The 126281-nt window shown below is 40.8% G+C and overlaps 3 protein-coding genes across 8 annotated transcripts; all 3 read left to right on the top strand.

Annotated features, from left to right (window-relative positions):
- The first annotated feature begins 8917 nt into the window (after window positions 1-8917).
- On the top strand, window positions 8918-49362 carry LOC139592186 (transmembrane protease serine 11E-like). Its single transcript, XM_071431718.1, has 10 exons — window positions 8918-9081; window positions 17569-17690; window positions 18393-18511; window positions 30900-30967; window positions 34135-34298; window positions 42863-42901; window positions 44869-45064; window positions 45854-46113; window positions 46851-46993; window positions 48339-49362. Exons 1-10 carry the CDS (start codon window positions 8918-8920, stop codon window positions 48498-48500), a joined length of 1437 nt encoding a protein of 478 aa, XP_071287819.1. The 3' UTR covers window positions 48501-49362.
- Window positions 49363-54738: 5376 nt separating this feature from the next.
- Window positions 54739-84106, top strand: UBA6 (ubiquitin like modifier activating enzyme 6). Of its 6 annotated transcripts, none has more exons than XM_071431716.1 (34): window positions 54739-54873; window positions 55088-55171; window positions 57451-57513; window positions 58386-58480; window positions 59321-59349; window positions 60140-60234; window positions 60729-60840; window positions 61935-62015; window positions 62550-62672; window positions 64705-64828; window positions 66036-66139; window positions 66581-66643; window positions 67112-67188; window positions 67825-67891; window positions 68293-68436; window positions 69128-69195; window positions 69460-69538; window positions 69729-69809; window positions 70165-70242; window positions 71491-71672; window positions 72026-72131; window positions 72852-72941; window positions 73051-73131; window positions 73706-73834; window positions 74659-74710; window positions 74838-74901; window positions 75737-75806; window positions 76440-76511; window positions 77210-77327; window positions 78279-78472; window positions 79597-79724; window positions 80500-80587; window positions 80975-81069; window positions 82306-84106. In XM_071431716.1, exons 3-34 carry the CDS (start codon window positions 57473-57475, stop codon window positions 82439-82441), a joined length of 3066 nt encoding a protein of 1021 aa, XP_071287817.1. In that variant the 5' UTR covers window positions 54739-54873; window positions 55088-55171; window positions 57451-57472; the 3' UTR covers window positions 82442-84106. The 6 variants fall into 6 exon arrangements, with proteins under 6 accessions (XP_071287817.1, XP_071287816.1, XP_071287813.1 ...); XM_071431715.1 differs by having other exon boundaries at window positions 55088-55262; XM_071431714.1 differs by having other exon boundaries at window positions 54746-54873; window positions 55132-55262.
- A 2228-nt stretch (window positions 84107-86334) lies between these two features.
- CENPC (centromere protein C) lies at window positions 86335-114442 on the top strand. Its single transcript, XM_071431711.1, has 19 exons — window positions 86335-86531; window positions 87814-87860; window positions 88908-88969; window positions 89292-89380; window positions 90444-90534; window positions 90638-90857; window positions 91717-91920; window positions 92095-92477; window positions 93131-93968; window positions 94510-94548; window positions 95764-95831; window positions 96920-96988; window positions 98744-98848; window positions 99645-99743; window positions 102303-102410; window positions 102693-102847; window positions 103266-103356; window positions 104777-104846; window positions 114212-114442. The coding sequence occupies exons 1-19, from the start codon at window positions 86517-86519 to the stop codon at window positions 114252-114254; spliced, it is 2796 nt and encodes a 931-aa protein (XP_071287812.1). The 5' UTR covers window positions 86335-86516; the 3' UTR covers window positions 114255-114442.
- The last annotated feature ends 11839 nt before the right edge of the window (window positions 114443-126281 follow it).

The raw sequence follows: 126281 nt of genomic DNA, 5'->3' as shown, positions 1-126281 counted from the left end.
AGCTGACTCATTTGATCTCAGCCATGCAAACCTCATATTCTCTCTGGCTTCATGTTTTTAGGTGCCCACGTTTCTGTCAGCCTGGGCAGAAACATATCTACCTTCTGTCAGGTAGATATCCAATGCTTCCTACAACCCAGCAGCAGAACACACCTATTCTTGGTGGGGATGCTCTCCTTGGTGTGTCTGCAAGCTTTTCAACTTCATGTGGATCCTGATCTTAACAACAGCAAGTGCTGTGGACTTAATTGCTGGATAATGAGCCACTGAACTGCTCTTTTCTCCCTCTGTGGTCACAAGGGAAAGGACTCGGGAGAGGAGATACTGGCCACACTGCCAAGATTCAGAGCTGGTCCAGCATGCCAAGCAAGCAAGAACCTTCTGCCAGGCTAGAAAAGGCAAACAGCAGGCTTTCAGTATGCTCTTAGTTAGAAGGGCCAGGGAAAACAGGCCCTCAGTGGTTATAGTCTTGGGATCAGAGTGTCATTCAAGTTGAGCACAGTCAGCTGGTAAAGTCAATGGCAGCTCAGGGATCCCCTCTGGAGTGTGCAGCTTGCTGCCAGTGCTGCCCAAATAGACCAGTGATCCCTCCAGAGCAGTGATAACAGAAGTATTTTGATTACATGTCCTGTGATCTGTTTGTCAATCCAGAGAACAGTTTTTCTAGAGCCTCATTGGAGGTACTGGAATAGTTGGAAGCCCACAGAAGGTCTGCAGCTGTTGTGTGTTCTATGCTTCTGTATACCTGGCACTTGATTTTTTTTTTCCCTCCAGGAACTTTTCTTGTGGAATGTTGTGAGCTTTAGAAACAAACTTGATCGTTTAATTTCTGCACAGGGAATAAACACAGTCAGACTGGTTCCATAGGTCTGAGCCCAACAAATTTCATTTCAGCCTCTTCAGCTGAACTCATCTTTGACATATATTGCTTGTTAGAGGAAGCTTAAAACTGATACATGACAAATATAGATTAAGTTTTTTTCTTGGTTGTAGCACTTGTCTTGCCAGAATGGTGAATGAAATTTTATACTTGTCTTCATAAATATCATTACAAAATACTATGGATTTTCAGTTTTCAAATCACTTTAGGCTTGGGTTTTCAAAGGACATAATGGTTTCTCCATCTGCTGGATTTCATTGTAACTTGCACACTTCACATTTTTAGGATTGCAAATACCAACTTTCTCACTGATTCCCCAAAATAGATAAGTAGATGTCCAAAAAAATTCATTTTGCATCTGTGAACTTTCCAGTTTGCTTCTTTTGGGTACTAGATCAGAAAGCCTTAAGCATTTAGCTCAGTCTCAAAGTCTGGAGTAAATCTCATTCTCCAAAGTGGTGCAAATAAAACTTAAACACTCAACTTGTCATTTGCTTAAGGAACTGCCATTTTTGAAGGTCTATTTGTAGAGATACAGTACCAGTACCTAATCTCCCTTATTGCTGAGTGCCAGCACAGTGCAGCCAGGAGGAGTGGGGATGAAGAGAATCTGGCATCTATTGGTGTATGTTTTGGAAGCTCTTATTTTGGACTACCTTGTGGAGATTCTCCTCATAGCATCTGGAAACTTCGGTTCCAGTTTCTTCTGGAAGCGATGTAGTTCCCATTCTCTGAGGCCTCTTGGTGATGCAAAGCAGTACAAATGGTGACAATCAAGAAGAGCATTTGAAAGAACAGACTTCATCCAAGGGAATATTGATGTGGTTGGACATGATAGGCATGAATCCCTTACTTGTGGCAAAACTGCACTGATGTCAACCTTGCCTGGCTTTTCATGGGGGAAATTAAGGAAACTGAAGCCAAAACTTTTTATTTGGTTTAGATGGTTAGCAGACTTGCATTTCTTTGAAGCTGCATTTTCACCAATGTGTGAAGCTACAAGCTGCAGTTTCCCTCATCCATTTTTTTAGAGGAATTAACATCTTCACTTAAGGCAGAATGGGATATATCTAACTATACAATCATGCATGACACACAGGAATGTAATTTATATGTAAATTTAATAAAATCTGTTAAATTTGCCTTCTGTTTCATGTACTTACTAATTTCCTGCATCACAGCAACTGTAAGTTGGAGACTCCTCTGTTTCAGAATGCTACACTGATTCTATACCATGGATTTATGTGCTGGCTTTTGTCCCTCCAGGAACTTTTCTTGTGGAATGTTGTGGCTTTTATGTTCTCTTAATCATCTGGTTTTTTGCTTGTTAGAAGCTGTTAGATGAGCAAAATGTCATCCAGACTAGGACAGAACTTACCCACCTGGCCAGTGGTTACCCAAATTTATGTGCAGGTAAACAGGTCCTGTGTCATCCACTAGAGGGTGAATCGTATTGTACAAGAGCCTTATGACTGTGGCACCTGGTGGTGCTCTGCTTCAAGCCACTAGAGAGGAGCTGGAGGACAAGGCACTGTGTTCCTGCTGCCTTGAAGATGCAGAGATGCTACACAGTTTGTTTGCAAAATCTGGGGAGGCTGCAGCTGCTTGAAGCTGGAGGCTTTAAGCCCAGGTATCTGCAGCACCGTGTGAGTTTCAGGCTTCTTCCATCAGAAAGCTTGGTGTCCCTCTCTCCCCTCAAAGTGTGTTAAATACAGTAGGCTGTGGCTGTGAAAGCAAGGGCTGAGCAGGTTTTGTCTGCTTATCTGCAGCAACAAAGCCAGAGCTTTGTCCTGTGGAAGAGTAGGCTGGGAAGGCACATGGTCAGGTATTTTTGGCATTGTGGGTCAGTTTTCTGAGCTTGTCAGCCTTCTTGCAAACAAGATAGCAGAGCAGCAGTAATTTTGAGAGCTTGGTAGGATAAAGATAGCAAGGTTTGCAGTGGCATGCTTTGGTCTCCCATATTGACTTCTTGTAGATTGAAGACACTGATCAGATTTCTTCTTGTCCATTTCTTGTCATAATGGGAAACTTGGTACAAATTGTACTGTGTTCTGAGCTGGAAGGGAACTACATGCTGGAGTTCATCAATCCCAGTCTATAATACCTAACAGCCAGCCAGATGAACTTGGAATTTGAGGTTATTTAAGAGTATAAAAAGGAGTTTTAAAGCAACAGCTTTATTGCAGTATTATAGGACATGCCATGTTGGCTATAGATAGGAAGGTGGCCATTTGTTTGAAAGAAGAGTAGCCCTTTTGTTACATTTTACTGGGTCCAGTGCAAGAAAAGGAGTGTTAGAGCCAGACTTCTTAAAGGACATAATTTTAACAAACATTTTTTTATGGCTTAGAAAACAGCTCTGTGCTTATTTTCTGACAGAGCCTGTGTTGTGTACGTAACACACACAGCATTTATGAGCATTGAGTTATGTTGGCAACTGTGCCATGACCCAAAGATATGCTCAGCTGGTGTGGTTGTATTTGGCTATGTGGGTGGAGTTTCTGTCAAAGGGTTTGAAGTGAAGAACTGAAGAGAAGAGTAATTCTTATGATCTTTGTATGCATGGCTAAACAGCATCCTTCTATAAAACAAAGCTGTCAGTATTTCAGATTGCTGAATGTCTGATCTATTACTGCTGCAAAGAAAACTTTTCAAAACTCAAGTGGTTAGAAGACTTCAGAAACAAATAGAACAAATGGCAGTTAATCTGCTTTATCTTTATTTCTAATGGAACCCTTTCTTAAATCACACTTCCTTTGAAGAACATTTTGTTTGCCATTCATTGTTTGTGGCTTTTTCCCGGATGCAAAAATATTATTTCAATTAAGAAAGAGAAAAGGCTTTGAGGAACTTGTCACCCAAAAAATGCAACTCTTTCTTTTCTATAAGCATGCATAGGTCTGAGAAATACATGGCATATCTCCAATTCACTTGATTAGCTAATGAATTCCTTCCTCCCTGCAGTAAACCAGAGTTGTGCTTGCTATGTGATGTTTGTCCCTTCTGTGCCTGTGCTTTCCACCTTCCAGTTGTGCCACCTGGCTGTCCCTTACTTTAGGACATCAGCCTGGCATTCAGATCCTGTTTTAACCACAGATTGTTATTTGCAAATCAATACAAACAAGCAGCAATTGTCACACATCTCTGACCTTCACCAGGCTCTTGGGATCACCTGCAGCCTTTGGAGCTGTGACTCAGACAGTCTGGCACTGCTCTCCAGGCCAGCAGATGACCTGCATACCAAAGGGGGCTGCTGATAGCAACATTCCTTCTCTGGTGGACAGACCAGATGGAGGGACTGTGCTAGCAAGTGATGTCTCCTACACTAGAGCATGATGAAAATGCAAGAAAAAACTTGTTTACTGTGAGAGCACTTGAACTTTGAATCAGATTGTCAGGAGAAGTCATGGAGTCTCCATCCTTGGAGATGCTCAAAACAAAATTGGACAGGATCCTCAGCACCCTCATCCAGCTATGCTTGTTTTGAGTAGAGATTTTGGGCTAGATGATCTCCAGAGTTCCCTTTCTGCCTCAGCTCCTCTGTGATTCTGGTCTCTCCAAGTGCCTTAGCAGCTTCAGGGAAAGGCACATGGCCGTGGCTAAGGGGTGAACTGACTGTCCCCCTCAGCTGTGTCTGTGACAGCCAAGTGCTCTGGTAGCCAGCCTAGAGAAGCCTGACACCAGGTCCTTTTCATGCTTGACCATGCCATAACAGTGCTGTTGTCCCAAACTTGCCTGGCACTGTTGCCTTTGAATAATCAATGGAAACACCAGGGCATGGAAGGGAAAACAATCCATTCTGTGCCATCTAAGTAGGAAGCAAGTTACCTGAGAGAGAGCTCAGACAGAAGGTCTCACATGGAGGCAGCAAACCAAGTGGGACCTTCATTTGGTACTCTGCATGTTTCTATCAGAGGGACTGACCTCCTGAGCTGTGGCTGAAAGTACAGCTAGAGTCAAAACAGCTGCAGCATGGAGGTCTCAGACATTATTTTCATTATGTCAAATTTAGTCTATGAAGCCTTGAAGGCTAATGCAGTATATGATAAATCAGGTGCCCACTGACAAGAACACCATGTAGGGTCTTGTATGCTGCTGCAGAGTAAACTGGAACAGGTAATATCTGTGGCAGAAAGCATCTCAGACTCTGTTTGGCTTCTACCAGGTAACTTAGCTGCTAACAAATAGTGTGAGATCAAATTCAAGCTATGTATTTTCTGGGGATGTAGAGATGTAGGAAAAGCCTTGTTTTGTGTGTGCTGCCATCCGCAAAGCTCTGTCAAAGTGCTCCCAGTAAGTCCCTCTAGCACTTCAGATGTGTGAAACAATGCTGCTCTTCCTTTCTTCAATTGGAGCTGTGTCTATAAAAGATTTATTTGTACTTTAAAGTGCTCTGTTTCTTTATAGGCTTAGCAAGTCGTGTGAAGACCTCCTGTCTCCTTGGAGATGCTGTGTGCCTTAACAGGGAGAGAAGGATTCATGCCCTGGATGTAGAGAGAGGCTTGTTAGCCTGACAGAAGAAAATGCAGGCTGCCCTGTTTCACTGCAGCAAGCAACAGCTCTGTCTGAGCAGCTGCAGAGGGCAGGCACATGTGTGCCACCTTTTTGCCTCAAACAGGGTGATGGGCTTTGAATTTGTTTTTAATGACTCTGGCACTGGGGGACTTCTGTTGTTGAAGGGCGTTGCTGGTATTCTGGGCTGGCCTCCCTGGCTGCAACTCAGACGGGTGTAGCAGTTTCTGTTACCGGGGCCTGGAAAGAGGGACTGTTTGGAAAGCAGCCAGGGCAGGATCTAGCATACTTCAGAGCTGGAGGCCATTGCTGCAGCATCCCAGAGTCTCCCTGTGTTCAGTATCTCAAAGCCGCATGGACATGTAAAAAATCATGTCCCAAGTGACTTTTCAAGGCTCAAGATAAAGGCCCTGGCTTCTCTCTCAGCCCTCACATTGGCTCTGGAGAATAAGTCTATTTTTTAATGGATTTTCTGCTTTTGTTTTTCTTTTTCTCCTTATCAGTTATCAACTGCATCAGTTATTAAAAGCCATGGCTGCAATTTCATGTAGCATAGGAAAGCATAGGATAATAAACTGGTGACCTTTTTTGGTCAAAAGAGTAAAGTTGTGTAGCATGTCCACAGCTGAAATGAAACACAGATAATTTAGAGCTTCTGCTGATTTTTGTTGGCCAAATGCAAGATATTTTTGTGTTTTTCAGGAGGGGGAGGCCTGAAGCCATAACTGAGCTGTCCAGGTGTGCTGATGAAAAAAGGAGTGAGCTTGTCCAAGGGAAGGATTTCCTCGCAGTGTACCAGTTTGGTCTTGTCAGATGCTCACAGAGAATCACAGAGTAATTTAGACTAGGAGGGATGTACAGAGGTCATCTTGTCGAACCCCCTGCTCAGAGCAGCTCTAATTAATTCAGGTTGTTTAACAATCAGGCTGTTCAACAGAGTTTCTGTCAGTTCTGTTAAACATCACTGACAGTAGCACTCACTTCTCAGTTTAAAGGTAATGATTGATTGCTGTCTTTGGCCTGAAATTCATGGCCTGGCTTGAGGAACTGGTAGACAGTTATGCAAAGCATCTTTGCTTGTAAATTCCAGAGATGTAATTGCTGCAGGACTGGCCAGTGGTCTTCTCTAAAGGTGTTCTTTGTCTCTGGAGCCCGTGAGGCTGTGTGAGTGTGCAAACACAAACCCAGGTAGTCTGTCATTACCCTGCTTAGGCAAGCAGTCTGTCTGACCGGCTGGGCTGACTTTGCAGGGTTAAATGGAGAGAATGGTCATTACATCTTTTTACACTTTCATTCACAAAATCCTGTGCACCCACATTCTTGGATTTCCACCCCCCGCCTTGATAGCTAGTTTCCGTACTGCTTCCCTAGTATTAACCAAAAAAAGGTTACTAATTGCCTGGCTTACTGAATGACACCCTAATACCAAGCACTTTGCAACTTGATAATTTATTGTGAGGAAAATTATTTGTTAATTATTGTCTTTTCTTGGTCTGTCTGTACCATTGTTCCTGGGGCACAGGTATGTGTAAATTGATTTTGCATCATCTGAAAGAAGCAAGTATTTCCTTATTTCACACTGTTTTGCAGGACAGCTCATTTTAATGTGTAATTAATTTGCAAATAAAGGCAACCTACTTAAAGTTTTATTAGGCAGGTTGCAAAATATTCTTGATTGTAAGAAAATGAAATAATTTTTTAGGAATATCTTTGTTACTCATACTATAGAGTAACAATAGGATTAGTCTGTCCTAGTGTGATCTGAAAGCTACCAGAAGTTCATTCATCTGTTGTCCAATTCCTTTTCTCTGGCACTTCTTCCAGAGAACCTTTGCAATTCTAATGAATGTTTTTCATCCTTGTTTCAGGGCTCAAGATTTCAGGTAAATGATGTCTCAAAATTTAGCAGTTTGCTAAAACCTACTTCTCCTGTATACATTTTTTACCTGATCCAGGTGGTCAGAGTTTGCCACTGAACTTCTGCACTCATCAGGGAGAATTCTCTGCATCTCACAGGGTAAGCACTTCAAGGGCCACTTTTTCCCAGCATAAAAAAGAAAAAAGAAAAGACAAAAACAACAAACAAACAAATGGGAAAAAAAAAGTGGAAAAAGACCCCAACAAGGAATTCTAAGGTATTTTCTTGACTCATGTATTGAAGGAGGAATCAATCAATCTCCATCACTCCATCAAGTGCTTGAGTTCCTGTGGGGATGTGTGTGTTTCTGGGTGGAGCAGGGAATCCTTTGTGCACAATCTTTTTTGAGTTTTACTGATTTTGAAAAAGAAAATAACAGGTGGGTGGTGGGGAATGGAAGGTACAGCCCAGGGATAATAATAGCACTTGACAGGTACCTGTGTCCTCAGTCAGTAAAGCCTCAGGTAAGGCAGGCAACTGCGACAGGGAGCTCGGAGAAGCCAAAAAAACCAATTTATTTGATCAAAGCAAATGAAGAAATCAGTGTTGCAGAAACAGCAGATGTGTTCAGCTCTTCCCACTGTCCTCAAAAGGATCTGCCCAGATGCTCCTACAATTGCACTGAAATGCCTGTAAATGGATAACTCTGGGGAAAGATGGAAAACGATTTGGTATGTTTTGGTAAAATTTTCATCAAATTTTCCTCTTGTCTCTTTTCTTTCCTCCTCTCACTTTATGCTGAGGCTGTTTCTGGAACAGAGTGAATGTTCCAACAAAAATAACTGAAATCTTGAGACTTCATGGGAAAACAAATGCTTCACGCTTTTTGGCACAAATGCAAGTGCATCAAACAGCAGAAAACAGATTTGCTTTCTCGTAATTTTACTTTTTGGTTTGTGATTTTTGAGTTTCGATGTAAATGCACATTTTCTCACTAGTGAATCTCCATTTTTTTCCCTTTCCGGATGGCTCTGAAGAATCACGTTTGTGCTGGGAGAAGGGAATTCCAAGGAGATTGGTGGCCTTTTTCACAGAGTAAGCATTTTCCACAGGCGGGGTTATGCCAACCATTAAATGACTAACATGTAATTAGGAGGCTGGATACTTATAGTTGTCTTGTCCCTGATGCCAAGGGAGTCCAGGACAGCTGTGGATGAGTGAGCACAGAGGTAGATCAGGCTTGGCTGACCAAGCTATTTATGTCCATATTAGTTTTTGTGTGGCTCTCTCAGAAGACAAGTGACCTAGCATTGCGGACAGCGCGGTGCCTCTCCGCTGTGGGTTTTACAGTGAGCATGCGGTAGAAGGTGCAGCCACTCAGGGCAAGGCCTGCAGTAGGGATACAAGCTGGACAGAAAGGGAGTGCTGGAAAAGGGAAATCTCAGGCACTTCCTGTTTCGCTGTGGTGAAGAACAAGTCTTCTTGCTTGGGCCGGTTTATCTGCTCACTCCATCTCTGCCTGGGGAGCTCTTTGATGCGGAGCTGATCGGAAGGTTGCAGTCTCCTTATCAACTCCATGCTTACCTCTGTTTGTTTTTATTCTGAAGTTCGTTCCCTTATTTTGCAATAACCCACAGGGTGCTGGGTGTTGCGCCAACCGTGCCTCAATGAAGGATCTTCATTCAACAGCTTTCCCTTCCCATCACACCAGTCAATGCGACTCCTGCGTTTTCCAGCACCATTCTCTGCGCAGCCCAGACTTTAGCCAAGCCTTCATTGGAGGGCAGAAAGGCTACCAGGCCTACCGGGACCTACCATGGGATCTTCAGAAGTAGGTGGCATGCTTGAACCTGGCAAGTTTAATTTGGAGGTGTAATGGTGGTAAAGGGTACTGTCTATGGGAAAGCTTTAGGGCTTCAAGGACATAGATCCAGGGGAGAAATCTGCTTTTTCTGACCTTTTCTTCTCAATGCTCTATCTATGCCTCTTTCATCATTTTAGACCTGGGGTACATCCTGGATCTGTTTGAAATGTGCATTCTGAAAGGAGATGATAAACAGAGGGAAAGCTGAAGAGGAAATTGCAGGATGAAAGGGTGGTTTTGGAGGTTGTGGTCTGGATGAAAAGAGTAACGTGGCTGGAGTGAGAAATGCAGAAGGAAATCCTCTCATATGGTCAGGAGTACAATGATTTGCTGTCTGTTTAGAAAGATGATGTCAGGTTGACACTTATCTTTTCTTCCTTCTGATCATCTTAATCTGCCTACAGCAGAGTAGGGCAGAAACCAAGAAGCTCTTTTGTCAAAATCAAGTGCTAGTAACATGATTTTTGAAAAACATGGGGTTTGATCAGGCGTAGTTGCAATATTATTTCCCCCAAATCCTGCAAAAAATCCTGATTAAATAAGTGATGGCAGCACAACTACATAAGGGGAACACTATAGGTGTTCATCATTCTGGTTTTAACCCTTTTATTTTAATGAAGAAACCATGATTTTCAGGGAGGAATGATTAGGTGGTTTGCATCAGAAAGTATTTCAGGCAGTCAGAAATGCTGGATATCCTTAGTTTTGTTTTACCATAACAATACTTCAGACAGCACTGGAAAGTTCAGAGTATTTTTACAAAAAATAAGTTTTCCAGGTGCAACACTCTGCTATTGTCTCTTGGGTCAGAACAGAGACTGGGTTCCAGATGTACAGTAAATATCTTGGAATTTGTAATTTCTGTTTAACTCACTGGATTCTGTATTCCTATGTCAATAGGGGAATGCTCAGTCTCCCATGAGTGTGGTTTTTTTTGTTGTCCTAGCAGTTGATGAAGCTTAAAAGTATGACCTCATGGACAAAATTCAAAATAAATTGAATTAGTTTTTAGCATCCTAATGAACTGGCAGGATGGTTGAATTTTCACATGATTGTTAAAGACTACAATATTAATCTCTCTGTGTTGCTTTGGGCAAATGGCTGTGGATGATTGCAAGATACTACTTATTTTTTCCATCCTCGGTATTTTTAAAAGTTGGGTTTTTAAAATAATTTCAGGGCATGCTGAAATAGAAGCATTGTTTCTGGATGGACAAAACTTATTCTTTGTGCCCACTGAAGTGTTGTTCTCATTTTGTGGAAACAATATAATTTTAGTCAACAGTCCTGATTTGCCAGGAGAGGATGAAGTTCATCTTTGGGCTCTGTGCTGCTTAGTAGTGCCCTGCTCAATACCCAAAGATTTTCTGCCCTGTTTAATATTCATGACTTAAAGTATATGCTGTTCTATCTGTCAGGAAAAGAAGAAATCCCCATCAGTTGTGAATATCAGTTTGTGTTTGTTACATAAGCAGGGAAAACTAAAAGAGAGTTCTCTACCTAACAGAATTGAAAAGCCTTTTTTTTTCTAGTTAGATGTAATTCTCCTTGCCATGTCCTTGTGATATCAGCAATGGTGTAAATAATTTTAATGACAGTGTGCTAGAGGGTAGTTAAATAACCTCTGAGTACAGTTTGGTTGCTTCCTATTTAGGAAAGGATTTAATTGTTTCAATGGTTGTTTAAATTATTATAAAATCTAAAGTACATTGGGGGAAATCTGTGTTGGATATTTACATTTGGGAAAGGAGGGAAACTGCCTAGTCTTAATCAAAGCCCCTGTGTAACCAGAGTTCTTTGCTGGGCAGGGATGTGGCTCTGAGTGTGGAGCTGTAAGCTTTGCTGTTTGAGCTCATCCCCCTCTTCCTTAGTCCCTTGTAAGAGTGGGGTTTCACTATTAGCTTTATCCAGTTCCCAGATGCCTCTTTTCAAAGCATTTCAAGCTAAGTTGGAACGTGTGCTCTGTAAAATCCTTCAGGAAGCAAAGCTGCTGAGGAAACCTGTGTGGAGTAGACAGCCTTGCTGGTCTTGTCCTGCACTCTGGGAAGCAGGTGCAGTGTCCTCTCTGCAGCTTCCTTGTGAAGCTCTCGTGCCCTGGCAGGGTGAGGTGCAGACCTCACTGGTGCTGTATATGGCTGTCTAAAAGTGAATATGCAGGTGGAAATGCAGTGCCACTTGCACCAATTTGTCATGCAGTAGGTGGGCAAAATGAATGCAAATTACAGGCTGCTGAGGTGTAGCAGGAAATAGATGCCAGCCCTGGTGCAAGGACACTCATGTGCCACTGGCATTAGTGGGAGTTTACCTTGATTATTGCAGGAGGCAAATATGGTTCCTGCATGGTGCCAAAGAGAAACCCATCCTGCCCAGATTGTCCCAGAGCAGATCCTGAACTCAGGAAACCCTAGTGAAATACTTTTGCTTCTGGTACACACCACACCTGATTTGACTCATATGGAATTGGAACCATTGATGTTTCCTTGCTGATTTCCCTCAGTTTCTGGCATATTTAGACAGGAAAACTAGAATGAGACAAGACCTCCTCCTGAGCCTTAAAATCTTGTCAACTTTATTCCCTGAGCAAGCCCCAGGGTAATCCCAGCAGCTTCTCTGGTCTCTGCTGTTCTTTTTAGAGGGTGTTTCAGAAGTGTTTCCCTTTATTGTTTTTTTCCCATGCAGTTTTATGACTGGGCATTTTGGGTCAGCATAAGCTATGCAAATCAAGGCATTCTGCTTCTACCACATGCTCCTTCCATGTTTGTGTTTTTTTACTAAATGCAGATCCTCCTTTTTAATGAAGCCAAGCTAACACAAAGCTTGGGATGGCTTAATTTGACATGCTTCTGATACTAGACAATCTGAAAGCTTCATGTAGTCTGTGGACAGATTTGGTGATAACAGGGAGACAGATTTTATACAGAATTGAACACGGAAATTATCCAATTTCTCTGCCACTGGAGAGTTGCCTGGGGTTTCAATATCAGCTGAACCACATGTCTAGGGAGCTTTCTCTAATTTCAGCAGCATTTTTCCCATGAAGAAAGTTGTCCATCTCTGTTCAGTGAAAATACATTGCTAGATTACAGCATTTCGCTGTTTATCTACCCAGCCTAACAACTGTTTATTATATATTGTGGTTTAACCTCAAACAGCAGCTAAGTGCCACTCACACCCCATACACACCACCCCTCATCCCAGTGGGATGGGGAGGATATTTAGGGGAAAAAAGGTAAAAACCAACAGGTTGAGATAAGAGCAGTCTATTAATTGAAATTATTATTATTATTAATAATAGAGAGGGAACAAAAAAAAAATAAATCCCAGGAATGACAACTGATGTACAATGCATCTGCTCACCCACTGACCAATGCCCAGCCCATGCTACAGCAGGGAATGGCCCCTTCCAGCCAACCTTCCCCCCATTTATATACTGAGCATGATGCTCTGTGGTATGGAATATCCCAGTGGCCAGTTCAGGTCAGCTGTCCTGGACATGCTCCATCTCAGCTCCTTTCACATCTGCTCGCTGCCAGAGTGTGGGAAACAGAAAAGTCCTCGACTGACAGTGAGCACTACTGAGCCACAACCAAGTCATCACTGTGTTACCCACAGTATTCTCACACTAAGCCTAAAACATGGCTCTGTACCAGCTACTAAGAAGAAACTTAGCTGTATCCCAGTCAAAACCAGGACATAAGCTATAAAGCACAGAAATAGGTATTATTATCCAGAAATAAGAGCATTTAAACTGCAGAGGAAGGTGGAGGCTTTGGGCAGATTCTGAGTCCACGTAAGCTGTCACAGATGCACACCAGCAGAAGAGCTGTATCTGACTTGCAGAGCTCTTTGGGAGTGATGGTAAGTATGTACCAGTAAAGAGATTATTTCAGTAAACAAATTGAAGCACATCACTGTCCTACTATGTGTGTATTTGTTTTATTACATTGCATTGTAATGTAATATTACAACTACTGCTATAGTGATTTTTATCTTTTCTCAAAGCACCTTAAGAAATAGGTACTATATGTGTCCTAAAACAGTGGTGAAGTTTTGTCAATCTAAGCATGCCTCTCTTATAGGAAGGACTAAAAGCAGAGGACATGTAATAGCCCACAGGAGATCATCTCCAGGTGACTGTTTTGGGTTTGGCTTTTCATCAGCCTGTCCTGTCAGCACCTTTCCTGAGCAGCCACTGCCAGTGGGTGGGTGCCAAAGCTGAGCCTGTGCTCTCTTTCCTGGTGCATGCTGACTTAGCTGGACACTGCCTCTGGCACAAAGCTCACTGCAGGTAATGGAGAACCTCCACTGGTGTCCCAGAGTGCTTCCAGCCCTGGTGAGGAAAACCTTGGAGGCTTTTCCTCTGAAGCAGGCAGTTTGACTCCTAGATGGCAGTTTTAATTCTGCTTCTTTGCAAGAAGTGAAGCTGAATTTCAGTAGGTAAAAGATACTAATTTCTTCTATAAACTAAGAGTTTCAGGCTGCAGTGAGACAAGTGCATTTATGATTTATTTAATGCAATGTTTATCATTTGTTAACTAAACATCCTTAAAAACCCAAGTTATTAGTTTTTAGGCAGGATATCAGGCAATATTTTATATTTTCCTTTGAGACTGACATTTTTCTTTTGATACTCTTCTGTTACTAAAAGTCAGACATAATTAACTGTGTCTTTCTTATGCCTTCTACAATGCAAACAGGAGGGATCCCCCTGGCTCTGCATTCATTGGTGTGATCTCCTTGCTGAGGAAAAGGTTCCTGAAAGGCTTCTTTGTGTATGATGTGAAGGAACCCAAGTATGGAATGCAGGGCTCCAAATCGCATACCACTGTTCAGGGAAGGTCTCAGTAGGTATTCTGGGGAAATGTCAGCTGAATTTCAGTTGAAAAAGCTGAGACAATGTTGGGAATTACTAGGAAACCAAGAGAGGACAAAGAAGTAAAATCATTATGTCAGTGTAAACAATTCTATGGCGGTTTTTGTTGTTTCTCTTTGCCAGCAAGTATTTCAGTCCTCTTCCTCATTGGACAAATCTTAATCTGAGACATGGCAGTCTTCTGTCAAGAGATGAAATCCAGTCCTTGTTTGCAGTGCATTTAAGATTACTGCACAGACATGGTTTCCTGGGAAAGAGCAGAGTTCCTGGGGAAGAGGGACAGGCCATTTAAGCTGCAGGCAGAAGGGACCTTGTCAGAAAGCCCTCTGAGGTCAGTGGGGAGCTTTCATCTTCAGGTATTTGGTTCAGGCATGAAATTTCCACTTCTATTCTGGAGGACTTCGGTGACTTTCCCAGCTGGAGTGTTTTTAATCTTAGCGTGCATTTCAGTTCCTGTTCCCTTGCTTTGAGCACATAGAGTAAGCAAAGACTGCTTGCCTCTTGGTCTGAGAAAAATAAATTCCCAGTGTTGAACTTTTATCAGCTCTCTCCAGAGTGTTCAAGCCCTGACAGGTCATCACATGCGTCTCAATTGTTTCAGTTCTGGCACAATAACAGTACACACAAGAGAAACAAATATTTCTCTTGTGTGTACTGAATCCCTGTAAATGCTTTTCATGTTTACACAGTGGGACATGTCAGATAAAAGAATTAATTTTTGAGGAATGCACCTTAGAAGGTACAGCAAAGCAGTAATAACATCCAAAGTTAATGGGAATAAAAATTATCAGTTCAATAATCTTTGTGGGTTTGTCTCACAGATATCTTTGAAAACCTGGATTAGAAATCCTCTTAGTCTGCAGCATGTCTATTCAAGATGTTTGTGCAGATGGTATAGCCTAACCAAGGATGTTTTGCTCCAAAATACCTTTTTTTTTTTAAAAACAATTTTCATTTTTAAAAGAAATTAGGAGTGGAGGATAAAATTTAACAGCTGTTTCTTGTTTAGATATAAAAGGAAGGGGAGAGGTTTAAGATAAAAATCAAGAAAAAAGATATCCAAATCCCAAACAGCACCTCCTCCCCCTGTTAAGTGACTTTTTAAGATTAATTTGTCAAACAGCTTCTTGTTTGAGGAAATTCAGTTTAGAAGCTGGTGCTGAAACCCCTCTGCACCTCTTTGAAATGATGTTCTTAAAAAGGTTTCATGAATTAGGTGAAAGTCATGTGTGTGAGTAGAATTACATGTGTGAGTAACTGTTGTGGACTGGGGCTTCTGTTAATGACAACATGGAACTTGAAATACAAGAAATAAAGAATAAGAGTTACAAAAAGTTTTACATTCTATACAAGAGAATGTTGAAAAGGTTTCAGATTTATAGTACTCTATTTAACTGTGTCCCCGCCGTGTTACTTCTGGTCTGAAACTGCTGTTTCACTGATAGGATAGGCAGTAATTTCTTCACGCTCACCCTACTGCGGTGCAGAGGTGGCATTCAGCCTTTCAAATGGGCTTCTCCAACCCAGCATTTTGGTTTGAGGTTATGCCAGGGTCATTACAGCTGAAAGACCTTCTGAGTGTTTTCTTTCTGGGCAGCCTAATCAAGACAACTGCTTTTTAAATGAGAGTATCTACAAGAAGACAAGAGTAGTTTGTCTTAAGTTAAATGCATTTTTGTGTTTGTTTTGTTGGCTTTTCTTGTAAACTCAGTTTCATTTCAAACAAAATAGACACATTTGCAAAGCATTTAGGCCATGCAACGGACTTTTACCTGGAGTGAGGGAAAAAAACCCCAACAAGCCATAAAACAACAGATGCATGTTGAACTCACCACTGACTTTATGATTTCACCTAAAAAGCTACAACTTAGAAATATTCTTGTTAGTGAGGTAGAATCCTGACTATTTATACTTCCATATTTTTCATTTCTCCAGCTGAAGTTGTAAGGCAATTTTCATCCAGTAGTGTCAGAAATAATTTTGGAGGTGCTCATCTCTGAACTGTTAAGAGGACTATTTAATTTCAGTCTTTGTTTTTTGGAGGTCTTCTTGGTTGGTTGGTTGCTTGTTGTTTTTTGTTTGTTTGGCATTTTGGGGGTGGTTTTTTTGCTATGAAGTCACAAATGAGTTTTGATGCAAACTTGATGAGAGGTTAATGGCTGTTATACAGGATAGCAGGAGGGAAGGAAACACTAAGTAGGACGTGCAGAACAAGTCAGAACAGATCCAAGTGACAAATTATTACTCCCATTTTCATTCAATCACGTATCATGATATTTGGCCTGAGTCAGTTGTTTTCCAAGCCAAAGTAATAAGATTGTAATTGTAAGGCATCGCACTGGAATTAGAATGAAATATCAGGATCTGCTTTGCTATTTATGAGCCATGCACAGTTGCTTCCTGTCCCTTTCCTGCACCAGCTGCAGGGGTCGTTTGCAACTTATTTGAATGTATTTAAACTTCTGGCTCATGAGGTGTGTGCTCTGGGAGTGAGCTGTGTGTACTTTGTATGTGGGCACTCACTGAGGCACCTCACACCCTGGGGAGAGGATCCCTGCAGCCTGCTTTCCTGAGGTGGGCTGCACCTTAACCTGCAGGTGTGCATGTCTGCATGGGTGAGGTGTCTGAAACAGAATGAAGGACTCTTTACCAAAAATAGTGGCTTCTTGTCCTGTGTTTTGTAATGGCTGATAATAGAAAAATAGCTTCGAGTTTCTTAAAGAAGTCTTTGAGTTTATAGACAAAGACAGAATTTGCTCTAACCAACTTTTTTTTGTGTCCATTGGCTTTCCATGAGTTCATTTTGATTAGTACCCATGTAATTAAGAGCACAGCAGAGAGAAGCATCTGGTGAGGTTCCTACTCACATGTCTTTGCCCGTCTCTGTCATTCTATCACTTCAGCAAATACTGCTTAAAGCAGTACTTGCCTTTGTGTTTAGATTCAGTCTGAATAAGACAGGAAACACAGGCTGGCCTTCTGAAATCTCTTTCTCTTTTTTGTTCGGCTCTGTTTTGCGGGCTGAAGTAGACTGAGCCTATATGATGTATAGAATACTGTATAGATATGTTCTATACAAAGTATGAACCTAGAATAATATATAGATATGTTCTATACAAAGTATGGGGTGCTTTTTCCCAATTTTACTGCACAAAGCAGTTTTGGGAGCAAAGATGCCAGTGTGTCTGATAACTGATTTGCTTAACCAATTGAAAGCTGTATACATTGCTGTGTGAAAGTTCACCTAGCTGAAAAATAAGTTTTGGTCTTGCAAATTTCTAGCTGGGAGTCACATGAGAATCTTAGTTAAGACTCCTATTTGATTTGGCCCTAATAATATCTAAAACTGTCAAACCTGTCTGTGTTCTTTGACTTTTAGCACATCCCAACACCTATTTCAAAATAGCCTTGTGTCATGGTTTCATTTTCAAGGGTGTTGGGTGAGAAGTCGATTAGTATTGCTGGGAAGAAACAACTAATGTTGAGGGAGAAACTTTAGCTTAATTTTTTGGGGGGGAGATGGGGGCCTTAAATAGAAAAGGATCTCTTAATAATCTCCCTTTGTTCTTATTTTTTCCCAGAATTCGTCAGTCACCTATCAAAATAAGACATCTTGAGCCCTGGAAAATCGCTGTAATCGTTATTGGAACAGCAGTGGCAGCAGCTATCACCATTGGTCTCCTAGTTTATTTTCTGGCATACGGTAAGTTTTGCATAATGTATCACTATTCCTATGCTTAGTGAATTTCCTCTGTCCTTGTTGTGCCAGATGACACTGTGAGTTTTCACCAGTCTGTCTAAAGCTTATTTGGGGGAAAAAACACTGGCTTCTCTAGAGCTCTCTTTCCTTCCTCATTTAGCATCTTTGCAGATCTCCTAGGAACATTTCCTGCTCTGCAGGGTCATTTAGGGCTGTGGTTTCTTTTGGTTTTCATTTACTGTCACTTGTTTCACATTTTTCTCATGATCTACTTCTGGGATGAAGTCAACACACAAGTGTCTGGTCTCCCTTACATGAGTGGCAAACAGAGCTCTCTGCGTGTCTGCCTGGGGTGTTTCTCTGTTCCCTTTCTCTGATCACTAGCAGCTTCCTGACAGGGCTTGGTGTTGAGTGGACAGGCCAGGAAGGAAGGTAACTAAGCAGCAAGGTGCAGCTTGTGATTCTGTGTGAGCCACAAGTGCTGTTGGTTGGCCAGAAATGTCACTGCTGGGAAAACTTGGATTAGATCACCTAACTGAATCGAGGGATTGCTCTTAGCTTTTGGAAGCTGTATTTGAATGGGTTGGATACAGCTGAAGGCTCATCCACTCCCTAGATGTCAGGATATCAGTCAGTGCCAGGTGTTTCTCTAAAGTCCATTCATCTTGGTACTTTGAGTATTGCCTGTTCCTCTTTCCCTTACAGATCAGAAGCTGTTCTATTACAGTGCCAATGTAAAAATCACCAACATCCGGTACAAGAATGAATTTTCCAGACAATCCTCAGGAAGGTTTAGAGACCTGAGCGAGAGGGTTGAGAGACTGGTAAGTTTGGATCATTGTGCCTTTCCATTAAGGACTGTGTGATAATACAAGAGTCATTAATGTGAACAGAACACTCAGAGACCACAGGCTCTGGTGTACCCTCAGTCTCCTGGTGGGCAGACCTGGGAAATGGATAGCAGGAGAGACATGATCATACCTGGCACTCCAGGCACTTGCCACTTGGCATCTTCCAGCCTGTCACTTCTCTCTGTCTCTGCAGTGGTGAAGCAGATATTTAAAATAATCTCAGCTCCCTCCTACATCACTGATCATAGGATCAGAGAATGCTCTCAGCTGAAAGGGGGTCATGGTTTGATGCTGGCACAAGGACTGTGAACTCCAGCTCTTAAGTGAAATGCCCATACAGTGATTGAACCCACAACCTTGGTGGTTTTAGCAAGAGGCTCTAATCAACTGAGCTAATCTCATCCTTTGTGTGTGTTCTCTTTCCATGAGCCTGGCTTTGTGATTTATGTCCCATTGTCTCTAAGGAAAGCATTCTTTTACACCCCCTCCTTTACAGGGTGGGGAACTCTGCCTGTTGGGCTGTTACTGTGTGTTGAGAAAACAACACACAAGCCTTTTCCTGCGCCTTTGGTATGTTTTGTTGGGAAACCCTCCTACAAATAACAGAGGTTGCTGAGTGGCTTTCAGTCATACAGTAGCTATGGAAATAAATAGACACATTGCAATTTCCTTTCTTGTTTTCTCTTTGGGACACTACCCCAGAGATGCTAATGACAGAGTTCATCTCTATACAACAATAAGCACGTGATTGGGCTTGTATCTTTTTGTGTTTCATTCATCAGAATCCGATGCATATCTCTTACCTCCTGTTTGGCAGCCATGCACAGATACCCAGTTAATAGGACAATGCTTTGCCCACCACTATCATTTAATTTAGGGCAATGTCACTTGTCCACAACAAAATGTGAGCTGTGCTGGACATTGCTCTGGAGAAGTAGGGTGCTGTTTAGGGATTTGGCAGTGCTAGCGTCTCTTCACAGCTCCACTGCTGAGGCTTTCAGTGATCTTAGTCAAGTTGTCCTCTTCTCTGTATGTGTCTGTTCTCTTTCTGCCCTCTTTGTCTCCTGGGACCCATTCCAGATTTCCCAGGATGTACTTCTGGTGCATATCTGTATGCATAGATTCTTATATGAGCTGTGTTTGCTTAGGTGGTACCACTTTACAGCTATTGCCTAATAATTGCAATAATTTTCACCTTGTGATATAGGACCTTGGAGAGGGAATGTTCTCCCTGACCAAGAAGACATTGTGTATTGCTGAGGGGGAACAAAGGCAAGGACTGAGAAGGAGTCTGAGGAATAACACTTCACTGACTACAGTTGTATCCCTTCTCCCTGCTCCATTCCTTCTTTGTTTTCTTTAAAAAACACATGCCTCCTTTGGCAAAGAAGCACCCATTTTAGCTAAGGAATTCTTTCAGACAGTGTCCAATGCGATCAGATTTCCTCTGAACATGGCTATCAATTTAGATGCTTGAATGGAAGCCAATGCTTTAGAAACCCCATCTCCTCTCTGGGTGTTGAGCAGTTCTGACAGTAGTGACAGTAAATACCAGTGCAGGTTGAGCAGTGAGAACCATTATATCAGGGCATGTTAATTGCACCTGATAAGTAACACCATAACAAACATACACAGAACTGTGCTGTCTTTCCTTCATTCCTGTAATTTTTCTTAAGAGCTGTCCTTAATCCAGCCATTAAATTCTATGTTCCTCTCTCAAATGTTATGAATTCTTTGCTTATATAAATGGTCCCTGCCATAAGTTTGGCTTTTTGTGGTTTTAGTTCCAGGTGTTCCATTTAACAAGGATGTATGAGATGGAGAATTGTCTGTAACCTTATTGAAAGCAACTCCATACAGTAATGAAACAATGTATTCCTTGTAAGTCTGATTTTATAACAGCAAAACTCATCTTGTGGTGATAAAAATCAAAGCAATCTTTCCAGACACACATATCCTCTTGATATCTTGACAGACAGCTGTCTCAAAACATTTGCATTTTTATTCTCAGCATCTTCACAGCAACTCTGTGATGGAGGAGGAAAGACTTGAGTTCTTTATCACATTTTCTAATTTGCCTGGATTTACCAAAACCCTTTGCAGTCTTTCCCTGGCTGGTTTTGGATGTCCAAGCCTTCCCATTGTCATAGTAGTAACGATACCCTAAGCTCACGTTGTGAAACAGTGAGTCAATGCAGATAAATGCAATGTCTTTCTCAATACTTGGTGCAAAGTGAACAGAAGTGAATCATCTCTGATAATCAGAAGCATTCAAATTACCTGAGTTAGTGCAACTCCCTGCCAAGTGTTCCCTTCTCTGACTCCTTCCTGATGAAGTCCTCCTTCATTTGTCTCCAGAAAGACCCAGAAAAGAGTTCATTTCAGAGCTGGTGTCTCACCAGGAAAAATGTTTTTGCTTCCATATGAAATCATATCACGACTTCCTTGGGACCTGCAGCAAATGCCCGATGTTTGCTTTGGTTTCCAGATTTGAATAGTAACACCCATTGTGTGAACAACATTCCTGACTCTTATCTCATTGAAGGTGGGAGGGAATGCAGCCAGATCATGCCAGAGAGCTGATGAAGCTGGTGCACCAGTCAACATCTCAGGGCTGACTGGAAAGTCTGGAAAATGTCTTCTGGGGTGGAGCTGAGGGGACTGAGGAACAGATGATGAAAGGTCTTTGCTCCTTGACTGGCTTCCTGTAAGTGTCTGTGAATGTTTCCTTTGTGCTCTCTTGAAAAATCAGACTTGACTGAATGCCACTAGGGAAAGAGAGATTCCAGCTCACTAGAGCCTCCTTGCTTTTCGAGTTGGACCAGTCCCTCTTCCCTTACCAAGCTAAAATGTTCTGTGCCAGACTGTCTCCTCTTACACTGGATAAAAAGGGCACAATCTCAGCCTTATGGCCCCTTCTCCAAGGAGCTTCTATTTTATAGAGGGTTCACTTACTGTGTGGCTCATCTGCACAACTTTTAAGCACTATTTTTCTCCAACTCCTTCACCAGAATTTCCTTTTCTTCTCCCACAAAATGTATTAATTCTTTTGGATTTCCCAAGAATGCCTTGGAGACACTAACTACTGTCTTACTAACAGTATCCTGGAGGAGATTTCCAATGCCCTGCTTTAAGCTTTGCTTCTTCAGCCCCTCTGGCATGCCAAAGAGAAGAGGGAGCTGTGACAATCAGATAGACCTGGGTGACTGGGATGATGCCAGTTGCCTACTCTGGGCAGCTGCAGTAAATGCCCTGTGTGCAGGAAGAAGGTTGGAAGAGTGTTGTGTCTTGTGTAGAAAGTCATCTTTGACCTCAAGGAAAGAGGATGTGCAGTCAGGAGAGCTTGAAATGAGTACATCAGTCTCAGTGGAAGTTGTCTCAGCTGAAGGCTGGCAAGTCTCTAGCTGTGAGAGAGAGGTGAATATCAAGCAGCCACAGCAGGTGATCCCTTCAGTACATGGCTGGTTGCTCAACAGAAACAGATTGCAGCCTTTATTAGGGGTTTGTAAATGTACCTGTTAGCTCTTTTTTGCCATTACCATAAATTTCTGATACTTCCTCCTAGAAGTAGGTGGGCTTTCCCCTCCTCAAGGAGAGCCTAGGCAACCCTTCTCCCTTCTCAGGTACCTTGTTATCTCCCTATTTCCTTCTCTGGCCAGAGCTGTTCCCAGCCCTGCTGGGTGGCTGCTTCTCCCTGTCTGAGTCCATGTGTCTCTGTGGAACCTTGTGCTGGACACTGTACCCTTCCCAACTGTCCTTCCCTACTCATTCCTGCTCCCATGTGCTGGTAAGCCTGGCTGCCAGCTGGGTTGGAGGGATGTTCCTCAGGTGGGAGTGTAGCAGGGCTCCCTCCTTAGCTGGTTGGGTGGCTGGGGGAGAGTTGAGGTGTTTGTTTTCCCTCCTGGAGTGCCTTGAGCCATGGAATGGACTGACATGGGTTTTCTCTTTTGTCTCATAATCCAGAAGGCACCTGGACTACCCCCTTGTCCTTCCACCATCTGAAACCAGCACAGAACTAAATGGCTGGATCTGGGCAGAGGGGTTGGGGATTATATTAAAATGGTACCTGGATGCTTCCACTGGGAAACCACTGCCTATACAAACATTTCTATTGAATTAATGGAATTTCATGAAGTAATTTGCACCTCAGAACTCAGCATTGTGTGTCAGGTCATCTCCTTTAGAAACAGATGTCTTGCTTCAGCTACTTCAAGCAACAAGAGAATCTTCTATGTCCTTAAGTACAGCTGTTGGGGGAAAGTTTTTAATTAATGCAGGTCTTGAAGTTTGTCCTATCTGATAGAGCTGAATTAGTGTGGGTTTAATTTAATGTCTCTACTGGGTATTGCAGAGGCACTTGAGATTCCACCGGAAAATGCTGCTCAACGGTTCTGATAATGGTGCCTGTTCTCAGCAGGCTGAAGGGCTCACTGCTGAGTCCCTCTACTGGAACTGGTGAGGAAGGAGGCAGTTTTATCCCTTGGGAGATGATGATTTTAGAGGTTATGAAGACACATCTCTCACTATGAATTGTGTGGAGAAGAAACAGAGAAGCAAGCAGGTGTCATGCACTTCCTTCCCTCCCCCCCAGCTCTGGTACCTGATAACTCTGTTTGGTGGAAGGGTTAGCCTTCAACAGGATGCTTGTGACTGAGAGGCTCTCTGCTTTATACCCAGGGATAAGCTTGCATCATCCCAATATTGGGAAGTATCTTGAATCCTATAAGTTGTGAACAGATTACTGTCACATCTGCAGGGCCAAGGGTCAGTCAAAGTTCTGATTAGGGTTTCCATCTGAGCTGGACTCCAAGGAAGCCTATCTGAAAAAACCAAGAACACTGGTGAGTGAGCAGATGAGGCTGCTGCTTTACAGCACTTGGCCTTTTAAGGTCACAGGTGACTCAAATCTCCCTGGGGAGCAGAAATGTGTGTATTTGGGAGAGAGAGGGTGGTGAAATACAAGTCCCTTCAGAGCTCATAGGTGCAAAACCAGTGAAACTGTGCATGAGGTGTGTTTGTCACACCTTCCACGTGGGTGTTTAGATAAAGCTCAGAAATCTGGGGCTTGCCCCATCAGTGCCTCATGGTCCTTGGGTCGGGAGGTTAATTCAGTAGGAGCAGATCCCCAAGGCAGCAGGTTTTTGAAACACTCCTAAAGAATATTTGTTCTGGCAGCCAGACTGTGAGGATCATTTTAGAGATGATAAGTAAACATGCCCCGAGAAAATGGAGTATGCTAAAGTTCAAGGGAGTCCAACATGAGTTTCCATTTTTACAGCAAATGGAAAAATGCAGGTATCTACAAATATCGTGTAGCTTCATTTGCTATGTGTGCAAAACCCCCACTTATTTTCCTCTCTTAGCCCCTAAAACAAAAGAAAATTGAATATAAATTAGCCAAACCAGAAATTATGGTATCTGCAGCAGCCAGATCTTTCCAAGGACTTTTCAGAGGTTTTCAGCATCCAGACCAAAGTGAGTAAGAATGTTCTGTATGTAATAAATTTCAAAAGAGATTTGATAGTGTTTATGGATAAAGATCCCAAAATCTAAAACCTAAGTCTCAAGGATTCCTAGGTTTTATATGTGCTCCCTCAAGTAATTACATAGTACCAATATGAGGTGAAAAGAGTAGAACTTTAATTAAAGATTTTCTTGTTCATCACTAAAGGCAATTTTATTTACAAAGGCATCTTTAGAACAAAAGGCAGAATAATTAAGCTTTTTAAATATAGCTTTTCAGAGACTTTTAAACAAATAGTCTCTTTTTTTTTTCTTCTGAAAAACAATCTTGTAAAATCAGAAAAAAAAATCTTTTATCTATGTAAAAAAAGTTGTTTAAGGAACATTTTGAGAAGAAAAGTACCAAAATAAATTTAGGGGATTTGACAACTTCCGCTTCATAACCTTAGTTTTAAGGGAATGATTCTCACAAATAGGAAGCATTGTCCTTGGACTAGCGTGGTACAATAGGGGTGCCCTCTATGGGTGGCTGGGGCTAGAAACAAAGCAGAAAGGATTTTCCATGGTAATTCAGCTGAGAGGGAAACAGCAGTGGATCAGTGGCCAAGATGACAGCCTGGCAACATGTTTGTTTAGCTCTGGAATTAGAGGTTGACAGCACACTTGACTGTCAGTATGTATATATACAGGTGTGGCCCTAAAGAGATAGGTGAAATGCTGTACTCAGAGAGAGGAAATAACTCACAGCAAACACCTGCATCTCACTTGGGATGCTGTTTTTAGAAGTTCCTATTGAAATTAAAAGAAGAAAAAGACAATGGGTGTAGGTATATAATGCAGAGATTTAAAAACTGCCATACTTTCTTGCTTTTTAATTTTGTTTCCAGTTTTTCCTGTTTCCATGGGTCACATGGAAACAGGAAAAACTAGCACAGGAAAAAGTAACACAGGAAATGAAATTCTGAAGAAAATATAAAGCACTTTTAAATGCTGGTGTGAGTTGATGCAGTGTAACACATGGGCCTATGGCTTAGTACTTTTCATCACCTCTAAGACCTCAAACTTTCAGTGAGCTTTACCTAAATTTCATGATTTTTTAAAGATTAAATAGTTAGTTATCAAAAATATGCCTAATATCCAGCATTTTTCCCATGTCAATTCACTGATCCTTCAACTTCTTTCATTCTTTGATAATAATAATATCAAATAATGTAATACAATTTTCTCAAGTAAAAGGCATGCAAGTTGATTTTTCTTTTTTACTTTTTTTCTTGGTTCATCAAAGCAGAAGTTGTAATAAGACACTTCACCCCCAATAAACAAGTAACTTTAGTACTGATCCAGTGTGCATGATGAAAAGCTCTAAAATGTGCACAAAGAGAATGGATGGGGAAAAAGGAATTCAAAATGAAGCAAAGCACTGCTATCGATAGTGTGTGTGATTAAGGGTAGAACCTTATCTTAATTATAGACTCACAGTCCAGAATTACTGCATTGTTTGCAAGTAATTATATCAATGAAGTGATTCAAGATGCAAACCAGTGATCAAAATCTGGCTGATCAAGAGAGTGGCTGCTTAGATCATGGTGTTGTCCAAAGGGGGAAACTAAATTCAATACTGAAGTTGTGTGGTTGGTGGTATTTGGGCACTTGTAAGCTGAATACATAACCAACAATTTTCCTCAAATTTCACAAAATGGTTATTTTCCTAAGAGGTATTTGCTCTTGTATTTCAGCTCCTTACCTTTAAGTATTGTTTAAAAAACCCCCAGAATGCACGTAGTAATTTTCCTGAGGAAAGTGTGTTATTTTGTGAAGAAGAAAATCCCCAACCACAAAGCCCTTCTCTGGATATTGGCACGGATGCCTTTCTCACCAAACCTGATTTTCTCTCCCAAAGTTGGAAATCGCCCCCCTAAGTGGACAAAATTTTAATAGCAGTGTGAAAGTTTTAGGGAGCTAATTATGGATAATTGAAAGCAGGGAGTAGGAATGAGAATACTTAGGTGACCTTAATTCCAGCTGTCACTAATACACATAACTATAATGAAACATTCATGTCATTACATGCCTTTGAAATTGGTTGCACCAAGCATAAGCATGGTACTTTAAATCCTGACGTTATCCCATGTATTAGTCCTCTTAATTTCTTTTATCCGAAAGACCAATCTTTTTAGGAACTACAATTAAACAAGGACAATAATTCCTCTTTTGCAGATGTGGCCTCTGGGAAGCATCCAGCTGAGCTCCTTATTTCAGTGCAGTCAGGCAGTGCTTACTCACCTCTCAGCTTTAGCAGCCCTGTTAGCTTAAACCCTGTGAGGAGTTTGTGATGCCATTTGCTGATGTTTGGGATCACACAGCTCTTGCCCACTGTGAGACCTGCTGTCCTTGTGTGTGTGTGTGTGTGGTTTCTGATGGACAGGTTTCTGATCCTCTGGTTTGCTGGAGGCAAGGGGACCATTGCACTTGCTCTCCTTCAGGTCTGTTTTCCTCACCTCAGGCAAGGACTGTGGCTGCAGGGTAGTAATTGGAATGTCTGCTTCCAAGGAGAGTGTGACGTCCACATCCTGGTTTGGAACAGTGCCACATTCTTTTTTTTGCTGTCCCTGACAGTCTTTCTCCTTGTGTCCTCTCTCAACCCCTTAGTTGAAATCAGGGCAGTAAAAATGTCAGGTTCTCAAAGGAGCAGCTACTGGATTTGTATTATGGTCTGCTCTAGGGGTCTCAGCATGTTGAACTGTAAACTGGGGAGAGTCACTGAATCAAGTGGTATGTTGCAATTTCTATTTATGGTCAAAAAGCTTTAAATATCATTAATAATAGGCTTTACATCCTAAGTAGCTACTGAGGTAAGAGGAAGAATCTGGTACGAGGATAGCTGTTGAAGGACTAAACTGGCAGCAGGCAAAAAAGCAATACTATTGAGCAATTAGAGGCTTTGTGCTCCCATGTCTAATGAATGCTTTGGAACATCCCATGCAAATAACTCAGTGCATTCAGCAAATATTCCTGAGGAAAGTTCTGTCAAACTAGATTTAAGATAACTTTTTGGTAAACCTTGTGACCCAGTGTGTGGGGGCAGAGCAGTGTGTGGTGGGAGAAAGCGAGGGCTTGACACAGCCAGCCTTGCTGGGGCACTTCCAGACACAGCCACACATCTGGGCAAGGCCAGCTCATGTCAGCTCCTACTACCCTGAAGCAATGGGGTCCCTGTAGTGACCTTGTTCCAGAGCTTGGGTATTTTTTGGGCCCCAGGGAGGAAGGACATATTGTGAGACTCTGAAATCACAAAGACTTTTAAAAAAAGAATCATGAAGATTATAGTAGATTGCTCATGGGCCTTAGAAGGTTGAGCATGGTACGACACAAGAAAAAGAGTATGATGATGAGATCTGGAGACAGAATAGGAAAAGAAGTCTTGTTCATCAAAGTATAAAACAACTTCTGGCTACAAGGAACAAGGAAGAATTTCCTTTATGTCTGGGTTTGTACAGGTGGGAATGTTTTGCCCTCTTAATGCATCTTCGGTGCTAGCCACTATTTGTTAATGTATTGGATGGACCAGCACTCAGGAACAAAGTCCAGTTTGTCTAAGAAAATTGTTCTGCATAGAGAGAAGTGTAGTAAAAAGTTAGGAGAATATGAAATTAAACCGAGGAAATTAGAAATGTCATTTTCTAAATAAAGACTGTCCGGAAAATGCTTCTTACTTGAAAGGAGCAGAACTTGGCACTTGGTCCAGAATGCATATAGACCTTGCCTGCAGCAACAGCTGTAGCAGTTGAGCTGTTGCTAGATAAGGGCCAGAAAAAACAGTGAGATGCACTTAAACAGTGGTGAATTTAAGGGATTTGGTCATGACAGTGTCACTTTTGAGGGGCTGTAATTAAAGCAAAACATTTAAAATGAGTTTAAATGCTTCTTGCAAACAGGACCAGGTCACACCTAGTCACTGGACAAAGTCCTAGTTGCTTTTGCTCCAAAGGCTGTGACTTAAGCTGAAAAGAAAGCTATTAGCAGGCTGGAGAGAAATGTTTTCAGTTTGGTGTGTGAAAGGCTGCACCAAAAAAAGAACTGTAAAAATGTAAGGCAGAACATTAATCTCTGAAAGTTTTTATCTGACGGCATCTTCCTACATACTCTCCTCTTATATAAACTCTGTATGAATATAAAAATTATGTTTAATAATTCAGGTTACCAGAATCATAGTTGAAGGAAAGAAGAGGTTTGGGTCATATTTGCCAAATGAATTCATCAGCAGGTGAGTGGTAGCCCACAGTGCAGAGGTTTGGCTAGGGCTTCTTTCATGATACAACACAGTAGTTTGCAAAAGTAAAAAATATTAGCTCACATTTGAAGGTGTTAAAGGCCCTGCAAGGTTCACTGAAAACAAAGCCATCCTTCAGTTATTTTTTTGTCTGTGGGTGATGTAGTTGATGTAGTGCTAAGGCAACACTTAAGGGTGGGAAAGTTAGTGACAGTGTGTAATGGAAAAGGTGTCTACTTTCTCATTCAGATATGAAAGTGTGAAAGAGGATGGAAGTAACACAGATTTGGTATAATTTTAAATCATATGCTTCCTGTTCTCCCCATGAAAATTAACTAACACGCCTTCTGGATTGAATGTTCTGAAAACAGTGGCTGTTGCTGATAGTTTAGTTGTGTTTGGACTCCATAGATTCTTTTTGTTAAAAGCACAAACAAAAGTTTTGTGAGCCACCGCTGGAAGTCTTTGTCCATGCTGCAGCACATGGTGTTCCGAATCAGACTGAATGGAACATCTTGGAAGCAGTCCAGGCTGAGGAGAAAAGGAGAAAGCTGAACATGTTTGGAGTACAAAAACCACAATCACACAAGCTGCTTAGGCTGTAACAAAGATACACAAGAGAAGGGGTGATAGAAGTAGGGATCTCTGTATCTGCTGCGGAAGTGCAGGTGGAAAGTGTAGCAAAACCACTTGACATCTGAGACAGTAAGGTATCTTGAAAACCCAGCTGTCAGGAGGAGATAAAGGATTTGGGAATGTCAAATGGACACAACCCTCTCTTGCAAGGGATTGCGAATTCCTGCCCTCTTCACTCCCAAGCTGAAAGTCCCTCTGCTTTCACTGTGCTTGTTAGCAATGCAGCAGCTTGAGGTGGAGCTCAGCCCAGCTCAAGGCTCTCTTTTGATTGCAAAGCACTCCTCAAAGAAGTCCCTGTCCCAAAGATCTCAAAAGTTCTCAAAGACAAGGCAGCTGAAGATAGCACATGCCATGGCATGCCAGAAAGCTGGCAATGCTGCTCAGCCACATGCTTCTGCTTACACAATCACTGGTGCAGCAGTTAACACTGTGACAGAAATGATAAGCAAATGTTATCATTAAAAAAAAAAAAAGCTAAAAAGCTCCCTTTTTGTCTAAGGAAATTGCTTCCAATAACCAGGGGAGGTTGTGGTGGAACAGGATGCAGAGTTATAGGAAATAAAACTCTTTTTAATTGGATGCATCATAAAATGCAATGGTAGCAGCTGGCAATCTGCAAAGTGAGAGGATTAAATGCATTCTGCATATCTACAGCAGCTTGTTGCAGTGGAGATGGCTTTTTTCCATAGAATTTTGTCTGTTCCAAATTTCAAACTAATTGCAGATAACTGCCAGTAAGAGCAAGGTAAAACATCAGCTAAATGCATGACCATTAAAAATGTTTCCTTTTTTTCCTTACTAATGTGTGCTTAATATCACCTTAAAATAATAATTGTGCAGTTTTCACCTTATAATTATACTGCTTCAATTTCCCTGTGCAATGCCATGAAGCTTCATATTGTGACAGCCAAGGCTGGAAAATAGGGGGTTTGCGTTCCTTGGGAGGAATCACCCCCAGATTTCATGCTTACATGCTTGTTTCTGTATCTGACATATTTCAACATATGAATAGTTTGAGAACCATTATTTTTTTTTCCTTTGGAAAACAGAACATCTTGAGACTTGGCTAAAATAGACTGCCTTTAAGGGCTAAAAACTAAAAAAAAAAAAAAAAAAAAGAGAGCTTACGTGATGTTGTAAAGCATTTATGTGCAGTTTTTCCTGTAATGCATTTGATGTTTACAGGATATGTTCAATTTACTGGGTCTTGCTGGTAGGAGGAGTTGCTGCATAACTCACCAGTGACTCTGCTATTTCTCAATCCTTTGGTGATCCCAAGCCATTCCTGGCAGAATTTCATGCCATGTTATATCACACTGAGCTGTCTCAGACTGATCCTGCAATCTTGAGATGACATCCTGACAGGATGTAGTTGAGCAGGAACTGGTAAAGATGTTATTTGGGGATCAATTCCTTAGGAGTCCTGGATTTCCAGTTTCCGATGAGAATTGCTTGATGATTGTCCAAGCATGTGGAAAATCACAAAAGTGATAGGGGAACATGATAATCCAATAATAATTTGAAATTATTGGTGGCTTTGCTATAGATTTCTGTAAGACTAAGGGTAAATGCTGTGTCAGAAAGGACCCCTACAAGAGGCTGAGTGCACTGCAGAGCACAGCATGCTGTATCCGTTCTGTGGGCAGTCTTCAGGAAGCTGTGCTTTGGAAGAGTGCAGCAGTGTGTTCCAAAGATGTTCATGTATTTCTCATTATGCCTGGGCGTGGATGAGACAGCACTGCAGTGGCACACTGATGTAGCCATAGGACATTTAGAAAAATGAGCTTGCTTTTTTATGATATGCCTTAGGTCAAAGGGGAAATGATTATAAAAGATCTGGGACAAATTATCTAGAGGCTGGGCTGCTCTATGTTTCTTGGTTCTGTAAGCTGTGAGTTTGTTACTGAATGCTGTTTTCTGAATGCTCCTTCCAGCTGTATGTCCGCTTCCCTCCTTTTTTGTTGTTATCTTATATTTTTCTTTTTTCAACAGATCGACAAGACATTTTACAATTCCATTTTAAGGAAAAAATACATCCGTTCACGCTTAATCAGAGTGAGGTATGTGAGATTATAATAAATGCACGCAGCTGAGATAAAATTAAATGTACACCAAGCCCAGCTAGATTTGATTTGGTAAAGTGTATTGTGTGTAAAACCAGAGCATAATCCCTAACTGAGCATAATCTAGTTCTGAACCTTGCTCTCCTTTGGATCTTAATGCAGAAGATACCCTTCAGTCAGTCCAAATTCCAACAAGTTTGTGTTCAGATCCTGAACAAGCTTTAGTCATTAAAGCAGAGATAACTAAAGCTATCTAAAACCAAAAAGGATTTTCAAAACTATTTCTTACACTGTAACGCAGATGTCATTTCTAGCATTGCTATTGCGATGGGCTTGTCAAGTAAAACCAGGCTGTGCTGGCTCAGAAAGTCCCACTTATCATTGTGGCTCTAAGAATGGGCATAAGTAGGTGCCCAGGAAACAGTAGCAGCACAACAGAGCTGTGATAACTGCTTCTTGGTACGCTCCCTGCCTCCAGGTATTTACCACTTGGGAGTTCTTGAAGTGGCTGTGGTTTGTTTAGCAGCCCTCGGTGGCGTTATTTCCCAAGGACTTGTCTGTTGTCTCCTGGGCTCTTGAAATCCGTGCACCTCAGTCCTTTAGGAAGGAGAAACTTGAGAAGAACCACCTTCTTTAGATCATTCAATGACCCCTAGCTCTTGTGCTGAAACAGATGATAAAAAGTTGATCACTACCCCTACCCCTCCTCTCCGTGCATCTACTGATGCTGGACATTCCCATCATATTTTCTCTCTTGTATTCAATAAGAGCCACTCTTTTTTAATTTTTCATTTTTCAGTTGGAAATCCCAGTCTACTCAACATTCTTTGCATTTCAAACTGTTTCTTATCATCCCATTCCATACATCTCTCAGGTCTGCTGTTCCTGCTTTTTTGAGATGACGGGGTCAGACCCATAGTTGAGCAATGTGGAGCTTTTTTTCCTCTTTTACTCTCTGTTCAACTGCCAATAATACATAATATTTAATTTGATTTTTTTAACCACTGTTAAATGCTGAAAATTATCTTTTTACATAACTGTCTCTTGTAGTACTAAGATCTTGCTCCTGAGTGACAGTGCCCAACACTTTGCAAAGAAACCTTGAATGTCTTCATAATCATAGACTAAAGCTACAAGACTAAGATCTAAGGTGCTGAATGTACTCCTCTTTGTTCTTACATGGTTTGTGACAACCTGCCTCTTCCTCGGCCTTAGCTTAATCCCCAGTTACATACAAGCTTTAAGGATATTTTTGATACTGTCTAGAGTGTTGCAAGCATAGGCAGAGTAATTTAGGGATCTGATAGGCCAATATGTAGGGATAGGTGGTATTTTTCATTACTTCTTTTTCCCAAGGACAGACTGAGGTACTTGTGATGTTTGCTGTGTTGGATGCAAGATTTGCATGCGCCAAAGCTTGTTTGCATTTTCAGATATACACTCTTTATGCCTCTTCAAGGGCTCAGACTACAAGTTCTTTTGAGCAGGGTCATGGTTGTGAATTTACTTGGAAAGGACTGTGTGTATTTTTTGGCTCAGTATAAGCAATGCACTAATAATAATGCCCACTGCTCACTGAGAAAGACAATGCTAATCTTGACGAGGTGTCCTTGGCTCTGGATCTCTGCTATATAATAAGTGAATCAGGGTGGGCAGTACTTACCTGAGGGTTTCGAGAGGTGTGGTTTGCTTGCAAGAGTTGATATGGTAATTCCAGTGTGGCATAGCACAGGAAGAGGAGTGGGGGGAGAGGTGAGGGAACACCTCAGAAATGCAGAGCAACACCCACAGTTGGATCAGATAATGTCTGGAAAATAAACGAAGTGGCAATCATGCTGAAGTTGGAACAAATTGAAAAGACAGTCTGTTGAAAAGTTCACATACAACTTCTCAGTCTCAATTATGAGATCCTTGAGGCAAGGAGTGTGTCTTTCTGCTCACCTACGAACCACTTGGCATGCCTTGGTGTGCTTAAAGCATATGGCCTTTTCTTTCCCTTCACTGGCAATATCAGGAATGTCTGTTTCAATTTTGCACATGTTCCCTTCAAAGATTAAAGCCTGCTTGCATGAGTTCTGGATAAGCTGTCCGTCTTCTAGTTTTCCTTTATGTAATTACAAATTCCCAAGACAGTGATATATAACTAGGAGATCTTCTCTTTTCCTTTCCTATCCAAAGAAAGAGAAACCTGCTTTAAGTTCTCCCCCTGTATAAAGTAACTGTGATTTCATCTGTTGTGGCTTGTGTCTCATTGCTTCTTGGTTCAGGTGGGAGGAGGCACAGGAGAGAAGGTTCCTGGTGCAAGCTCTTACCTTCCCTTTGTGATGACCAGGGATAAGACATCTGCAAGTACAGAGCAAGATTTACTATGCCAGATTAGTCAGTTTGATGTTTGTAGTCTATCATTCCATCTCTTGCAGTATCTGATGCTTTAAGGAAAATGAAATACAACTACCAGGTGAATTCAACCTGTTACAAGACTTTTCTCCCTTTTCTTTCCTCTGATCTTACATTAAAATTGTGGAACTGTGTGTCTCAATGTGTGTGCTGCTTGCACTTTTCAATGAGGTGTTAAAGGCCCTTTTGTGATCCATCTCTTTGACTTTAATAAATATGCTGTGGGCATGCTGCCAAGTTTCATTTATTGTTGCACAACATGAGGCTATTAGGAACATTCTCCAAGAGGGTGCTGTGGTGGAATTAGGTTGTGAGGTCTCTTCCCATCTCCCAAAAAGGTCCAAGTACCTTTTTGATGATGATTGTAAATTTTTATTCTGTGTATGTACAGGGCCATTGAAAGGTCTGTGTAGATACTGTTAATCACCTATCTCATGTTTCCAAGTGCTGTTTATCCAGCTTTTCATTGCAATCAAATTAATTCCTTGCTCTCTTCTGTCTCAGGCATGTAGTCAGCGACTGCTTTTCGGACTCTATTATAAAATTGGTCTGGCCATTTGTTCACAGAAAGCATCATGCTGCCTTCTAGCCTATGATGCCTTTGACCATTCAGCATTCTTGGATTTCTTTTGGAAATTCCTTCTCACAAATGCTTGAAAATGTATCTAATCTTTTAGGTTACATTGCCATTGCTAGAGGAGCTAAGATAAAAGCTAAGAAATGCAGAAATGGGCTGGAGGTAACGAGACTCTTTCATTGGTTCATAGCCCAGATACTGATGGTGTGATGGCAGAGGCTTTGCTCACATTCTGGTTCTCCGCTACGGATTCCAGAGAAGCACTGCGGGAAAGAGTTGGGAAGATCTTACGGAGGGGCCTGAAAAGATATACAGGGCCTCTGCGGATAAATGTCCGATCTTCTTCCATCTCAAGTAAGTATGTCACATTTCTTTTAAAAGTAATTATTTCCATTTTCTGATTGATGGGACTTGGGTTTTTTCCATTTTGATGATAGCTTTTGATGTTACTGTGTCTGAATCCCCTCTAAATCTTAAAAAAAAATCTTAAATATGGATAACTGGGAGCAGTTACTTTGTGGTTTCTTAGTACAGCCTCAGCCTTCCTCCAAACTGCAGTACCAACTTTATGTTACTGTCATGGAGCTTGAAAGTGCAGGAAGTATATACAGACGACAAGGGGAAAGAACCAATGCACTGAAAAAAATAATATTTGGTGTGAAGATCAAAATCCTTGCAAATTTCCTAGAGGAAAGGGAAAGAAAGGCATAATGTTCTTATCTACATGACTTCTCAGGTAGAGATTTTCCCTTTTCACAAAGCAGACATAAATCTGCAGGATATGACCATTAACTGCATTAGACTACCTTCTACACTTTGGTTCTGCTACAGAATTTTTGTGCAGGCTTAGAATTTTGTCTCTGTCTTGGCTTCAGTTATATATAGCAATTTTTCTATGGGTCAAACTTTTCAAGGATGAGTTGCTGGTTGACAGCTAGGGACAGATACTTGCTCCATTTGTTTTTGCAGAACTGCTTGCTCCTAAGTGCAGGGGTGACAGTACAGTAATAGGGTGAGTGCTTGCTGCTTGCTGTTCCACACTAGACTACTTGAACCAGCAGAAATCTGCAGAGGTTAGACAGCTGTATTTAGAGAACAGGAAACCTGGGCTAGATTCCATACTGGATGGATCCAGACTTCCTCCCACTCAGAAATGAGCAGGAGCAACTTCTTGTTCCTCCTCTTGGTGCTTGAACTGGGCACGTATTTGCATTGTGGTAATGCAATGAAACTCAAATATGAGCTGTCACACTCCCATTGTTTCTTGATGGGCCAACCAGCCTTCCCCTTTGGAATGGCTCAGGATGATAGGTGACATCCCTCTGGGCAAGTACTCACCATTTCCCTGCAGTGTTGTTTATATGGCAGTAGCTCCTGTTCAACAAAGTACACATGTAAATTCTCCCAGATAAAAATACTGTGTGGGTATCAGAGAGATTTGAAGAGATTTGTTTTTGTTTACACAGTTGGGTGATGAGTTGGTGAATTTTGAATCTTCACTTTGATGCTTTACATAAAGGATAAAATTGGAAAGAGTACACAAATTATTGTTAAAAAAGGACTGTGATCTTATCAAGTCAAGCTGCTCTTATTCAGTCTGGAAAATGTGGGAAGCAAATCAAAATTGTTTTAGTTGACCTTGAACTGCACCAGGAATGTTACAGTAATGCACTAATAGCTAATTAAAAAATTGGCTAATGCAATTGAATTGCAATAATGAATAAGTTTTCATTAAATAGTCTCAGTAAGAGATGGCATCTATATTACTTTATCCAAGTTGTGTGACAAACTTTGTGCTGCTTTTCTTGGCTCTCCCAGCCTAACAATAAAACACTGACTGCACAGGTCAGCTACTCATTACTGGACTAGCATTGTGCAAGGGCTATGAGTGACACAAAGGAACATAAACAATACCTTGGCATTTCTAAGAGACAACAATAAAAGGCTGTCCAAAAAAAATTTTGATCTTTTTTGCTAATAGGATTTCAGCAGTGGTATGAAGCATAGGCCAGATCCTGAACGGTGTTGCCATTTCAGGTGGACTCAGGAGAAGAGTATAGAATGGAGAACTCCAGTGCTTTTAGAGGAGGTGCTGGTCTCAATTTATAAAACTCATTCCTCACACCAGGGAGAAGTGACAATTTTCAACAGATCCTAGAGGTCCAGAGAAGAATCTAGGTTTTGCCTTTTCTACTTTTCTCTCCCCTCCTGAAATATCTTGTCCACTATTAGTATTTAAACCATAAAACCTAAGAAGCCCTAGATTTTTTCCATGCTCTGCAGGCACCTTTCTAAATATTGCTTAATTTTACCTTTTTGCCAGCTGGAATCCTTATTTATCCTAAGGCATTTTCAGAATTACATTTTCATAATGGCTTGTAAAAAATCATTAACCTGTTCTTTGTAACCACCTTATCAAAATATTCTAATTTAGGGGCCATGACATAGCTCACTTTAGCTAAGCATAGCTCAGTAGTTGAACAAATCCAGGTCAGGCACTTATTTATATCACATGCTAGGGGGAGTCTGATAAAGGATACCTCCTTAAGTCTTCCTCCCCTGAAATAATCACCTTGTTGTTCAACACCATGTCTCAACCTGCGCTTCACTCACAAGTATTTGCCTTGAGAATCAGTTCCAACAAACTCCTCCAAACTGGGTGCTACACTTGGGACATTCAAGCTGCAGTTCAGGGCAGCACTACAACATTAAGAAGTCTGCCAGACCAGGGGTAGAACTTGCTTTACCTCTGCATTCCTGAGGACTGGGAATAAAGAGGGGATAAAGTCTACACTGACAATATTTTCTTAGTTTTTTTTTTTTTTTTCTAAAATAGAGAGAAGCTTGATCATACATATGTGAGAAAATAGAAAATGTGCAGAACTTCAAGGAAAACAACATAATACTGTCTCTGGTTTTTCTGTCACTAAACTGTAGATGTTCTTTACATAGGGCTGCAAAAATACATTTTTCTCAGAGTACCTTCAAATGTATTATTACTGGAGTTCCTGCTTTCTTATTTAGCTAGACATCAGAGTCCCCTGGTCAAGGATGGTTTACATCCACACATTCCCTCTGATTTTGATAGAAAATAAGAACTGATAGAATTCTTTGCACTGGTGTACAAACCCCACTAGAAGCCAAATTTTCAGAGAAGAACTAAGCAAACCTTCCCTGAAGAGCAGTGCAAGAGCAATCAAAGTAAGATATCAAAGTGTCAGATGGCTTGGAAACACCCATGTTAGGACTTGCTTTTCCACTGGCACTGAAAGAAGCTGTTGCAGTTTGCCTTCTGTATAGTTCTGGCAACAAAGAGTTCTCCTACAAGGCTGATTTATTTTCCTGAGGGTTTCTTGGTTAGAAGTAGAGTCACCTGACAGTCTGGATCTGTATTAAGTAAAGTGTAGAGCAGCTTGCCAGACTATTTCCCTTTGTCAGGTAGGTTGGAGGTATCCCAAAATGTATTTTTGGGAATGTACTTCTGATGTCAGAAAGAAGCTGGTTGCAAGATCACTGGCACTGTTCAAAGTGAGTAGGAAGGATTCCCATCTGTTGCACAGCCAAAGGTTTTGACCATGAATAATGAGTCATGAATTGGTTTTGATCAACAAGCCAACTGTTATTGTTTCTGTTCATCTGGAATCTGGGGCTTGCTAAAGCTCCTAACAACTACAAAGTACAGAACCTGGCAGACAGATTCTTACTTTATCGAGTCTTCTGTGGGAGTCATGCAGATGAGTGTCTGACAGGGTTGATGAGGAATGTTCCATGTCAAATAATGTATGGAGCAGTCTGGATAGTTGCCCTTTATCAGCCACAACAGCATCTCTGGGGAGTGGAACTGAACATACACCTGTACATTGGGAGACAGTGGAGATCTGATATTCCTCCACTTTGAGGTCACTAGTTTGGCACAAGGTGGTACATTTCAGTAAGAGCCTAGAGAGAATGATTGAAATGTATTTTAAAATTAGTATTTTGCAAGGATATGCTTATGATAAAGGCATTAAGCACAAAGTCATCTTGACCTCTCTTCTCATGACCCAGATACATGAATTTAATTGATTTTCTCACTCAAACCTTGGTTTTTCCCTGCCTTGTCTGCAGAGGTTGAGAGCAATTTGGGCTGCCTTTACTGTAGTAAGACATTGATTGCAGCTCAGGCATGAGTGTAGGTCAGGAAGAAAAGTAATGCTAAAAATCATATCTATTTTGATGCCTGCTACAGAACTGTACATAGCAGATCCCTCCTCAGGCTGCAGGACAACCAGATGGAGCTGTGAGGTATGGACCTATGTCTGCCTCATGGACAGGATCAAGATGCTGATGGGGGACAGTGGAGGGAGTGACAGATGTGAGGACAGGGGCAGTGAACACCAGCAGGGAGGGAACAGCTGGGTGACAGGGACAATTAGAGGCACAAAGCAGTTGTTGTGTCTCTATCAGGTTACTCTACTCCGTTGAAGGAATGAGAATTGCATCACCTGTATCTAAGCCATGTTTTGCTACTTCTACAAGGGCGCATAAATCTGGAGAGGTAATTCCTGTTGAGAGCAGTGAGAATATTGGAAGGTTATTGTAGACACATTTTAGGATGTATGAACTATGTAACCACACAACAGCATGCCTTTCCTGCTAAACCCAGAGCTCATGTTTTGCCATCTTTCAGGAAATTCCTGCAGTTCCTTTAAGGTACAGTTTTTGGAACAGAACCGAATCTGTTGTTCAGTGCTCTCATTCCCATTTCCCCCAGTACTTCAGACCTTTGTGGTCTTCACTGTAATTAAAGAGCATTAGGGTAGAGCTATTAGCCCCACCTCTGTCTGCACTGCAGGACATGCACTCTGTGACATTGCTCTCAGCTGCCCAGCTTGGTGACCTACTAAAACTTGCCAGTGATCCTCTTTTTGCCTGCATGTGCAACGGCTACCCTGCATAAGTCTGGGTGAGGCCTCTGTTTCTGATGTAGCTGAGAATTTTGTAATTCTCACTCCTTTCAAGAAAGTTGTTATTATAACTGCGTGAAGGACAGTGGGAAAAATGCTGTCTCTGCTCCCTGGTGCATTTCCCAAACTTGTGCTTCAAATGCATTTCCAAGAATGTGTTAAAAGTATTGAAGCACGTACTCTTTCATTTCCTCCATTTATATCCCTTTTAAGATAATCTCTACCTTACCTTCTCTGTATGAAAAAACATCTTAGACCAGCAAGATGCAGGAACTTGATATAGTAGAGGATGGAACATGCAGTTTGCTTTTGAGACTAGAAGTTATGTTTTCACATCTAGAAAATCTGCAAGTGTAGACACCTATAAAGAAAAATCAAGTTTTTTTTATGAATCAGCACCTGTGAAAAATTCTGTAATTGGGTAAAACTGCATCAGATTTTTAAAGCATGTATCATCTTTAATTTTGCAGCCATCTCTGGCCCTTTCTATGCTGAAAATGCATAATATCACCTAATAATTCATTTGGTTGCCTTGCTTCTGCTATGTCAATTTAATGTCTGCTACTCTTACATCATAGAGTTCTGTCTGATCTTTTCCTTTTAACATAAACACTGAACTCTGTGGATAACATGAAATGAGGCGGTGCCACACGACTGGTTCCTCTGATGCAGTGACACTGACAGTATTTAGAGATGTAGCAAAGTGAGCACATTTTTCCATAGGAATCTCTGAACCCCTCACAGATAAGATGTCCCATTCACTCTGCAGTTAGCTATGAACGTTTCCTTCCATGTTTGCTCAGACACATATGCTGAGGAGTAAAAGAGTTCTTTACTGATTATTTATTAGCCTTAAATAAGTTAATCAGAAATTAAGAATTTAGGTGTGTTTTAGAGTTATTTTGTTTAATAAATATAAAAAATAACTATATTAACAAAATTGCTTGTCCAGTTGGAGAACAGAGCCCTCTTCTAAGAGATGGAATTCCTAAGCTGCATTTCAATAGATTTCTGCCATTTTAATTTAAACATACATTTTATCATTAAAGTTAAGCAAGCTTGAATTCATTAGCAATTTCCATTTTACAGGTATTCAACGCAGGTTCAAGTCGAACTTGTTTACAGTAGAAGCTTGAACACTCTTTTCCTAAATGTGGCACAAACAACTACTTTTGCAGCCATATGTGGTTGGGACAAGATATGACACTTTAATTGTTACTAATTGATGCTTTTTCTTGGTAGTGCAAACAACTAGGGCAACTAGTAAATGAGCAGGGCAGCGAAATTTTCTCTCGTGCCTTACAAGTGACTGCTTCAAGGCAGGGCTTGCATCATAAAGGCTGGCACAATATGAACATCTGTGCTCTTCAACAGGCCAAAATATGAAGCTGGTAACAAATGAAGGCAAGCCCCTAGCAAGGTAAACCAGTAAGGAACTTTATTTTCAGTGGTATCATGTAACCCAGAGTGCTCCCTGCTTTTGATCTACTGTGAGCTCAGCTTATCTGAAAATAGGGTCAGTTACTTCAGTTTTCCAAACATGTGCATATGCTCTGTGTTTGGGACCCTACCCTAGTGAATACAGCACTGAATTTGCTAACAGTAATTAAAACAGGGTATCACTGGCCTTTTTCCTTCAGGAGGGGATGGGCAGGAGAGCATAGCAGTTGCACAGTAGTGATATAAGACATGCCGACATTCAGAGCTGTACAGACTGGCAGTGTGTCTGTGGAAGGCTTGTTTCTCCAATTACACAGAAGTTGATCCAACTGGAAGCAATGGGTAAAATTTTGGCCATGTGAGGTTTGTACTTTCTTCTAGGTGCCTGATACAAAGGCAAACAGAGATAGATGCAGGTGCCTTGCAGAGCACCTGTGACTCACAGCAAAACTCGATGCAGTGGGAACATGCCAATTGAATTGCTTCCGGCACTGCACTTGAACAAGCTGGTTGCTCCTTTTGTCTTCTCAATGAGCTTTGCAACATAATGTAAGTGATAATAATTGGCTGCAGGCTTTATAATTATGAATGATGAGGTAAATGTCTCTCCACCCAGAGAAAAGCTAAAAAACATTGTTGTCAGTATTGCACTTAAAGGCAAAAGGTCCTCTTTCATTGTGAATTACATTTGTTGGTTTCTTACCAGTTTATAAAGTAGTGGTGTGACTCAAATGATGAACTAGTTCTGAAGGTTGTATGAATTTCTAGGAAAACACTGGCTAATCATAGTTGAAAGAAACAAGTAGGGCTAGATTTTTCAAAGCACTTCTAGCCAATATAAATGTACAGGGGAAGTGGCCAAAGCCTTAGTACAATTTAGCAAACAGTAATGTTTACACCACCGCTGAATCCCTCTGCTGACCTAGCTTTTGCTCTGTGGTGTTATTCCATTTTGATGTAAGGGGTCTGGGAGACACCCAACCATATAATCCAGGGAAATTCACAGAATACAACTAGTGTTGCTGAAATGCAAAAGTAGTGTATTTTTAATGTTTTCTTCCTTTTTTCATATGAATTGAGAAAATGAGCATTTTTATTTGAAAGAGGACCTTGGAAGTTGTGTCCTGCGTACCAGTGAAATGTAATTATCTTCATCATGTGAACAGTTCCTGTTCATAGTGAATAAGACTTCATTTCCTTCTACAGTGAATAGACTGTGCTGCTATATAAATGTCCAACTTTAACTAATCTCCCATCTTTATAAAATAAAGCAGTGGTTGCACAGACACATGTCAGCCCTAGCACTGCCTTTGGTCTGTAACATTCCCCGCAGACAAGCTGTACATGTGCTGCAGTTCTGCTTGTTTCCTTTATTCTATCACAATCTGCTTACTGTCACATTAAGAAATGAGTGAGCACACATCTGGTACTGGTGGATTGCAAACAGTCAATTCACCCAGCATACCTGAGGGAGTGTCAAGCCTGCATGCAAAACACATGAGATACAAACCCAACTGGTGACAAGTGTGAGCCAGAGCCCTTTGCATTCAAAAGGGACTCCTCCTGACTTGGTATGGGTTTGGCTCAAAACTAGCATATTATTCTGTGTAGCAGTAAAGAGAAAGGGAAGAATTGGATAAGGATAGGGATTTGCTGAGAAAGCCTATCCAGACACAATATATGAAGTTGTTGACACCAGTATAGAATCACAATATAAATAAAAAACTATATTGAAATTATGATTTTTTTAAAATTAGTAATATTTTAAAAATGGTTAGTAATATTTTAAAATGGTTTTGAATGCTGGAAACTACAGTGGTAGCTCTACTGAAAAACAGCATTCTGGAAGAAAAGGGATAGATTTAAATCCTGAGCCAATGCTTGCTATTGTCAGCAAGGGCATGCCATATTTTCAGTGAACATACAATATGGGTGTTAAAGGAGGGAATGTATTGCAAGCCCCTGCTGTGCCATGCAATAAATTGCTATGAACTATCTATTTTAGTATTATTAGTGTACCAATAAGATAGAAGAAAGGAGAGTGAGCCACTGCTATTGTAAGCTTCCATTGCTGCATTGAAGTGAGTGCCTTCTGATCTTGAAGAGGGCACAGAGTACCAGATCTTCTCTGGCCCTCTCTTGGATGTAATATGTGAACTGTTGATTTTTTTTTTTTTTTTTTGCAAAAAAGAGGAGCTTCAAAAATTTCCACCATAACAATTTCTCCCCAGTAAAATTGTAGATCTTGAGTAATACAAGATTTGTTTTGTCCATACTCCCCTCCAGAAACACTGAGGGTCAGCAAGATGGGCTGGATGGGTGCCTGGTCCTCAGACAACACTGCAGAGGAGGCCAGCAGCCAGCACATGAACACGAGCACATATGAGCTACCCTGGTTTCTCCAGCAGCTCCCACAGCCATGCCTCCTGTGTGCTCTGTGCTCAAATAGCTGTCAGAGGGATGACCATGAGGATGGGGAACCTTGTCTGTGCTAGCCTGGCCTTACCCTGATTGTTTGTTTCTTTGTTTCAGATGTGGAGCCAGTAAGAGCAGAAGCCATCTTCAATGACAGTAAGTGAGGCTTTTTTTAAACATCAGAAATCTCATCTCCAGCTTTTAAAATTAGCGTCAAGAGTCTCTGAGCACTTTTCCTGGCCCTTAAGAGCCTTTTCTCATCCTTCTGTCTAATGAATGTAACCTTGTACTCTCAGAAATTGGAACTTTGTAATTTTCTTTAGCACCCATTGAAAGGAGAGAGGTACCACAAGGAAAAGTAAAGAAGTTACATCAGCCTGTGATTATAATCAAAATGTTCTGGAATTTGGAATGGCTGACAGCAGAAAATTGTTCCTCATGGAAATATACGGAAATGTGACTGGTTTTCTCAATGCATTGCTGTAGGGGTTAGATAGAGAGACCTTGTTTTAGAGACGTTTTTTAAGTTTTCAGAGAAAGAGATCAGCTTGCTTGGAGATAATATAGTGATAAAAGCTATCTTTGCTTACAAGTTGTGTTTCTTTTAACTCTGAGAAGGTTTGATCAGGTGATTAGCAATAAGCTGTCAAACAATTGAAGATTAAATTACATCACTTTTTGGGTCTGATGTAGGTGCTGGTGTTCTGGGACACTGATAGAACGGAGTTTATTCCCTGTGTTTTGAACATTGACTGCTCAGGTGGTTGATAGGATTGTGCAGTTTTAGGACCGGTTACCGAGGATTACAAAGAGCTTTCAGGAGGGAAAACTGTTCAGACAGTCTTGTGAACTATGGTATATTCTGAAGTTTGTCTTTTACACAAAACTTTTGGACAGGTTTCACTGATTTCCTTCATTTTGGTTTTAAATATCAGAAGAGGGCAGACTCTACACTGAGCTCACAAACTCCTCAATGTGGTGTAACTTTTCTTTCTTTTTCTAAACTTATGAACAACTTTCAGTCTGCTGTAGTATTCCTGCCACTTTTGACCATGAAGTACTGTTAGCATAATGTTGTGCAGATCCTAGCATGAAAGGGATGAGATAACACTCTCTGTGGCTCCAGTTTTTAACTTCTGAGGACTTCAAGGGCCCTGGGGCTGGCAGCTCCTCAGTGATGAATTACCAAGTTCTGTTTTGGCCCCCTCCCAGGTCACTGTCTGGGAGATAAGCCATGCAGCAATGGTTTGGGCTGTGTGATCACTATGCAAATAATTCTCATTCCTGTTTCTTTTTCAATTAATTGGGATAGTCCTGTGTGTCAACTTTCCTAATGTCTAGCTGAAATTGGGACCTGGATGAAAACTAGTGGGTCTTGGTCCAGGTAGGATGGATTTGATGCTGTTTGGATGGGAGAAGACGGCTGAAGTAGGTCTGTTCATTGAGGAAGTTTCTAAAGCTATACAGGAGCTTTGGCTGCTCCTGAATATCCTGAGTTTAATAGCTGAAACTATGGATATTTCAACTTCTCTCTGGGTTTGGATAAAGATGCTCATTTTGTGTCATGGATGCATACCATGCTGGAGGTATCCATGCCTTTTGTCATCTCTGGTTGGAGTAGTGTGATGCTCTTTGCTTGAAGTGCCTCTCCAGGTCCACTTGCAGACTGCAGTGATCAGTTGCCTGTCTCCAGGTGACATCTTGCTGATGTAATCTGTGTGCATGCATGGTAAAACCCCAGGACTTAGATCGTTCCCATTCCAGGTTTTGCCTTTTTCATATTTTATCCTATGAGAAATTACCTGAGACATTAAAGTTGGCAATGCCTCTTTTTGGGAATTGTCTTGGGTGCGTGGTGAAGGTTTTGATTCCTGAGTCAGGCTGCTCACACAGCTAAGCCTGAATGTTTGACCATCATGGCTTTCCATGATAGTCAGTTGTGCATGGGTTGTGCATGAGGAGCTCGGATTTGGGGGCACTGGTGGAAGCTATGTTTTCTTGTTGATGTCAATACATTTTTACAGAACATAGGTGGTGTGGAATTTTTCATATGTTTTCCACAGCCATTCGCAGGATTTCCTAAACAAAAGAATAGCTAATACTGTCTTTGTCCTTCCTGACAGTCTGTGGGTTACGGCAGAACAGATCAGTCAAGTCCATGACAAAATCCTCATCGCTGCGAATCGTCGGTGGATTGTCCTCTGCAGAGACCGGGGACTGGCCGTGGCAGGCCAGTCTGCAGTACAACAACATCCATCGCTGTGGTGCAACGCTCATCAGCAACACGTGGCTGGTGTCTGCAGCTCACTGCTTCAGAGAGTAAGTTCCCACCTTAGAATCTGCAGCAGAATGTGCCCCTTCTGTATCAAGTTGTGTGGTTTTGCAGATTTGCACCACACCCCTGACTCTTTCCCAGACAAACAATTTTGGAAGAGAAAAGTCAGAGTTAAGTAGGCCCATCAGCTGGATGTTTCAATGAGAAATTAAAGACTGGCCCTCAGGAGCAGAACTGGCAATTTAATGAGTAATAATCAATAGTCACTTGGCGTACTGACCAAAAAAGTGCAGAAAAGGCAAGGTGAGTGAAATGGTGGAGTATTTGTTTCCTGTTATATTTTACATTTCTTAAACAAATGCCTTCGTGTTACAATGGGGTTGCTGCCACTGCAGACTGCTACCAACAGCTACCATCCCATGTTCCTGCCCCTCTGCTCACCCATGCACTCCCAGCATTTTTTGTTTAAAGCATGGAATTGTGAAGCTGCAAGGTACTTTAAGATGGAACAGTTGGTGGAACAGATTATCAATGTGCAAAAAGAGTGAGGGAAATGAAGAGTTTACAGCAGAAGAGCTTTTGGATTTGATGACACCCTATGGCCACACAATGGTTAGATAAGGACAAGGAACAGGGGAGGAGTACAAGACTATGGCTGAGGATGGAATGCAGGAGTGCCCCCTTCTAGCAGCAGCCCACAGTTCTGTTGTGGAAAGTGATGGATGCCATAACTGTCTAGTAGGTAGCTAGCTTGAAGGAGTTTTACAGTACAAATTTAAAGTCCCAAACATATATTTGCAGCAAAATACTTATAGCACTCTTACCTTTTTCAGCATGACTCACCCTCAGAAGTGGACTGCTACTTTTGGAGCTCTTTTGAAGCCACCAAGCTTGAAGCGATCAGTCAAGACAATTATTATTCATGAGAAGTACCTGTACCCAGAGCACGACTACGACATTGCGTTAGTGCAGCTCTCCAAGCGCGTGGAGTTCACGAGCAGCATACACCGGGTCTGTCTGCCAGAGCCATCTCAGACCTTTCCCTACAATATTTACGCTGTCATCACAGGCTGGGGAGCTCTCACCAATGATGGTGAGTTCTGAGTCTGCCAGGTGACCTGCATGGGCCGTAAACAGCAGCTCTGAGTGAACTGATATGACTTCTGTAGCCTCATGCGATATTACAGCAAGCCTAGGTTTGTTTAGTTGTAGGCATCAGTTTCTTTTTCTAAAACTTGAGTGGATAAAGACAGAACTACAGTCCACTGGAGCAAAAAAAAAGAAGACTCTTCTGTTTTCCCAGCCTTTCCATTTTGTATTGTAAATTCTTAAGACACATAGTCCAGCCATGCATGTGTTTAATTTTGCCAGCACTAGTCAGAAGCTACAGATAACTGTGAGCTTTCAGGTAAATGTGCAGAGTGAGCTGTGAATTACCCAAGCTTACACTCTCACCAGACCACACTAAGAGTACATTTAGTAATGGAATCAAGATATCTTTATTTTGTATCATCTGCTCAAATTGCTAGGTAATTTGTGTTCCATGAAACATGGAATTTGTGTTATGGAACATGTGTAAAATATATGACTTTACACTTAAGGCACTGTGTACCATGTGATCATTACTTCAGTCTTAATGGTTCCTAAGTGAGTCTGTGATTCTATGTACTTTCTCCTTAAGAGCCTGACCTAGGCAGATCAACAAGCAAAACCCCCACATTAAACCAAGTCAAGCTGGTCCTCCATAAGAGGACATTAAACACTCCTCCTGTATATTAACTACTGCAAAGTAATTATGTTGATAAATACCCAAATTGTATTTTCTTTCAGGTCCAGCCCCAAATGCTCTTCAGGAGGCAACAGTGAAACTTATTGACTCAGATACTTGCAACAGAAAAGAAGTGTATGATGGGGACATAACACCTAGGATGTTGTGTGCGGGATACTTGGAAGGAGGAGTAGATGCTTGTCAGGTAATTGCAACTGAAAATTAGAAAGGAAAACTATTTTAATGCTGACTGCAGTATCTGGTTGACCACATCTTAATGGACAGTGTATTAGTCCTTTAAATAGGCTCCATTCGAACAGGAATTTAGGTGTAAAGTGAAATAGCATTTAGTACACATCATTTAGCACTAAATGCTGTTATACTAATTATGAGCTAAAAATTAAATGTCTTAAGTAGCTAACATCAGACATCTGTAGAGATGAGAAGGAAGAAGGTTAGGAATGTTAAGTTACCAGAAAAAATGGACTGTCACTCACTGAAATTAAATTCTGGCCTGGATCACATCATAACAAATCTGTTACAATGTGATCTTTGGTAACAGACTTGGCTCAGTGAAAGGAAAACTGTCTGAAACAAAGATAACTATAAGGAAGGTAGGTGTAAAAGAATGGGAAGGAAATATGCATGCTGTAGGTTTGCAAACATTTCAAGGAAATGCTTATGTTCAAAGAAAAATATTTCCATAGTGTTAACTTTTAAAAAAATAACTTCTATTTATGTTATTTTTAAACAATTTACTCTTAAAGTGCTGATTTAATACAGACTCTTCCCTTAATCCCAGTCCTACTGATTTTTGCACAAACTCCCTTCAGAGTAAGCCTGGGAAGCCCATTCCTCTGTTCCTGGCTCAGCACAGAAAAGACCTAAGCAGAAGGGTGCAACTGCTGTTTAGTTCAGTAAATAATTTTGGTGAAAGTTGGGGAATTTGGTCTGTTGTGTGAGGATTGCCTCTCAGTCTGTAAAGTTTCCAGTTTAATTATTATTACCATGTCATACTATTAACAGTATCAAATTTGAGCCTTGGAAAGTGGATAATACCTTAAGGAGATATCATCTAACTAGAAGACCAAGTTCTTGATCAAAGCTCAAAGCAAAAAGGAGCTCTAAGCTCATTTTTAAATGTTATTGCTGAAAGTGACTAAAATTGTTTATTTTAAGAATAGCAATTCCTATTAAAATGTGTTAAAAAAAAGGTTCATGCTCTCTTAGGTTGCTGCCTATACTGGTGTTTCCATACCCTGTACTAGGAAGAAGACAAGGCAGGTAGGAAGCAGTGTTATCACAAAACAGAACAGAAGCTTTTTGTTAGGTTTTTTTACCAAAACAGAGGTCAGGAGGTGGTCTGGCAAACAGGAAAATGCCACAGACTTCTGACTCAAGTTTCAGAAACAGCCTGGATTCTGCATAAATGGTTTCTCTTGAAATACTGCTTGTTAACTTCTCTTATAGGACAGGCACTCCTGTCTATGGAGAGAATTGTATTTTCTCTTCTGATCAATTAAATATTTTTCCCCCTCCTCTTTTTCTAGGGGGACTCTGGGGGACCACTGGTTACTCCAGACTCTAGACTGATGTGGTACCTCGTGGGAATAGTGAGCTGGGGAGATGAATGTGCCAAGCCAAATAAACCTGGAGTTTACACACGAGTGACTTATTTCCGTGACTGGATTACCACAAAAACAGGCATCTAATTCCAAAGTAAAAAATGGATTTAACTACATAGATTACATGTATCTCATATTTGTCTGTAATTCTGAAAGGTTATTTTTTAGTAGATATATTCCTATGTAATTTTGGTTGAAGCAACCTTAGTCCACAGCAAGCGCTATCTTTGCTGTCAGAGACACTAACCCCTTCTGAATTCATGCTAAATGTATGAAATTGTCTGCCTCATCTTCGAGCTGTGAAACTTTCTCCCTTACCAGAAATTATGAACTGGCATCATTAAAATTATGTTTAAAAGCTACCAATTTACCTGCTTTATAAATGCAAACATTTTCCAGTGGAAAAAAAAGGGAAAAAAAGAAATTTTTCTTCAGCCACGGGCAATTTTCCTCCTCCAATGAAGCAAATGCTGTCACAGCTGTGTTTCTAGCAAAGTGGACCCTTGATGATTATTCTTGTTACGGACTATCTTCTGCACTGACTCCAGCTGAGAAACTGGCTCACCTTACTCTGTGGCCTTGGTAACTAAAAGTGGATCAGCAGGACTGAGGTTAGGTCCTAGTTAAAGAAAAGGAGGATTTCTGTGCTTGCAGTAGGTTAGAAGGGGAAAGAGAAAAGCTTGATGTTCTTATTGCAAAGCACATTTTAAACAGGAATGTTTTTGTGGATTCTGTGAAGTTCAAGTTGCTTGAAGTTGCTATTGTGGAAGTGCTTCATCACAACATTGTGCTGCTACCTCTGTATCTGTTGTCTTCTAGATCTACTCTGTTCAACACATAGTATGCTTAAGATGCAGAAACACAAGCTCTACCCAAACTGGTTTTTTTTTTTTTTAAGTGTGCCCCCATGAACAATCTCACTAGAAATAAATATAGCATTTAAATTTGTTGTAAAGGAAAAAAAAAATTGCCACAAATGAACTGGGAACTACCTTTTTTGATGAAGAAACATTACGCTTTTCCAAGGGCGTGCCAGCCAGCCGAAACCATCTCACTGCAAAGCAAGTGATTACTGATACTTCACTGATGGATTCATCTCTGCCATGAATGAATATGATCCTGAATATGAATGCCTTATGAGGATGAAGAGTAATTTCATATTAAAGAACAGTCCCAATAAGAACTTCAGAGTAAATGCAATCCTTACACACTGGTTAAGCACTTTTCCTATTTCTGTGCACAACCTCTCATGGAGTGTTGGTGGAAGGAGGTCCTTTAGAGCCAAAGCCTTCAATGTGGGGATCCAAAATGTTACCTGTAGTTTTCAAAGGGCCAGTGGACTGCTTAGGCTCTGAATGCAGGACTCACAGGAGTCTGTATGAGACATGAATGAAACTGCAAGTCCCACAGCTGCACCAATATAGCTGAATATTCTGCTGAAGCATCCTGCCTTCCCCACTGCCCAGGACTGGATCTCTCCCCAGCCTTCCTACTGTGCAAGCTCTTCAATAATCAGCATCCCTGGGAATGAGATGCTTGGCATTTCTTGAAAACTCACACCCTGAATTACAAGTCTACATATGAATGGAAAAACCTATGTTTAAGGCTTGGTGGTGTAGGAGGGGTTGTCTTGTTATTGGGCTACTTCCAGTCATTCTGTATATCTTTTGGATTTTGGTAAAAGACAAGTTGCCTTATCTCAGAAAGAAATCTACCAAAGATTTTAGATTAGTTTTAGTTTTGACATAGTAGTACCTTTGCTCTGATTTTCCATGTCATTGTAAAAAGAAAAGGATCGTGGGAGTGTTAGGAGGATAGTTAGATGCAGCAAATCCATGTCCTTAATTTATTGATGAAGTTTGTAATTTATGCACTTTTGAGTTGCTGCTATTTTTCAATTAAGAATTTACTCCAGGCAGGGTTCAGTTACAAAACAGAAACTTCATGGAGCTTTGAATTAGATAACCTGAACACACGGTTTTCTTCTAGTGCTTAAGTGCCCCTTTTTCAAAGGCATCCTTTGGGGGGGGGGGGGGGGAAATGTTACATCTAGTTTTTTGTGGCTCTTATTGGTTTGAGGGTGAAAATCATGAGAAGTGTCCTTTACAATCAGCTGATGAATTGTGATTGAAAATAAACAGGAGTTCACTTTCATAGACAGCTAAAGCTTTGTTTTGCACTTAAATCTCTTTTTGCATAGCAAATGGAGGGGCAACAATAAGGAGGTGAGGCCCAGATCCAGCCCCTAGAAACTGGTTCCTACCTCACACAGCAAGTGGCATGTAAATGCAATACCTTTAAAATGAGAAAGGCAGCCTGTATTTCAGATTTTCTCATGAGTGGCTAAATAGCCAAGAGGTGTGTGGGAGAATGTCTACCTTACTCAGGGAGTCCTGAGCCAGCCAGATGCACTTTTCATAAACTTTTTAGCAAACTGTCTGGCCTGGGTTTGTCTTATATTCCATGTCAGTGTTTTATTTATGATGACTCTGTTTGTTTTCTGCCTTAGAGTAAAACAATGAGGCCACTGTGTGATTAAAGAAAAGGTTTTTAAAAGCCTTTTATTATTGTTGATGTTAAGATTTAGCAAGGATTTAAACAAAATAAAGGCAACATGTTTCATAACATTAAATGTATTTAAAAACAACTGATCTTTTTCTGTCCTTTTTTTTTGCACAATAATAAGCTAAACTTTGAATATGATGCAAAATAGACTTATCTTCCTTATTTTATATAAACCTATTCTAAAACTACAGTTTGCTGTCCATTCCCTGTCCTAGGAATCATTTTGTTATTAATGGTGGTTTAACTTTACATGTGTTTCAGCGAAGACAAGGTAAGACATTTGCTTTTCTAAAATACTCAGAGTTTCAGTTAAGACAGTACTATGCAAATTTGAGAACATATCTGAAGCTTCATTCAAGGATTCACCACCTTGCTTCTGCCCTTGGAAAAAACCCGTGTGTGACGTTCCATCCCTGCAAACTGGCTATGGGGAGCTCTCTGCTGCTAGCACCAATTCTGAGATTTCCCAGGTAGATTTAAAGCATCAAGAAATGTGTTCCAAACCTCTGGTTATTCCAATTGAGTTGTCCGGGGCTTTCTCAATGCTAATTTTCAGCTTGGAGCCGAAATAGGAAAGAAAGAAGAGGCTGATTGCACAAGGCCTAATCTTGTGAGGAGGTCTGGTTGAATGACATCAATCTGTCATCAGGATTTCTTATGTAAGTAAAGCTTGTAGAAAATCCCATTCTGTAGCTGCTATTCCTGTTAACAAATTAGATGAGCCGAGAGCCAAAAGTCATTATTTAACCCAATGAATGTTTTATCTGGCAACTTGCAGCCTGTGCTGCAGATTCACAGGCATGGAAAAGCTGGCTCTTCCTTTGGAAATACATTCATACACATCTCAGTGTGAAATCAGCTTAGGTAATTGGTGCCCTCGTTTATCTGGAATTATCAACATTATTAGCATGGTTTCTAGGAAGGTGTCACTTGCTAGAGCAGCTCTAAGTGGCGAGGTCCTTCGGCCCATCCTGCTTTTTAAATATGCCCTTTTAAATATGCCATCAAAACACTCCTACACAGCATGGGCTGCCAAAAAGAGGAGACAAAGCCTTGCTGGTCAGCACCTTGCTCCTGCAAGAGCTGAGGGCAAGCCATAGCCTATGGAAGGACGTTTGGAAACTTACTGAAAGATGTTCTTGTAGATTTATGGTAACTTCTGGACAGGCCTGTGTGCTAAACTGAACTGTGTTTGCCTTAGTATTTTAAAATAACACATTTTTAGGGAAAAACTACAAGAGTTTTGTCTGCTAATTTGCTTATTAACTAAATCAATCAGGGAAAAAAAAATCTATGTCCCCAAATCTCCACTACAAAGTCCCCACTAAGAATGTGAAATTGCACCTGTAAACCAGGAAATTAAAGCCTAAAATATCCAAGTGGCTTGGATTTTCCCAGCAGATGGCAAGGAGATTTACAGCTACTTCAGCTCCAGCTCCATTTGAAAATACTGTCTCTAAAGAGTGTCTTCAGTACCCTGATGCAGAATGAATCTACAGTGGTACACATAAAATGAAGCTGCAGAGATTTGGGACATGAATAGGCTCAAATCTGGAGGTGGTGATGTTCTCCTGGCCACAGCCTCATCCCACTTACTGCTTCAGCAAGTCTGTAAACTGACAGCTCTGCTTCCTACCTAAAAGCTATAGCTGACTTTAACATGATGCAAATAAGGAGCTGGGATTTCCTTTAAAATTAATTTATTTAACCAAATTGACTAAAATTTTAATGCCATATGTAGTTTTTAAGAAGAATACTATGGAGGAAAAAAGTCAAATGACTCCAGATGTTTCAAATTTCGCAGTCTTAGAAAGGTTAGGGAAAACCTGTATGATTTTTGATTTGGTACCATCAGCCTATAGAGTTCCTGAGTACACCTGCTAATTGATGCATTTGGGAACTTGTTTCTTTGGCTGCTGGGGTAAACAGAATCTTTTTATTGCATTTCTTTGTGGCATTTTATCTTAGAAGGTCCACATTCATGGTTTCGCCAATTGTTAGTGTTTGCCTCCTTACTGTTAAAGGGTTACATGAGAATTAACTGGATGTTGCTGTTTCTCCACTTAGGGAAAAGGCTTGTCAGTATTTGCTGTGACTATGCAAAATCTATTTCATGTGAGATGACTGTATCAAAGTGGACTGGGTCTTGAAAAATGTAATGACCTGGACACAAAGACAGTAGGTAGCAGATTCTTTAAATTATTATTTTCATAACACTTTTGATGGGTAAGTGCTTGAAAATAAGAATGGTTAGGTTAACCTTGAAAAAAAAAGGTTAATTTTTAAGGAAAGAAACCACAAATATAACGGTAAAAATCACCGACAAGACAAAAAATGATGCAAGTGACAAAACTGAAGCTGACTTTTTTTGGTGTCTTTAAACTCTTCTTCATCCCCCTCCCACCTTTTGTCACTGGGACTCCTGTTAATTCCATTCATTAGATACATGCACTGCTCTTTGAAATTACTTTGTTGAAATAATGAAAGTAATTCTTCCATGTTCTGGTTTTTATGTATTATGTGAAAAAGCTACAAAGCAAATACTAGCTTTACTGGTAAAGGTTGCAGTTGACATCCAGAACGGCTTTCTCCGATTATCCCATCTCGCTTTTCCATTCGACATTCCAGACTTCTAGTGGCCTCTAGCGGCTCTCTGAAATTTGCCCACATCTCCAATTATTTCTGCGTGAAACCAGGAGTATAGCATGCAAGAGCCTTCACCCTGATCCTGCCGAAGCACAGCCCACGTTTGAACGAAGACAGCGTTGTCCAGCTGCTCTTAATCTTTGTTAATTAAGTACAAAGGCTGTGTGCGCTCTTGGATTGAGGTGTAAACCTTGAGGGTTGCTAGAATTCTGTTAAAAGAAATGCCAAAATAATGTACTGGATGCTCTCAATGAGCACAAAACTCGGGTCTTCTTGCCCTTACAAGTTTCCCTTACGTGGCTGGTCTGTGTGGATTTTTTTAAAGTTATAAATACTTAAAATACAAGGTGACTATTCTATATTCACTGTATGCAGAGACACTTTTGAGTGCTTGTATCCCTCCCATTCTAGACAAGATGTGCTAATGGCATCAAGATTGATTTAAAGTTCTCTCATCTACTCCAGTGATCGGGATAACAAAAGGGAATGCAAGGTTCAAGGTGAAGGGAGATTAAACTGGATGATGGGAAGGTGGGCTGTGCTAGGATCTTAATCAAGAGTCTGGGAAATGGGAAAGAAGATACTGATGGGAAGAGATGTTCGTTTTACGGGGGTGGTGTGGAGTTGATGGTGGAGGCAGCGCAGTGGCTGCCTCTTTCTTGTTTAATCACCACCAAAACAAGAGGAAAGGTTTCCACAAGCCTATATACCATCCGGCATGGGCCGTACTTTGGTTTTGGTAACTCTTTGCCAAATCTGCTCTGCGGCCTTGGCTACCATCTCGTATTCCGCAGTTAGTTCCCTAGACCCTTTCGATGAAGTTCCGCGTGGTTAGTGCGATAGGTGACATCTGCTGGTGCTCTCCTGCCAGATACACAGGCAGGTACCGCAGGAGCAGGGCCCGGGAGCGCCCTTCATCGCCTGAACTGGTCATGTTTGAACCTAAGGAGGATTTATTGATTTTTTTATTCTTAACGGCACGGTGTGGTACTTTCCGGGCAGAAAATGGCGAAAAGCTCAATGGCTTAAGCGGCTCCAGCCGGGCAGTGGGTTCGCAGCCGCTTCCGCTGCCGAGTCGCGGCGGTCCCGCCTCCTCAGGGCGGCACCGGCCTGGCCCGGCCCCTCATGTCGGCGCAGGCGGGGAAGTGCCGCGGCACCGGCGCTGCCGCTTCCCACCCCTTTCCTGCCTCTTCCCCCGCTGCCGCCGGCTGCGCTTGGGCCTGGATCGCCACGCCAGGGCCGCCGCGGGGTGAGGAGAGCGGGCGGCGGCGGGGCCGGGGCCGCGGGGGCGGGCGGGCGGCAGTGCCCAGCGCCGCGGGAGCGTCCCGGGAGCGGCGAGTGCAGGCTGCCGCCGCCAGGCTCTGCTGCGGTCGGGGCGGTTCTGAGGCAGCCCGTGGGCTCTGCCGGGGCTCCCCGCTGCAGATCCGAGGTGCCGGTGTTCCCGCATTGGCCCGGCTGGGCAGGAACTGGGTTTGAGCCTCCTCTGTCTCTCCCGCCGACTGAACAGGGAGCCTGCATCGCCTGGGATCAGCCGCTGGAAGCTCCGGGTAGGTGGGATGAGTCCAGGCCTCCTGCGTGCCATCCCGGCGTGCTGAACAGCGAGTAGTGAACGCTGCTTCAGCCTGCGCTGACTCGGAGGTGAGAGCACTGTGAAACCAGCACACCGCTACAGCTCCTGTGCTTTTGCTGTTCTTCAGAGCATCTCAGTCCGTCCTGGTAACATGTAGCTTCTCGGTTTGTCCCTGGGTTATGTCGTGCAAGCAGCTGAGGCTTTAAAAAATGAAGAACATTACTTCTGACGTTAAAACTGACTGTTGGCTTTTAAAAGGAAACAGACAAGTGTGTAAATGTTAAGCCTCTGGTAAGAACTAGGACATAATGTTAAAATGACTTTTTTACATGCATTTCTTTGAAACAGATTCAATACCGGTGGAACAAAAGTGAGAAATAACTTGGATGCAGAAATACATTAACCGAGTTTGTGCTATAGTCGCTTGACCATAGTGTCACTAAATCCTTGTGGAAGGAGGTGTTTTGCTCTGCCTGATGGGTGCACTGGCAGCATCTCAGTGCTGTAACTATGACTGTAGGAGGAGAATGGGGTAATGAAAAGTATATTAAAAGAGCCACTGTCAAATGAGTCTGTGTGAAACAGGTGCTGAGTTCCTCTTGCCAGTTGATCACACGTCCTAGTTGTTTACAAAAGACTGTTTGGGAGGGCATAGAGGTTGAGATGTTAGCAACCACAGCAGTGGAAGCTGAGCATTTTTATCCAGGTGTGGATCACCTTCCCTATCTTAGTACTGCAATCCTTTTATGTGGTGTAGTGCCAGAGTGGCAGTGCTGTTTGTGGAGGCTGGTTGAGGAGCAGAACAGCTCTGGTCTGAGATGGCTTGCTTTGAAGGGCATCTCCAGTCTGGGGTGTCAGGCAGTGGCTGAAATGAAGGCCCTTATTTAAGCAGGGACTGAAGCACCTGTGACTGTAAGGTGTGGTGTGTTGCACTCTGCCTGGAGACCTGGCTCTAGTAAAATGGTCATTGCTTGTCTTCAGCCCGTGTGGTGTCAAGGGCATGGGAGCTGCTCTGAAGTGGCTGGTGGTGTGGGCTGTGGTGGAGCTGCCTCATGCTGACTGCCTTGAGTGCTCGCTGGAGTGCAGGAGTTAATATCCACGTGGTGGAGGAGCTTTGTGGATGAGATTTGTGGCCTGTGTCCAATGTAACTCTGTCCCTTGCAGTGCTATTTCAGCACTTTCTAAAAACCAAAAGGATGAATTTTGGGTCAGAATGTTGCAGTCTCCACATAGTGACAGACTGCAGGTACCATACTTGTGAAATGTTAAAATGTTTGCCAGAGTCACCTGAACAGTGAATAGGAATTATATTTTGGGCAGGTTTGGAAGCTATTTTAGAGTATATCTGTGCTCTCCAAAAAAAAATGTCCTTAGTATGTCTGGGCCCTTCCTTTTCAGTCTCAGGAAAGAGGGTTGTCAGCAATTGTGTAGTTCCAAGGCAGTTTGTAGAAAGCTGAAATGAGATATGTGACCCAGAACATCAGTTCCTATCACTACTACAAAAGTACACAGAGGGTCTATTTTGGTCATACCGTGTTTGGTGGCAGTCACCTGCCAGGTTCAGAAAGCACCAGTTCCCAACGTGCATAAGTAAGAAACAAGGTCCTAGGGGCAGCTTGTTCCTAATCCTGGTGCTTAGTTATCACCAACTTAACAATGAGAACATCCTTGTTAATGGCCAAAGGCCTTAATAGCAAAGATTATGTGTTTTCTTACAGTCCTATCAAACTGTCTAACTGCATGTTTTAATTGAATGTTGCAGTAATTCAGATCTTTGGGTGTTGGTTTCTTCAGTTAGCTGAAACACTTGTTTCTTAAGGGTTTTGAATTAACATAGAAATAATGCAGCATAAATGCCTATTTCTAGCCATTCAGTGATCTTCTATCTTCTTTTCAAAAAAACTCACTGATCAGATGGATGCAAGTTGATCAGCTTGGAGCTCTTAATGTAAAAAGTAGTTGTTCTTTCAGTAAATCTAACTGTGACAAATATAATAAGTAAGTGTTGCATTTCCTCAGTGGGGAAATTAATGTCGGTTTGTATTTTGAAAGTATTTATTGGAGATTTGTGGGTTTTTTTCTTCTGGCTGGTGTGTGTTTTCCTTATCCATGTGCTGTGATGTTCTGATTCCTGTGTAACATCAGTTTTTTATTTTTCAGTTCCTTTAATGAAGAACTGAGTGGGACAGGGAGGAGGTGCCAGCTGTGAAATTGCATCTGGCATAACCAGCTCATTTCTTTTTGTATCCCTTCTAGTGTAAACAGATCACATTGAATCATGGCAGCAGACTCTATGGAAATTGATGATGCTTTGTATAGGTAAGATTGATTTTTAACCATTGTTTCCTGACTTTTCAGGAACACTTACATTTACATGCAGTAATGTTACAATTTCATTCGTCCCTCAGCCTTTGCTGTGCTTCTCTGTCCTCATCATCAATATCTGTTACCCTTCAGACCTCAGGGTGTTGGATTTGAGGGTTTTTTGTAGATTAAAAAAAATATTTATTTTGGTTTAATTTTGTTTTAATTTGTTAGCTGGGAATGTATTGAGATCACTTGGCATGGTAATTGTTCAGAAAGTCTCTACTGGGACAAATGATATCCCTGTAAAAGCATGGTGGGATGAAAATCTTCTTTCTATATCAAAAAAAAAAAAAAAAAGATTATATGCAGAACAAATAAGGCTTCTTTTTAATTCAGTGCAATACTCCTGGTGTTGTGTCACTTTACTTTTTGGTAGTAGCCTCATGAAAGTTGTTCTTTTCCTTGATGAAAAAGGTGATGATTAGAATGGTATAAGTTTAATTTTACAGATGGATGTTAGGACTCTCCCAGATTTCAGGATCTGACTACAAAAGCTGTGTCACCCTCTGTTCTGAAGATTTCTGACAACAGAGAAATTCTTTTGTATGCATGTGTCTTCAATAGTTAATTCCAAAAGTTTTGTTTATCCTGAAGAAGTTTTGCACTGATTTAAAATTATAACTTTATTTATTTTCTCTAAAACCTGCCACTGACAAGGTCTGACTAAATGCATTTCACTGTATGCATTGTGAGTGCAAATCTTATATTTGATTGACAAAAATTTCAATTTTGAAGAAGTTTTTTAATGACTGGGAATTCCTGACTTGCTTGAATATGCTCTTGACTTTGTATCTTGTTTTGATCTGAATTTGTCTTTGCTGTAGTCGCCAGAGGTATGTTCTTGGAGACACAGCAATGCAGAAGATGGCTCAGTCCCACGTGTTCCTGAGTGGTATAGGTGGCCTTGGGGTGGAGATTGGTAAGTTAGGTAGCATTTGTCTAAAAAGACAAGTGTGTGTAAACATACTGTCCCAGAATACTAGTAAACCTTAAATTTAAATATAATAAGCATGTCTGAACTGTCTGAGTGAATTTATGTGTGCATGAGGCATATTACTAACATTGCAGATGCAGGAAAGATCCTGGATTAAGTTCTCATTTTACTAGAACAACATTTCAAATTTTACTTTTGAAATGTGCTTCCATGAGCTAGATTGCTGTACCCAAATCCTGTGTCCTGAGTGAAGGTTTAGGATAGGTAGTCCAAGTTACTCTTTTAGGCATCAGTATCAATGAATGTATTGTGGGAATAGCTATAGCCCAGATTTTTCCCATGTATGAAATGGGAGAGTGTGTGGGGAGAACAGAGCTGTTTGGTGAAAATGTATAACTGCCCTGATACAAGAGACTCCTTTACAATTTCCCTTACTCCTCATGAGCAAAATGATTTTGTTTTGGCTGGTTCATGCCTGGGGTGTTACTCCTTCAGTTGCCTCTAGTGGTTCCCTGCACCAGATGCCAGAACAGTTATGGGGTTTTGCAGTTTGTTGTCAGTACTATCTCTGTAATCACAATTGTGGGATGAACAGCTGACAAATGACAAATGCAGAGAGTCTTTTTAACCTTGCTTATGTTATTTTGCTTTCTGGGGTGCTGTAGAATGCTTGAACCAAATGTAAAAGAGAAAAAACCCTTAAGCTATGAAGTTCTTAACAACGAAATACTGTTATTGTCCACCTGAATAACTATCTAATTACACATTTGCAAGTAACCTGCAATAATCCCTCTCTTTGTTTTTGCTTTGTTCTTATTTTTTCAGCCAAAAACATCATTCTGGCTGGGGTAAAGGTATGTAAAACAATTCTGTTGTTGGGTATTCTTGGGTAAGCATGAGAAAAAGGCAAAACACTACACACTAATCTAAAGTTTCTGAATCTGTTTCTCAGTAGAAGGGTTGCAAAACATGTGAGAACCTAGGGGTGAAAACTTTCAATAATTTGGAAGTTCTAGTGGTACTGTTAGACTCTCACATTAATGTCCACTGTGCTCTGAAATATCTCATAAAATATTTTAGCCAGCTGCTGATTAGATACTGAATCCTTTTGTACAAAGTGGCTTCTCCTAAATGGAGTGGTCCAAACTCAAAATCCAAACTATTCAAAATATGTTATCTTATTTTGTCATCCATGAGAATCCTTTTGTATAGACATTAGATTGGTTGGGTGTTTTAATCCAACAACTGTTTTTGTGCTCCTGGGATTAATTTTATTAGCAAGAAGCCTTTTAAAACTCTTCTTTCCAATAGAAAAAAATCAAATGAGTCCATTAATTTTCAGATCACAATTGCCCCTGTATCACAGTCTGGCAAAAATCTCCCTTGATATTTAAATGCTGTCTGTTATCACTGCAAACTGGGAGGAAAATGTTGAATGAAATGCATGTTGCAGATGTCTTTTGCTCTCTCAAACAGTAAGAGTTTTCTTGGGAAGGTGGTTGGAAGAGCTTGTTCTTATCTGTGCTACGACTGAATCTTCTGCAGTGTTAGTCCTTCAACATTTTATGGGGCTTAATCCATCCTTTTGGGTGCTGTGACCTTGTATATTTCTTCTGGCAAATGCTTTTTGACAAACTTTCTTAGGCTCTTACAGTTCATGACACCAAGCACTGCACAAAATGGGATTTGGGGATCAACTTCTTCATCCATGAAGATGATGTTACCAGTCAAAGGAACAGGTTAGTGAAGTCTTTGGAGTGAGAGCCTGATGGTCTCATCAGCATCAAAAATAGCAGTTTGTTGTCCAAGAGCTGGTAGTACTTATCAAACACCTGTTAAACCCTTTCTCTGGAGTTGCTGGCTGTGAGTACAGTGCCAAGGTAGATATTACAGGAAGTCTAGACTTGGGACTGAGGTTCTGAGTCACAAGTGTCACTGCTTGTTATGCAAATTTGATAGTGGGGGCCAACATGCATTTCTTCCTTGGGCTTTCTCAGCCACTTGTACAAGACTGGATAACAGCCATGACAGCAGACAATCCTTGAGTCCTGTGGGATATTGGACACAGCAGTTTTCCTCAGACCTGCTAGGAATTGAGGTGTAAATAAATGGGTTGTTGGTATTGCCAGGAGACATTGTGAGGATCTCTTGTAAGCCATGTGTAGTATGAAATTCTATATTGAAAATACAGTTTTGTAGATAACTAAAAAATTGAAAATTGTTTTTCTTTCAGGGCTGAGGCCACACTTCCTCGTATTGCAGAACTCAATCCATATGTCCATGTAGCAGCATCAACTGTGCCACTAGATGAAACCACAGATCTGTCTTTCCTAAAGCACTACCAGGTGTGTCACTCTTAAGGCAGTTGTATGTGTATTCATGTATTTTGTTCAGAGCATACAACTTGGATTTTTTATGTAAGTAAATAGAATAAAGAACTTCAAAGTATATGTTGAGATGGTGTAAATAAAACAGTAGGTCTTGTATTTAGACTGTTGAAGTGTTGTGCTTATTTTGTTCAAGACTGAAACAGTGGGTTTGTGTTCCCACCACTTTCTTAGTACACTTACTATGGGATTTGCTATGACAATAAATAGCTAAGTGGGGTTGCTGTACAATTTTTTTTCTTTGAAGGTGAAACTGTGACCTTTGCAGCTACATAGCACAGATGTTCTACATATATTCTGTGGGCTGTATGCCAGGCAGCAGAAGCTCAGTCTGTATATTTAGACGATTCATGTATGTATGTATGTAATGAAATGTAAGTGCCTCTGTGGTGGAGTGAGGGCACTTGCAGTTGTTCAGTCAGCTGTCTCCTGCCTGTGTGCATGGCTCAGTCTGAGAGCCACACCTTTACTGTGTGGCTGACATACAAGCACACCAAGTTTCTGAATGTCCCAGCTACAGCAGGCAGTGTAACTGAATGGGTTGCAGTGCACGTGCCTTGAACCCAATACTGTCCTAGATATTAAAGGAATGTGTGTAGAAATTCTGTGTCTGCAGTTTTATGACCACAAATACTGGAAGCCTGTGCAGACTTCTTGGTGTGCACTGATGAGTATTAATTATTTATGTTTGTTTGCTAGCTAAAATTCAAAATCTACATTTTTGCTGAGATTATCCATAACTGTTTTGGTAAATATTTTAATTGGGTATTGAATTCCACAGCTGCAGTCAAAAAAAAAAAAACAAACAACAACAAAAACCCAAACAAACAATAACCTGAGAATTTGCTGCTCCTGTTCTTACTCATTCTGTTTCCAGAACTTGTGGGGTGGTAACCAATCTGCTTTAATGAAAAAACTTCCTAAAGACTGCTTTCTCTTAAGGATAGGAGTCAGGACCCTTAAGTAGCTTAGTCTAGGTACTTAGGTTTCCCATAGCCTGAAGAGACTGATTGCTTTCAGTGTCTTAGAAGTATTTCTGTTCTTGTTCACAGTGTGTCATACTGACTGAAGTAAGTCTGTTGCTGCAGAAGAAGATTAATGACTTCTGTCATGCTCAGCAGCCACCTATTAAGGTAATAGAAAAAATGCAACACATGAATAATCTGTACAGTGGGCATTCTGGACCTCCAGGGTGTTCTTTCCAAAAATGGAGGAAGCTGGTTATGAGGTGTATAATTCAATGCAGATGGCATGTTGATGCAGCAGCGGGAGTTCTGGGAATACAGTGCTGCTACTGGTATTATCTGGATACCAGCACAGGTAACCACAGCTTGGTCCTTAATTTAAAAGCAATCATGTTAAAGAATTATTTTTCACTGTTAACTCAGAATGGTACTGAAGGATGTGCTGAGGCTGAGTGTAAGAGAAGCAGAGATGGCAGCATTTCACTGTGTAGTGGTGTTACTCCTGCCTTGTGAATGGGCTCAGAAATGCTCCTGCAGGTTCAAGGTCTATTGTCAGTGCTGTGCTGTGTAGTGTGGCCTGAGGACACGGCAGGTTTCCACTGTAGAATCAAACCTGCTGGCTTTAACAGCTCCAGTGTGAGGCATCATATCTTTGGCTTGTGCTGTTCTAGGGATACTCATGATGTTTATTTTCTCTTGTAGTTCATCAGTGCCGATGTGTATGGAGTATGTTCACGTTTGTTTTGTGACTTTGGTGATGAATTTGAAGTGCTGGATACAACAGGAGAGGAACCAAAGGAGATCTTCATTTCAAATATAACACAAGTAAGGGATAAAAGTCATTGTGTTGCTTTAACTGTGTTTGAAAGGACTCATTGTTGGCTCCTTGAAAAGGAGAGTGTCAGAGTGCTTCACTTGAGCAGCCTGCTAAGCAATTTAAAATTGGTGCTATAGGAGAAGCAAAGTTGCTTTGGTTACTTTGTTCTTATCCTCACCTCCTGGTTGTTACTTACTATGCAACACACAATAATGATTTTTTTGATTGGAGAGAGAGCAGGAGAAAGAAATGAGGGGATATAGAAAGAAAAGGATGTAATTTTGGTGTGGGAATAGGGTAAGTCTTGCAAGGAAGCGTGAAAATAGGCATGAAAAGAGCCCTTTTTTTAAGAAACTTCAGCACTTACAGGCAAGCTAATGGAATAATCAAGGGAACTGAAAGCATATTTTGAAAATAAATTTAAAGGTTTATTTTAACCTACCAAAGCAGAGGCAATGAGAAGGGGATATTATTGCTAGTACTTCCAGTGCAGAATGTAAAGGTGTCCATTTAATTTTGTATTATTGTTCTATAAAAGGAAATTACTTTAGGTCCTTTTTGCAGTTCTGGAAGTCCAGACAGTAAGCTTACTCATCCAGCAAGTCTTTTGTCCTATCTCCAGTCTAGATATAAAATAACCAATCTAGGAGGGGTTGTACAGCAAGTTGGGTTTGGTCTGAATTAAAGTTTATGATATGATGATTATGTTCCTTGGTGCCTTTAAAAGGGAATGGATGATTTGACTGTTCTCAGTAATTACATAAGGAGTATGTAGTGGGATAGAATATAAGAAAATAAAGATAGTGTAGAAAGTAATCTTACCCCTAAGGAGTTGCACCTGGGCCAATTATCAAAGATTAGGAACAGGCCTGACTGTAACAGGCAAGAAACACCAAGAAGGTATGGAACTTTTGTGATAGGAGACAACAGTATGGAACCCCTGCAATAAGATGACAACAGGAGTACGTAGCTGAGTTTCGTGGCTTTTGCTGGTTACCTGCCAAGTCAAGGAATGAATATATATTTGTATATATGCCTTGTGTTTAATAATCTAATACTTGACTTTAGTTGTATCTTCTTCCACTCTGAAGTGTAAAACTGATGAGAATTAAAACTCAGTGCCATCAAGTGCCTCTTCTTGGTCCCATAAATTGGGTCAAGGTGGCACTGGTGTCCCTAAATCAGAGGAGAATTTTCTCCAGTCAACTCCTTTGCCATTGTTCATTCTCCACAGAGAATGCAGTCCACTGTAATGAAGTTCTGTGCTACTTAACTGGAATCTTTCTTGTACTGGAGACTCAGGAAGGGATGAGAGGAGACTTTACAGGCCAGGCTTGCTTGCAAATCCACCAGGTTACAGCCTGAGGTGCAGCACAAGGTCTTGATGAGCTGTGTTCAGACTGCAGTGAGGTCTCTGTGTGCGTGGCAGGGTGGCATCACATCCTGGAACAGGATGAGATGTTGTCTGAGATTCCTGCAGCTGTAAGCTTGTCTGTGACCTGCTGAAGCTGTGCCTCTCCTGTATGCTGTCCAGCTTTTTAAGCTTCCAAACATTCAAGACTGAGTTTGGATGTCCTTTCTAAGGATATCAGACAGAAAGGAAGCATGGAGTAATAAGCACCATTTACAAGACTTTATTTTTTTAATGCCTCTGAAAATTTCTTAGAACATGGGGAATATTTTTAGTTTGGAAAAGGGGGATAAATCTGCTACTGTTTTAGAACATAACAATGGATTTAACTCCTGAGAGCTAGCAAATGCAGTTTGTTAACATACTGAGAAGTGAAAACAGTAGTGAAAACGAAGTGAAAATGAGAGTGAAAATGAGAAAGTTTGTGTTGTAAAAACACTGTTAAATTGAAACTCGTAGGACACTCTGAAAAAGTTGCCATAGGTAACTCTCTTGCTGTGACAGAAATGAGGTATTAAAAGTATTAGAGATTGCAGTTTCAGTAGACAAAAAGCTGTGTGTCTGCAATGCAATGTTACCCTTATGCACGAGAGACTTTCCTCCTTGCTGACTGCCATTTTTTATTTCAGTCAAATCCTGGTATTGTCACTTGCCTTGAAAATCATCCACACAGGCTTGAAACAGGACAGTTCTTAACCTTTCGGGAAGTTAATGGAATGTCATGCTTGAATGGATCCACACACCAAATAACAGGTAAACTGCTGCTGGCTCATTTGCAAGGTACTTATTTTCTGGCCTGATTTAGCCACTGCAGTGTTAGTTACCAAAGTCAGAGGAGTGCTGGGTTTTTGCACCAAAAATTGCTTTTTGGTGCAAAGATCTTCTTGGTGTTGATGGTATTTAGTAAAGTCTACCTGAAGTCATCTTGCTACTTGAGGAGGCAATGGAATGGCTCAGCTCAAACTGTGGAATCTAGTTAGCAGCCTCTGAGCTGACCATCCTTTGTCTGCTGATGAAACTGATTTGGTATTTGGAGGGTCCCATAATGCCTGTGCTTCTGTCATGGTTTTGGATGCCACTTAGTCTGTCACTGCTTGCCTTGTAGCTTTTTTGGGTGACAATTTAAGTGTACAGGGATGCATTGCAATGTTCTAAGAATGCTTTTAAAATTATTTTCATTATTTACATCTACCCTGCTTTGTTCTACTTCATGCATGTCTCAAGGCATTCTACTTGGTTCCTTTTGGATGCTGGGGAATTTTTCAATTCCCAGATCTGAATGTCTGTTTGTTTGGAGCAGAAGAGAGAGCAAGTGGGTGGGAGTTGTTTTTAACTGTCTTGTGGTCTGAGACAAAAACCAGTACCCTTGAAACATGTGCTTGAATGTGTTTCCTCTGGGCCCTTGCATTTTGCTAGAACTGATGCTGCAGTCAGTTCATTCCTCTATTCATTGCTTAGCTTTTGGTTTTAGTTTCACACGAATTAACAATTTTTCTGTCTTTTTGCCTTGCCTGAATGATGCTTCCCATCTATGAGGGGAAAGATGTGACAAAATGCTCCAGCTGCCTTTTTTGATTACCTCTAGTTCTCATCACAGGGCTAAAGTCCTACTCAGAGCAGTTAATACTGGACACCTCTGTGCACATTCTAAAGAAAATTACATGTGATTTCATTTTTGTAAAAGAGCTGTGGTCATCAGAATTCTTGTTAATTCTTCTGCCACTTAAAAAAGCTCATTTCATAACAGATCATGTGAAACTAATGCTTTGTCCCTCTGCCAGTTTCTGGGTTAATCCTGTTAGAAGGATCAACTGTGCTTATGCTTTCAAAATAAGGTTGCCCACTGCAAATTGCAGCATTAAAAGAAAGGACAGGCAAACCCCCCCCAACTGTATACAGAACTGTAGCGTCCAATGACACTTAGAATTATCTGTCACTGTTTATTGTCTTCTCTTTTCAGTGGTGTCACCTTACTCCTTCAGCATTGGTGATACATCAGAGATGGAGCCTTACCTGCATGGAGGCATAGCTGTGCAAGTGAAGACACCCAAGATGTGTTACTTTGTAAGTGTGTGCTTGACAGAACTGGGTTCTCAGGCATTAACGCTCTGAGCACTGGAAGCAGAGTTCAGCATGTAAATGTTTCCTAGAATTATAGAATGTCCTTTGTTTGGAAGGGACCCACATGGATCATGGACTCCAGCTCCTGGCTCTGCACAGGACAGGCCCAAAAATGACACCTGTTCAAAGATGAGTCTTGCCACTAGGATGACTCATTCCTCTGACTATTTTTGAAGCATTCCTCTGACTATTTTTGATAGAACTTGCAGTAGATAATTATTTTTAGCATCTAGTATGGTATGAATAATGAAAGGAGCAATGGCAGTGCTAGTCAGAAAGGATATGTATTTCCTAATCTCTGTAGGAAGACTATTGTTTTGTCAGGTAGCAGTGGCTGTGGTATTCTTAAGTGGTGTGTTGTTGTCATGAATTCTGCTTTTCCAGGAACAGCTGGAGAAGCAGATAACAAACCCATTATGCCTTGTTCCGGATTTTAGCAAGCCTGAGGTAATTAGCATGTGGGGACTTGGGCATAAGTGCTCTAATAGTAAAAATACATGAATTGTAATCTGTAACTTTGTGTTTAACATAATATAATTTCTACTTTTTGCCCTTAATGCTGTGTTTTGTTATTGATGTTTGGCAAAATGCAATACATTATAATGTCTGGTTAAAAGAAGATTACTGCACTTTCCAATTTCAGCTCTAAATTCTTTTGGGGACTCTTCAGTTGGATTTAGTTGAAATGGGTGCTGAATGTGTGTAAAGGGCGTTGCATTACTGAGCAACACTTTTTTAAAAACATTAATAAAATGTACTTCAAATTCACTTTTTAAGGCCATTTTAAAACTTTTTTGAGTGTTGTACTTAAGAGACAAGATATGAAATGGTAACAGAAGAGTTCAAATATTTGTTTTTGTTTACTTCATTTCTTGCTAGTTTGTAACTGATCAACAGCTGTTTTTGTCTTAACAGGCACCTTTGCAGATTCATGTTGCCATGCTTGCCTTGAACCACTTCCAGGAGAACTTTGGTCGTGGACCAAACATTGGGTAAAGCAGCAGTTCTGTGTTTGCCAAGCCTTGAACCAGACAGGTCTCTCCTTTTGGTGTAGTTCCTGGGTGGCTGTGCAGCACGGTGCCTCCCCTGTCTGGTACCTGATAGACCATGTAGAAATGGAAAGATGAAAAATGTGACCTGATGTGTGTCTGGGTGTCTAACAAGGCTTTCTCAATATAGCAATGACACTCTCTGGGCCCAGGCAGACAGGAGATACTTCTGGAGGGAGGCCTTCTCTGTTCTAGTTTTTTCACACTGTGGGACTGATATGGAAAAGTTGTTTCAGTGATCCTGAATGGATTTAAAAAACCTGAATGATTTGGGTTTAACTTTCAGTGTTTTTCATTCAGCTGTAGTTCTTGATGTGTGTAATTTTGAGTTAAATGAGACAAAATTACTTAAAAAGTATAAATCTTAAGACTGTACTTGCACATGGGCTTTTCCACTGAGACTCCTGTTCTTGAGTAAACCCTAACATTTAGAAGTACATCTTGAATACCTACGGTTAAGGATAATGTGAGATTCTAGACTTCCTACTGTCTCCATTGCTTTTTTCTGCCATTGACTGTGTTTCTAGAAGAACTCTGGAATGTTTAAGTCATCATTATTGTTTTTACCCTGGTGTCTAGATGCCTTCAAGATGCTGAGGAAATGCTGAAAATAGCCATTTCTATAAGTGAAACACTGGAAAACAAAGTGAGTAAGGAACCATTATCATTATGACTCACTTTTTAATGTGCTTATTTACTAGCCTAAAAGCCATGCTTTAGTTGTTGGTCCTTGTTCCGGCCTTTGAGTCCATCTTTGGATAAATCAGCTAGCTTTTTGAAGGCCATGTGAGGAAACAGAATGGGATTTCAGCAGAGGTTCAGCTGAATGTTGACCTGACCTGAAGACTGATCCTGTGGTGATGTGAATCCGGTTTTTAGACAAATGCATGTGACAAATATAGGATATATGGTGGATCTGTCTTGGCTGGAAACATTTTGCTAGTCAGAGTGAAATAATCTGTCTTTTACTGAAGAAGAATGGTCTGTGAAACTGTCACTGACTTGTTCACTGAGGGGGCAAACCTGTTCCTGTGTCTTACTTTTCAGCCTCAGGTGAATGGAGATGTGGTGAAATGGTTGTCTAGAACTGCTCAGGGATTTCTACCTCCTTTGGCTGCAGCAGTGGGTGGTGTTGCTAGCCAGGAAGTCCTGAAAGCAGTAACAGGAAAATTTTCTCCATTGCAGCAGTGGGTAAGGCTGTCTTGGTTTTTGGATGGTTATTTTGACATCTTATGAATGGATCATTGTGTGATTATGATTATGATTATTAATTTATGATCAGAGTAACCTGAACAACTTCCATGACATGGAACTAAAAAAAAAATAAATTTGAGACTATATTTAGAAGAAGTAGTGCTTTTATGAGTACAATAAAATTACAGCCAGTTTTAGTTAAAGTTTTTGTATTTGGGGTTCAGATAGCACATTGTTTTTCCACACTAGCAACAAGAACCTTGGCTTGTCACTGCATGGATGCAAAGGTGTGATATAGTGCAGATACCAGCTTAAGCTACTGTACATAAGATCAGGGCTTTCAGACTCTCAGGATAAATGTCAGAGTACAGTTGGATTAGAAAATGTCACAATCTTCAGAGTTACCTATGGAGGGGTAACATGCCTGTCAGAAGTAAAAAACTTGCAGCTCACCTGTTTGAGTGAATGTTTTTTCCCCTTTGTGTCCAAATGCTTTTCCTGTTCACTAAAATTGTGAAGTGAACTGTAGGGTACCAGATGCTGTGTAGTCTTCCAATAAAAACTTAATGCTCTTACATTTCCAGACTCTGTTGTTCATACAAAGTACTTAATTTTAAAATTAAAATAACATGAATGTTTTTCACAGGTTTTTAGTAGATTTTTTTTTCTTTTTTCATTTTTTTTGCAGCTATATATAGATGTTTTAGACATTGTAACACCTCTAGAGAAGGTGGGCTCTGAGGAGTTTCTCCCACGGTAAATATAACTACAAACTGCTGGCTTATGTACTGTTCACATCTGAGTCTCAAGCAGGCACAGATGTCTTTTAAAGTTAATTCAGTGCTGTGTGCTGGAGGGACAAGTTGGGGGTTAAGAATGTGTGTCCTATTTTAGCATGGAAAGGAATTATACTCTGTCTGACTTTGTTAGTTCATGTCAAAGTGTAGTTTGGCATCAATGGTACCATCATGATAAATAGCAGCTTGAAGTCTCCTGTTTTTGTCTCCTGTGCCTACGTAGGGGAGATAGATATGATGCCTTGAGGGCTTGTATTGGAGACTCTCTGTGCCAGAAGCTCCATGATTTGAATGTGTTCTTGGTGAGTATGACTGACACTGTTACACTGTTTGCAAATGCTTTGTTGGTACAGCTAATGCCCACTGTCCCCAAAATACACGAGGGCAGCTCTGTGATGTGTCACTGCAGAATAAATGGTCCAGAATTGGAATGGATTTGTCTTTGTGGTTTCCACTTAACATTTCTGATTCTAAAAATGTAATGTTCTTTAGGTTGGCTGTGGAGCCATAGGCTGTGAAATGCTAAAAAACTTTGCACTTCTTGGTGTTGGTACTGGGCAAGACAAAGGATTGGTAAGTTAACCTTACTTCTTATTAGAAGTAGTGTGACAGGGATGAGTTAAATAATTAGACTACTAAAATTGTTAAAAGCTTAAGTCTTACTTCAGGTTGATGTCTGTGCAGAGAATACAGTGGCCTTGGCATAGAAGGGTGTGCAATTAGAAGGAGAAAACACTTGAGCAGTCTTGCTGTATTTTGATTTTAAAACAAAATGTAGTCAGTCAGTGTAAGCAGAGCTTTGGCCACAGTGGATGCCAATAACAGTGTTTTGTTTTGACAAGTGTTTATAGAAGTTTCATCAAGATCATTGCTCAGTGTTGCACTTAAATTGTAACTTCAGCTGTTGCTTTTGCCCCTTCTGACTTAGGTTACAATTACAGATCCAGATTTGATAGAGAAATCCAACCTGAACAGGCAGTTTCTTTTTCGACCTCATCACATACAGGTAGGCTTTCTTATTTAGTAAATTTTCTGGACTATTGTGTTTCCCTGTCCTATGTCCATACACAGAGCTGAACTTGTGAGTGTCTGTACTGTCCAGAAAAGACTTAAAGGCTATAATGAAATCTAAGGGTTTTTTTAAACAAGCCTGAAACTCCAATGGCATCCAACTCATCACTAGTGTCAGTTAAGTAAAATTGGTTGTCTAATCTTAATTTGTACTGGTGTTTTTGACTAATGAAATCTCTCAAATTTGACAGTTGGATGAGTACTGTATTGCTTAAGAGCCTGCCATGCGTTACTATGTCAGAAATGCTCTACTATGCCATTGAAATTTGGGGAAAATAAAACAACAAAAAATAGAGAGTGCTGGCAGAAGTGTTTTTAATAGAGCTCAGTAGTGCTGCTGCTGATGGAATGTGACCAAAGTTGGTGTCTTTTGACTTAATTTAGCTTTCACTAAGCTGGTAAATGGTTTTGAAAAAGCCCAACATGTACATTCAGTAAATGCATAACAGAGAAGCTGTTAATTCCTTAGAAGCAGAGAGAACATCCCAGTACTTGCAAACACAGCACAAAATAATAAAGGTGGCTTAGATCATGACAGCAGTGTGGAAAAAGGCTTCCCCTGCCCAAAACCTAACAGTTGAATTTTCTGCCTCCTGTTTATGCGTGGCAAATCTGAGAACAGATTGCACTTGGGATGGATAGCTAAATGGAAGGTGAACCCTGCAAGCTTTTAGAAGCCACAGGCTTGAGTGCTGATCTTCAGATAATTGTGGTATGGCTAAAAGTGTGGAGTAGGTCAAGAACTCTATTTCAGTTTAGCTTCTGAAATTGGTTTTGTGTGGAATGCCTTGCAGTAATGTGATTATTCACAGGTGCTTGATGTCTGTGCTACAGAGACAGAGTTACTGATGGGTTTATCCTCACACAGTCATAAGCTGCTCCCTTCTTTTGAAGAAATTCCTATGAGTGGCAGCATGTTGCATCAGTTTTTTACTTGATAAACCATTTAAGCACTTCTACCACCACGTCCTCTCTGAAACACTAAATAAAACAAAAAATAAAACTAGATCAATAAGGTATTTATCAGTGAGGGAGGTATATGAATAAAACCATCATTACTGTGTGTTTTGCATACTAACATTTCTATCAGTGAATTTTGTCTGATCAGTAAATGAAGTTGCTGTTTTTGTGTCCCTGATGTTCTTTATCTGCATATTGCTGATATCTGTATTTATGCTTTCAGAAACCTAAGAGCTATACTGCGGCAGAAGCAACTCTGAACATCAATCCTTACATAAAGATTGATTCAGATATCAATAAAGTTTGTCCAGCGACTGAGAACACTTACAGTGATGAATTCTACACCAAGCAAGACGTGATTGTGACTGCTTTGGACAATGTTGAAGCCAGGAGATACATTGATAGGTAGGGGGTGGAAGGGAAGCCAGGGCAACTGTTAACTTCTGATGATGGTGAGGATACTCCGTCAGTTTTAAGATTATTAAAGCATAAAAATATGCATTTAAATTTAAAAGTGGAGATATTGACATTTACAAATCATTTCTAATGCTCATAATCCACACATTTTGAGATATAGGGTATCTTGATCTAACCTGAATAATTCTTATTTAATCTCTTTTTTTTCCCTGAGTTTGGTGTAAGCTTTCCACTCTTGTGAAAGTGCCTAGAGACAATTCTAGTTGCACTCCAGTAATGTTTGCAAGGCAAGAATGTAGAGATTGTTCTGTACTCTGATAGTCTGTGTCTTTCCATGTCAGTCGTTGTGTAGCAAACCTGCGTCCTCTTATAGACTCTGGAACTATGGGAACAAAAGGACACACAGAAGTTATCGTGCCCCATCTGACAGAGTCCTACAATAGTCATGTAAGTCTTCCAAGACTATCGCTCACCTTCTGTAGCTTGTCCCATGATGCCCTCTGATTCTTTGATCATTTTTGTGTCTTTCTAAAATAAGTGGCCTATTTGAGCTGCTGCAGAACAGTACTGTTAGGAAATAATTGCTTCCTTTGTTTCTGAAGAAAAACTCAGAGGAAATAAAATTTGAGCATTTCTTTACAAGCATACATAATAGTTCTGTTTGAATGGGAGAGGGGAAAATGAACCTTCAGGCTCTATTGCTGATAGACACTACCTGCAGTATCCCTCTATTTTAAGTTCTTGTGGAGAAATTCACTGGTTGAGAACACCATGAAATAGGGCCATGTGGACACAGAGACAGGATTTTGAGCATCCTAGTTGTCTTGTTAGGGTCCATAAAGAAGTCTTTCTGGCTTTGAGTGACAGGGCATGAAAAACTCATGTTGAAAATGTACATGAATGCCAGCTCCACATCTTGGAAAACCTGTCTGGCAATTTCGCCTGTTGTTTATGTTTCAAAGTTCAGTTTTGCTTTCCAGTGTTGAGTTTAGATTATTCCTCATAAAGAAGAATTGACAATACTAGCTAGCGCTGATAAAACAGATTTCTAAGCATAAAAAGCCACCTTGTATTTTGTAACAGCAGAGTTTTTAACTTATGTAGTGTACAAATTCTTGGTGCAATTATTAGCAATTAACTTGGGTAAGCAACTCTCTTTAATTACAGCGGGATCCACCAGAGGAAGAAATACCTTTCTGCACCTTGAAGTCTTTCCCAGCTGCTATTGAGCATACGATTCAGTGGGCAAGAGATAAGGTAATGAATTAACCCTTCTGGCATTCAGCACAACTCCATGTGTGTTTGGAAGGGTGGGCATCTTATAGTCTTCTTGCATAATGCCATATTTGTTCTTTTTATTTTACAGTTTGAAAGTTCATTTTCTCACAAGCCTTCATTGTTTAACAAATTCTGGCAAACCTATCCATCGGCAGAAGAAGTTTTACAGGTAAGGGAATGTTGCCATGGTAAAATAGAGAGTTTAAACTGCTGCTTTATGGATTTTGTTTCTATTTAAGGCCAGTGAGATTACAGTTAGTTTCTGAGTTTTTTCAGAAAACCTGAAGACTTACTTGGCCAAGTCATTAGTTGATCATATGAACAGTAGTTCTGGTGTGTCTCATAATTAAAAGTTTCTCCAGCTCATGGGCTCTGTACATGATGTAGAAACACCAGAAAGACTGAGACACTGCTAATGTGTGATTAGTGTGTGTCACACTGATGTGTAACTAGCTAGGAAAAATGAAAGTAAGACTGAGTTTGAAGTGAGTTCAAGTGATAATAAATTAGATTGGAATTGTTTACTGTCTTTTTATTTTGAGTCTGTAATGGCCTGTGGTCCAAAGGGCTGGGAAGTAAATGGGGAAAAACCCCAGTGGAGACGAGCACATTAAGGATAATATTTCATGAAGTGAACCTCTGTTTCCTCTTGCTTGTGGATTACTAAAAACATATTTATTGCTTGACTGGACTGGATTAAAAGGAATCTTGTCTGTTTAACATTTCCATGTTTCTTTCTCTAGCGAATAAAATCAGGAGAGAGCTTGGAAGGTTGTTTTCATGTTATTAAAACTCTCAGTAGAAGACCCCGAAGTTGGACTCAGTGTGTAGAACTAGCAAGAGTAAAATTTGAAAAGTATTTTAGCCATAAGGTAGGTAAGACCTGTAAATGGGGTAGTATGATGAGGATTTTAGAAAACCTCATGGCTCTAATAACAAGGTGGCCAAGTCTTCGCACTGACTTCCATCTCTTCATAAATAACGAACTATACTTGAAACCTAAAAATGCTGCGTCCCTTTCTACTGTAGCACTTCTAGGTCTGGTCTATTAACTCACTCTTAGTACTCTGTTCAGTAGTCTCCATGCAGTTTTCTTGGCATTTTTCCATTGTTTTCCAAAGTATCAGGATTATCAGATGTCTTTTATTAGGCAGTGGGTTTTTGTTTCCCACACTGAACTCCTGTTACTGAACTCACCTTTGTAACCCTGATTTTCTCAAAGATTTTTCTGAAATAAGAGCCAGTTGTTCTGACAGTCTGATCCACAGTGTTGCTTAAAGTATGTGTGTAATTTTGTAGGAAAAATGGGATTGGGATGTTTTGGATTAATAAACGTTCCTGTGCATACAGAATCCCTGGTGGTAGTTCTCACATTGAGAAAATATTGCATTCCGAGTTGTGAATCCATATGCTAGAATCCTAAAGTGACAATAAGGTGGGGGAGAATGCTTTGCCTCTTGGATTAAATACCTTCCTTGAGCTTTGTACAGATGAAGTGACATTGTCATCTCTGTTCTGTGAATGAAATGGGCAAGCACTCTGTCTAGTAGTACTTGTCTTTAAGCTGTCCATCTTGACAAAAGTGTTTGATGATTTTCCTAACTCTTTAAATTACTTCAGCTAGTCAGGCTTGATTTAGTATGGTCATGTCAATCTATGAGACAAATTACTAAAGCCTCTCTGGCTTTTCCTCTAGGCTCTTCAGCTGCTTCATTCATTTCCCCTTGATACACGATTAAAAGATGGAAGTAAGTACAAATGCCCCTTTATGCCTGTTGGCATATGCCAACATGTGTTGGCATATTCATGGCATATGTCATGCTGTTGCTGCTCCTGGTTCCTTGGGATTTCATCTTAAGTCTGTTTTCCTACCAGGTTTGTTTTGGCAATCACCAAAGAGGCCTCCTTTCCCAGTGAAGTTTGAATTTAATGATCCTTTGTAAGTATGGTACTGTTCCAGATGCATTGTATAGCATCCTATAAATCCCACCTTACAGAAGTGCTTTATAGCCCTGGAAGTTGGACTGGAATCAATAGCTGTTAGTGCACAGTCTTATCCTGTGGCAGATTTGGTGAGCTGCCAAATACTTTCACTGCAGATAATTTAATTTTCACTGATATGGGATTGGAGGGTGCTGTTCTGACAACATCTAATGTGAAATGGCTTAGAACAGCCCATTTCATGTCCTATATGGCTGCAGAATTACTGAGTTGTTGCTGTCACACCTCCCTGCCCCCACTGTCCACATCATAAAATGCAGGATGTGCCAAATGACCTAGTGAAGGGACTACTTTTCTTGTTCATTTCAATTTGGGTCTGATCTAGATGGCTTGGGTATTACAGATAATTTTAAAAATGGATGTGGTTGATGGATTAAAAAGCTTTTATGTGCTGTATATCTACAATTGCTTTGAGAAACTGGATCACCGTTTTTGGTTTGAGTGAAAACTGACATCATGGTAAATATCAAAGTAATTCTGAGGTTAAGCTTTTTATCATATTCATGTCATATGAGCATTTGTAATTGTTTGCTTGACTGCAAAGGATAAGGAGACATAGTTTTCATTTACTCTTCACTCATCAAAATTTTTCATCAAAGTTGTTTTGGGGACAACTTCTGAGTCACTCAAAATGTGCTGTTTTGTACTGTGTACACTGGAGGATGGAAATCCTGTTTCTCAGTATGTTTCTTCAAGATCTTGAACTGGTTGCAAACCTTTGGGCAACTGAAGTAGAAAAAACAACCAACCAAAAATAATTCTTTTTTCTTTAGGCACTATGGTTTCATCGTGAGCACAGCAAAGCTCTTCGCAACAGTGTACTGTGTTCCTTTCACAGAAAAGGTAATCCAGACTCTAACAGTGTTCCCTTAACTTAACCTGGTGTTCAGTTTGGGCCTATGTCCAGCTGCCAGTTCTTTTCAAGGGCTGATTAAAGTGATTCTTATAGTAATCTGTCCTTCAGCACTGTCTGTTTGGCAGATGCTTACACTTCCTTTATTTAAATATCCCTAACCTGGAGAAGAAATGAGTAGTGTAATGGATATTTTCAGTAAGCACTGAACTTAGTAATTATTATTTTGATGCAATATAACAACTGAACTAAATGAAAATCTCTTAAGGCTTTTAAAAAAAATTTAGTGTGTTACGTATGCTATGGAGGTTTTATTTTTTACTGCTTACCACCTCTGCATTGCTTATCTTTTTTCTTGTTTGTTTTTTAATTGGACCTTCCTGTAAGTCAGGTTTGCACTTCTGTTCAGTTTTTAAGTGCTAGATACTTCACACTGCTCTGGTTTGCTGTGGCAAATGAATTCTCACTTGGTGTTCTAATGATGATGTTTAGCTGAAAGCTGAGTATCTGTGAGACTTTTTGGGTCTAGTATTCTTTGAAATTTTATTGTATTTACAGTCTTTTTGTGGGGGCCTTTTGGAGTTGATGTGAATTTAAATTGTTTTTCTTCAAAACTATAACAGGACTTGTCAGAGGAAACCATTTTGGGGATTATTTCATCTGTGAAGGTACCAGAGTTTAGACCTTCAAACAAAGTAAGTATAATATTTAATTTAAAGAAAAAAATAAAGTATTCCACAAACAGTGTCCCACATCTCCAACTACTGCATTGATGCTAATGAGAAATAAATACAAATTATAATGTGTTCTGGGGAAATAAGTGTGTTAAGGTTAGAGGGAGCCTCTGAAGAACACCTAGTTCAATCCTCTTGCTTAAACAGGGGCTGCTAGAGCAAGTCATCAAGGACTGTGTCCCACTGGGTTATGAATATCTCTGAGAATAGAGACTCCACAGTCTCTCTCTCTGTTGGTGTTCAGCCATCCTCACAATTTTTCTGGGATGCTTTTGTTTGTTTCTTTTCCTTTGAAGTATGTTTGTGTGTTTCTTAGGGAACTTTATGTGCTTCAGTTTGTGCCCTTGTGCTGTCGCTGGGCACACTGTGCTGTCTGTACTTCCCCCCCGTGAGATACTTGTACACATTGATAGGATCCCACTGACCCTTTTATTCTCCACTCTGAACCATCACAGCTCTCTCAGCTTCTTCTTGTATGAGAGATGCTCCTGTCCTTTAATGTTCTTAGAAGCTCTTGGCTGGACTTGATCCAGTAAATCCATGTCTCTCTTGAGATGGGGAGGAAGACCTGCAAGGAAGACAGGAAATTTAGTATGCTTGACAGCTGCACTGTATGAAGTTCATGTATTTTATTACTCAAGCACTGCGCACACTTGCAGGTTGTACAGACTGATGAAACTGCGAGAAAACCAGATCATATTCCTGTCAGCAGTGAGGATGAAAGAAATGCTATTTTCCAGCTGGAGAAGTCTATACTATCCAATGAAGCTCTGGAAAGTGAGTAGTGCAAATCAGTGTCATAGTTTAGTAATATCCTGCATTTGCCACTAGTGACATTCACATCTTTGGATGAAGCAGTTCTGGAATTCTGCAAGAAGTAGAGCTGATATCTAAAGCTTTCTGAAGTGCCATGCAGATACCTGTCCTGTTGCTTGACATTACCATATGGTTCTGTATTTCTGAGATTCATGGAAGTTTTAGGCTTTCTGTTACGCTTGCTTGTAATTGCGACACTGATGACAGGGAGCAGGCAGCAGTGAGGAGGAAGGGTGCTGGCTGGATCCCAGATGGACTGCAAATTATTTGGGCATGAGAAGGCTGACTGTCACTACTTAGAGTTCTCAGTCTGAAATGATCCTAAATTGTAAAGACTGTTAAGAGTCTTCCTCAGCATCTTCTGGATTTAAAATGAGGATGCTCGCATTCCATTTTGTGCCTGGACGCACAAAGAGGCCACTAGGCAACAACTACATGCAAGCTCTTTTAGCCCATGAATTCAGGAGAAAGATCAGCTTATTCTTAACTCATCCTGGAGTCAGGGATGACACTCATGATGGAGTGTCAACCCAAAACTCTGATTTCAATGCTACTGAGTCTATATTTTGAAATTTTTGCAGCTAAACTAAGCTTTAAAAGGGAATTCTCTCAGGATGGAGCTTTAGTGAGGTGAGGTGTATGAGAAACATCCATAGGGATGTTCAAAATCTGTTCTTAGTGGTGCAAGGAAAGTAAAATTATAGAGCTCTGTTGATGTTTATTTCATTATTCACTTTTAGCAAGTGGTATTGAGAGGGGCATTTCCTAGCACAGGAGAACAAGTAAGGCACCAAGCTCAAGGATGTGAAATGTTTAATTTGTTAAGGTTCTAGTCCCTTTAAATTATGTTTAGGACATCTTCAGTTTTCTAATAATAATTTTTTTGCTCTTTTATATTTTTTTAATGAGCAGCTGACTTGCAAATGAAGCCCATCTCCTTCGAGAAAGATGATGATAGTAATGGGCACATAGATTTCGTAACAGCAGCGTCAAACCTGCGAGCCAAGATGTACAACATTGAGCCAGCTGATCGGTTCAAAACAAAGCGCATTGCTGGGAAGATTATTCCTGCCATTGCAACAGCTACTGCTGCAGTATCAGGGCTGGTAAGATTGATTTTTAAAATGCATATTTCTTTCTCTTACTGTTTCTTGCCTTTCTCTTACTGTTTCTTGCTGTTGTCTGGGTATTGTTACTGCTACCCTGACAGAGGCTCATTTAAAGAAATGGATTTATTTCTCATGTACCAATAGCAAAGGTCATGCTTGATGCTAGGTGTGGTTGTTGAGGAATGCATGTAGTGCAGGCAGCTTAGTGTGGAGCTGCAGTGCCAGCCGAGCTGCTCCGTGAGGGAGCCTCAGGCAAGAGGTCATGAACTGCTGACCCTTTGCACAACAAAAGGCACAGGGACCTGTGGCCTAGCCAGGTGACCAGACACTCAGGGACACAGCAGGAGCTGAGGACTGAGCTGGAAGACACTGGACTGTCGAGCACAGAGACTGTAAGGGCACAAAAGCCCAGATAGTCCTTTGTTCAGGGCCCCTTCTCCAAGGCGCCAGCTTGAATTGTTATTCTGTTGCTACATCATGATGAAATTACTCAAAGAACCCAGAAGTCTGAGACTCTGCTAAGAAAAACCCAGGGTCCAGCCAGCAAGGAAACCTTGTCTGGCTGTGAAGTGGGATAAATTGCAAGACAGTGATTGAGAAGGTGCCCACTGTGAAGGGGATTTAGTCCCAGCAGTGAAAATCTTTGGTGGTGTGAGTGTGGCTGCTGGAGGGGCTCTTGAATGGTCAAAAAGGAAGTTTCCTTAACATGGTGAGCCTTTGGTGCTTTTATTTTTTATTTGCAGCACAGAAAGGTGGGTTGGAATTCTGCATTTTGGTTTGTTTTTGGCCATTAGTACTAACTTTCATTAGAATGCTGCTGCCAAGAGTGGAAAGGATCTGTTCTGTAGTAGTTTGTGTTCCTGCATCTCAACAGAACCTCATGCTTTGTGGAGATTGCATGAACCAAACAATTTTGGAAGAGTACTGCATTAAGAACAGTTAAATATTTCCCTTGGCTGCAACAGAATTTATTTATGTGGCATAGTGGGTTGCATTTCCATGTTATTTACTCTGCTGATTGGACAAATCTCATTAACAACTTCCTTGGTAGTTGCTGGTCTCTTAACTATACTAGAGTTGATAACACTAAAACCTAATAAGTAAATTCTAATTTACTGCAGGTTGCACTGGAACTCATCAAAGTTGTGGGTGGCTACCCAGCTGATGCATACAAGAACTGTTTTCTGAACCTAGCCATTCCCATAATGGTCTTTACAGAAACTGCTGAAGTAAGAAGAACGGAAATCAGGTAGGAAGGACAATGGCAGAAGGGCAAGGACAGTATTTGAAAATATACTAATTGATGCTTAGAACTTGCTGAACCATTCCAACAAGTGAGAAGTTTGAATAGTTACTAAATCCAGATATCCACACTAAGGCCTTATGTGCTCACATAGCAGAGCTATGATGGAACCACAGCTTATGGCCATACTCCAGTTAAGCATTCTAGATATCCAAGGGTATTTTTTTGTTGTTTAAACTTGGAAAATGATGAATTGTTTCATGCTTGCTATCAAACTCTGCTATCCACTTCCTGTGTACTGCTAGAGGTGTAAGTGATCCTTGTAATACTGCCAAAGGTGTCCCATAAAGCAGTGCCAAAGAATTTCCTGTTTGGAAAATGCAGCCCATATTCATCTGTCCTAATTAAAAAAAAAAAATAGTGGGTTTAAAGGCTTAGTTTGTTTTTCAGGGGAAGCTGTTAATTGTGAGATTTTAAAAATCTAGATGTGTGGCATTGTTCTTAGGAAACATCCCGGACACGCTTTTGCATCTTGTTCAATACAAGAGCTATTTTTTAGTAGGTCTGAAAACTCAGCAACTTCATTGTCAGATACCACATTTACTTAGAGGTCTTACTGTGTCTTGTGCTTAGCAAGGTCAGGGGGCTGGAGAAATGGCAGTAGAGAGGGAAGAGATTAAACAGCACATCAACAAGAAGACATGGCAGTTCTCCAGTACACTTTTAAAGGGAATGACTGAGTTCACATTCTAAAGTAACAACCTTTCACTTTTTAAAACAGAAATGGGATATCATTTACCATCTGGGACAGGTGGACAATTTATGGGAAAGAGGATTTTACTCTGTTGGACTTCATAAATGCTGTCAGAGTAAGTTATCTACTGTCCTGGGTCAATACAAGACGAGAGGAAAGGAGTTTCTTGTTGAAATTGTTGTTGAATTGTGTTTTGTTTTCTTTTTTAGTTCTATCAAGTTACTGTTCAAACCAGAATAATTTTAGTAATAACTTATGTCAATGGGAATGTCTCTAAATAAAGGCATTCAAGCCTGTTTTCAAATTCCTTGTTAGTTCAGTTGGCTCAAATGTATCTTAATAAAACTTTCTATCAGCATCCATGCATTAGCAGGTTTTCTGGTTTGGATCCTATGGATTTGAATAATCAGCTGTAGTATCTAGGCAGCAGTAGTATCTAGGCAGCAGTAGTATCTGGGCAGCTGTTCTAATCTTTTAACGAGTTTTAATTTGTAAATTCCAGGAGAAATATGGAATTGAACCAACTATGGTTGTACAAGGAGTCAAGATGCTCTATGTTCCTGTGATGCCAGGCCATATTAAAAGATTAAAGTTGACGTAAGTATAACCGGAAAATGGATTTAGGGATGCAAGTGTACATACAAATTATGTTCATTGCTTGTATCAAAGGAAGTGTGTCAGACAGCAGTATTTTCTCTCAAAGTGGTTTCTAGCCATTAATATTTGGGAAGAAAAAAGAGAATTTCTTACTTTTTGTAAAAGAAAAAAGAGAGAGTGAGTTAACTTCTATGCTTAGAAAAGGAGACTTGCAAAATGCTGCTTTAACTGTTGAATACCAGAATGAGAGAGCTAAAGAAGTCTCACAGTAATTTCTGGAGGGGAAAGAATGTACCATGGTTCAAGCAGGACAAGACCACTAGAACGTTTTGAAACTGGCTTAAAACTAATGCTGATATTTAGTAACTAAGCTCTGAAGGAATAGTGCATTGCTTGTAGTTTGAGATTTCTGTAAGTCTGTCCAGTTAGAGTAATTGCTTGAGATTCTACATCAATTCAGCCCTTTTAAGAATGATGACATTCAAAAAGGCTCTGCTTTGCTGCTTACAGACAGAAATTTGAGGTATTTCACCCTGGCATTTTGGTAGGATGTGAAGGCAGGGCATTGGGGTTTGACTGAAGGCCTTTGAAAAATAACAGCCAGATCTCACGCAGGTTTAGTTCTGCCTTACCTGTGGATTTAACTACTTTAGCTCAAAATCTGTACCTTACAGCTCCTGTGAAGTGTGTGGTAGTCAGTGCTCACATGCTTTCCTGAAGCAAGTGGATGCACTGATCAGTACTGATTTGAAGGCCTGACAGTAGGTATCAGGCAGAGAGGTAGGAGCGAGCTACTTCAAACTCCTGGGGAGAGAAGAGCTGCCAAGCTGTGGAGTGCCTGGCATACTAAGATGAGAATTTACAGCCTGTCTCCAAAAACGTTGCTTATATGCTTTCTCTTACAGCTGTATAAATAATTTTGAATGAGTGGGGTATGTAATGAAGTCACAGTCATATAGTATGAAGCTGCCTTCTTGTGAATATCAGGATTTTTTACTACTCTGACACTTTAATGGGCTGTGTCTGTCAGGAAAATGGAACACTATTTGCTGAAGCTCAGGTGGAGGATCAGCTTTTGTGTGCAATTTAGAGGTGGTGTATTCTCTATTTTAATTTGGTCTGTAGTATGCTGGGCCAGTACACATTGCTGGCAGTGAAATTCCTCCTAGTCTGGCCCTGAATTCCCACTGCCAGTCCTCCTGGTGCATTTTTGAACTGCTCTTCTTTTCTTTATAGGATGCAAAAGCTTGTGAAACCATCAGCTGATAAGAAGTATGTGGATTTGACAGTTTCATTTGCTCCAGAGACTGATGGAGAGGAAGACTTGCCCGGGCCACCAGTGAGATACTACTTTGTTCAGGAAGATAATTGATGGTAGAGACACAAAACTCACTCATGGACCATTTGTTCTGAAAGGAGTGTGCTAATTTTCAGCTATTAAAGATGGTACTATATATTTCTTTTTGGTGAAGCCTTAATTAAATGGTGAAAATCAGTGGCTTTGCACTGAAGACAAACTGGATTTGTTTCTTCTGCTCCTGTATTCTTCAAGCCTGTTTGCTCAAAGGAGGATTGGTCACTCCATGAGATGGAATGTCCAGTACAGTCCTTACCTTAAAGGCAAGATTTGTATTGAGGAAAGCAAGAAGAATGGTGAACCTAAGAAATGGTCCCCATTTGCAAATTAGGCAATTTGCATTTGCTTAGGGAATAGTGCAAAAAATAGGAGAAGCACCATTTTATGATACTCCTGGTGTTCTAAGAACATCTGAAACTCATTTCATATGTTACTCCATTCTCAAACAAGAATGTCATTCCCGCCATCTACATTTGAGATTAGATCCATCTGAAAGGTTTAAACTCCCACTTAAAAGCAGAGGAACTGCTTTCTTGTGTGGCTGCTTAGTGGTGCTGTGGTCAGCACAGCTGTCTTCTATCAGTCTCAACATAGGCAGGGGGTGTAAATTGTCAAACTCCCCTCAAGTCCAGAGAGCTGGAATTGTTGATTATCTGCACTAAGACTGTTCTTTGTGGCATACTGCAGTGTGGGGAAAGTGAAAACCTATCGGAGAGCCAAATTAGCACTTTCAACAATAAAACTTGGTCTTCAACAAAGAGAAAATGTGGTCGAGCCTTTCTGCCCTCACCAAATTAAAATCACTATAGCACTTGATGTTAAAGGGAGGAAAAGACAAATACCTCTGGATGTTTGGTAAAGCAAACTGTTACCTCAGCTCTGCTCCTTTTGGTACCATTTCCCTATAGCAAATTGTTGTGCTGTACACCTGTCCTCAGAACAAGTCTGAGTGGCACTGAACCACAAGGTTTTACCCTCACTGGTCAGTTATTGGGATGTGTAATTATAAAATTTCTGCTTAATTGGAAATCATTATGGACTAGTTTTGCTGCTATGGTGAGGCAGAGGTGTGTTACAAAAACATATAATTTAACTCATTTAAGCATTGGGTACTTGAGGTAGTACTTTTTTTCTCCCCATCATGGTAGAGCAAGGCAAGATTAGAATAAAAACTTTAAAACTGAAGTACCCTCTCATATGTTTCAGCTTTAGAGACTGTTACTGAACATTGTCCTGCAGCTGTTGCAAAAGCTATTAACAACTTAGCTGTTTATCCTCAATCATAGTTCATTTAGCTTTAGGGATGTCTTCACATTTAATTTAATAATGTCACTAATTAGTGCTAAGGATCACTTAAAGGTTTAGGTCAACAAGAAAACACTGTCACCTCTCACATTTGAAGGCTGGGAAACGAAACTTTGAGTAAGTATACTCTGTTATGTTAGTGTGGTGTTAACAGCATGCTTATGCTTTTGAAATAAGCAGCATTTAAAATAGTAAAGTCTCAGTACTGTTCTAGAATGCCATATGACTGTCCTCAGGGTTTAAAGTAAACTGTCAGATATAATTCATGCAGTGGCTTTTACTAATGACATGTACACCTTTGAGAGTCTTGTAAAAAGTCCTGGTCAAGGCTGGCAGGGATCACAGGCAGAATTTACAGATAAAGTAATATCTTTATGCTGCTCTTATTGTGTGTGTCTCTGTTGGATGGATGGATGCTCTCTGGACGGGTGCTCTCTGGATGGGTTCTGCTCAGCTGAAAAGTTGGTTATGGAAAAACTAAAAATGCACAATGGCTCTAGATATTTTTTAGCACACCTTAAAATTTTTGGATATAAATTAATCTAGGTAAAAGAACTAGTAATTCAAGAGGACTTTCTGTAGAAAAACTTGGCGTATCAAGTGGCTCATTAAAACTGTTCTTCATGCTTTAAACATTTTTAAATTTCTGATATGGAGAGTGAAGGTGTTTAAATGGAAGATTATGGAGTACACGGATTCAGTGAAGGTGTTTATATGGAAGATTGTGGAGTACACTGATTCAGTATTTGTGTTTGATAGAGCCCGTTTTTCAATCAGTTCCTGCTTTTTATCAAAAGTCTCTGCAGGTGCTCAGCATGGTCATACTAAAAAGGCTCTGGGCAAGTGAATTTTGGGGTAGCAAATCTCCAATGTTGTCACAGTGCTACCAAACTAGAGGCTTGTAGCACTACCTGGAACCTGAGAACTGCTTTATCTCTTTTATTTTTGTTCATGGCAGTGAAAGCTTGTGTTTGTCTAGGACTGTTTGATGTACAATTCCTGTGGAGCAGCTAAAGCTTGCTGTCTTCCTGCCACGATGAGGAACTGTCTCTCCACTAGAGCACTTCAAATAGCTTTCTTTCACAATGTTATTCTTTGAGAGAGCAGTTGATTTGCAGGAATGAAGTTTTATATCAGTAATGAAGATCCTTCTCAGTCAAATGCTTTGTTGAAGAGTTTGCTCATATTTACACCAGCTTTCTCTGAATTTCTATCACTCTTAATAGATGCAGTTAATTAATTTGTGCATGCCAAGTATTAAGCAGCCAGATCAACTTTTCTCTCTGGTTAGTCATCATGTTTCTTTGATGTTAGGAGTAGTGAGGATTCTGTGTGAGGGTGTCAATACTGTTAACAAGAATGTTTTAATGGATCAGATGGTTTTAAGCTTTTATTATCTATACCACAAGTAAAAAATAGATGTTTCCATACATTTCCCACTCTTTTCCTATGTACAGTGAAATATGTGACTGCTTATTAAAAAGATAAACTATGCAAGAATAGGGGTATATAGGGAGAACAACTCCGGCACCAGTTAGACTGTCACCTCTTCATGGCTTTTCACATCCTGAAATAATACGGGTTTGAGCTAGGCAGGGAGTTCGTACACCTGTCAGACTTGTCATCAAATACAAGTAGAGATTTTAGATAAGTTTATGATCTTCATGTTTGTAATTTTCCTTGTGTCTTTGAAACAATGTGAATATAGGCCAGTAGTTTTAAGAAAGGAACTGAATTTCAGCCAAAAGCTGAAATTGAAAGTTTATCAATCCCATGCAATTACAGAAAGCAAATGTGCAGCACAGTGCAGCAATCTAAACCTTTGTGCAAAGCTTGATAAATTTGACCAGAGACCTTTTGAATATTTATTTTAGTAAAGGTATATTTTGTGCGGTTGATTAAGTAGCTGGTGCAGATGCTTATCCGTGGTGTACAAAGCCTAAAGGAGCCGTAAGTTCCATAAGCATAAGCATTCCATGAGCATTGCTAGCAGCAGAACTGTGTTGGTGCCCATCCTTTTGTATGGCACGGGTGAGAGACAGGGAAGGAGTGTTAAGTTACCACTTGTCCCAGCAGCATACAAGTTTAAATTCATAGGGAAAAAGCTACAGGTCTGTTCTGATGCACACTGAGCAGCGCCCTCTTCACAAAGTGATCTAAACTACTTTCGTGAGAAGAAAGTGCTAACTTCCCGCGTTATGATGTAGTTTTAAAATAGAATGGGCCTTCCCTTTAGTGGTCAGAAAGGATAGGGATCAGACCTGGTGTTCCGATTACAAGTGTGTGATAAAAAGCATCACTAAAACTGTATTTTTGGGCAATGTTTTGCCGGCACTGTAAGGTTCTGCGCCCTTACGTTCTCAAGCAGTTTTTTTTTGCTCGTTGTTGAGTTCTTCAGTAGAATCTTAAAGAAAAAATTGCAACGCCCCGTGGTGACAAGGGCTGCTTTGTAGCGTTTCGAAACCCGACAATTTGAACTGGCTTTTCCCACGGGCGAAATAAAAGAACGGGAAGCATCCCCCGCCCGTCCTCTCAGACTAAGGCGGGCAGGAGAAGGGGCGGGGCCGACGGGCGCAGCAGCTGCCTTTGCGCAGGCGCAACAGCCGCGCGCGCCTAAACGAGCTGCCCTGCCGGGCGCGCGGCGGCCCCGACCAATGGGACGGGGCCTGGGGGGCGTGGCCGAGGCGCTGCCGCCCGCCGGCCGTGCGCGCGCGCCCGTCGGGAAGAGCGCGCGAGGTTCGAAGGCGGCGCTGGGGGCGCGCGCGCGCGCCGGCCCCGGTCCGGGATGGCGCAGGCTTTGGTGAGAGAGCGCGGGAGCGGCCGCTCTGTGTGTCTCTCTATGTCCGCGTCTGTCCGCGTGTGTGTCTCTGTCTGTCTGTCTGTCTGGTTTGTTGTGGGCGTCGGCCGGGCCCGTCCGTAGCGAAGAGGCGCGGCCCTCGGCGCGCTCCTGAGGGGAGGGCCCGGGCCCACCTTCCTCTTCCCCCTGGGGAGAGCGAGGCTGGCATTGGGGTTCCGCGCTCACTCCGGGTCCGGGCGGTTGGCACAGACATTTGTGGGGCTGGTCTGGCGGGAGCCCCGTTCCCCTGAGCGCACCAGTGTCTGTGCCGGACCCCATTCCCCTCAGGCTGCCTCGGGAGAGCCGGCTTCCACGGGAGAGTGAGCGCATCAGGAGCAGGACATTTGTGCAGGCACGCTAGAATCGTGCTTAAGTTTTAAAATTCTTCATGTGTAGCGCGACACGAACACAATAATAAATAAACTGTTAAAGGCTCTTTTAGGTCCTTGACAGGAAATTTTAATTTCTTTAGTGCGCGGTGCATTGTGCTGCTCTCTGCTGTGAAGAGAAGGGGGTTTATGTCCGATTGCGGATTGACTGCGGAGTGTGCTTCTGTATAGTTTCTGAAGTAGTGCCTTTTGGCCAGTTGTTTTCCCTGTATCTTCCTTCTGCCACTTTAAACTGATGTTGAAAATTTGCAGTGAAATCTATCCATATAGAGTTTGATTATTTTTGATACCGGAAGTAATAGCCAAAGGGGAATCACAATGAATTGCAAAATACTGTCAATATGGCAAACTTCACAAAAACGTGCAGAATTCTCTTGTGTTAGGATTAGATACTCTCCACATTGCTAAATATTCTAAACTTACTCGAATCAGGAAGAGATTATAGTTGTTTTTCAGCTAAACATTTACATTTTTTTGAGATATTTTCCTGTCACATTTGTGAAGAATTGCACTCTGCTTTACTGTTGAATTTTTTTTGCCCTTTATTCCCATTTTATCCACTACAACCATGCTGGTTCCCAGGTCAGCAGCTTTATTTGATTACACAGAGAATGTGCTGCTGCTTGAATTATTACTGCTCTAGTTGTGGTAAATGGCTGGAGTCCTGTCTGCTGTTCGAATGACTGGTTATACTTAGGTTTCAAGTGTATGAAGAGGCACTGTGGCATTCTAAGAAAAACAATAACTCCCACTCTCCCACTACTTCAAGATGTCTCAAGAATCCTCGAGATCTGCTTACTTGTTTTTCTGTCAGGTGTCATCATGCTTAGTAAAAATTGATTCTTATTTCTTCACAGAATCGTTTAAAAAAAGACTACAGAGCAAGATTCTGCCATGGAGGAGGGTAATTTACATTTAAACACCTATTCTTAGATTCTGGAAAATGTACCTGGATTTTTATTTTAGAGCTAAATGTCAAAACTACTTGATGTACCTTATTAAACTGATCATATGATGTTTCACAAATTTCTTGTATTTCTTAGTGGTAAGAGGAGCAAGCTCTGTGGGGGGACAAGGTTCTGAGGTTTTCCTTTGCTGAGGCAGCAGGCTGTGGGTAGCTGTACCTAAGGTAGCCCTAACTGGGCTGCCTGAGTAGGGAAGCAGTGATCTGTGCAAACATGTTGCCTTTCAAGGAGCAGGGAAATTAAACCCAGGCAGAGTTCCAGCGTATTTGGACCTTGCTGGTAAATGTTAGAGACGAGTTTGAGCATTTGCAGTGCTGTGATGTTCTTTACATGCGTGTTAGGAGTCTGTGAAGTTTTTGTTGCTGAAATTAATTTCTGGCAATGCATTTAATGAGCTTACCAAATGTACACAATTAGTTGTTTTTAAAGGTATATCATGATCATTATGGGAGTAAAACTCCATGGCTTTTCTGTTATTTTGGTTTTGATCAACATTGTCCGGCTGGTGAATCACTCACTTCTTTCCTTTCCATTTGTGCTGGTTTGAAATAATAATCCAACCAGCTGAGCTGGTCACTTGCTTATGGATAGAATACCTCAGGTCTGGTTCCGACTGCATCACTGTGCAGGCAACATAGTTCCAGGTCTGATTTATAAAAAAATTACTTGTTCAAGTGAGACTCTAGTCAGCCTAAAGCTCATTTACCTCAGGGCTGTTGCAGTAGTTGCATGTTTTCTTTAATGTAGAGAGAATTCTTCATTCTTGTTATAATCTGTGACAGTGAGGCTTTTTTTCCTGGAATTCCTACTTAGACAAATTTCTTTTCAGATATCTAGGCATGGAAATGGTAGGTAAAAATGTATAAAATCTGAACTTGAAGAAATAATAACCTAAAATATTTAGAAGTAAAACTTTGCTATGTTAATATTTGGGATAAGAGCATTTGGCATTTTTGATTGAAAATATTTTTCTGTCTTCTTTCTAGAAATAAAATTGATCTACAGCCAGGTCAAAACGTACTGAAACTCATACAGGATTGTTTTGAAAGTAAGCTCTTATTTGGTGTTTTGCTTGATTTGCTGATAAAAGAAAATAATTATTTTCTTCCTTGTGTTATATTTAGTGGTAAGTACATAGAAATAAAAAATAGGGATAAAATAGATAAAAATAGTATTTCTCAGGGTTTTTTAGAACAGCCCCTTCTCAGCATTTTAGAACTGTGTCTTAGCTGTCTTATAATCCCTTTCTCAAGCATCTGATTCCTTTCTTGTTTGGATTTACACGACCTTAGTGAGCCTTAGAACTTGTTAAAATAAATAAAACGTGGACAATTCCAAGATTCCCATATTTACTGTTTTTTTCTTCATAGGTTGCAGCAGCGATCTTACAATAAACTCTCCAAATAGCTCAACCTTTGTTTTGAAAAATGAGAAGAGGACTTCAATCCAGGGACAAAGGGTGAGTTCTGTCAGTGTCATAGTGTAGCACTGCATACAGGTTCAGGTGGGTACAAGATCAATTCTGTAGCATTTGGTTGTGTATGAGCACTGTAAAAGTATGTAGGCTACAATTTAATGATCTATGATAGTTGTTGAAAATGTGTGGTTTTGTTTAGTTTGTTGTGCTCTAACAGTAAATATTCTTTAAGTAGAATTATTTAATAGATTTTTTTTCTTGGGTTTTTACTAATGAAAGCTTCTTCAGCTTTTTGTCCAGGATAGTTAAATTTCTCATGGTCTGAGGCTGAAGCACGCTGCCTTATTACTGGTGGTGGGTTTGGCTGTCTTGGACTCCACTGGAGTTGGTTGTGGTCACTTTGCCAAATATATGGGCACAGTTCTTAGCTATCAGATGGGCAGTAAAATTTAAAGGGGATTCATGTAGAAAAGCAGCTGGATAACTCCTGATAGTTATCTATACAATAACTTCATATGTCTGTAACTTTGTTGATGAGTGGAAACAAGGTGAAGGCCTTGTTAATGTGCTGCCTGAGAGGATGATGCCAATAATCTAGAATGTATATTTAGTTTTAATATTTTGACTTTACTTTTTTATGTAGGATATTCTATTAATGGTAGGGTTTAGAAGCGGCAACCTTATAATGGTGTTTGTTTAATTTAGTCTGATGTTAGAATATAATCTCAAATCAATTCTTGCTAAACCTCAGCCTGTCTTAGTAAAGGGTAATTAAACAGTTTAAATGAATTCATTCTAATGGCAATAATAAGTAGTTTACCTCAAGATGACCAGACATTTAGCCAGATGTCTGTTTAAGCTGCATATAGATTTTTACTGTACACACTGTTTTACCTGTTGTTTGAAATTTACAGTTACTTTTAGAGTTTTACACCATAGAAAGTTGAAGTGTTTGGGTGAAATAGAACTGTGATTTGAATGAGTATGAATTAAGGGAAGAACATTAATTATATTCATGTTCTCTAGAAATATATATTCCTGTTAAAATACTCTTGCTTTATCAAATATTTTACTTCATCTCATTATTTGTGACCAACTATGACAGCCCAAGGCAGGGTCAGCCAGCTCTGTGAAAAAAGCCCGTGAGACTGCAGAACCCTCACCTGCATCACTGCTAAAACCAGTCAGCAGCAGAGGTTGGTCACACTATTACTGAATTAAGGTTTTTAAAGTAACTATTTCTTGGGATTTTGTAAGATTTTAAGTAAAAGAATGAAACCTGTTCTATGTATATGGCAGGAGTGTCATGTGAATCACACTTGAAGGCTGCAACACCTGATTATGTAGCTACTTCTAAAAAGACAGAGTCTCCTGTGTCTAAAAGTGAAAAAAAAAATACTTTGAAAGATGTTGAAGCACCATGCCAGTGTCCAGCTGTGCCTTTGGACCCCGAGAATAATCGTGGGGCTGTTGGATCACCTCTTCCTGTGGAGGAAGCAAAAAGTTCTCCTGCAGTTAAGTAAGTAGAGCTGAACGTGGTTGTGGTGTCATATTCCAGGTGTGCCCTCCCCCTCAGGGTAAATTGAGTTTGGATTGTGAACTCATAAAAAATAATTGAAAGCTTTTTAGGACGTTCTGTATCTGGGTTTAGAAAGGGCAGAATTATATTTTATTTAATATTCTGGTGATAAGTGCAGTACCCAAGTGAAGGAAGCCTGTCAAAATATATTTAAACTCTTTTTTCCAGGAAAGTATCAGCTTCTCAGATCATCTAGACTTCTTCAGTGAATCCTATTGACAGCGTTGACTTTAAAAGTTAACAAAAATTTGTTAAAGCAGAAATGAGCAGTCATTGTTCCTCTTGCTCTGAATATACAGATGTTTTTTTCAAAGTAAAATAGCTTCAGTTGTGATTATTATCTCCTTGTTGGAAGAATTGAAGCTGAACTGCAGCACTGGCCAGTGTCCTGGCCACAGTTCTGCTTTCCTAGAGGACTGAATCTCTGGGGTAGATCATAAAGATGGACTGACACTGATCCAATTGATTCCCATTGATGGAATGAGATTGGAAAGATAGTGCACCTATGACTAGGAAACCTGGCAATTTCTCAAGCACATCCTCCTAAAATTAGGAATTTGTCTTGCTGAGCAGCCTTTACTTTGATCAAGAGTCACACGCTGACTCCATGTTGCCTGTGGGCACTTGCCACTATACTGGAAAGCCCTACTGCTCACCTGTGTTGCAGCAAGTTTCCAAAGGGAAGCTCGTTCATAGGAATTGAGATGCTGTCAGCAGGAGCATCTGTTCATCCTCACAATACTTTATTGTGCACTCAGGATTTATAGCAGCATATTTGAATGCTGTTTCTCATTTGTAGATTGCATTTTGATAAGTGGAGTACGCCAGCTGCAGCAAAGAGCCGTGGGGAAGTGGAAAATTTGGAAGGACCTCAGCCTGGAAGAGATGAGCAGGTTGTTCCTGTGCAAGGAACAGAACGTGTTACTGCATCATCTGCCAGGACAGAGAAAACTTTCTCTTCAGCTGTCTTAGCAGCTGTAGCAACAAGAACACTTGGACAGAGGTTTGTATGGAGGCTTAATATGGAACATATGATGGATGAACTTTATAATAATTCTTTTGAGGAACATTGTGTACAGTGTCTAGGTGTGGGGAGTTACCACTAGACTTGGAAGACTGAAAGTCAATTTCTCCCCCACCCTGATTGATATGAATGTTTTTTCCCTCCATCCTTTAGATATTCAACCTCCATATCACCACCATCACCTCGTCCTGTGAAATATCAAGAAATAGAAATAGAAAATGAATGTGAATTTTTAATTGATGAATCAGGTGGTGCATCTTTTACTTCTTGGATTTCGATACCCACTAAGAAGAAAAAATCAAAAAATGATGGCTCTGCAGCTCCCATTTCTAAACCTCAGCCCTCTGAAAAGGAGAAGACACAGAATAAGAAAGTCAAGAACAAGAAAGTACAGGGTAAAGCACTTACTAAACAGAAACTGGATCATCCAGATGTTGGAGCTTTTGACTCCATCAAAGAAACGTCAGTGTCAGATCCAATCCCTAATAGCGAAGAAAATGTCCTTACATCTCAAAGCCGAAAGAGTACTTGTGTGGGTAAGTTATTTAACAGCTCTTCAGACTTGACCTTGCAGGTCACATTACTGGATTATTTTCTGGTGGTTTATGAGAAAATTATAATGAATTAGAGGATAGACATCAATAGATTCTTTTTTGGTGTTTCAGTTGTGCAGTTAGATTTGGGTGAGACAGAGAGGCGGTGAGACAGTGTCTTCACTTTTTTGCCACATCCTTTGCCTTTCCTGTTAGAACATTAACAATTAAATTAGCAGTGTTGCCTTTTTGTATGAAGAGTCATAGAAAGTAGGTGCCCAATAAGCTTTTGTTCCTCTTGCCATAGAAAGGCAGTTATATTTAGACAGAAAGGGGATTGAGTTTTAGGAATTATTTGTGAAGAGTTTTGTAGCATGAAAAACGCTGAAAACTGGAAAGAAGACTGAATGTAACATTTCTGCCCCCTTTTTTTAATTAGGAAATACTGGAAGTACACCGAAAAGTTTTTTGTAGACTATAGTTTAGGGAAAGCCTTCTTCTGGCCAGTGGTGATAAAACTGGTTTTGTGATACCTTTTTTTTTTTTTTTCCCCCATTTTTATTCTTTGGGGTTTTTTAATGCATTCAAATGCTAACATATATCTTCAGGTTTAATGGGAAAAGGTATTCATGTCCAAATATTTTGTGTATTGACAGGAAAGACTAAAAAGGATGCATTTAGACAAGACTCTCCAAACCAGAAAAAGAACACATCCTGGAAACCAGAAGCTGGAGAACCGGTGTGGCCTGGATTGGAAACAGAACCATCTGATGAAGAGCAGTGTAAAATAAGTATGCCAAGTGAGGATTTACCTATGCCTTCATCTGGGCCTCAGAAAGACCAGACTGTGTCACTGAAAAAGTCTCTCAAGTCTTCCAAGAATCTGCAGTTGGCTTCTAAAGCTTCTCAGCATTTAGTTAAGAAGAAACAAACTGCTAAGGAGAAACTTCCAAAAGTCAAAGTAGCTAAGAGAGGGACAGTAACTCCAAGGAGAAAGCTTAAAATATCTGTCCAGAAAAGTAGTAATAAAAAGCCTCAGTTACAAAGAGAGGAGAGTTCTGACAGTGGACCTGGTGAAGAAGAGCTTGAAAGAGAGCCTGTAGAACTGAATGAAGTGTGCACCACATCTTTGCATCAGAAATTAGAGACTCCTGTGATTCAGAAGTTGACTAAGCCCAAGAAACCTAGAAAAGCATTACACACACCAGAGTCACCTGGTGATGCCAATAGCAGAACTCCTCTAAAAGCACTCCAGCATCCTGTGGAGAGTGTGAAGAATCCTGGAAAGAAATGGTCTGCCAAGTCTTCAGGGAAGATACCCAAAAAGATTCCACGTAGAACAAATAAAGCTCTTCACTCAAGCTCTGAAGGCTCTGAGTCTCAAACAGATTCTGACAGCTCTTCTGTACAGGACACCGCAAGGAAAAAACAGAAGTTACCAGATGTGAAAATAAAAAGTAACAAAAGAAAACATAACCGACAGCATGGACCACAGTAGGCTTTTTGTGTTTCTTTACAAGTGTAGTATGTAACTTGGTAGATAATTAAATACATCTTGTCAACTTCTAAGCAATGGTGGCCCAGTTCAAGTACATGGTAGTTTGAGGCTGGTTGAATAGTTAATAGAGAAACCAAGCAGTTTAATCAACATTCTTTTCTCAAAGCTCAGTGCCATACTTGGTGTCTCCTACATGAGGAAAATTGTTCTAGTTTTCTTGTGAGACTTGCAGAGCAGATCTAGTTTAACACAACCCCACCACCCACGGAATAACTTCACTGTCAAGTTGGTTCCTTTTTAAAGATAAATTTAGAAAATACAGCATGTAATTCTTCAGCTGTATTTATTTTTGTCAATCTAAAGACTAAGTTCAAGTGGTTTAAAACCTGGTTGATAATCACTGATCTTTGCGTTGCTTTTTAATTTTTTTTAATGTCTTCTTTATAGTTTTGTTCAGGACATAAAATTATTGACCTACAGGTTCCTTTCATTCAGTTTATTTAACACCAAATATAATAAGAGTGTTTTCTTTTCTAGGGATTCCTTTGTAGCTGGGAAGGTTGTGAGCTGCCAAAGGTAATTTCCTGAGTTGTCTGAAAAATGTTACTTTAATCCTACTTCTGCCCCAAGGAGATGCCCTGAGAGTGGGCAGCTGGTACAGCTGCTGTGTTCTGTGCTCTACTGGTGAAACACCAAGTAGAACAGAATTGTGATTCCTGCTTGAGGGCTTTAAATACTGTGCTAATACAGTTAATAAAGTAATACAATTTTTCTTCCTCTCATGAATAGGGGGTCATAATAAGCTTATTGCCTTTGGGGATTTCTTTCCTTTGAGGCTTGCTTCCACATCAGTGTGTAATTTTTGAACAGAAAGATCAGTGCTCCTAGAACTAATGATAGCTGCACTAATAAAATTGATGTCAGGGTATAGAGCTCAATCTACAATCCAAACTCTTTGTGCATGTACATAGGCATGTATCTTCCCCTTTCATGAGATGGAAACTTAATAACGAAGCAAACAGGAGTGGCAGTCTGTGAATTTATTCAATTCTTATGCACTCATTGTACTGAAAATGTTTGGGACTTTATTTCTAAGGGGAACTTACTGCAGACTGACTTGGACAAATTTGCAGTGTAGATTTGCTAACCTAGGTAATTGAAATGCACCTTTTGGAGTTGAGGTGGATAACAGCTGAACTTCATTGGCACAGTAAAAGCAGTGAAGCACAGCCTCAGATGGGAGAATGAGGGTCAAGGGTGCTGATTCTAAGGCTGTAGAAGTTCTGTGACAAGTGGCTTGATTGCTAGAGAATCTCTGTTGGAGTTATATGTGTAAATTGTTGCCATTTTATGGGGAGGATTTTATGACAGGCTACATTTTATTTTCCTGTCCTTTCCTTAGAGTATGCAAAACAACTCTTTAAAGCTCTTTTAATTATAAATTATCTTTTATAATTATGGTGTATGGAAAATTGTTAAAGTAATGCTACAAAGGTGGCGAGAAGATCTGTTCTGGAATGGAGAAAAAAAGTTTAGGAAACCTCTTTAGAGAGGAAGTGTGATCACTAATTGTCTGCCTGATGACTGAGTAGGGGAGTAGTTCATGAACTTCTGACCTATGATTTTTAAGGAGTAGTCATTTGCTTCAGTGTGTAATTGGTATAGACTTGTTTAAAAGCAAAATAGAACCCAGCCCACATGATCTGAAGAAAACTTGAATTTGCTTTTCTTGGTAGTGCTGTAATGTTCCTTTGACATGTTCAAGCAGGTTTTTTTTTTTTTCCTTTGCAGTGGGCCTGTTCTAGAAGATGGACTTACTTCCAGCACTAAGTCTCCTGAACAGGATGATATATCTTCAGGTAATGTTTGAACTTTATAATTCCTTGCATTTTATGTATAAGCTTCTTATAAACTGTGACTGACAGTTCAGTACTTTCTGTTGTATTCAGCTTGTCCAGAAGAAGAAATGCAGATTTTATTGGTTGTGGTTACATTTCTATCCAAGTGTGTGGTACAGCATGCCAGCTTTATCTGGTTAGCTTTGGGAGAACATAACCCTCCATGTTTTGGCATCATGCATACCAGGATAAAGTTATTCTTTCTAAAATACTTTGAACAAAATTTTCAGGCTCAGTTTGTACCAGTTTGATGTGTTCCCATGTGATGGTCCTGTATGCAGTCCCTTCAAGTAAATCTGAGCCAAATTACAACATTGATGGACTCATGGCCTGTTCCCCAAAGAATACTTGGGTGTTTTTTTGGGGGAGGGGTTGTTTGTTTTGTTTGGTTTTTTGTTTCTGGGGGTTTTTTTGTTTGCTTTGTTGTGTTAGGTTTTTTTTGTTTTGTTTTTTTGTTAGTTGTTTGGTTTGGTTTTGTGTTTGGGGGTTTTTGTGTGGACAGGGTTATTATTATTTGTTTGGTTTCAGTTTTAAATTTCACTGCACAAGTTCCACATGTTGTCGTAATGAACATGAGCCCTGGAGATACAAAGTCTTTTCCTTAGTGCTTCAGAGCCCGATGTGGATGTCATTAGTCCATGCAATGCTTTTTTCAGATACCTACTTTTGTGTGTGTGCTGGTAAAAAATTTGTTCTGAAGTTAGGTTTCAGTGATATAAATCCAAATGACCTTGCATTTTGATCAATAAAATTATGTGTATAGTTTATGATTTGTCAGTGTTCACTTTATCAAGAGGGATAGGTCTGAGGAGTATTTACTTGAATGTATGGTTTTCAAGTAATTTTTAAGTTTACTCTGTTTAAAGCTAATTACAGATACTGTTTATCTGCACTGGATTTAATATATGTTTATAGAAAAAGGTGTTGGTGGAAGCACTATCCTTGGGACTTCCGTTTGTGTTACTTTTGGCTGCTTCTAGTTGGCATATTGAATAAAAGTCAGGAATAATAAGTGCCTTTGGTGATGGGGTTTTTGAATGTGTTTTCAGATAATTCTGAAGACTTGAATTACAAATTAAGACATCTGTTGTCAGACGAAATAGCAAAGCATAAAATAGGTAAGAGTATTTTAAAATATAATGTAAGTGTGTAAATGCAAGTGCATTTTCAACTTAATTTAAATGTTACTGAAGGAGACACAGACAAACACCTAGAAATGGGTTCATCTGTTCATAAGTATTTACAGATGGGGTTTGTTATTTCTTCAGACCTTCAGCCCTTCCCCTTATTTGAAAGTTATTTTTTAAAACTTCTAGTGTTTCTCTTTTTGTTGCTCCATTCAACAGTTATCTTTTTAACTGCCACACTTTGGTTTTTCATGGTATTGTGTTAAGGAAACTTTCAGATCTGACCATCCAGGAGCCACTCTGGCAGTCACACTCCCACCACCACAGACTTAAAGTCCTGGGACTGAAACCCCTTTACAGTGGGTGGCTCCAGTGCCCTGACAGGTGCCCCATTTGACTCTGTACACAGCCAGATTTCCTTCCTGGCTTGCCTCTGAGTTTCTCATAGCAGAGTCTCAGACCTCCGGTTCCTTTAAGTAATTTTATGGTGTAGCAACAGAATAACAGCTTAAACTGGAACCGAGGACTATCTGGGCTTTTATACCCCCACATTGTGTGCTCGACAGTCCGGGGAGCTGCTGGTCCTTCCAGCTGAGTCCTCAGCTCCTGCTGTGTGCCTGAGTGTCCGGTCACTGGGCTGGGCCACAGGTCCCTGTGCCCATTGTGGTTCAAAGGGGCAGCATCAGCTCATGACCTCTTGCCTGAAGCTCTCCTGCAGAGCTCAATCTCTAGCTGGCACTGCAGCTCCACACCCAGCTGTGTGCACTGAATATATTCCTAAAAAACTGAGTCAGCACAAACTCTTACTGTACAGTGAGAACAGTAAGAGTTTGAATTGGTTTCATGCAGTAAAACTGAGGGTGCAAATAACCTGCCTTCTGTGGTGGTCTGAGTCTGGATAGGATGGAACAATGGTCATGCAGTCAGTTATAGTCCCATGCTTGTCTGTTTACATTATGGGTGTTTTTTAATTGGCTTCATTATTATTTTATGCACAACACTTTACTTGTCTACCTTCAAAAACTGTTTCAGCAACTGTTTCATATTTACCATTTTTAACATTTAAATATTCTTGATTAATTTGCTTTGCGATATTAAGGGGCTTTTACTCTTCTTACAAACACTAAAATATCATGCTGTATTCATATATGGCAGCTTACACAACTTCAAAGTTGAGACTATGTGATTAGTACATGTGAAGATAAATATCTGACAAATCCTGGAAATGTGTGGTTTCTTTTTGCAAAAGTGCTGCTCTTCTGGACCCTGGAAACAGGACGTCTGAATCTGGAAGAGAAGGATGTACTTAGACAGTCTCTGTTACCCTCCCCTTCCCATAACTGAGGCAGTGCCTTTTCATGGTTGCTAATGAAATCCCCCAGATTCAGGCAGGATTCTTAGTCTTTATCGAGAAATTTGTCTTCACAGATGTAGCATGTTTGCTGTCCTTGAGCTTGAGCTCCTAATGTCTGTGTATCAGTGATTCACTAACATATAGAGAATGAAATCTAATGTCAAGTCAGGGTGGTGGTTGTGTAAGAAAAAGGAGGGTGAAATACTGATTTATGCAAAAGAAGGCATTTGGTAATACTTGAATCCTATTTTCTTGTCATGATAGCAATGTGATAAAAATATCAGCTGGGAAGGGCTGACCCGTTTGTGGTACAGAACAAGAGGAAATAATACTTAATATTTTCTGTCTCTGAATTTTCCTTTCATACTTAATGACTTCATCCTTGAAATCAGTAATGCCTTCCAACACTCCTAATGTTCGTCGGACAAAAAGGATACGGCTGAGACCTCTGGAATACTGGAGAGGCGAGCGCGTAAACTATACTATGAAGCCTTCAGGTATTAGTTCCAAAATACCAATATTGCTCCCTTCTGACAAAGCAGAATAGAAAAATCTGAGTTGATCTTATGCTGTGCAAGCCTTGAGATACTTACTATTGGGTAACTTTTTAAAAATGATTATTTGTGGTCTCCAGTTACTTAGTCATCTCTCCATGTAGTTTTCTTCTCTTCTGATACTCCTGTGTCAGCTGAAAATAATATCAGTGGAGCATGTTAAGTACTTTTGCCTTCTCTGTTGAGGGAAGAACAGAAGAGTTTCTCTGTACTAGTGGGTTTTTTGTCAGAGATTGTGTGTGATACTGGAAAAAGAGACAATCTACTGGATCACTCATTGGAGCATTTCTTTTTGTGTAAAGATTGTTTTAGAGAGCAGATACCATAACATTTTATAGTCTCAGTGTTAAATACCCTAAGTGAGAAAATATATCTTGTTCTCAGTAATTTTTTTGCTGACAATTCAGCCTAGTTTAGTTAATTAGTTCACTCAAAATAGTATTTTTTTGTGTCTGTAAAAGTGATATTTTATCTTAAAAATTATTTACATGTCATGGCTTTCTGAAATGTTCTTTGACTGAAATTTGATAAAATAATTTTCAAAATGTCTCAAGTTGCATTGCACTCCAAAGTACTTAATGTTAAAAAGTTTTTTTTGTTCCGGCTTTCTAAAGTGATCTGAAAAGTTCAGCATCAAGGAAGTCTATTCTCAATTGAAATGCTGATTGGTTGTGCAAGTTTGCATTCTTTTAATTTTATTATGAGTTAGTGGACTTAGTTTAACTTCCTTTTGTTTCAGGAGGACTTGTGATTAGTGGACTCGTGCATCCAGAAACAGAATCTCCCAGGAAGAGTAAAAGGAGGAAGGATTGTCCCAAGCAGAAAACAGGTAAAACAGGTAGGAACAAAGACTTTTTTCCTTTGGATACTTTAAAAAGTCTCCTTAATCAAATGCTCTACTGCTCTAAGATTTTTCTCCCGTAATCACTCAGTTCTCTCTCTCTTTATACCATAATTTATTAATGTGATCTGATAAGGAAAAACCTGCTCCAACTGGATCTATAGCAAAGCTATACATTGTTGTAGTAAAATTGTTCACTTTTCAGCGTAAGAAAGGAAGAAATGCTAGACATACCCAGAAATGCTGTTGTGCCTTTAAAGCAGGGGCTGAAGAGACTAAACTGTCCTCATTTTGTGTTCAGATCATGATGCTAGTGTGCATGGTTAAGGTATAAAAACTTGTAGCCATTTTGCTGAAGCCTGTAATACATCTAAAAATGCAGCAGAGAGTGTTAGTAGGGCTACAAGCTATTGTAGTTTAAATACAAAACCACAACACAATAGGTGAAGAGAGCTTTAAGAACAGTGCATAAAATGGTTAAAAGTGGGCAATAAAGCAATGTTTAAGCAAACCTAGACTCTCTAGCCAGTGTATAATAAACATGTAAGTAGTGCTCAAAAAAGAGAGTCAAAGTCCAAAAGCCAGATTATTTTTGCTGTGCTCTCTGGAAAATGTTGCAATGCTATAGAGCCTTTCTTTATGGGGACTGTCTAGAGCTTTTGTTTGAAGCTGAAACATTTCTCTTTGAAGTTATAGAACCATTAAAACAAGTGCTAACAAACATGGAAAATGCCATATGGATCTAGTACTAAACTAATCAGGACTGACATAATCATCAGAGAAATAAGGAAGAAAACAATCACTGTTGGTACCAATTTCTGATTTTACATGTGTTTCATGTAAGTTTTATTCCTTACCTCAAAAAGAAAGTGGTATGACTAGAGAAGGCTTAGAGAAAGCTCATCAACTTCCTGAGGTGAATTCTCCTCAAGCCTGAAGAGAGTACTATGGAGGCCTCTAAGGAACAGGTCTAAAACACCTCTGAAATCGTGAGTGACATAGAGAAGGGAAATAGAAGTAAATGGTCTTGTTGGGGTTTTCTGCTTGTTTTTTTAAACACAAGAATAGAAGGTATAGAGGGAAGACAGTGAGAGCTGGGTTATTCAGCAAAATAAGGTGGCCATTCTCACTGTGTGCTTCCTGCCCAGAATATTATGCATAAAAGTATTTATGTAGTTTCAAGGCAAGAACCAGATACATTAACCAGAGAGTTAATAGCTCTAAATAAAGTAGGGGAACTCCAGGTTAGAGGTGGAAAGTATTCAATTGAATATATTATATTGAGTATATTATTACAGCATTTTGAGGAATGGAAGGAGTACCTGCTTTGGGCCACTGATGGGAGACAGGACCCTGGTATAGATCAATATTTGGTCTAAGTACAGTTTATATTGTAATATAAATCACTTGCAGCCCAGAGATCCTGAGCTGGTAGTGACTGTTCATATTGTATCTTACAAGAACTATTGGCTGCTTGAAGTGCCTTTGAACTGTCTTCCAGAAGTGATTGATTTCCTCTGTGGCAGACATTCATCCTCAGAGATAGTCTTTCACTTACATCCTTGGGTCTTAGTGATGCATGTAAGGCCTGTCAGCCAAGTAGAATTTCTAGCACAAATTCTTAAATGTTATTGATACAATAAAATTCTGTTTTTATAGCTATAGCGTTGTACCTGTTGCTGCTTCTTTTTATAGAGAAATGGTTATGTTGGAACAAAGCTGTTCAAACATAGTAACTTTCTTCCTCCCCCTGATAGTCTTACTGTAAGAGTATTTAAGCTGCCATGAGTGCCTACAAAGTGCTATAGCTTGCCTTTAGCATGCTTCTTCTGTCTGTGTTTAAAGAAATTTCCTGTGCACTGTAGAGCTAAAATTGTCTGCTTAAGAGAATTCTGCAAGAGAGCTTTGGGATATTTATTCTGCCGTGAACATTCTAAAGCATCTCTTTTCTGTTTGAGAAGCATAGTGTTGTCATCAATTCTTAGGATATTTCTTTCTCTGGAAAAGTCCTTTTTATTATAGCAATAGTTCTCAGATTTACAACTTAGAGTGAGATTCCTTAGTGTTATTTCTTGAGAAAAGGAAAATTGGACATGTGCTTATCTTTGAATGCTTTCTCTCTTAAGTCCCCTGATGCCTATCAACAATACGTTGAGCAAAACCACCTGTTCTTCACTCTTCATCATGTATTTCATATTCTCTCAGCATCTGTTGCTAGAAAAACACATCTCTCAAAACATACAGTTTAGTTTTGAATAAATACTATTGTTAATAGCATAGGATAAATAGTTGGAATTTCCCCAGGAAATTCCTTAGGATTTAGAGAGTTTCATCTATAACACACAGAAATTATTTCAATGAAAAAGATATTTTCAAAGAATTGTTATGGATGGTTTTCTTTATTTGAAGGAAGAGTGTTCCTTCTGTTTAGTCAGTTATTAAAGAAAATTTCGTTACTTAATGTGTGACATTGGAATTGTGGAAAAGTTGTGGTTAAATTATTAACTTCTTGAAATCTATATTGATTACTTTTTTGGTCTTGTTTTGGTTTCTTAGTATCCTCAGATAGAGGAGAGATACCTGCAAGTTTGGACCACAGCTTAGCTGATGCATCGAAGCCAGTCATTGTACTGGACCCAGTAACAAATAATGAAGTGCATCTAGGTGAGTTGATGGCTGGGACCAAGGGACTTCCTGAATTATGTAGACTTATGAGAAAAAAAAATGTTCATGCCACATTGTGCATAAAAAGGTGAGGATCTGAAATACTCATTTCTCTTCTGGAGAAAGTTCTGAGGGAGACATAAGAAGTGTCATAATTTTTCAGCTAAATGTTGAGTCTGGCTTTTGGAGGTGTTGCACTGAAACAATATCTATTGCACTGAGCTTGTAACAAGACTAATTGTGTGGTAGCATTAATGCTAATCTCCTTGACATTTTTTGTAGATTGTATAAACACTGCAGACAGTCAAACGTACTTCTTCAAAGATGAAGCAGTAGAAATACACAAAAATTTGAATACGTCTCTTTTTGCAACTGGTAGATTGATTCTGAAACCATATAAAGAAAAGGGGCACCAGTTTGTCGACATGGATACAATAGTAAGTGTGCTTTTTAAAAGTTTTTATGAAATGGACTCTGTAAACAGAAGATCTGTTGGAGTGGTTGGAAATAATATATGAAGTTGAGAGGTCTGCCCCGCCCCCCAAAACAAATGAACATTAATGAATTGCTTACTGAAGGTTCTTTGCATGCATATTGCCCTGCTTTGCTTTGTATTAAATCTGTATGTCCATCTGCTCCTACTTTGTAAGTCTTGCAGACAAGATAAAAATATCAGAAAAATAAAACTGGACCCCATCCCCCTTTTGAACATCTTATTTTTCATCATTATGGGGAAAAGAGATTGCAGCTCTGCTGGCTGATTTGGGTTTTTATCTTTGTTATGTGTGTGCAAGTGTTTTCTTGGATATCTTCCTTAAATGGTGCTAACCTTAGAACCCTTTGGCTTCCATTAAGGCTTTCCATATTATCCATGGCAAAGTTATTGTGACATTACATAACACATCGTATTACCTGACTGCAGGGGACTGCTTCTATGTTCCAGCAGGTGAGTGTGCGTGTGTGTGTTGGAAGGTGCAGGAGCCTAAATCAGCATGCTAGGAATCAAATCCAAACAGAATGACTGAATAGACAATGGGACAGTATGGGGTGAGGAAGAATGGAATGTGATACAACACTGGACATGGGTTGAAGATCTAATGGTTGAATGCGGGGATACACATACCTCTTGTTTATGTGAGTTGGCCTCAAAGTTTTGATGACACTACCAAGTTCTAAGAGTAAATTTCTCTTGGTTTTTTGGTTCTATCACTAGCTGTAGTGTTGAGGAAACATCACAGACAGCTTAATGTTACTAGTAATTAATATAATTGTTTCTGTTACCATATGCTTGCTGCTTTTTTCCTCTGTAAAATTATGAAAATCCATTTGGATCAGTTGACCATATTTTGTGCTTTGTGCTCATATATAGAAGGTTCAGCTATCTTGTTGACTAGGTTGTAACTTCAGATGTTTTCTTGAGAATTTAAAGACCTGATTTTGTCCTTCTGATATAAAAGTGGCATGAATTCCATATGGGAGGCTGTTCATCAGTGGGTTAAGACACTAGTCTGGAGAGTCGAAGTAGTGTTAAAGCAGGCTGTACATGAAGCTGTAGAGAGCTTTTGTACAGCTTTCTTGTGAAGAGGCTTATCTTTAGAAAGTGAGGAATTAGCCCGTTTTTTCCCTGTTAACTTTTCAGCACAGTGTCCTGGCTGAACAGTCGTAACTTAGTTAATGCTTGATGCTTTGAAGCTGTTTTTTGGTGTTACAATCTTAAAAGTTTAGTGGGTCTGCAGAGACAATTTTGTCATTTGGTTTTTGGGAAAGCAGATTATATAAAATGCTGGAAGTTTTGTATGACCATAAGGATCTATATATACTTCATTCTTCCCTGCTTCCTGATGGCTGCTCTCAGTATGGCTGGATGGGCAATGCAGTGTTTGTGGCAGGTGATCCCTGTAATTCACTGTGTGGCTGTATATGAATGTAAGGATGTTGTTCATTCCCAGTGTTCAGGGCCTGTTAGATAATTCTGTTTTGTGGTCATGTTAGTGTGCAAAACTCAAGTGAAGATCTGCAGATAAGTTTCCATGTGCAGTTTTTCTTGATAGTTTCTATAGGAAAAAATTGAAGTAAATTCAGTCACCTTAAAGTTTTATTGTGGGTTTTGAGAGCTGAGAACTCATGCCTGTTACATTCTTCTCAGTAAAAATCTTCTAAGCGCAGATGAAAGTAAATGACATTAGGTGTATTCCTTGTCGTCTCTTTGAAATGCACTGACCTGCCAGTAAGAGTGGCATCCTAGATTTAGAGCTAATATTCCTTCTGTTAAAATATATTAAATGGAATTACACTTCGCTGACAGGAGAGGACTTAAAAAATTGCCAGTGGATCCTAAGGAAAACTTACTCTGTTTTTCTTTGTAGGAAATGGATATAACATACGAAATCTTCTGAATGAAGAAAGTGTTCTTCTCTTCACACAACTCAAAGACAGGTGAAGAACTTTCTGCAAAGAAGTTTGCTTAAACACTTGTCAAATTTTTGTATGTTCTGAAGTATTTTTTACGTACAAAAATGTTTGAGCGGGCCCACCCTAACATTACAAATGAATAGAGAGCAGCTGAAATCAAGATAAGAAGAGTTGAGGGAAAAAAACCCGAAGAATGTTGGTAGTTTGCTGTCAAAGTGAAATGACATACCGAAGGGCCTTGCTCTGCATCAGTTACTGTTCTTGTGCCATCCAGTGACAAAAAGATAAAAGTAGGAAATGTGTGGGTGTATTTGTTGTTCCAAATTGTATCAATATGCTTAATCTCCCTAAAGATGCTTAGCACTTGAAAAAACGTTGGCATCCTCAGCTAACATCTGATAGATAGTCTTAACGACTGCCTGGTACAACCTGCTTAGAATAATCTCTGTTTAAATGACAAACCTGCTGTTTGTATTTCAGTAATTGTTGTCTAGGAGATGGGCTGCTGCAAGGCTGCTGTGCTGGGGTCCAGCTGCCTTCTCATATGTTAACGACAGGCAACCCTTCCTTGTCTGGCAGCTGGATGATTAGTGCCTCCAATCTGAATAGGAAAATAGGAGCTCTTAAGAAGGAGCTTATCAGTTGTGTCTTTTGCGTGGAAGCTATGGCTTGATTAGCTCTGAACATTGTTGATAGCTTTATTTTGTGTAACAGTGATAGGTCATTGCCAAATGTATTACTTTAATATCTCCTTTTGATTTGCTTGCTGTGTTCCTGGATAATAATGAGGACCTTTGGGAAAGCTGTAATTATACTGTATACTCCAGAAGCCAAGTCTAGACAGCAGATGGTATACATAGCATTTGTCTCCCAAGCTCTTCAAGGTTCCTTCTGGCTGAAGATAAGGATAAACTACAGCTCTTCTCATATGCTGCTTTCTATCTCTGGTCATTGCTATCCTTGAAGAGAAGGAGATAAGGAAAATTGAATTGGAATCGTGAACTCTTAAGGACTTGAGGATTGAGCACTAACCTTGTAACCAGTCTTGGCCATGATCTTTATGCTAAATCTAGAGTATACATTAAAGTAGGAAAGAGGAATTGGCTTTCAGCTCTCAGCTAATTTCCTGTGTCTGTGAAAGGTCTTGGACACCAAGATTACCATGCCTCTGTGAAAGATCCTTTGGATTGGGGAATTTGAGCTAATACTTTCAAGCTAACTCTTTCAAGCAGTAATTCCTATGGTTAGTGCATATGTAGACTGACAGTGGAAATACTTGGTAGAAGTTGTGTGCTATCTTTTCATTCACTGCTAAGTCACATGTAGCTCTGAGAAGATTAAACAGGAGCATGCATATTGCTATTTAGTTCTGTCTTGAAACAAACTATTTACTCTCAGAGTTCAGACTACACAGAAAGTCTTTTTTTTCCCAGCCTCAAATTTTGTAAGCAGTTTAAGAGTTAAAAAGTCATTTAGTCACTAGGTATAAATTTGATGTTGGCAGCTTTTCTAAATTTTGGGCTTGGGTTGGTCTCTTCAAGGTCAGCAAGATTCAAATCTTGTGCTGGAGCCATACCAGCTACCAGATGGGCACACATGCTGTCTCACTGCTTGAGGGGATCCCACCCACTAAAACATTTAGTTTTTAAGTCTTTCAGCTCCTCAGGCCTACAGAGATCTGGAACTTTGCCACTTGGAAAAAGTACAGGGCTAGGATTAAACCTAAGACTCTGCTTCTAACCCAAACAGGTCTCCCAGCAGTCAGGCCATGGATGTGATGGTCTCTGATCCCAGCAGCAAATTGGTTCCAGTTAAAAATGAGAACAAGAAAACTTTTCAGTTGTGTTAATAGCCAGGGAGTTCTGAACAAAAATGCCCTTTTCTGTGTTACCTGTCTGCAGATTGGGTAGCAGAAGGATGGATACTTAAGGGGTTAGTGTAGGTAACTTATGTGTATGGACTTACAGGGCTGTCGCTTGCCAGGGATGTGTTTTCATTTGGTGAGCTGGGATGAGAAGTGATGACAAGGTCATGTCAGGCACAGATGTGTCTTTGCCCCCTGCAACTTGGCAGCAAGATTGTGAGGAGGTTTTCTTTTGAGTCAAGAGAAATAGTTCTTCAGGATGCTTTCTAAGGCAGATTTAATGTGTGCAGACCTTTTCCTGACACAGGCTGGAAAGTGCAGATGTTCAAATGCAGGTTTCAGGTCGGCATGCCTGTTTGTGTTTTTCTTATTCTATGGCCGAGAGTGTCAAGGAGAACAGAGCAGATTTGGTAAAGTATGTCACTTTTTAGGCTGGATGGCTTTGTTGCTCTCTGACTGGTTGGTTTCTTGAAAGGCATGTCCTGTGTAGTTTGCAGAGAACATTTTGCAGCTGGACTACGTCTGAATATGTTTGTGATTTGCTTTTTTTAAGAAGCAATATCAGGTTTGTTAAAGTATGTTCTGTGGAATACTGCTCTGGTTTAGCAACAGTTCTCTTATTTGTCAGTAGATGGGGCTTCAAGCACAGCTCTTAGTCCTTTGCTGGCCTCTGCACTCATTAGGGTCTGGTTTTTGAAAGGCAGGAAGATCAGTATGTTAGAGGTGGAGATAAATTTAGTTGAATTCTCTTGCAAGGAGATGTAAATCAGTTGCCATTCACAGTAGGACTTAACTACTGAAGGTTGCTAAGTTCATTCAGTTACATGGATGTTGTACTTGTTGCAGCCACTTGCACAAAATTGTTCTTTAAAACATTAGTACACAGCAGGACCTGGATTGTTCACTGTTGGTCTGGATTGCATTTCAAATTTTTTTCTTCAACTTGGCACTTGTTAGAAATTTGCTGCTGTGTCATTAGCCTAAATATAGTGTGAGGAGGTGCAGGAGAATCTTCTGAGTGCCAGGACTCCTATGGCTGCTGAGTTCTGCAGTGTGTCAATCAATAATCAGTTGCTAGTCAGAAGCCGCAGCTGATGTTTCACCTCTGCCTGGTCTTGTTTTGGTTCCTGCTTCCTACATTTTTGTGTACAGCAGGCCAAATAGGATATTGCAAAGAAATAAGCCTTTTCTGAAATGTGACAAGTTAGTGTTCTTCCTGCAAACATGTGATTCTTTTTGGCAGCCTGTTTTCTGCTCTGCTGAGTAATTTCACTTCCACTGGCTACTGTGGTTTAGCCAGGTGTTTGTGGAGCTAGACTGAAGTTGGTTAACCAGTGTTACCTGTTGTGGAGTGAAGTTGGGATCTTTGTCTTGAAGAAGACAAAATGTGAGATACACTTACTGTTCCTGGAGGATACATGCTGATATCTTAGTGGGTATCCCTGTTTTTTGGTATTTGAAGTCATTGCTTTCTATCAGCAGTAATTGAGAGAGCTGGAAACAAAAGCCAAGTCACTTATTTCACCTTTATGTTAATAGGTTCATGTATTCTATAGCAGGTACTATGGTAACATCCAGGGGCTTCTTTTAAGAGGCTTAACTGAGAAGTCATGCCACAATAAAAAGCCACAGCTTTGAAGGCTGTGGCTCCCTTCAAAAAAATTACAGGTTAGTAGGTTCTTTTGCAAATCTATCTTTTTGTTGTTTTATTTGGTTGGAAAGCTGTTCCTGTTTTTTAAACAAAGCTTTTTGAAGCTTAAATTAACAGAAGAGTGATTGCAGAACAGTCAGATGTGTATGCACATCCATATTTGTACAGCTCTGTAAATCTAAAATAGGAGATTGTGAGCTGAGTAATTACAGACAAAATAAACAGGACCAATAAAACAGACTGTTGAGGCACATGTACAGCATCTTCTATTTTGCAAGTGCACAACTAAATTGGTTATCTGCAGATGATTTTAAATTAACATTTGGGGAATGCAATAAACCTAAAGAGCTATTTCCTCATTTCATAACAGTTGAAAAGGCATTTCAGCATGAAGGAATATTTCTTATATTTCTACTGCTGTATAGACTCTGCATGATGTCTTTTGTAATACAGGATTTACTTTAAGTGGTGATTGATTGCAGGTGATACATCTAACTGAAGAGCATGGGCCATGCCTCTTTAATGCTATTGACAGCTGTTGTAACTGAATATCTTAGTTCTTCCAAGCTGGTACATTTCCTTGGCAGAATCCTGTCACTTCACAAATACAATCAGAAGAGATCTCAAAGGCAAACCTTTTGGGTTGCATGGATGAGCTTCAGTTAGGATTTGACAACCAAAGTGAGTCCTATGGTCCAGTTCTAAGATGAAAACATGGTTGATTATCAGTCAGAACAGTGGGCTGCAGATCATTAGGAAACAAATATGTTAAAAGGTTTGTCTGCAGAGCTGCTTAGTGTTTTTAAGCCCACTCATAAAGCTCCTGTTCTGATCTGCTTCATTTGAGCTTCTGTGCCCCAGTAAAGGTACAACACAAATGGTTGTAAAACCACAGGTACTTTGCACTCCTGCAGTCCTGTTTGGAGCACAAGAGCAACAGTGATTGAAACAAGGAGCTGGAAGAAACAAAGTGTTTACTTTGTCAGCTCGATTGTGAGATGCAAGTCTAAAAATGTTCACAGAAATAAATATTAATATCTAGAATAAGTTTATTAAATGGGTATGATAGCTGTTAACACACATTGTTTCATTTGGCTTATTAAATTTTTTCACTGTGATGGTGTTTAAAGATGCCTTTTCCTGTGTTTTCAGTATCTATCTGAAATGAGAATTGACCAAGATGGCAGATGCATGGTAACGTTGTGAGGGTGTCTTCTGGACTCAACTGTGCTGTAAAGAGGGAGGGGAAGGGAGTGATAGGAGAGGTGTGAACGTCATGAAGAGCTCTATGTTAGTGCTCAGAGGTGTTACAGACTTACTGTTCTAGGTTATGCAAGGTATTTTCAGTGAAGCTCAATAACTTTGAAAATACTGATAAGGGAAAGGTTTTCTGGTGTTGGGGCCACAAGGACACAGCTGTCTCTGCTGGTAACCCATGGTCCTGGTTTGGGATTCTAGTAGTGATCAGATCACCTGCATTTGAGAACATGATGTTATCTCATCTAAAACTACAGGGTTCAGCTAATGAGTGTGATGTATAATCCACCTAAGAAGAGGCCTGAATTGAATGAATTTTACCCTTTCTTTATGTTAGCAACACTTTTGTGTTGTAGTACAGTGGGGGTAATTACAAGAATTGAAAGTTAATTACAAAAAAGTTTTTTTCAAACACTATCTGGACTTGAAATTTTATTGCTGACAAAGAGGGGGCTCCCCTAGGATGTAGTAGCCTATTCACTGAAGAAACTGAGCACTTCTCCTATATTTCAGTTAGTGTCAAGTGAGCTCTGAGGCTAATTAATCAAAACAAATTCACAATTAAGCCCAGGAAGGAAGACTAATTAAGTAGACAGTTAAGAAAAGTGCTGAAGAAGGGAGCAACCTTAAGGGGAAAGTATGAGACTCCCAGTACTGGCCCATGAAGGACAATTAAGTGATAATTGCAGAGGCCTTTTTGCATCTAGCAAATGCTGTCTGCCTTTTATTATGGCTGATTTTCTTAGTAGAAGCAGACATTTGCCTGATGAGCAGCTAAGCTCTACTACACACTTTTAAGGTAATTCACAGGTAAAGCAGAGAGGTTGCTACAGCTATAAATTAGAACTCAGCTCCCAGACTTGAACAGTATTTTAGATAGTGAAAAAGCCCCACTGTGTTTTAAAGACAAACTAAATGTTTGCTTTATTTCCCTCTTCATTTTGTGGCATACCAAGTCCATGTTAGCATCCTGTTTAACCTTTCAGACAAATTACACTGAGTGAACTATCAGAATTTAGAATAGCTTCATTTTGTTCAGTTGCTCACCCCACTGAAAATCACAGAATCATTACCTTGTCATGAAATGGCTGCTGCTGCTGATGACCTTGTATTGGGTTTGTATGGCTGGGTTTTGATAGAGGTGGGAGGTGGTTACTGGGATGGCTTCTGTGGGAAGCCAGTAGCAGCTTCCCTGTGTCTGACAGAGCCAATGCCAGACTGCTCCAGTGCCAACCTGCCACTGGCCAAGGCTGAGCCACCAGAGCTGGTGGTAACTACTCCATGGTAACGTTTAAGAATGAAAAAATGTTACTGTGCAGAAGTAATTATTGCCAGAGAAGAGAGGAGTGAGGATATGTGAGAGGAACAGCCCTGCCCACACCCAGGTCAGTGCAGAAGGAGCCGGGATGAGATTCAGGCACTGGAGCTGAGATTCCCCTGCAGCCTGTGACAGTCATGGGTGAGTGATCTCTCCCTGTCCTCATCTCAACCCAGGAGCCTTTCCCTGTATTTCCTCTCTCCTGTCCAGCTGAGTGAGGAGAGTGATAGAGCAGCTTTGATGGGCACCTGGCATCCAGCCAGGGTCAGCCCACAGTCCTGCACTCATGCTGCATGATGCATTTGTGGATTTTGCTAGAAAAAAAAGAGGAGGAACCTACAACACTGGTATTGTTTTAACTGAAAATATTTAAAATTTTCTTCTGAAGAACTTTTTAAGTTAGCAGAGCTAATCTCTGATGAGATGCTGAGGCATTTAGATGAGGTGCAAGCCCCAGATTTCCTGCATTCCTTCTTGCTTGTTTCCATTGAACTGTGATGCTAATGAAATACAAAACCTCTCTTAATTTATTTGATTTAGCATGGGCTACAGATTTGCATAAGTGTTCCCTTTTTTTCCCACCTCATATCTGGAACTTGAATTATTACAGAAATTACAGTGGAGAGGTCACCTCAAGTATATATTGAAATGTTGATAATAATTTCCTTTTTTTCATTAAATTCCATGTTAACACTATGCCACTGTGATGTTCTGTGTCTTTATAAGCAAGTTGGCAGTTGTCTTCTTGAAGTATCTGCCCCAAGTTCACTTTTGTCTCCTTTTTTTTTCTTCCTTCTCTTGGAACAGGCTGCAGGATGAGGCATTCACCTGCTGCTGTTTCAGCTCAGCTGTTTCATCAAGTTTCAATCTGCTCCTTCATTTTTTGTCTTGCTGCCTAAACTAATTTTCTGCCCTATTTGGATGCATTTTCCTTACCAAAGCTTTCTTTGCTGTCTTTTTGCCACTTGCAAAGATTGAATAATTTTTTAGCTCAGTTCCAGGTGTTTGAATTATTTCAGAGGTGGTTTTGTGCCTGAAGGTTCTCCTGCAAGTTTTGTACAGGGCCTGGCATAGCTTCCAATTTCACCCTCAGAGAGGTGATGCAAAGCTTTCTTTGGCCTCTGTTCTTTGAAGGACTTTTGTGTAGTTTTAATCCCAAGAAGGTTGGCTTAGGATGTCACTGGCAAGGTGTTTGTATTGTCATCATCTGCTGTTTTCCTGGCTGCAGAAGCAGAACTGAGACTGCTTCAGGCCCACTTGGTTGCCCTTGAACCTCATCCATCTGCTGAGGCTGGCTCTGCAGTGCTGTACGAATCCATCCTAGCACCGTTCCCCGTGGCCAGACTTACCCTGGAGCACCGTAGTATTGTGCTGTTTGCTCCTCTTAGAGCACTAATTCAGCGTGCTGGTGACTTCCTTTGCCTTGGCACAATCTTGATGTATGTCTGCCATCAGTTAGGCACCATGCCATACCCTGATTTTGTGTTGGCAGGCTAGTCCAGGCATTCACCTGCTCTTACATCTTCATTCCTCTTGCCAGTGGGAATGCCGCCTGGCACCAGCTGGTTTTGGCACAGAGGTGTGCCCACTGCTGCATGTGTGGGTGTGGATCTCTCATGTGCCCTCTCACACCCACTTGCTGCTTGGATTTTCTGGTAAATTCCAGGAGAAAGTAATCTTCCAGGTTTTTAGTGTTTCTGCAGCATCTAAGGAGCCTAGACTGAAAGAGATGTGTCGGGTGGCCCCTCAGGATCAGCTTCATACATTTCTCTTGGAGATGGAGCTGAGACCTGGCCAAGCACATGTGACAGAGCCTTCCATGTGGAACAGTTCTGTCCACAGAGTTCAGATCCCATCATCTCTGTTTTGCCATTCTTAGTGCCGTGGGTGGGAGTGTGTGTTTGCAAAGCACATCAGTGTTGGTGTGCACACTTGGCATCCTCATTCTTCTTGCTATGGTTACTGCAGAGAGGTCAAGAGGTACAGAAGAGATCGGGAAACACAGGCTTGTGTGAGTGGCAAGTGCTTATCTGAATCCAGGACAGCCAGCTCTTGGTGGTCATGCTTGAGCAGAAGTGTTGGATCAAATGACTTCCAGAGGTCCCCTCTGCCCTCAGACATCCTGTGAAGTTGCAACCTGCTCTTGTATAAGTTTAGTTCACGCTTTTGTTGGGAAGTTGGAACCTGTGCTGTGGAAGCTGCTCTTCTATAAGTTTAGCTCACACTTTTGTTGGGAAGACCCTTATTTCTGTACCCCTCAAGTGGAGACCAGTCTTTCATGTCACACCAGTATTGCCACCAGAGTGTGGGGTGTGCCTGAGCCTCAGCCACTGCCAAAAGGCAAACCACTGCCATCCCTTTCTCCATACTAAACGACAAAACAGGCATGTTAAGTAGAGTCACAAGTGTCAGCTTTAACCTCGCCTTTCTGTCTTTGCTCTAAGGAGTCCCTCTAGGGCAGACACATACCTTGGTTTGATGAGAAGCCTACTGCTCAGGTTGGGTGAATTAGCTAGCACTTTTCTGCACATATACCCCAAAACATTTTACTGTATTTGGATAGTGGCTTATTATTTTCACCTGCAGGTCTTAACAGCATTCTTTATTCTGTGCATGGGCTTTAAACCAGTTGAAAATTTGGCATCTTGCATAGTCCAGGCTATCAAGTGTCTGCTTTTGCCATCTAACTCTACATGTGGAGTAGCAGTACTCAGCTGTCACTTGATGTGGGGAATTGCATCAGTTACTATTCTCTCAGCAAGCATTTTAGTTCATAGTTATTTTCCCTACTGTCAGCGGCTTTTTGTGACCTTTGGAACTGCGGACCAGAGATTGTGAACCATTTGTGTGAACCCAAGTTAAAGGGAATTCAAATGCACACAAGATCTTTATAAAAATAACAAGAAACTTACATGCACATTAACTACTGAGGCCTCTTGTTCCTTCACAAGATATAATTTGTATTTGAAATAGCTTAGGTGAATTCCTGGAGAGCAAGTGTCAGTGCCACAACCAGGTGTGGCTTTGACAGCTCCAGGTTTTGCACGGATGAACACATTTGTCAGAGACTACTATTAGTGAAATTAAATTAGGCTAATGTGCTCTTTTGAGCATAATTGAAATAATACTAATGTTTTTATTGATTTGCCACTGGAGTAGGTGAATGTTGTGATGTCCTTGCTGCTGTGAGTACAATTTGCAGTTGTTCCACTTTACTGTCTTGTAACTCCCCAATATTATGGCGCAGGTAGGTTAACTGTATTAATTTGAACTAATTTCTGGGTTTTTTTATAATTTAGAGGAAGAGCAAGAAATATGTTGATGGACACCTCTTCCCCATAACTTTACCTGCAAATTGAAGATCATCTAATGCAGAGGAGTTCTAAAGAACATTGAACATTTTCATCGGACACCCCAGTTTTAGGGGCATGTTGTTTCATTGATCTTAAAGATCTTTCTTCCGTGTAAATGGTAAATACATAGTTTGTTATGAATTTTCTTTTGTATCAATAAATATTAAGTAATGCAAATCAGTTTTGATTTCTTTGTTTTTAAATAATTTTAGAATCAGTTTTCTAGCATTCCATGTGGTTTTGAAAATGCAGATAATTGCATGAGTTTGACTTGTAAATATTTGTGAATAAATATGTGAGTTATCTTGAGTGGCTTCAAGTAATGAACTGAAATGTTTCACTGTTTCTTTGGACTTGTTGAAACATTCAAAGGGAGTTTGAAAGTAAAATAGTTTTCAAAGGATAGAGTCATAGAATCATTAAGTTTGGAAAAGACCTTTAGGACCATCCAGTTCAACCACTAACCCAGCCCTGCCAAGTCCATCACTAGACCATGTCCCTGAGTACCATGTCTTTTAAATACTTCCAGGGACAGTGCTCCCATGTCCCTGGGCAGCCTGTTTCAGTGCCTGACCACCCTTTCAGTGAAGAAACTTTTCCTAATACCCAGTGTTCACTTCCACTGGTGTAACTTGAGGTCATTTGCTCTTATCCTGTTACTTGGGAGAAGACACCAAGCCTCACCAGGCTACAGCCTCCTTCCAGGTGGTTGGAGAGAGAGGTCACCTCTGAGCACTTGGCCTTGTTGAACCTCAGATGGCAATGGAGGTGAGATCTGAAAAACAGTTGACAGTGGCTTTGGTTGCAGTTTGAATCCCTGATGTTCCTGTCAAACTTACACAGAAACATCTGGTTGGAATGGTGCAGAATTATTTTGGTTTTCAAGTAAATTATAATCAGAGCTACATTCTGCTGCAGCATGTGATCATTCAGGGCTCTTCATATTTGGTATATGATGACTTATGCTCTCCTCCACATTTTATACAAAATTTTCAAGGTGTTTCCTTTTAGCTGGAGATGGTGCTCCCTGAGAACAAATCTTGCCTAGTCATCAGAGTGAAATAAAATAAAAACACCTCCCATCCCTTCAAGGGAAATACGGTCCATTAGTTTTTCATTTGCCAGGAGCATCAGTTTTTAATGTTTTTCCCTTTCCCTTTATCTCCTGGGAATATCAATCTCCATAGATGTATTATTAATTCCACAGCAACGAGCTCATTTTCTCAAAAATCTTTACAGTGGATAGTGAAAGTAGGTCTCCCCAGGAATTATTTAATATCCAAATTGAACTCAAGTGTCCTATGCATAGTGCTGGGTGGCTGTTGTGGTTGGTAGTGGTGGTTGGTTGTTTTTCCCCAAAGCATCTTTGCCTCATCTGAAGTCACTGTTTTTTATGATAAGGTGAGTATTGTAGGGTTGTTCAGCATTTAAAACTCAGGAGTCTGGATGAGTATTAAAAATAATTCTGGAACCAAAACAATTTTTGGAGGTGGAAGGGTTAGGAAAAATCCTCTTGAATAGCAGCATACTATGCTATGAATGATGGTGTATTGTTGTATAAGCATTGCAGAGAAGGGAGCAAGAGAGATTTCCCACTCTTGGAAAGTTCTGGAAGCTCTGTTCATTCATTCATTCATTCTGGAAGCATTCATTCCTGTCAGCCATTCCCCAGGAGCAATGGTGAGCATTTTGCTGGCAGAAGCCTTGCTGGAGAGCACTATTTCCACCTGCAGTTCTCGTGGTTCTTGAAGCCCTGTCTCATTTCCAGTGAATATTTACCATTCACTGAAGCAGCAGCAGGGAACTTGGCTCTACAGCTCAGCCTCCTATGGCCTCCTCTGTGCACCTGGGTAAGTCCACCTCCATCCACAGTGCTTGTGTCCCTGGGCTGTGTGGGTTGGGAAGGGGAGGGTGGTGCTGGTGTTTTCCAGAGAGCCCAGACCTGGTGAGCCCTGGGCGCAGTGTAGGTCACTGTAGGATCCCTCCAGGGCAGGACTGGATCTGGAATCTCTCTTTCCTCACCCTGACTCGCTCCGACTGAGCTCTTTTGCTTGTGGTCTGACATAAGGAATGAGGAATGGTTACTGCTTATGTTCTTTGCAGTGTTTAGGAGATGCTTTCACTCAGAACAGTCTCACAGTTTCTTGTTGATTGGCTCAAACCAATGCATCGAACAGAAACAGCAATAACCACATAGATCATGCGGTGTATTTTGATGGTCAAGAAGATTGTCTTTTTCTTTTACCTGCCCTAACCTGGAAGAATCAGAACATTTGCCCCTCTTATGCCAGTTAGACTCAGTTATAATTTCATAGAAGGAGGGCAGTTCCAGTAAAACCTGCACAGTGACCCAATAGAAACTTTTTGGAAGCAAGGAGCTTCTTTGTCTGTTATATGGATGTATCATTTGGAGTTTGTCTGTCCCTGGAAGGTCACAGTTTGAGGAGCTATAAGAAGTGATAAACAGGTGAGATGCACAGTTAAGGGGGCACATTGAAAGATGAGGCTGATTTTTTTTTTTTTTGCATTTAAAAGAATTCAACTTAAATCCTTTTATCTTAGAGGATAGAAAGCAAAGTGCAGGTCTTAAAAATGACCCCAAGTAATCTGTGTTTCCCCACTGCACAGCAGGAGGAGGTAGGATATCCTGTGGCTCATACAAGCAAAGGTGCTGGTGTTTATCCAGTAGCCCAGTTTTGGGCATGGCATGTGCCACAAGCCACAGAGTCACTGCTTGGGGATTGCCAAGCCAGTTCTGAGCTCGTGTGTTTACTTGGGCTGTGACACGTGGTGGGCATAAAGGCACATGCTTGTACTTGGGAGCAGCCATGCAAGCTTCTTGTTGTTGAGTGGTGGTGGAAGAGATTATTAAAAGTCACATTTATTGCATGTCTTTGGCAGCTCAATGTTGATTTTACCATTTGAGTCTCTTGTGGATTTTCAGTATCTTGAGTTAAACAGTTTCTCTCATGTAGGAAGCCACTTGGTCATGCTGGTATGTGGTCTTCTGGTGCACATCTATGACTGCTTTCTCATGGGATTCAGCTGTTACTAAAAAAAGATTTTCATTCCTCTGCAGATAAGCAGGTTTAACTTGTCTGTTAAGGATAGTATGATTTAGTATGATTTTTTTATTTTTTCTTCTTTTCTGTTTTCAGCTGAGTGTTATCCATATGCATGCTTAACTGAAAGACGATATATCAAACCAGTGCCAAATGTTTTGTGGCCTAAGGAATTAAGATGAAAGTGAGTGAGGTGCAGACAGTTCTCCTGGCTGCCTCTCTTCACACTGAGGAGAGCCTTTCTGTGCTACAATAGCCTTGCTTTGCTTCAGGCGCTGCCCCAGCCTGGTGAAGCTCTGCCACACACCAGTCCTGCTGCCATTGTGTCTGCTTTCTACTGCTCTGAGATCCCAGTCTGTGCAGGAGACACAGAGAAACCCGTTTCCAGCTCAGGCTGATTGTATTTAATCCTTTTTTCTTCTTTTCTTTTTTCCTCATGAAAGAAGTAAATAGAACTAATCTGTAGGATTTACAAATGGGAGTTCATCCAGCCCTGATGAGGATTCATGGTCTTGAAGTCCTGAGCTTGATTATTTTACATTTATGTCATTAAAATCAGGCTGCTTTAGGTTACTCTGCTAAATGTTGCAGAAAAAAGGTACTTGAACTAGCATTGAGCCAAGGATACTTAAACAGAAGGTAGCCTGGTAGCTTCCCTGCTGCTGGTTGCATTTCTTCTGCACAGGCACACAAGGTAGTGGGTGCGAACACTTCTGAACTCACAAAAGGTTGAAGTGGTGGCTTTTGGATGTTGGTCTTTTATCTTCTCTCCCTGAAAGGAATGCAGATAATTTGACCAAAACAAATCAGTCAGAAGATTGCATGGGCTTTCAAAAACAACTTTTCTTTTTTAGATTTTTTTATGTAGCTCACATCACCTTGCTCTGAATGAATGAATGCTGTGCTGTTTTGGCATGGGGTTTGTTTGCACTTTTTTTGGCAGTTTAGCCTCCAAACAAACTTCTAATAGCAACTCCCTGTAACCTTGGCAAGCACAGAAACTGCTAATATGAATGCAGGAGCAAGTGGACACAAAACCCAGTCAAAATACACTCAAAGTAAGTTTTGAAGAATTTTTTTCTCATGTTTGAGAATGCCTGTTGCTCTTTTCCTTGTTCCTGTGTGTCGTGGTTCCCAAGGGCCAAGTGTCCGCAGAGGATCGAAGGCACATCCTGGGAGCTGGTGGCAGGACTGTGCCTCTGCTGAAGGCCAGCCAGGCAGAGGGTGGAGAGCCACGTGGAGGGTGGAGGTTCCATCTGCCCTCCACCATCTCCAGACTGCTGGGACAGATGCTGTTTCCCAGGGAGCAAATCTTGCTGCGTTGCCCTGGGCTCCAGAAGGCAGGCAATGGAGGAGGGAGGGAGCCAAGCCAAGCTTATGGTGTGGTTGGAGGGATGCAGAGAGATTGTACTCAGCCAGAGGAGGATGGCACCAGCACCCCTGCCCTGCTCAGGAGGATCTGCTCATTGCTGGTGTGCACAGTTCTGCTGGGGGCACTGTTTGCTTTTTCAGCTGGCTCTGATTTTGAGGGCTCTGCTCTGCCCAAAAGGATATGTTGCTGCTGTCTGTTATCCAGTAGCTCTGCACTAAGCCTCCATTCACTCACCTTCTCAGAGGTTTATTCCTGTGATCCTGCATAGTGCTTTTTTTGATTATTGTTTGTATTTTTAATGAGTTGAGGAGAGGTGTCATCTTCTTTATATCCATGGAAACTGGAGCCATGGGTTTTGAGTCATTAAATTTATACCTAGGCAGGACTGCTGTTGCACTCACTGCCTGCTGCATACAGACATATGTTTTCATTTTGAGAGCTTGTGTTTACAGAAGACAGCAACTGAAATCCTGGTTTAGATTGTTCTTTACAGCCAGACTGCTGTGGTCTGAATGCTGCAAGAGTTAACTTTCAATGGAGCACATACAGTGGTATCAAGTTTGTAGCCCAAATGTAACAAACTTACTGCCTCTGCAGGTGAAATTTTATTTCTTTTGTGCCAGACAAGATAGGAGCTCACTAGAATGGGAACATGTGTAGGGAAAACCCAGTATTTAACTCAATCTCTTCCCTGAATGACAGCAAAACCGAGACTCTGTACATACCTGATACAAAATAGTCATCCTTTTTCACCCCATGCCTTGCATTCCTTCACCAGTATGTATCCAAGCTCTGTGTGGGCAGTGGTACATTTGTCTGTTCTGTAAATGAAGTTTTGGCAGCACAAGACATAGCTTCTGTTTTCCACTAGAGGCCAATGAAGCGCAGGACAAGGCTGCTCCAAGGCTTTCATGGAAAACCCCATCTTTTTTTCCCTTCCAGACCTGTTGCTGAACAGTGGTATCTCCATCTTGATGATTATTACTTCTTTTAGAAATGGTTCTCCCTCTAATGAAGTGGAATTCAGTTGCTGTCTTCCTCCCAGCATTTTGTTCCCAAAACCTTCAGAAAATACAAGAATTGGCATCTTGATTTGCTGATAGGTGTTCCTTCCACCTTTTCAATTCCTAGCTGTTAACTATGTAGCAGCCTCCATGGAATAAAGGGCACATTGAAAAGGCAATGGAAACAGTGAGTAATGCCAGTGCTTGGGACTTTTAAGGGTTTCAGGAAATGGTACATCTGGAGCTACTGCATTTTACTGGGGAGCTTCCTCAATTTTTTGCTTACAAGTGACCGAGGCAATGACATCCCATCCCAGCTGCAGCACAGGGTCTTGTCCCTACTCTGACATCATTCTGCCTGAGTGCCTTGGCCTCCTGACTCCTCAGCTCATATCTCAGTCCTAAGTAATAACACTGGTCTTTTACAAAGTTTTTAAGAGGTCCAGAACAGCAAAAGTCCTCAAATATGATGCTGGTGGTGCCAGCTCTGTGTCAGAGACAGAAGAAGCCATCTGGGATAATGTTTCTTTGCCTGGGAACTACCCCACATTATTTCTGTCTCAAGTAAGTGAAGAATAATGCTGCCTAATGTGTTGGTTAAAGTCCAAAATGTTTACAGTAAGACAAAGGCACTGCTTGGAGCATTAGCTTGAAGGATGGTTTAGGATTTTGTTGCTGTCTTGCAGGGGTGCCTTGTGGGTGGCACATATGTGTGAGTCCCTCTGGATGCCACGCTGCTGGGCCTGGTTAGAGCACTGTGCTTTGGCTGCTGATCCTAAACCTGTGAGATTTTTCTGGAAGCTGTAGGAAACCTGAATTTAGAGGAAACTGGGCTTTTCCTTTGGAAGGATATACTGCTATGAATAGGCCTTTATGGTAGGAAGCAAACCTAAGGTGGAATTGCAGCTCAGAGGGTTGCCTGAGCTAGCTCTAATCACATGGTGTCATGGCTTAATGTAGCCCTTTGAACTAGGGCACACCCATGGACCCTCCAAGATTTATCAGCATCTGCAAGCCCCTGACTCAGCCTATGAGCCAGAAGGGCTCTGCTGCAGCCTTTCTGTGGTTAGAGAGGGGAGGTCAAGCCCAGGAAAATGCTGCATGAGACAGGTTGTAACCCATGAGGAGTCTCCTCTTTGCTGTCTGCAAAGGATTTCCTAATGTGGCAGGATGGGCTGCTTTGAAGTTTATACCACAGAACATGGTAGCTGGCTCTTCCAGAATAAATGGTGTTTGCAGTATTGCACTGTTTGCTAGGCAGGGGCCTCTGGAAACCGCCTCTGAGTTGCCAGTGGCTTCAGTGAATATTGAACACCTTACTGTCAACTGCAGAAAGCTGATTTATTACTATTATTTACTCCTCATTAGCACTGATGTAACACAGCAGGGAATCGAGAGCAGCAGCAGCTTCCTGGCCGTTATCTGATGCTGCTGATGGCCATGTGTGTGCTGTGCTATGGTGTTATATTTGTGCAGGACCTGAGATCAGGGGGGCAGCTGGCAAAAACGAGGGAAAAAAGGAAGAAAAGGGAATCTAGCTTAGCTTTTTTTATCCCCTGGTGCAAGTAGTGTCAGAAACATTCAAATGGTGTAATACATAAATTGAAAAATAAGTAGGAAGTGAGACTGACATATCAGCTTTCAGTCTAAAAGAGTCTACAGCTATATTTGCAAAATGAGCAGTTTTGCGAATTACCGGTCACACATGCTGTTTAATTTTCCTTGTTTTCCTGCTGTGCATCTTCCCTTTCTCTCATAGGTGGATGTCAAATAACGTGTCACTGGGAATCAATGTTAAATGCTCAGAACCTGTTTTAGAACAGAATCATAGAATCATTAAGTTTGAAAAAGATGTCCAAGACTATTGATGGTCGTAGACCTAGCAAACAGTGCCCCTGTCCAAGCCATGACCAGCCAGGAGAATGCTGTGGGAAGCACTGTCCAAGGTTTTACTTGAAGTCCAGGTAGACAACATCCACAGCTTTTCCCTCATCCACTAGTCAGGTGGCCTGGTCACAAAAGGAGATCATGCTGGTCAAGCAGGACCTGCCTCTTGTAACCCTGTGCTGGCTGGGCCAGCTCCCCTGGTTGTCCTGTCTGTGCTGTGTGATGGCGCTCAAGACCATGTCTGTAAACTTCCCCAGCACTGAGGTCAGGCTGACAGACATGTGGGTGTCTTATTTGTTCACCTCCTCTCAGCTGGGGCCTCCCTGATTAACCAGGACAGCAGGTAAATGATGGGAAGTGGCTTGGTGAGCCACTTGGTGTTCAGATGTACAAGATTAGGACCTTATGATACAAGGTGCTATGCAAACAAAAGCTCCAGAATCTCTATTCTAGAGTGTTCATATTCTAACTGACAAGGGGAAATTAATTGTAAGTGTAATTTTCCTAGTGTTTGTACCCTCCTTGAGACAGTGGAGCCACCCTTATAAACCAAGTTAATATTAATAATTCTTCATTTTCTGAAGAATGGCATTACAGGGTGACTGCCTTGCTGTAACTGAAGCACTGTAAAGCAGGTGTGTAGACAAAAACATGAGCTCCCAATTTCTGGTGGAGTTTCAAGCACATCTCTCTGCTGAGGTTTGCCACATCAGAAATGTTCAAATGAGAAAAGGGGCTTGGAGCATTTTCCTAGCTTTAACTGCAAGGTGCTATTTCCCTTGGCAGGTGACAATACCTCCTGCCCAGCTGTTTCACCCTCATGTGAAATGAGTGATTTGGAAACTTGCACTTCAGCAGCAGTGGAGGAAGAGCCCTGGTTTGAGAGATGCTGAGCAGAGGCAGTGACTCTTGCATCATATGTGATGCACAAATCGGGGATACTTTTAATGCTTCTTAATATGTTAAATTAGAGGAATGTTCAGCCCTGTTTTCTTGATGCAGGTGTTAATTCCAGAGGTTGATTTTGTCCAGGGAATCAGTTCCTGCTCCTTACAGCACAAGCTGACTTTGGGTGGAGCTGGCAGCCGTGTAGCCGTGCTCAGGCTATGGCACACGGAGGTGGCAGTTCTGTTTTTGGCCAAGGCAGAGATGCTGGCATCGACCCTCAGCTGCCGTTCAACTCAGGCCAACACCTGCATCAGGGTGCACTTCAAGCTGCTCTGACTGGGAAAAGTACTATTAGATCAGTGCATGTTGTATTTTATACTAAGCCTTTCATGCTATCCCCAATATCACAAGTCAGCGGGATGCTTGCGAATGAGCGGCAATGTTTGATCTGGGCCTGTAATTTTGTTAACCGTTTCCCCTTATTTTAATTTACATTTGGGTGATTCTGTGAGAAACTATAGCGGAATTTAATAACACTAATATTAAAAAACCAATATCAGGTCTGCATATTTCAATCTGATTAGTAGTTTTTCTCTTGATTAAATTATGCATTTTTAATGCAAGCCCTTCATTTGTCTGCAATAACATGGCACTGTAACCCTCTGTGTAAAGCGAGCACAATTCAGTGCCCTTTTTGCTCCTGCTGGTCCTGGATGCAAATTTCCTTGTTTCTCAGTAATCTTTTCTCTGTATCCATCATAATGCTTGCCATTGCTTGCCTAGAATAAAAGGTCATTGTAAATCCTGATTACTCTTGAAAGTTGCTCACACATTTATTTCCTAGGCTTGATATATTTCATCCTCTTGTACGTCAGAAATAGATTTAATCAAACATGAGAATTTGTCTGCGAGAAATAGTTCATGATTCTTTTTCTTTGTGTGGCTTTTTTTTTTCCTCCCCATATAAAATGGTTTTCCCAACCCCTCGAATTTAAACTGTTTTTCTTTTTAGTTTGGAGAGCTGACGCAGAATAGTTATTCTTTGTCAAAATATTTCCTTTTTATTTTTTTTTGCAGGGGATACAGACAAGAATTCACTCCGCACCTCACTGTAACATTTCAGTGATTCTCCAAAGTCACCAAAACCACACCAAATGTGTGGTTAAAATGGTAACAAGAGAGCTCAGGATCTCATCGCAGTCAATAGCAAAAGGAATGTTGGGTTCAGTGACACCAGGACATCGTGCTGCTGGGGTTATTTGGTAAGTACATCTTGTTCCTGATGCCCTCAAGGTTTATTTGGTATATATTTTTTTGTATTTTTTTTTTTTGTGTGAGGTTGATTGCAAGTTTTGCCATTGCCACGTAAAGAAACGAAGGTGGTACCCAGTTCACCTCTTTGTGGCTATCTCATCAAAACCTTATATTGGTCTGGAGAGCTGTGAAAAAGGGATGGCTGGGGCCTCAGAACCAACCTGACCTGCTTTTATCTTGATTTTTAAACAGTCTTAAAATTTTCTTCTTAAATTTTGCTGCCTGCTAGGAGGCAACAGTCCTGTTTGCTACTACTCTTATGTATTTTTCACTACCCTGTGTCTGCACAGGAGTAAGCCAGCATGATGAGCATCAGCTACCATTTTTGTTTTAAAAAAACTTATAAGATAATGCTATTCTCACAATGTAGTCTGACTATAATTTTCCAAACACCAGGCAAAGTGCTGGGCTGTGAACTTAAACCCACAGAGAAAAAAAAAAAAAGAAAAAAAAATACGTTCCACCAGAAGATTCACAGTCAGCTTTAGTGTTATAATAATTTGATATCCTTTTTACCACGGATCTGTGATTTGTTTGCTTTTCCAAGCAGGACTGTTTCCCCACCTCTTTTCCCTTATATTCTCTCATATTCATGTTTATCAGTTACACACAGAAATAAAACTGGCTTTATGGTGAATACCCTCATTAATGTGCTTTAAACACTGTTGACTTTAAAACGATCCACTCCAGAGCTCCAAAGGCATTTTCGAGATTAAAAGTATCATTCCCCTTTTAGCACAAACAATGTGAAGGCACCAGGTAGAAGGCAGAGATAGGGGAAAACCATTTCCAAAGCTGAAAGGGATTCAGGAGATTTAGCTGCAGCCTATCCGGCTTAAAATAAAGTTACAGCCCTGTCCTTTCCTGTGGCTCACGTCTCTGAGAGCAAACGTCATTAAAGCTGTAGGGAGAGGCATCGCTGCTTCTTCTGAATTGCTGAAACTCAATGACCAATAAAATAATGCCAACTAATGCATCCCCTCTGGGGCCCAGTCCTTTAGTGGATTTTTGGTTTTTTATTTTTTTTTCCCCTCAATTTGGGCAGGGAATACTGTGAAGGGGAAACTGTGCATCAGGAGGAGATGTCTCTGGCTACTGGATATACATATTGTCAAAATTTAGACCTTGCCCTGGCTCTGAGGATTCAGGTAGTTTTCTGAAGGCAGTAAGTGCCATTTAAACTTTCAGATGTTTTAAATCAACTTCCCAACGTGTACCAGCATGATCTTCTACCTCATTTACCTGAAATGAGCCTTAAACTTAATTCTGCACATGGATATGCCTGAACTGCCTTTGCTTTCACGTTCAGTTTCACTCTTACTAAAAAAACAAAAAGGCAAATTATTCTCTTCATTGTCAGACCACATTTGGGGACTTCCAATACTCAGTTCCAGCTTTACTGCATAGAAGTCTCCCTTCTTTTTGTGTTTGTGGAAGAACTTGGCACGTTGTCCTTTCTGCAAGCCAGAGCTCCAGGCTCCCAAAAACTCACCTCTGCTTCTCTACAGTTGGAATTCAGGTGCCTACCAAAGCCATTCTCTCAGTCCCCACCTCAGCTGGGCAGGGAAGAAGAAATATATCAAAAACCTGATGAGTTGAGATGAGGACAGTGAGAAATCCACTTAGCAATTACCATCACAAGCAGAACAGATGTAACTTGCAGAAAAATTTAACATTACAAATCAAATCAGAGTAGGATAATGAAAATAAAAACTGAATTTGAAAAACCTTCCCCCTTCTTTCATCCTTCCTGGGCTTAACTTTACTCCCAAATTTTCTACCTCCAACCATGCGGAGGGATGGGATTGTGGTCAGTTCATCACATTCACTCTGCTGCTCCTTCCTCTTCAGGGGAGAAGTCCTCTCACCTTCCCCAGCTCCAGAATGGGGTCCCTCCTACAGGAGACAGTCTTTCATGATCTTTTGGCAGCATGAGTCTTTCCCATGGGCTGGAGCTCTTCACAAACTGCTCCAGTGTAGGTCCCTTCAATGGGGTGCAGTCCCTCAGACACAGACTGCTCCAGTGTGGGTTCCCTGTGGGGTGACAAGTCCTGCTACAAAACCTGCTCCAACACAGGCTTCTCTCTCCACAGGATGACAGGTCCTGCCAGGAGTCTGCTCCAGCGTGGGCTTCCACAGGGTCACAGACTCCTTTGTGCATCCACCTGCTTAGGCATGGAGTCCTTCTTGGGATCACTTCTCACCCATGTGCCTCCCATGGGCTTCAGGGACACAGCTGCCTCACCATGGGCTGCAGGGAAATCTCAGCTCTGGTGCCCGGGACACTCCCTACTCCTCTTCCTGCACTGACCTGGGTTTCTGCTGGACTGTTCTCACATATTTTTGCTCCACTCTCTGGTTGCAGTTGCTCTTGAGGTAACTTTTGCCCCATTAAATCTGTCATCCCTGAGGTACTACTGTCACCACTGTTGGGTTAAACCTTGTTCAGCAGTGGCTCTGTCTTGGAGCCAGCTGGGACAGACTCTGTT

The sequence above is a fragment of the Agelaius tricolor genome, unplaced genomic scaffold (genome assembly GCF_023055355.1).
Source record: "Agelaius tricolor isolate 1412-34295 unplaced genomic scaffold, bAgeTri1.0.p SCAF_8, whole genome shotgun sequence".
NCBI lineage: Eukaryota > Metazoa > Chordata > Aves > Passeriformes > Icteridae > Agelaius > Agelaius tricolor.
This window is presented reverse-complemented; position numbering and strand designations above follow the sequence as displayed.

Excerpts from the sequence above, each read along its gene's own strand:
- LOC139592186 (XM_071431718.1), top strand. The coding sequence starts at position 8,918 with ATGAAGGATCTTCATTCAACAGCTTTCCCTTCCCATCACACCAGTCAA. Across the intron at positions 46,114-46,850 it reads GGGAGCTCTCACCAATGATG|GTCCAGCCCCAAATGCTCTT; the intron begins GTGAGTTCTGAG and ends ATTTTCTTTCAG. Across the intron at positions 46,994-48,338 it reads GAGGAGTAGATGCTTGTCAG|GGGGACTCTGGGGGACCACT; the intron begins GTAATTGCAACT and ends CTCTTTTTCTAG.
- UBA6 (XM_071431716.1), top strand. The coding sequence starts at position 57,473 with ATGGCAGCAGACTCTATGGAAATTGATGATGCTTTGTATAG. Across the intron at positions 67,892-68,292 it reads GTGAAACACTGGAAAACAAA|CCTCAGGTGAATGGAGATGT; the intron begins GTGAGTAAGGAA and ends CTTACTTTTCAG. Across the intron at positions 70,243-71,490 it reads TTCGACCTCATCACATACAG|AAACCTAAGAGCTATACTGC; the intron begins GTAGGCTTTCTT and ends TTATGCTTTCAG.
- CENPC (XM_071431711.1), top strand. Across the intron at positions 96,989-98,743 it reads AATAGCAAAGCATAAAATAG|TAATGCCTTCCAACACTCCT; the intron begins GTAAGAGTATTT and ends CCTTGAAATCAG. Across the intron at positions 99,744-102,302 it reads GCAGAAAACAGGTAAAACAG|TATCCTCAGATAGAGGAGAG; the intron begins GTAGGAACAAAG and ends TTGGTTTCTTAG.